This window comes from Coenobita brevimanus, chromosome 110 (assembly GCF_032717465.1).
Source record: "Coenobita brevimanus isolate Jiangsu-jjx chromosome 110, ASM3271746v2, whole genome shotgun sequence".
Taxonomy (NCBI): domain Eukaryota; kingdom Metazoa; phylum Arthropoda; class Malacostraca; order Decapoda; family Coenobitidae; genus Coenobita; species Coenobita brevimanus.
The window spans coordinates 17,405,678-17,549,856 of NC_137063.1; the positions used below are offsets into that span (position 1 = coordinate 17,405,678).

The following is a 144,179-nucleotide window of genomic DNA, read 5'->3' on the forward strand; positions in this document are numbered from 1 at the left end:
GGGTGCATAAGAGATGTAGTGGTATCAGAGGTAGACTGCGAGGTAATGTTGATTTTATGTGTACGGCGTGTCAGGGTGAGCAGAAGGAGATCGTCAGACGTGAAAGGATTGAACTTACTGGTGAATCTCTTGAGTGTGTGGAAGAGTTTTGTTATTTGGGAGACATGTTGTGTGCTGGAGGTGGGGCTGGAGCTAGCTCTGTGGCTAGGGTGAGAAGTGGTTGGAAGAAGTTCAGGGAGCTCTTGCCTCTCCTGACATTGAGAGGACTCTCCCTACGTGCTAAGGGGTCTTTGTATGCAGCATGTGTTAGGAGTGTAATACTGTATGGTAGTGAGATCTGGGCAGTGAAGGAGGAAGATATTCGCCGGCTCAGACGTACAGAAATGACAATGATTAGGTGGATGTACAGTGCGTCCCTGCGTCCAAGGCCTGGAGGGGCTGGGTTTACGATGGAAGACTTGAGAGGTAGGATGGGACTGGAGTGTATTGGTGCTGTGATGAAGAAAGGTAGATTGAGATGGTTTAGACATGTGGAGAGGATGGGGGATGATAATTGGGTGAGGAGGTGAGAAGTGTTAATACTGGGGGTGGGGTTATGAGGGGTAGACCGAGAAAGACATGGGACGAGGTCATTAAGTGTGACCTCAGGGTTAAGGGACTGAACAGGGAGGCTGCAATGGATCGTGCAACATGGAGAGCCGCCATTGGGTGACCGAGGCCGACACATGCAAGCATGTTGGAGCCTTTAAAAACGAAAACGAAAACGAAAACGATATATATATATATATATATATATATATATATATAAATATATATATATATATATACGTATATATATATATATATTCGTCATCATCATCATCGTCAGCCATTGCAAGTCCACTGCTGAACAAAGGCCTCCTTTAACCTTCTCCACGAATTCCTTGACTGAGCCAATCTTTGCCACTTTTGGCCTACAAACGTCTCTATCTCTTCTGTCCGCCTCTTGTCTGGCCTTTTTCTACTGCCCTTACAATCTCCTGGAGTCCAGTCAGTCAGCCTTTTGCTCCATCGATTATCCCTTATTTTTACTACATTGCCTGCCCACCTCCATTTAAGTTCTTTTATAATTTCTCTAATGTCTTTGACTTTAGTCTGTTCTCTCATCCAAGTTGATCTTTTCCTGTCTTAAAAAGACTAATGAGAAAAAAGTACGAAAGATTTATAAAATTAAAAACACTAGAATAATCGGAAACAAAGGAAAAAGATGTGAAGAAATTGAAGATAGGAGAGAGAAAAAGAAAAGGTAAGAAAAAAGGCCAGGAAAAATGAGAAATTAAAAAATGTGAGAGGAGAAATAGAAAAAGGAAGTGAGAAAAGAAAAAAATGTTTAAAATGGAAAGAAAAGTGAAATGATTACATAAGTAAGAAAGAGGATAGTAGAAAAATAAAAACAGAATGGAATAAAGAAACAGGAGATTTTCAAGAAAGGAAAACAAAGCGAAAGATGGCAAGAGAAAAGGGAAGAAGAAATATCACGCGGTCAGGAGACAATAATATGGTAATAAGAGGGGAAAGAAAGAAAGAGAAGAAAAAAAAAAAAAAAAAACAGAGTTCGGTAGAAAACTGCAGAAATTAAATAAAAGGAAGCTAGGGTGAGGTTAGGAAAAAATGGTCACCTTTCTGGAAGGAGAAAACAGAAGCCAATGCTTCCCAGGAGGCCACCGTCCCTCAGACAGACATCCAGAAGAAATGAGGGAGCCAGTGTTTTGTTTCACCACCACCACCACCACCATCACCAACACCATTAGCACCTTCATTGCTATCACCTTCCCAAAGACAGATATTCAAAGTAAATGAATGGATAGTGTCATGTTACACACCACAATCATCAACAGGACATTAGCACCATCCTCATTATTACCCCTATCCCCAAAGCAGACATCCAGGTGAAATGAGGAGCGACTGAACTCAGTCAACCAACCCGTAAACTAACTAATCAACAACCAACCCAACATTAAGCCGGCTACCAACTAACGAACTATTGACCAATCAATAAACAAACTATTAACCAAACAATTAACCGAGCTAAACAACCAAACGAACCACCAACCTATTAACCAATCAATCCACCAACCAACCACCACCACTACTGGCACCATTTTCACCCACATCACCACTATTTTGCACGATCACCACCACAGCCAGTACCAATAGCACCATCATTATTAACCCACATCACCACCACTCTCCATTCTCACCATTCCACAACATGTAGAGGTGTGCGGTACGTAGGAGGATTACTGGGCCTTGAAAGCAGGCTGTGAAGCCTATGACCAGAGTCGGTCACATAAAAAAAAAAAAAAAAAAAAAAAAACTACCACGGTTCCCTGCATGGCATTCTTGTAACTTCCTTTGTCAGGTACTTTCATCACCCCATACCAAGAGAAGATTTCACTCTCTCTCTCTCTCTCTCTCTCTCTCTCTCTCTCTCTCTGTCAACTATGTACACAAATGATACACATCCATTCATACATGAAATGGTCCAGGTCTGGGCAAAACAATTGCATCTTTGCAATAAACACAATTTCAACATGCAGGTACCCTATCTTCCACAAGTGTTTAACTTGTCGACTGCGGTGAAACAGTGAGACAGGAAAGATTTCAACCTCTTTAATACAGTGGTGCACTTTCATTTTATTCTTGATGGAACCAGGGAAATTATTCAGCTTAGAAGAAAATTTCTGAACTGGAGGGGTTAACATATCTAGGTAACCATTTCAGCACTAGGAGTCTTTTCAAATTCAGTAACGTTGTCGCGATGTACCAAGAACAATACAGTTACTTCCTCGATTCGGTCTGAAGGGGTTAATACTCAAGACTAAAACTAAACGTATTCGTCGCTGAGAAAGGTTTAACGTAAAACGCAAAATGCACCCCCACCCTTCCACCCCCCCACATAAACACTCAAGCAGCAGGTGAACCAAACCAAACCAAAACATAAAGTTATATGAAACGGACAGAAAGGAAAACAGAAAATATACAAAGCAATGGTAAACACCAGTCCATCATGTTAATCCTCTTTTCCGCTAATATATGGGGAAAGAATGATCCATAAACAGGAAAGGTATAAAAAGATGAAAAAACTAAATAAGTATTAAAAATTATATGCTAACCACAACCATCGAAACCTAAGAAAAAATAGCATTGAAGCTAAACAAACTAGATAAAGGAAAAAAAAAATGAAATCAGCCACCGAAGCCGATGAAGAAGTGGCAAAATGTAAAAGATGAAGACACTAACATTTAAAAGATCAAAACTCAGCTGACAAAACTTAGGAAGAAAACTGCATAATTAAGGTTAAAAAAAAAAAAGTATAAATAGAATAATCTTCCGAACAGCCAGCGTCGGCTAGTAGAAAGGAGTGGCAACTGAGTGCACGCCACGTTCATCTTAGCCCTCGCGGGGGAAGGAAAAATGCCCGGTCTTGAGAAATACACTCGCAGGCGTCTTTTAGACGTAGTTTTCCCGGCTGTGCTTAAAACTGTGTAGCGAAACGCGCAATTAGCCCTCCCATGACCACTGTCTGGGATAACACAGTGAAACCCGCTCTCGAGGTGTGGTGCGGTGGAAGTGGGGTGAGGGTGAAAAGGAAAAGAGATAGGTGAAAGGAAAGAACAGGATAAGGAGAAAAATGGGGGAAGAGAGGAGAGCCAAAAATGAAATAGACTGAATGAGGAAGCTGAAGCAAAAGAGGCGAGGTGAAGAAAACAGAGGTGAGGATGAAGGGAGCAGAAGCATGGAGAGCGGAGGAAGAAAAGGGACATGGATAAAGGGAAGTAGAAGTTGGGGAGGAGAGGAGGAGAAGGAAGGAAAGAAAGAGGCTTAACATGGGACTGAGAGGAGGGAAGGAAAAAACTTGGAGAGGAAATAAGTTAAGTAGTGCTATGGAAGTGGAGGAGGGAGGAAGGGTAAGGGGAATGAGAGATGAGAGAGGTAGGTGCAAGAACAGAATAGTGAAGGTAGAGTTGGAAAAGTAAGAGGTATGAAAATGAAAGGGTAGGGGAGAAAGGAGGGAAGGTGTTGGGAAATGGAGGAAGGTCGAAAAGAAGAGTGTGGGAGAGGGAAAAAGGGGCTGAACATGGCTTAGCAGAAGGACTGCTGGTACAGCGCAAACAACTCACGGACAACAGGGGTCAGGGGGAGATGAAAAGAGACGGGGAAGAAGGAAAGGTAACTGAGAGATGGAGGAAGAAAGGGTTAACGGGTAGGAGGAAACGTAAAGGGGATGATAAGAGAGGAAAGTAGAGGAAGAGGGGGGCAAAGGATATGTGAAAGGGTATGGAGGAGGGGCAAAGAAGTTGGATTGGTGCAAGGAATGAGAATGGAAAATAAGCCTGCGAATGGAGCAGGTTGGTAGAGAGTACGAAAGAAAAATGAAGAGAATGAGAGAAAATAGAGAAGAGGTGCGATATCATGGAGGGTGACCAGCTGTGAATATGAGAAAGAGTGAAAACAAGGTGCAAGATACTGGAGGGTGAAAATTTGTAAGTTAGGAAGAGTGGAGAAATACAAGATAATGGAGGGTGACAAGTTGTAAGTGTGAGGATGAGTGAAGGGGAGGTGCCAGATAATGGAGGATGACAAGTTGTTAGGGTGGAAGAGAATGGAGAAAAGGAGCCAGATAATGGAGGGTGACAAGTTGTGTGGGTGAGAGAGAATGGGGGGAAGATGTAAGACAGTGGAGGGTGATCGTAAGAGACAGGCGCTGGATTGGGACCAGTTGTAAGGCCGCAAGAAAATAAGAAAAGAATAAAAAGACAGAATAATGCCTCTCTATTCCACGACGGTCACCAGGGCAGACAATCCATTTTTCCTAACTTGGAATCTTAACCTAGGACACTACTACACAAATCTATGTCAAATACAGGCCCCCAATGATAGAATATTATGAGGAGAGATGGCAGAGGGTACAGGGTAGTGAACAGAGTGGTGGTGAGGGAAGGGGATGGTGAGTTGGAAGAGTACAAGACATGGAGTGGAATATGTTGCGACATAAATCGGGAGAATGGGAGAGGAAGGAGCTGAGGAGGGCGAGCCAAGTGATGAAAAGGGAGAGGAAGATAATAAGAAGGGGAAAGATGGATGTGAAATAGGACGAAGATGAGAAGGGGCAGAAGCGTAATAATTAGTGAACTGTAGGGAAACAAGTTGGGCGGGATAGAGGGCGAAGAACTAGAAGGATTAAAAGGGAAGTCGGGGAGGAAGAGTAAATTGTAAAGGAAGGGACAGGAGGGTAGGATTGATAAAGGAAGAGGTGCATAGGTGTATATAGGAAGTACAAATAACAGGAGACTTGTTGGCCCATGACGAGGGTATCTGTTGAAAAAAGTCTAATTCTACTAAGATCTTACCAAAGTGTAAGAGAAAGAGACAGAAAAAATGAAATTCTCTTCCACACCACACAATCCGGATAAAGTGGTAGGAAAAAGACAAAAAATACCATGTTGTTAGAAAGAACAAACATAGAAATTTTTATTGTAGAGGCAAAGGAGGAACAGCCATGCACTATGCAATCTCTAGTCAACAGATCTATTAAAGAAATGGCCATACGAAACTTCGGCTATCATCAAGTACCTACGGAAAGCAAGTCTTAAAGCTCCCCCACACGATCAATATTATTGATCAATATTTGGTACTGATCGTGTTACTGATCGTGCATGAGTTATAATGAAGGAATGTTCAATTTATTGACATCAAAATGAATTTGATTTTCTATCAATATATTGACTTGATGTTAATATTATTGATCGAGTGTGGTAGCTTCAATAATATTTAATAGTATTTTCCCATCACAGTCCGTATCCATGCTTTGATGTTTGCAGCTTGACGTCAGTTATACAAATGAATATTGATCAAAGTTATTGAGCCGTTTATAGCCGCCGAGATTTTTATCATCACTGACGTCAGTATACTGATGTCAATATTGCTGATCATGTGTGAGGGCCTTTAGGATCGCAACATCCTTAGGACGAAAAACAGGAGAAATAGTCAAAATAAAGGCGCAGTGGATGCACGAAAACGTACAAAGGGGAAACTGGGAGAGGAGTGGATTCAGGGACAGCAGAACACTAAACAGATTACGGTGTCACAGAGTATCTGATTCTCTAGTGTTACACACAAAATAGTACAATCAGTGGCCCAAGTGGGAAGAAGCTACAGTAACTGAGAAAGATGGGAATAAATAAACGAGAAAAATGTAGGAAGCAACTCATCTTTGTGTAAAAAATGTAGCTAACCACAGGGAGGGATCCTTTAACTTGAGAAGGAATTCACCAAGGATAGCACTAATGCGGAATCAGGGGTAAGGTGGGAAGACGGAATTTTCCTGGAAGTTGCGAATAAGGCTGCGACATGAGACAAGGGAAGGAATTTCCAGGGGTATAAATCGCCCAGGTATGTTAGTTTTTGTTCAGACTCTCTGAAGATGTGTTCTGTGTAGCCCGAAACGTTACAGAAAACAGAAAAAGTCAAGCCCTAACCTGTCTCATCACCCATCATACACACACACACACACACACACACACACACACACCGCTCGCTGGTGCAGTGGTAACGTTCTCGCTTGCCAACTGGTGGACGGGAGTTCGCGCCTCGCTCAGGTTGCGAAAAGTTTCACTGACGAAGTGGGTGGTTACTGTCCCCCTTGAGCAAGGGGACGGGTGTGTGCGTGTGTGAAGGTCACAGCCTTGCCCTTGGATCGGACTATATGAGCTCTCAGCTCCCTTCCGAGAGTGTAAAAGCTGACGATCACGACCATCAAGTGATCCTGACCGACCCGGTGACCGACCCGATGAATTACACACACACACACACACACACACACACACACACATATATATATATATATATATATATATATATATATATATATATATATATATATATATATATATATATATATTATCCAATCTTACGATGCCCCATTAGGAGCGTACGAGGCCTGGGCTAGGCAAGTTGGTCCTGGCATTTAAGATGAAAGCGACCAGCCTCATTCATCCCTGAGTGGCATTAAGTGAGCAATAAACCTCAACCTTCCCTTGGATATAAACCTTCACCAGCTCAATCCGATTGGAGAGCCGTAATTACTCACTAAACCATCAGGCGCCAATATTTGGTTATATGGTTACCACTCAGTGTAGTAAATGGTTTCCTGGTATACAGGAAACCATTTGGCTTGTCACTCAATGTTGAGTCACCCACAGGCAGAAGAATAGGAAAGAATGAAAGAAAGCAGAAGAGGGATTGTTAAGTCACCCGTAGGCAGAAGGACGAGGAAAGAATGAAGGAAAGAAAGACAGAAGAGGATGGAAGGAAAGACGGATGGAGGAGAGGAAAGTACAGACACCCGAGAGCAGCACTACATCGAGTGAGTGGATGGTGAGTGTCCATGTTTCTCTCTCTCTCTCTCTCTCTCTCTCTCTCTCTCTCTCTCTCTCTCTCTCTCTCTCTCGCTATACACAAGGGTTAAAACATTTGATTTTTTTTTTTTTCAAATAAAAGGTATATAGCGTTTATCATAAACTGATGAACTTTTGTTTAAAAGCAAAGAAAACAGACCTTACTCCGCTCATTTTTTTTTTTTTTTTTTTAAAGGTCACCCCCAGATCAAAAAATGGATTATCATATATTTAACGTTACCACATGCAAGTTTTATCCCTTTCTTAAACTTTATATAGATTTTTTTTATAACTCTTAGATCTGCACAGAAGATTTTAGAATTGTATAGAACTTTCTAGAACAGTTTGTAACGTTCTAGTATGGTTTATCATTGTTTAGAACATTCTAGAACAGTCTAAATAAAACGGAACGCAGTTTTCAGCATCTAACAGTTATCTTTGCAGTTTGTAGGTGAACAGTCAACAAAATAATTGCTTAGTGTGTTACTGTTATATTATTATTATTATTATTATTATTACTTTGTTGTTTTTTAGATAAGCATGCTGTCGCACAAAAGATGTGATACTATCAGGCAGAAGAACATGGATGTCTGGACCAATAATTTGGTGTGGTTCCAACAGTCACATAAAAGAAGAGGAATTGTGCCCTTAGAAGAATCTTCATTAGAAGATACATGCATAATGCCAGACGAAATGCAAGTCGTTGGACGTTACCAGTTTCTTGGAGCAAAATTCAAATTAAGAAAAGAACGAAGAGTCGAAATTTCCAAAGAAGTTACAAAATCATGGGAGAATAAATTGAACTTTCCACATGTGTCACATCAAGCAATACAACCAAAGCTTGACAAGGTGCTAAAATCTTACGATGAATGTGTCAAGAAGAGAATATATGATGCCCTAAATAAACTTTTTATCACAAAAGCAGATGGTCAATGGTTATCCACTGAAGATAAACAACTTTACCACCTACAAGTGCAAAGCAAAGGAGGAAAGGGGTACTCAACAGTTCAAGTTGCAAGTAAAGAAACCATTCACTCTATTAAAAAAAAAAAAAAAAAAAAAAAAAAAAAAAAAACTAATGAACCTATAATACCATCAACATCCTACAATCTTTCATATAGTGGTAGTTGCACTGAATATGATGACAGCGAATGTAAGGATAAAGATGAGACCAATCATCAACCAACCAGAAAACACAACGGAATTAAAGTTGCAACTAACTTGCTGACATACGCTGAAGTATCGACAAATAAAGCTGGTAAAATATGCAAACAATTGCCACATGAGAGTATTGACATCCAGCTCCAAGTCAGGCAGCAATTTACAAGTCATTATACAAAGAGGCTGTTACACTGAAGGAGGAAATGATTGAGAAGGTACAGTTGGAAACATGGTCTTTACAGTCCGATGGAAGGTTGGTTGATGAGAATGAGTACCAGGTAGTGCTACTTAAAAATGAAAGAACTGAAATAAAATTGGATGCACTGAGTTTCGAAAAAGGCAAGGCTGAAACTATTGATGATGGAATTGCAAAAGTTACTGACGAATACAACATGGCATGCAATAAAAATGATCATTACTGAAACAACTAGTTTTAACACTGGGAAAAAAAGTGGAGTTTTGGTCTGATTACAACAAATGTTTTCGGAGAAGAATTTCAACAAGCCACAATTTATCGGTTGTCAGCATCGCATTCTGGGCAGGATTCTCCGTTTGGTGATGGACGAAGAACTTGGTGCTAACACCTGTTCTCCAAACATTGAATATCCATTTGTGTCTCTGCTAATAAAACATTATGAAAAACTAAAATCACAGTTTGTTTATGGAAAAGAAGGGGTCCTCGATAAGTCAGAATGGAGAGATGACATGAAGTTTTGGTACCATGTTACACGAGTGTTTAGATTCTTTGAAGAAAAGGGGCATTTTCCATTGATTAACTTTCACGAAATTCCAAATATCAGTAATGCGAGATGGAATTCTAGAGCAATTCTCGCCATCCTTGCATTCATTCTTATACCTACAACAAGGAAAACTTTGAAGAAGATATGCAGATTCATTTGTACGAATGGGCAGAGTACTGGTTTGCTTATCATATGTACAATGAAAATGACTTCAAGAACTTTAAGAAATATTGAAACCTTACAAAGAAGCATTACACCCATCGTAGAATCACTGGAAGCAGAAGCCGTCCTTACTCAAGATACCATGAAGTAATCAGTATGCAGAATGTGCGGAGTAATGAACACTATCCTGCCTGCAGAAACAAAGCCAAACTGCAACGTAGATTTATTCTAGGTACTAAACAGTGATTTTAAGTATTAATGTAATTGTATAGTCTTTTTTGTTTTGTTTATTACTATACATATAAATATCTATCTATCTATCTATAGCCCGACTCCCTAATCCTGCAAAGGGTGGGCTCAGACAAGACGCATCCAAGTCGCTCTGTCACCCACCATTTGACTGCCCTCCCCCCAACTCATTCCCGCCTCCCTCATATACCTCTCACTTTCATCCCTCCACCTCATCCTCGGTTTTCCCCTTCCTCTCCCTCCCTCCACTTCACCTACATACACCCTCTGTCAGTCTTTCATTCTCCATTCTCTCCACATGTCCAAACCACCTCAGTGTATTTCTCCGAATTTTCTCAACCATTTCCACATCCACCCCACAATGTTCCTTCACTTCTTCATTCGTCAGTCTGTCCCCCCATGTCACTCTACATGCTCCTCTCAAGTAACTCATTTCCATTGCTCTCACTCATGACTTATTCCCCTCTAGCAAGGTCCATACCTCACTTCCATACGTCAGGATTGGGATCACAATATTATCATGCAGTGACCCCTTAACTTCCATACTCACCTCCCTATTTCGCATCACTGCTTTCAGTGAACCAACGACCTTCCTTCACTGCTGTACCCTTTCAAGCACTTCATCCCCAAAAGTTTCATCCTTACTCATCACATCACCCAAGTACTTGAATGCACTCACATTCTCCATATCCTGACCATCCAACCTGACTGTGCATTCTGTGACTTCATTCCTCTCAAACACCATAACTTTACTTTTGTTTACATTAACCTTCAGACTCCTCTTCCTACACACTGTCTTAAATTCATTCACCAAACCTTGCAACTCCCATTCATCTTCACTCAACAATACTGTATCATCAGCAAACAGCAACACCGGAATCATCCACATCTCACCCTCATTCATTAGAGACACCCCCACATCCACTACCCTACCTTGCACTTCCTTTACAACCCCATCCATGTATATATTGAACAGCCATGGAGACATCACACATCCCTGTTTCAGTCCCACATATAGTTATACACTTGCAAAAATCGAATTTTAATTTCGTTTTTTTTTTCTTTTTTTGAATTGAGAGGAATAAGGGATTTTTTCTTTAGTTTTAAGCAAAAGGTCATCGACCTGTGGTACAGGAACATAAGGTTGTAAAAAAGTTAACCCTAATATATATATATATATATATATATATATATATATATATATATATATATATATATATATATATATATATATATATATACCACTTTCATATCGACGCATTGGCAGGAATAATATACGACAGAATTCTGATTAGTAACGTGTAGAATAAGTTGTTAAGTAAGGGGCGTTACAAAATTTCCATTGCAGTTAGAAATACAAGTGTGACTCTGAAGGCGAGAGGGACAAAGTAGAATAGACACAGATAAAGTGGATGCATCATGTAAATGAGTGTGCAGGCAAACAAAATTTGAAGTTATATGGCAAGGAGCTTGACTGACCACAGAGCTGGTCGCTTATATGGATACAACAATAAGGACACATGACAAAATGTTAAGAATGTATAAGTAAACAGGCCATCGGGCTGTTCGGGATACATAGGTATGGTCCATAGATATACATGGCAAAGAAAATGTTATAAAGGGTAGAAGAATAGAGGATGGAGGATGATCTGTTACAAGAAATATGGGAGTGAAGGAGCCTGGACTTCTTATAGAAATTGGTTCGACAACTGAAAGGAAGGGGAATCGGTGAATGACAGGACGAAAGAACCTTAATATGAAGTGAGGAAGTGAGAGGCACGTGCATGATAGACTGGTAACAGACAGAATAAAGGTAGTGTGCTTCCTTGCGTGGTGATAGTTAATTTTATGAATATTTATATATCAATAAAAGTTTCTTGTTTTCTTTTACATAGGGAGTGTTATTTCTTTAGCAATAAAAGTAAGTATTCGTGTACCTGCATTCAAAACATGCACAGTATGGTTTCTGAGTAACAAAACTCAGTGGCATAAGTAAGAAAATGTGGCATGAAAATGCTGGATGAGGAATGTGAGAGGAAATAAGGTTAAAGAGATGGGAAAGGGATAAGTGATATAATGGGTAAAAGGTAAATGTTGTGGCAAACGCAAAGTTCTCAGCTCCATAACTTCACGCCTCTGGGCGTGTAGCGGGTGATACATCCATTATCCCGGGATACAAGGCCACTACATCATCCATATTACTATAGTTTCCTTCCCTAGATGTTATCCTGGGTACTCATTTTACCAGCGTCCCCACAAAAAGGTGAATGGACACCCGAGTTGCCCGTACCAGTTTTATAACCATGGGGCTATCGGACTGGTACTTTCTTAGCTCGTAATCCTAATACTACCGCGGAGGGAAATAAAAGGGAATTATCTGGTATATGACGCGACGCGAAGAATTAAAAGAGAGTTAGATGATATTGAAAGGTAAAAAATGCACACACACACACACACACACACACACACACACACACACACACACACACACACACAGAAAACATATTTGTATCTTTACAATATTTAGTCCAATGCATAAATAAGTAAAGTTTTACGGTATATTCTCATCGTACAATGCAAAATTATTTCCTATAACTCGCGGCGCAAGAGTACGAGTGTCATTATCGTACCCTGGCAACTTGCCAGTCAACAGCGCGTCCGATTACGTATCATATTACACGAACCATATTATTATACACGAATATATACACGAATATTATTATACACGAACCACACACGTATCATATTATACACGAATTACACGTGTATCATATTATACACGAAATCGGACACATTGACGATAAGTAGGTTGCTAGGGCACGATAATGACAGCTGCAGACGCGTGCTCCAAGACTATACCAAAAATTTACTGTTTTCCTCTATACTTTTGGTTACTGAGTATCCAAACCACTTTGCCTACCCGCAGTCACCCTGGGACGGTAGGAGGAGGGGGAGGAGAGACAAATGAGTGCGTAAAGATCGGATTTCAATGGTGAGATACAGTAAGTTAGGTTCATTTTGGCGTCTGGCGCGTACAGTCTCTGGTAATTCCTTAGGGGGTGGGGTGGGGTATGTGTGTGAGAATTCTCACTCTCTCTCACTCCTACGGCTAAACAGTTAACCTGTTCCATTCTTAAAGAGGAGCACCACAGTACTTGATGACAGCTACTAGTAATATCACCTACAGAAGCAGTATATAGTCAATCGAACAGACACTAATAATTTTAGTCAACACAATCACCGCCACTCCAGCACGTGATATAACTGTTAAAACTTTTTATTCACTAATTATAAACATATACGCACCATGGTCTTCTCTAATCCCATGCCCTTTTTCTGCACACACACACACACACACGCTATATATATATATATATATATATATATATATATATATATATATATATATATATATATATAGAGGTGTGTGTGTCTCTCTCTCTCTCTCTCTCTCTCTCTCTATATATATATATATATATACCCCCTGGGGGTAGGGGGGTTTCAAGAATACTCCCCCAGTATCCCTGCTTGCCGTACGAGGCGACTAAAAGGGTTGGTGGTGGGTTAGTGCCCCATCCCGTAAAAAGAACTAACTAAAAAAGCAAATAAAGCGCCTCGGACCCAGACGGACCATATGTTGACGACTAAGGAACAGACAAAGGACATTCTTAGGGTGGGAACATGGAATGTGAGAGGAGTGAATGATGAAGTGAAAGAGAGAAAGCTTGTTCAGGTGCTTGAGGATGCAAAAGTGGATATATGTGGATTGACTGAAACTAAATGGAAAGGTGAAAGGGTGAGAGAATGGGAATATGGTGTAGGTATATGTGCGGGAGTCAGTGAGAATGAGAGGGCAAGAGAGGGAGTATGTCTGATGATAAGCAAGAAGTGGAAGGAGAATATAAGAGAGTATGGAACAGTGGGTGCAAGGATTGTATGGGTGAGGATGAAAGTAGGTATACAAGCATGGGCGATTGTATGTGTGTATGCTCCAACAGAGGATCGAGTGGCAAGAGTGAAGAATGAGTTTTGGGTGAGAGTAGAAGCATGTATGGACAAGTTTGAGAGAAGCGAGAGAGTGCTGTTGATTGGAGACATGAATGGCAAAGTTGGGAATGTATGAGTGGATGGAGTGGTTGGTCAGTGGGGTGTGCCAGCTGAAGTAGATGGGAATGATAGTGCTTTGGTGGACATCTGTGCTTGTAAGGGGTTGGCAATAGCCAATTCCTACTTTCGTCATAAGATGATCCACCGGTATACATGGAGAGTAATGAGGAGGATGGATGGTGAACTTGTTGAACGAAAGGCAATGATGGACTACGTGTGTGTGGATCAGCGAATGAGAAGACAAGTGTTGGATGCAAGAGTGTGGAGAGGGTCGGGGAATGGAGTCTCGGATCATCACTTAGTGATGGCCAAGGTAGAGCTGCAAAGAAAGTGGCTGAGGAGACGAAGGGGAAGACAGGAGGAAGCAGCTCATGTGAGAAGAGTGGAGAAATTGCAAGATAGTGAGAAAATGACAGAGTATAAGAGCATAGTGGAAGAAAGATTGGGAAGGTATGAGCTAGAGCAGATTGAAGGGGTGGAAGACGTATGTAACATATTCACGGAAGAGATAGGCGCAGCGTGTGAGGCGGTTTGTGTATCAGAACTCCATATTATAATTACAAATCATAATAGATAGATAGATAAATAGATAGATAGACAGCTCTATGCGAGCCTGGGAATAGGAAATGAGCTTGCAAATTACACTGAGGAAAGCTGACGATAGTGGCCAGTAAGGAGATGATGCAGTTAGTTGTCAGCATTCCACCCGTGAACAAAGCCCTAGTGACCATACACACACATACACACATACTCACACACAGGCTTCTTAAACATTCCATCCACAAGGAACACACGTGATACGTCTCCTGTTTCACCAGAATTTAGGGAAGAGAGCTCAGAAGGAGAGAGGCCTTAGAAGAGACAGGTCGCAGGGAGAAGGGCTTGGTAACTTGAGAGAGAGACAGAGAGAGCGAGACAGAGAGATAGCTAGCGGGACTGGACTCTATACTCCGCTCTGTGTGAGAGACTTGTTAATATTACCAAGACAAATAAAACTAGTCCCATACTATTCTTTACCTCTCCTGTCACTACATGACAAATGGGAAAGAAGATTATCTACTACAAGCTACTCCAGTATAATAACCGCTCGTCCACAAGTCTAATATATAGAAAACTCCACTACAAGTAACCACAAAGGAACCACAAAGTCTTCTATGACATTTGGTAGCAGCGAATCTACGGACATCGTCTCCGAATCAAAAGCAAATTTCTACAAAAGCAGGCAAGACTCTACAAGATTAGCTTCAGTTCTACAGTGAATCCCTACAAAATACAGCCTACAACGCAAATAGTCTACAAGTCTACAAAACAACTCTATAATCTTCACGTAACTTCAAGCAGCAACAAGAAGAATATAAAACAAAGCAAGTAAAGAAGAGGAAAGACCAAAGCAACAAGCACACGAACCCCCACCACTCTCTCCCGCCTACGCTGACGCAGAGGTCAAGACGACGAAGCAAACACCAAGTCCATATTCACAACTCATCTTACTCACCCGTCTTCACTCAAGTTACTCATCGCTACTCATTCACTCACCACAGCTACCAGTGTGGGAAGCCGACGTCATCATGCGTGCTTGCTGAACAGACGCCACGTCGGTCAACACACCACCTGCACCACCAGTCACACCATTCCCACCACGGTAAAAATTAGTGAGTTACATAGTTACTTCATTTATACAATACACAGTGATAGACAATAAGCTTCTGCACAAACATATAAAACGTGTTGTATAGTTACAGCTTAAATACACATACTTACTTCAGTTATCTGCATAACTCAAACACTAAATAATCACCAACAATAAATATTTTACACTGTATATATTCATTCATTTATTATAACATTTATTTACTACCAACGAGTGTTACCATTTATACCTACATAAAATACGTGTTTCATACATACAGCTATACATTATTATATCTACAAAGTAATAAAGATAATATACCATCACAGTTACTCAGTGAGCAATTAAAAGAACTGTATTTAACATTTATTACTTAAAGCTACCTAGTGGAAACATATAAATTAAGTTAAAAAAAAAAAATGGCCAACACAAATGACGTTAGCAAGAGTGAACATCTTCAACACAATCGTGAAGACAAAGATTTCCACACAGTGCTGACACATATTGCCCACGATAGGTACAGGTGAAGAACAAGTCAGTGTATATAGTTAATACTGTATATAGTGTATATATTTTTTATATAAAATAACAAAATATGGGACTATATAATATTTTATAATCTCTGTGCAATATAAACTAAACTTTTAAAAAGTATCCCAAGGAAATTAGCCAGTAATTATGCAACCATGAACAACATAGAAAAAGCGTACACAAGCGAAGAAAAACAAACTATAGAAAATCAATACATACAAAAAAAAAAAAAAGAAAGAAAGAAAAACGAGAGAAATAGAGTAAGATCACATAACAAACAAATGAAAATAAGTGTAAGTATTACTACATATGCCAAAATACCACATAAACTACAAACAAAAAAGCAAAGTGTTGTCTCCACAAGCAAGTGGCATGACGCATCATCACTATCATCGCCCGCAGCAAGACCGGATTCATATGTTAGGACTGCAATTATGACAATTATGTAACTCCATATTATAATTATGTAACGACAAACGATTGCATTATGTTACACTTGCTACTATTATGTAACTACAAACGATATGTAACAATTATGTAACGACAAACGATTGCATTATGTTACACTTGCTACAATTATGTAACTACAAACAATATGTACCATTATGTAACAGTTGCATTAACAAGATGTAACTTTTATGTAACTTTAACTACAATAATGTAACTACAAACGATATGTAACAATTATGTTACGACAAACGATTGCATTATGTTACACTTTGCCAATTAACAGTTGCATTAACAAGATGTAACTTTTATGTAACTTTAACTACAATTATAAGGCCAAGACACTTATGTAACAGTTGCATTAACAAAATGTAACTACAATTATAAGGCCAACACAATTATGCATTAACACAATATTTTGTAACAATTCATAAAATGTTACAATTATGTAGTACCACAATGTTAGTACAATATTATAAGTCATACAATTATAGCACAATTCTGTATTACCAGTATCATCATACAAGTTAGGTGAAATATTAGACATTACTAAAGTGATAACTCTATGTAATGTATAACCTAGCAGTATTACCATTGCACAATTATATGCGTACGTCTGTTGTACATGCACGTCTTACAAAGTGTTATACAACAACCATTGCATTTATTCAAATATGTATACAACTTGTTTAAAATGTAATATTACTGAATAATCACTATTTACTATGAATATTATATGTATACAATATTCATACAATTATGTTACTTTTACAATATTATGTATTTCACTTATGAGTTTGAGAGAGTGTGTAAGAAACGGAATCTAAAGGTGAATGTAGGGAAGAGTAAAGTGATGGTCTTTGAGAGAGGTGAAGTCAGTGAATGTTCAGCGAGGTTGGATGGTGAGGAATTGGAAAATGTGAGTACGTTTAAGTACTTGGGTAGTGTGATGAGTAAGGATGGAGGTTTGGAGGGTGAAGTGCTTGAAAGGGTACAGCAGGGAAGAAAGGTTGCTGGTTCTTTGAAAGCAGTGATAAGAAACAGGGAAGTGAGCATGGAAGTGAAAAAGTTACTACATGACAGTATTGTGATACCAACTCTAACGTACGGAAGTGAAGCTTGGACGTTGTTGGAAGGACACAAGTCAAGAGTGAGAGCCGTGGAAATGAGTTATTTAAGAGGAGCCTGTGGAGTCACATGGAGAGACAGGCTGACGAATGAGGATATAAAGGAGCGTTGTGGTGTTGATGTGGATGTGATAGGAAGCGTTATGAGGAACACACTGAGGTGGTTTGGCCATGTGGAGAGGATGGAGGGTCAAAGACTGACGAAGAGAGTGTATGTGAGTGAGGTGGAGGGGGAAAGAGGGAGGGGGAGGCCGAGGATGAGGTGGAGAGATGGGGTGGAGAGGTATATGAGAGAGGGGGGTGTGAGTTGGGAGCAGGGGAGTGAAATGGCGGGGGACAGGGCGACTTGGAGGCGATTTGTTTGTGGCCACCCCAAACGGGATTGAGGCGTCTGGCAATAGATAGATAGATAGACTTAATTAGCTTATAAGTTCATTATAATGTGTATATAATATGTATTAATATGTTAGGACTATTAACTGTCGATGGTACGCCATTTTCGCGTTACCGAGCAGATATCAGAACTCCATATTATAATTACAAATCATAATAGATAGATAGATAAATAGATAGATAGACAGCTCTATGCGAGCCTGGGAATAGGAAATGAGCTTGCAAATTACACTGAGGAAAGCTGACGACAGTGGCCAGTAAGATGATGCAGTTAGTTGTCAGCATTCCACCCGTGAACAAAGCCCTAGTGACCATACACACACATACACACATACTCACACATAGGCTTCTTAAACATTCCATCCACAAGGAACACACGTGATACGTCTCCTGTTTCACCAGAATTTAGGGAAGAGAGCTCAGAAGGAGAGAGGCCTTAGAAGAGACAGGTCGCAGGGAGAAGGGCTTGGTAACTTGAGAGAGAGACAGAGAGAGCGAGACAGAGAGATAGCTAGCGGGACTGGACTCAATACTCCGCTCTGTGTGAGAGACTTGTTAATATTACCAAGACAAATAAAACTAGTCCCATACTATTCTTTACCTCTCCTGTCACTACATGACAAATGGGAAAGAAGATTATCTACTACAAGCTACTCCAGTATAATAACCGCTCGTCCACAAGTCTAATATATAGAAAACTCCACTACAAGTAACCACAAAGGAACCACAAAGTCTTCTATGACATGTGGAGTGAGGAGGAGATGCAAGGGACAGCATGGTGGAATGATGAGGTGAAACGAGCTGTGGAACAAAAGAAGAAGGCATATGGTGAATGGTTGGCGAGTAGAGGTAGGGGAGAAGATGAGAGAGAGAAGAGAGAGGTATATGTGAGCAGGAGAAGGGAGGTTAAGAGACTGGTGAAGGAGAGTAAGAAGAAAGTGGATGAAGAGTTTGGGAGGAATCTGAGTGTGAAATGGAGGGAGAGTAAGAAATTGTTTTGGAAGGAGGTAAAGAAAGTAAGGCAGTGTGAAAGGGGAAATAGTAGGGGAGTGAAAGATAGGAATAATAGATTGTTGGTGGAGAAAAGAGAGAAATTAAGGAGATGGAAGGAGCACTCTGAGGATTTGTTGAATGTAGAGAGTGAGAGCAGTGTGAGTATAAGTGGTTGGGGAACGGCTGGGAGAAGAAGAGATGAGAGGAGGGAGGAAGAGATCAGTAGAGCGGAAGTAGTGGAAGCGATGAAGAAGATTAAGCTGGGAAAAGCCCCAGGAATTGATGGAGTGTGTGGTGAAATGCTTAGGTATGGGGGTGAGATTGTTGTGGAGTGGATATGGAAGTTGTGTAGATTGGCTTGGGAAGAGGGAAGGGTTCCAGAGGACTGGAAATCAGGTATAATTGTTCCTCTGTACAAAGGAAAAGGGGAGAGAGAAGTATGTGGTAACCATAGGGGTATTTGCCTTCTTAGTGTGACTGGTAAAATATATGGTAGAATTCTCATTGATAGGGTTAGGCATATGACAGAGGAGCTAGTTGGAGAAGAACAAGGGGGATTTAGGAAGAGAAAAGGGTGTGTAGATCAGATATTTGTTCTGAGATGTTTAGTGGAGAAGTATCTAGAGAAGGAAAGGAAAGTGTATGCTGCTTTCATGGACTTGGAGAAAGCTTATGACAAAATAGATAGGCAAGGTATGTGGAAGGTATTAAGAATATATGGAGTGGAGGGGAAATTGTTGAGTGATGTGAAGAGTATGTACGAGGGAGCTAGGGCTACGGTGCGATTGGATGTTGAGCTGAGTGAGTTCTTTGATGTCAATGTGGGACTGAAACAGGGGTGTGTGATGTCTCCATGGCTGTTTAATACATATATGGATGGGGTTGTAAAGGAGGTGCAAGGTAGGGCAGTGGATGTGGGGCTGGCCCTAATGAATGAGGGTGAGATTTGGAAGCTTCCGGTGTTGCTGTTTGCTGATGATACAGTATTGTTGAGTGAAGATGAATGGGAGTTGCAAGGTTTGGTGAATGAATTTGGGACAGTGTGTAGGAGGAGGAAGCTGAAAGTTAATGTAAACAAAAGTAAAGTTATGGTGTTTGAGAGGAATGAAGTCACAGAGTGTGCAGTGAGGTTGGATGGTGAGGATATGGAGAATGTGAGTGCATTCAAGTACTTGGGTAGTGTGATGAGTAAGGATGGAATTTTGGGGGATGAAGTGCGTGAAAGGGTACAGCAGGGAAGGAAGGTTGTTGGTTCACTGAAAGCAGTGATGAGAAATAGGGAAGTGAGTATGGAAGTTAAGAAGTCACTGCATGATGGTACTGTGATCCCTACCCTGACGTATGGAAGCGAGGCGTGGACCTTGCAAGAGGGGAACAAGTCAAGAGTGAGAGCAGTGGAAATGAGTTACTTGAGAGGATCATGTGGAGTGACGTGGAGGGACAGGTTGATGAATGAATAAGTAAAAGAACGTTGTGGGGTAGATGTGGATGTGGTTGAGAAGATTAGGAGAAATACATTGAGGTGGTTTGGACATGTGGAGAGAATGGAGAATGAAAGACTGACTAAGAGGGTGTATGTAGGTGAGGTGGAGGGAGGGAGAGGGAGGGGTAGACCGAGGATGAGGTGGAGGGATGAAGTTGAGAGGTATATGAGGGAGGGGGGAGTGAGTTGGGGGGAGGGTAGTCAAATGGTGGGTGACAGTGTGACTTGGAGGCGTTTTGTCTGCGGCCACCCTTTGCGGGATTAGGGCGTCGGGCTATAGATAGATAGATAGATAGATAGTAATGACACGCCATTCAGAGAACACCGTCATATCCCCATGAGTTCGACCACGATGGATAAAAATACTAAAACTCACGTTTCTCATATTCAACAAACGGACGTGCCACTGTAAAGAGTATGGAATTCATTTAAATGGATATATATTATTTAATCCTGTTCCATACCATGCGTGTTGCACAAAACAAATACTCAATTGTCGAAGTTTATTTACAGCTTAACAGAGAACTTAATTTACAGTCGAACAGGAAAAAAGAAAAAACTTGTCAACTATACATTAAATAGATATATATCATATCCGGAGGAAAATAAGTACAACAAAATAATTACACACACACACACACACACACACACATATACACTCACACACACACACACACACACACACACACATACACTCACACACACACACACACACACACACACACACACACACATACACTCACACACACACACACACACACACACACACATACACTCACACACACACACACACACACACACACATACATGCCATGCAAGCTAACCTCAAATAATTCTACCTATTCCTACAGAAGTCCGGAAATAATTGAGGCTGGCACTGGGCTAGCCTCTTTATCACTGGCCCGAATTCACAAATACAAAAACAGGCAGAAAAAAAAAAAAAAACAGTGATAAAATCTGTCGTAATTAAAATGTACTTTTGAAGGAATAAAAAGGAACGTGGGATGCAGAATCTTCCAGTCTCAGTCTTCCTCGGAAAACAAAAATAATTACGAAAAGAAAATGACATTAAGTTTACCTGTCAGTCCGGTGGTCGTCGGAAAGTTGAATACCGTGCGAGACGGAGCGAGTTCGATACCAGGTTGAGGTAAGAACAGAATGATAATACGAAGTGTTACTATAGTCTTCACTTATTATCCACAAGACCTTCCGGTATGTCAGAACTCTCGCTAATACCATCACTCCATTCTCAGAATGAGACACCTATACCCTATATTAGTGATAATTTAAAACGTACGGTCAAGGTTGTTGTGTCGCATATAAAGGTTCACTATATTGAGGAGGACTATGGAGCTTCAGGGGACATGCTATCAAGTCCATGCCCAGAGTAAAAAAGAAAATGTCCATCTCATGACCTCGAGCAGACCCCATGCCAGAGCGTATCCGTAAACGTACAGGACAGGGGAAAGGGGGGCAAAGGTCCGCCTGTCCAGATAGTCTGAGCCACACCCCAGCTTAATGCTGAGCGGTGATGGGTGATGCGAGGTTGAAAGTGACATTCAATGCTATATATATATATATATATATATATATATATATATATATATATATATATATATATATATATATATATATATATATATATATGTTGAAATGGTCAAGAGCCGAAACATCAACCAGTCAGCAGCAAACGGGACATGGCATCTAATTATTAATCCTGCCCTCCCATCACCCCAGTCTTTTCATCACCCAAGACTTCCCTATCACCTCAGCCTTTCCATTACCCCAGACTTCCCAACAACCCAGCCTTTCCCTTACCCCAGCCTTTCCATCAGCCCAGCCTTTCCATCATCCTAGCCTTTGCACTAACCCAGCTTTTCCATCATCCCAGGCTTTCCATTACCCCAACCTTTCGATCACCCTCAGCCTTTGAGTAACCCCAGCCATTCCATCACTACAGCCTTTCCATCAAGAAGCCATTCCATCACGAAGCCCTTCCATCACCATAGCCTTTCCATCATGAAGCCCTTCCATCACCAAAGCCTATCCATGACATCAGCCTTTCCATTACCCCAGTTTTTCCATCACCCTAGCCTTCCCATCACCCAGGGCTTTCCATCACTCTAGCCTGTCAATCACGCAGGTCATTCCATCACCCAGCTATTCCATTCGGAAGCCATTCTATCACTCTAGCCTTTCCGTCACCCCAACCTTTCCATCACCCGAACCTTTCCATCACCCCATCCTTTCCATCACCCCATCCTTTCCATCTCCCCATCCTTTCCATCGCCCCAACCTTTCCATCACCCCAGCCTTTCCATCACCCCAGCCTTTCCATCACCCCAGCCTTCCATCACCCCAGCCTTTCCATCACCCCAGCCTTTCCATCACCTACCTCAATTTTTCCATCACCCCAGCCTTTCCATCACCTACCTCAATCTTTCCATCACCCCAGCCTTTCCATCACCTACCTCAATCTTTCCATCACCCCAACCTTTCCATCACCCAAGCCTTTCCATCACCTCAACCCTTCCATCACCTCTATCTTTCCATCACCTCATCCTTTCCATCACCTCATTCTTTCCAACACCCCAGCCTTTCTATCACCACAGCCATTCCAACACCCCAGCCATTCTATCACCCTAGCGATTCCATCACCCCAGTCTTTCCATCACCTCAGCCTTTCCATCACCCCAGCCTTTCCATCACCCCAGCCATTCCATCACCCCAGCCTTTCCATCACCCCAGCATTTCCATCACCCCAGCATTTCCATCACCCCAGTCTTTTCATTACCCCAGTCTTTCCATCACCCCAGCCTTTCCATCACCCCAGCCTTTCCATCACCCCAGCCTTTCCACCCCAGCCATTCCATCACCCCAGCCATTCCATCACCCCAGCCATTCCATTACCCCAGCCTCTCCATCACCCCAGCCATTCCATCACCCCAGTCTTTCCATCACCCCAGCCTTTCCAACACCCTAGTCTTTCCATCACTCCAGCCATTCCATCTGTAATAACCTGAAGGATTCGGGTCGTCATGCAAACACTGGAGATCACACTGTTTATTAAAAGAGTAGCACCAGACTTGTTGTGACTGGGGAAAAGGCTGGGACAGGACTCCCTGCCCGGCACCCTCAAACTCTTATTACGATTAGTATGAACCCACACTTGCTCTGCTCGAAGCAGCAAATGAATCTCTACATGAACATCTAAGCATTGCTCCAGCTTAATAACAAACATCAATAAAACTGAATACTGTCAAATACCACTTCAAAACCGTAAAAATATGCTTAATCACAATGCCCTATATAAGAAAATGCAATATTCAAATACACACCTACTCGAACATGAACTAAAAGCAAAACTGAACTAAAACCAAATTGATTTTACACAAACTGCACTATCTTACAACTTGCAATTAACCTATCTGAAAACTATCTGGTTTCCTTCAGAGTCTTCCCGAATAACGTAATCCACAGTCCCCCATTGGTTGCTCTTAGGGTCACATCACAAAAGCTCCTAATTCACCGCCATCTACAAAACTCTGTGACAAAGGTGAACCTGGTGGATGCACCCCATTCTGAGGTTCCAGTGGCATGTCGGTCCTCTGTTCTGGTGCAGGCTTCAGGATTCCAGAGATTCCATTGCGTGGTCTTCATTTTCATCAAGCTTCACTCTCCTTCAAACGTGGTCTTGATGACGACTCATCGTCTGTTCATCCAGTAGCTTCACCTTGAAAGTTACTGGCCTGGATTTCTGCTCAGTAACTCTAGACAACCACTGTTGACCAGAACCGATATTTGCAAAATGAACAGGATCTCCTACCCCTAACTCATGACTTCTTGCCCTCCGATCATGGTAATATTTCTGTAATTCTTACTTTTTTCTAACCACGTCACCAAAATCAGGACGCAACAAGCCTAAACAAGTTCTCTAGTTATTTCCCCATTGAGAGTGCAGCTGGTGAAACTCCTGTTGTGGCTTGTGGGGTGACGCAATATCGTAACAGAAATTCTGAAACCCTTTACTGAATGCATCCTTATCCCGTGGATTGCGAGCCACAGCTCAGTCTGAGTAGCGTCGTGTTGCGAGCCACAGCTCAGGCTGTGCTGGCCGTGTATCACCGTTAACTACTGCACCCCTATGCAAACTTACGCATGGCGCTACGCAAAGACGGCGAGATATTTTTTCTTTTCACCAGATGATGCCCTGGATGTTTATCTTCAAGTTTATAATGAAAATTTTTTTTTTTTTTTTTCACTACTCCCATATGTAAACTTACGCATGGCCCAGCGCAAAGATGGAGAGAGAGAGAGAGAGAGAGAGAGAGAGAGAGAGAGAGAGAGATTATTTTCTCTTCACCATATGATGCCTTGGATGTTTATCTTCAAGTTTATAATAAATAAAAACTAAAAAAAAATCTCCATTTTTTGCACACCATGGGGTGAGATAAAAACAGGTAATTGCGCAATCCAGGGGTTAAGACTCTGAACTGCCTTTTCTGCCAATCCATTAGAAGCTGGGTGATAAGGGAAGTCTTAATTTGAATTATGCTATTCTGTTTCACAAATTCTTCAAATTCCCCATTGCAAAAGTTAGTACCAGTGTCTGTTACCACTGTTTCAAGGAGACCTTGCTAAGTAAAAATGTTCTTCATTTTCTCCATAGTAGTTGCCAAAGTTGCAGTATCTGTAGGATGAACAATCAACAGGTTTGACTAAGCATCAATAATGTATCCTGGACCATGGTTGCACTGGCCATTCCCGAGGTTGAAATGGCTCTTCAGGAGGCGAATTTCTTGACTGCTAACACTTTTCACACTCCTGCACTGCATTCTCAGTCTCATTATCCATCTTTAGCCACCACACATACCTACGTGGAATACTTGTTTTACATGATGCCCCAGGATGTACCACATGAAGTTCAGCCAGAATCCTCTTCCTACCTGACTCTGGCACCATCACTCTCGATCCCCACAAAATCACCCCATCCTGTACAGTTAACTCCCACTTCCTTCCAATAAATTATTTTACCTTCTGTGTGATGTCGTCAGGCCAGCCATCTAGCACATAATTCTTTACCTTGACTCGTGTTGGGTCCCTCTCTGTCCACACTCTGAGATCCTTCACAGTAACCGGTGAACCATCTAGGTGCTCCGTCAGACACATCTCATCACACGGCACTGGTGTAGCCCTAGGGACTTGTGGAAGTGGTAGATGGCTAAAGGCATCTGCATGCCCTATCTGGATTCCAGGTTTGTATATTAAAGAATAATCATATGTTGATAAAGTCAGGGTCCATCTCTGTATACACCCAGAAGCCATTGAAGGGACTGGGCGATTTTCACTAAACAAACTTTAAGAGGCTGATGATCAGAGACAATCTCAAAATGATGCCTGTACAAGTAATTATGAAACTTTTTAACCCCAGATAATACTGCTAACCCTTCCTTTTCTAATTGGGCACACTTACGTGCGGTTGGAGCAAAAGTCCTTGAAACAAATGCAGTCGGTTTCTCCTCGCCATTTTCCATGCGATGGGGAAGCACCGTTCACAGGCCATATGGTGAGCCATCACAGGTTATTGTGAGGGACCTACTGCTGTCATATTGGACCAACACTCACGAACTCTCCAACAACTGATTGGGCTCGTACACAGTACATCATTCACTGAATCCCCACTGCCACTTGACATCCTTCTGTAATAACCCGTGTAGTGGCGACAACACCATGGAAAAGTTCTGATTAAATCTTCCACAGTGATTTATACGTTCTAGGAAAGATTTGGACTCAGGGACATTATTAGGCCTGGGTGGATCCATAATTGCCCTACCTTTTTGATCAGCGGGATGCAAGCCATCTGTATTGATTTTTATGATATGTGACTTCACGTGCTTGGAAAACGCATTTACCCAATTCCAACTTAACACTAGCATCTACTAAGTGTTTCAGCACTTCAATTAGGTTATCCATGTGTTCCTCCTCAGTTCTTCCTGTTAGTAAAATATCATCCAGTAATTTCATAATCATCATGGATCCTTATAGATTTATCTCAAACTATGGGAGCTACCCACCGAGAAAACCAAACAGGTTCTATAACTCCAGCACTTACCAGACGTTCCAACTCTGCCTCAATCTTCTCCCTCAGGGTATAAGGTACAGGACGAACCTTGATAAATCTGGGTTGTTCATCCTTATCCCCTTGCAGTACAGTCTTTGTGCCTATGATCAGTCCCAGTTCATTTCTGAAGACTTGACCAAACCTCCGAATAACATTATCTTGGCTGGTTTCCAAACTGTGAACTGCACCTCAGTCAAATTTGATGGGACGTAACCAGCCGCGTCCAGGTAGGTTCAGTCCGTCACCATCCACTACAGCTAATGGCAGAATTTGTAACTAATTGTTATATTCCACTTCAGCATCTACATTATCTAATACTTTGATGATATTACCAGTATAAATATGCAGCACCTAATATAACAATCTGGAGAACAGGTTTCAACTTTTCTTTCCAAATGCCATCATAAGCTTTCTTAATCAGAACTGATACTGAAGCACCAGTATCTACCACCATAGCCACAGATGCTTTGTTTAACCTTAGCTAAAATAATGCAGGTGCTTCACGAAACATGCTCACCTTACATATGCCATAGTCTTCAACCTCTACTCTGTCAATTTTTCTCTCAGTCTTAATTTCCTCAGTCTTGTGAGTTTTACCTTCTTCCATATCCTTGTTTCTACAAATCCATGCAACATAGCCTACCTTCTTACACACGTAGCAGATGGAGTGGTGAAAATGGCAGTCCTGAGCAGTATGGTGATCTCCACACCTGTAACATCTGCGACGAGAAACGGGCACCTCTCGCTGTCCAACCCTACCACTCACCTCACCCCATCACTCCTGAACCTTATTCACGTGGCGGACCTGCTGCTCCCTCACCAGCTGCGAATCCTGAGTGTCCTCTAGCCGCCACTTCCATTGCCAGTGGCGGTTCCATAACATATTAGCCAGCTGGTCACCATACTCGCAGTGCTCACCTAATTTTCGAATATCAGCAATAAAAGTCGATATCGATTCGCCTGGCTGCTTGAACTGAGAGTTAAACTTAAACCATTTCATAATTACTGATGGCTTTGGACACACCTGATTCGCTGGCAGTGTCTTGAGTTGATTGTAAAATTTGTCGGCGGGCTTCCCAGGCAGGCACAGTGACCGAATTATCTTGTGGGTTCTTGCTCTGCACACGGCTAATAATGTAGATTTCTTCTTCTCCATAATTATGTCGTAAGCCTCCAAGAAATTCTCCAGACGTTCCACATACTGCATGCACACTTCCGTTTCTTGATTAAATTCCGCAATCTTTCCATAGTCACCACGTTGCTGGGCAACCTCGTCGCCAGTGTAATAACTTGTAGGATTCAGGTCTCCATGCAAACACTGGAGATTACACTGACGTTTTATTAAATGAGTAGCACAAGGTTTGTTGCGACTGGAGGCAAAGCTGGGACTCTGCTCGGACTCCCTCAAACTCTTACTATGAGTAGTATGACCCCCCATATGCCCTGCTTGGAGCCCCGAATGAATCTCTACATGAACGTCACAGCACCATCACTCCGGTCTTTCCATCACAAAGCCTTTCTATCACCCTAGCCTCTCTAAAAGCCTTGCAATTTTCTCATCCCAGTCTTTCTACCACCACTTCGTTTCTGTCGCCCTAGGCTTACTGCCACTGTGCTGTTCCTGTCATCTTCATCCTCCTGTCGTCCAGACCTCCAGTTCCAAGATTCTTGTCCACACTTCACAAATAATTCCACACATACCTTACCCCCAAACACACAGACTTTCCTCACCCCCACTCCATCTCTGCCTCTGCCTCGCCCCTCCCAAATCACTGCAAGATGCTGCCTGGGCTTGAACCAACTGCCGATGCACTAGCTCACCAACTCTCCCACTGCATTTATCCTACACAGTGCTCACACACTATTTCACCTACACACACACACACACACATATATATATATATATATATATATATATATATATATATATATATATATATATATATATATATATATATATATATGTCATCATCATCATCATCAGCCGTTTGAGTATCTACTGCAGGACCGGCCTATCCCGACCGAAGTCGGGACGATACAGTCAATGTATCTCTACCACGTGGCTTAGGCTGTCTGGTAGAGATTGTATGTAGCGTGAGAAGTGCTTGCAAGTGTAATTGTAGCGTTGGATTGGCTTTGGATGTGTGTGTAGTCTGTGAACCAAGTGTAATCGGCCCGCGCAAGCCGACTGGGTGCAAACATACTTTATTGTAAGTGACACTGGTTCAACCACAGCACCCCTTGTGTCCGCCAATGCAGTATGTGGCTGGGTGAACATCCCCAAAGTTTGTTACCCTGGTGGGGCGCGAACCCTGGTTCACCCGTGTACGAAACGCACACTCTACCACTGTACAACAGAGGCTCCATATATGTATATATATATATATATATATATATATATATATATATATATATATATATATATATATATATATATATACAGAGACAGACAGACAGACAGAGAGACAGACGGACTATTAAACTTCCAGATACAATGAAAACTTTCCAAAAGAAAAGCATTCTGGAGCCGAATGCTAATCGCCCGCCAGATTATGATGTTGGCCAAGTTACAAGAGTCTGGAAGGGGGCCGGCGTCCCATCCGTGCGCCCCCCCCCCTCCCGAGGGAGGGCCGGATGGCGGCGCCTCTCACTGGGGGGGCCTGGGGGCGACACCCCCTGCCGGGGTCCTAGGGACGGCGACCTCCCCTGAGAGGGCTGGAGGATTTTGGCCATATCCTGATACCCTGAAGGGTTCATGTTGATAGCTCAAACCGTTCATGAGATATAATAGTGCTAAAGGGGGGCGAAAAAACACTAGTTGACGTTTGGCAACCATTTTTGTGACCTTGACCTTGACTCCGACAGCCCATTTTCGAACTCGACCAAGATTTTGATCATATCTTGATAACCTGAATGTTTCATGCTGATAGCTTAAGCCATTCTTGAGATATCATGGGAACACACACACACACACACACACACACACACACACACACACACACACACACACACACACACACACACACACACACACACACACACAGAGGGTGGCAAAAGCATTATCGTTTCGCCTTGGTAAAGGTAAGCGATAACAATGAGGAACTTATGAGATCTGAGGGAGAAAAATAACAGATTGTTAAAGATAATGATACGTCCAAAATATCTCACCAGTCCATTTTACAACGAAGGTATATGACTGCCCTGGGAGTCAGAAGAGTGAATCAACTGAGTTTCATTTTCCAAACGAAATTATTTTCCCAGGATTCACTAGGGATACTGGATAGTCTCTACTCAGCTACAGTACACAAAAATTCTTCTTTGGAAATGCCCACAATTGATGATAAATGAATGAACAAGAAATAGTACCATATAATTTGATTCTTCGGATGGTCTGACCTTTGATACCATTAAAATCTAATACGTCTAAATAAAGAAAGTGGGGTTATTTGCATTAGCAAAAATTGCACGAAGGTTGAAGCATAATGGTGAAGAGATGAAAAAATGGCATCGAATTCAAAAGCATTGAAAAAAAAAAAAAAAACTGAACAGATATAGCAGTTCTCCACCATACTGTGGAGGCCTAATGATTAAAGATTGAAACAGACGATAAAGGACAATACCATGTCCATGAAACTGCGTTTCATTGGCATACTACAAAGCAGAAGGTATATAACAGCCCTTGGAGTAATAAATGTACGTCAGTAAGAGCGGGGTGTGTCTCCAGATAATTATTGTGGTATATCTCTTCTTCCCTTTCGTTAAATGTAAGAAAAAAAGGAAAAAAATCTTCCATTATTCTAGTTACCGTCTTCCCTTTCGTTAAATGTAAGAAAAAAAGGAAAAAAATCTTCCATTATTCTAGTTACCGCCGGACGATGGTACTCAGCTTTTGGGCTGAATGTGAGGAAGTGATAATGCTTAACTATTATAGTTCTGCTACCACCAATGGATTATCATTTTTATTTTTTTCTTTACTGTATTGTCCTCGTGTCGTCTTTATTTCAACCTAACATTCTGACTCACATGTTCAAATCAACGAAATCAACTTAATAAAATTCCACCACGAATCGGCTCTCAAATATCCACGCATATTTTAGAAATAGGGGTTTAATTGTTACTGTGACTCAAGAGGTTCAGGGCTGTGTTCATATCCTTGTGTTTATTGTTATTTTTTTTCCGAATAAATCCAGACAAATTTACATACATACATACTGAACATATATATATTGTAAATATCTATATCTATCTATCTTTTATTTTTTTTAAGTGTCCGACTCTGGGCAAAGGCCTCAGGGCCTATGTCTTGGGGGCAGTAGCCTATCCCAAGGCCCAGTAGTCCTCCTACACCTCCACATGTCACCACTTCGGCGCTAACACCCACCGTCCATATTGAATACATGCTAGGGCTGTCTCATACAGGAATGGTGTATTGGTATTAGCGGGGGTATTTTTACATGTCAGCGGATTATCTGGTAGATCAGGAAAGTCTGCTTTTTATGAAATTCAAATCCTTAACCCTTACACCGCGGGCTTGTTTTGCTATGTTTTGCGTGTCCTGCGGGCATATTCGGGCTCCAACAGACTCTCAAAAAATATTTGCCAAAAATCAGTTATTAGTCCTAGAATATTAAAATTACATATGCATATGACACATACCTTCAGCTTTCTCCTGGGATGTTTTTTGAGCCTTCATCGATTACCGTAGGACTTGTGGAGACCTCTGAAATTGGGTAGCGAAGTCTCCACTTTACACTTCCCAGCAACCCGTAATATGATTACCACAGCCAGATATTATCACTAGAAACACTATTCTATGATTATCAAGTAGTTTGGGATCCATACTCCAAAAAAAAAAAACACTGTGAAAGCAATGAAAATTACGAGCGCGTATGACCTTCCCACTTGCGCTAGTTCGCTGTTGGTATTCTGTCATTTATTATTCATAAAACCCCTCACACTTTATATTTCTATTACTATATAACACTTATATATACCTGCAGTCTTTATCCATAAGTTTCCTTCAGTAGTATTAGTTTATTGTCACTGAAGTCATTCAATTTTTCATTCAGTAAAATACGTAGAGAGCCACGGATTCACTTTCACTGTTATAATCTCAAGTATTTGTACTCATATTCTTATATTACTAATTCTTTACATTTCTATTTACATTTTCTATTGTATTTTCAATATTTACACTTTTATTTTACTTACACTATGTTATTCACTGTCACTTGCAGTAACATAAAACTATATTACACTGTTCAATCATATGTACTGTACATCCATTGCTTTCACTTGCTATTTACACATTGTTTACACATTATTTACACATTATTTTCATTTCCCATTTGCACTTTTAGAACTGCTTCTGGCTGTGGTAATCAAAGAAGCAGGTAACACTGAGGGGAACCTGGCACTCAGCGCACTGCCAAGAGGTGCGTTTGTGCTCAGATGTGCGTCGGGTGGTATGTGCACACACCTGGCACCTGCGGATCGCAGCCTTCCTCTTGGTTGTGGCAGGCATTTGCACCAGTCTGTGCCGATCCATGAACGCCCTCTGCTCAAGTCTGTTGGGAAGTGTTACTGCATGGCACCTTGGAGTTGCTGCTGTCACCCTACCATATCTTTCAAGCAGCTGCTGAACACAAGTCCTGGCGAACAACCTCAGGGAGAAGGACTTGGGTGGCTTGACCTTCATCTTGTACAGGATGAAGGCGTTCAGCATCGTCATGTCCATGAGATGCAGAAAAACTTTCCCGTACCACCTAGTATTCTTCCTGAGGCAGTCGATCTCTCCAATCATCATGTTGGACTTGTCCACCAGCCGCATGTTGATATTGTAGTCTAAGACAGCATCAGGTTTCCTCACAGGTTCGCCTGTCCTACGGTCGACTTTCCCACTGTCTGTCATTTCCCCCTTGTGTACGGTGGTGAGCATGTGCACGACCCTCTTGTCATGCCACCGTATTGGCAGCATCTTCTCAGACTTGCGTAGATGCACGTCTCCTCGCTGCGAGGTTCCTGCCTCTGGGAATTTAGGGAAGTGGGCATGATTACTCTTGACAGTGCCGCAGGAGCCGATGCCGTGCTCTGAAAGGTATTTGGCAAGTTTCGGTGCTGTATAATAGTTGTCTGTATACAACACATGATTCCCACCAAAATACCTTTCAAGGAGCACTTTCACTACACAGCCTGAGAAGCCAAGGGGGTGTGTTTTATCAAGATCGACAGTCCTGGCTGAATAAAGGACGAAGTCAAGGATGTACCCTGTCTTACAGTCGCACAGTACAAAGAACTTGATTCCAAAGCGATGAGGTTTGCTTGGAATGTACTGCACAAACCTAAGACGTCCTCTGAACAAAACCAAGGATTCGTCAATGACAACCTTCTGAAAGGGGTGGAAGAATGTCATAAACTTATCCTTCATTCTGCTCAGAATCTCCCGGATCTTCCAGAGTGGGTCGGTTTGGGAAGGTACATCGTTGTCGGCAAAGTGCAGGTTTCCCATGATGTTCCGGAAGCGATCTCTGGCCATGTACTTATTGAAGGTGGGTGAGGGTAGTAAGGGGTCCATGGACCAGTATTCTTACAACTCATGCTTCTTTTGAGTGTGGCATGAGAAGCCTGAGGGCGAAGAACACATACAGCTCCTGCACTCCCAGCATGGACCACTGTTGCATCTTGGCTGCACCTGTACCACTTGCAGCACGTTGTGATTCATACCTGTTGGTCTCATCACATGTGTGGTGCATGACTTCGTCATTGAGGAAGGCCAAAAGGAAGTCCATACACTCAGCATCCTCGTCAAGAGTGAAGGCAGGCTGTATTCCTGAGGAACTCTTGTCGAAATGGAGATGTTCAGGGACAAAATTGGACCCTTCCGTCCACGCGAAGGCGTCCAGGATTCCCTGTCGTGGCGGTGTAGGGTGGGTGAGGGTGGAGGGTGACTGTGAGGCAGATTTATCTGGTTCAAGGTCACTCGCACTGACCCTGGGTTGCCATACAGCACTAGCAGCCCTTACTCTACTGGCAACTCTACTTTTATGGGTCAGGGATTTACCTCTTCCTCTACGGCCTGCCTTCACTGTTGATGCTGGTGGTGACTCCGACGACGAAGACTCCGGAGAAAATTCAGCAGAAGAAGAGGAAGAAATGAGTGAAGTGGGGTTTGAGGAACGGGGAGGTGATTCACCTCGGGACTCATGGCGGGTTGGGTCACGCGGGGCCATTGTTCTGGGGGTAACCCGCCGCCTTTTCATTCCCTTCCCAAATTTCTTCCCTTGCTGCACTAACGGCTCCTTTCCCTTGGAGCTAGGGATAACTTGGGACACTGAAGCACTCGTACTAATAGTTTCTGGCACAATTTCCTCACCCGGCTCATCACACGAATCCCCCGAAGGGTCATACTCACTATCCATCATTATCATTGATAATTCGGCTAGTTCACATTCCACTGCAGAGTCACTTAGTCCTTTCCTGCTTCCCCCACGAGTTTTTCTGGGTGTAGAGGTCACGGGGCCCTTTGCAATGGGCACAGAAGCAGCAGAAATGGCGGGGCGCGAGTGCGACATGCTTTGACCACAGAGGAGGACAAGGAACTAAATGGCGCAGCTTATCTGAGAAGGCAAGGGTTGACAGTGACAATGGGGCTGACAGCTGCTAACTTACATGCTAAGAAATTATTGGTAGGAAATCTCGGCAATACATAAAGAAATAGGTAGTTCCAGGTGAATGTAAATGTCACTTAGACTTCTCCCTTCCTTTCTGATATATATTTTTATTACCGAAATAGATTACAAGGCATAATTCAAAGGGGAAATTACCGTGGGAATTTAGCGAATGAATGCATGTGAGGTGTTGTCAGGTGATAATTAGCCAATTCCTGGTGTATACCACTATCACTTACCTTTTTTTTTTTTTTCTGATATATATTATTTTGTATAAGTATAGGGCATAGGGGTTATTTCAATGGATGAAATCTGTGGAAAAATCCGGGGGAGATTTGCTTAGCGCAGCGCGGCAGGGCAGGCAATAGGAAAGGGTAAAGGAGGTGAGGTAGGGAGGGGTGAGAGGGTACTGGAGGGGAGGTAGGGAGGGGAGTCAAGAACAGGGGAAAATGGCTAAATTGTCAACATTGGATGGCAGTACAGATGAGATTAAGAGTGCAGACTATTGGAGGACAGTAGCAGTACATGCTAAAAAATGATTAGTAGGAAATCTCGAAAATACAGAGAAAAGCAGGTAGTTCCAGATGAATGTAAATGTCACTTTGGCTTCTCCCTTCCTTTCTAATATAAATTTTTTTTACGAGAATAAATTATACGGCATATTTCAAAGGGGAAAAATCTGTGGGAAATTAGCAAACGAGTGCATGTGAGGTGTTGTCAGGTGATAATTAGCCAAATCAAGGTGTATAACACTATCACTTACCTTATTTCTTTTTGGTATATATTATTTTGTATAAGAATAGGGCATAGGGCTTATTTCAATGGATGAAATCAGTGGATAATTCCGGGGGAAATTTGCTTTACCGCAGTGCGGCCGGGAAGGTGAGAGGACAAGGTAATGGAGGGGAGGTAGGGAGGGGAGTCAGGAACAGGGAAAAATGGCTAAATTGTCAACAATGGATGGGAGTACAGATGAGATTTGGAGTACTGACTAGTGTTGGACATTGGCAGTAATGATAGATGATACAAGCCACCACTTGTAAGCCCGGGATAATTCAAAATAACACAGAATCACAAAAGTGACGCCCCGCGGTATGATCCATTACCCCTGAGCGTCACGAAAGTGACGCCCCGCGGTTAAGAGGTTAAACTTTCCCTGCACCAGCCAGGATTCGAACCAGGGTCAATCAGGACTGCAAGCTGCCTCTCTACCGATTCAGCCACCGCCTCCCCCACTTCTGTCTGTCTGTATCTACCTATCTATCTTTCCATGTACAGTATCTATCTATCTATCAATCATATATATATATATATATATATATATATATATATATATATATATATATATATGTATATATATATATATATATATATATATATATATATATATATATATATATATATATATATATATATATAGAACGTCATCTAATCACATGTTGTCCCATGAGGAGCGTAGGAGCCCGGGGCTAGGCAAGTTGCTCTTGATTTTTAAGAGGAGAGTGACCAGCCTCACTCATCCCTGAGTGGCAATACATGAGCAATAAAACCCAACCATCCCTTTGATAAACCTGCACAGACTCAATACGATTACGGCACATTAATTACCCACTAAACCACCAGGCACCATAATTTGGTTATATGATTACCACCCAGTGCAGTAAATGGTTTCCTGGTGTGCAGAAACCATTTGGCTTGTCACTCCATGTTGAGTCACCAGTGGACCGAAGGAAGAGGAAAGAATGAAGGAAGAGAGGAAAGGGTAGTCACCCGAGAGCAGCACTACAGAGAGCAAGTAGATGGTCAGCGCCCCAACCTATTACTGGAACAGTACATAATGTATATATATATATATATATATATATATATACTGTATATAATTATCGATCTATCTATCTACCTATCTATCTATCTATCTATCCATCTATCTATCTATCTATCTATCTATATATATATATATATATATATATATATATATATATATATATATATATATATATATATATATTTATATAGAGAGATATATATCTATATATATATCTATATATATATATATATATATATTTTTTCGGTGGTAGTGGTGGCGACCATCATCCACTCACTTGATGTAGTGCTGCCTACTTCTTCCTTAGCCTTTATCATTTTCTTGTTTTCTGTGCCTGCCTTCCTCTCTTACTATCTCTTCCATCTTTCGTGTCACTTCTTATTGCTTTTCTTTCCTTTACAGGTGGCTTTACATTGAGTGACAGGCTAAATGGTTACCTGTAAGACAAGAAACCATTTACAACGCTGGGTGGTAACCATATAACCAAAACCTATGTGTCAACAAGTGGGTTGGAGGAGGGTTAGTGCCCCTCCCTGTATATATATATATATATATATATATATATATATATATATATATGAACAGTATGTGGGAGTAGAATGTAGCATGTAGCATCATTTGAACAGGGTTGTACTCCCGAGGTGGACGGGCAAGCTAGCGACAGCGAGAGAACTGGGGCTCGCGTTTCACCAGCCCTCAGTTCCTGGTCCTGACCATCTCCCTTTGCTAAACATTTTCAGTGCTTTCACCTGCAGAGAGTATGCCAGCATACTTTCATAATTCCTCTACCTTCAGCTGTCTACACCACACACTACCTGCACATTAGATATCACACCTATTTCCATTCCCCCTTAGCAATGGCCACTACATTAAAATCAGCAAATGCAGTGATAGCTCGGATTACCACCATCTGCAGGGTAGGACTGGCACCACAGGGTCCTCCCAGTCGCTATCAAGCGGCTGTGCTGACAGCGACTATCGCAAACTCAGTTCGTGCTCGTCAGTGGAGAAGAGCGAGTTCTGCCTTGTACATCACCAATACCCGTGGTCTTAGTATCAATTTGAATACAGTTCACCTTTTTCTTCACTCAGTATCCACTCTAGCTCTGCTCCTCACAGAATCCCAAATTTCCCATTCTACTGAAATATCCCCATTTTCTTCTGGTTACCATCTCACAAGCTTCCTCAACAAGGGTGGCACCTGTTGTTATATCAAATCTAAATTCGGAGTTGACAGTGTATTGACCTTCACTTTAAGTAATTTTGAGTATTCACTGTATAAATTATATTATCTAAATATTACCAAATATATATGTGTAGTCTAATCTTACCCTCACCCTTTGCACTGAAATTATTACCGTTTTGGGCGATATTAACATCCATGATGAGGAATGGTTATTGCATTCTGCCAGGACTGATGATGTTGGTCTAGAATGTGAGCTGTTTGTAGAATCGTTTAATCTCACGCAGTTGGTAAAGCAACCTCCCAAAATACCAGATAATCATGACCACAATGCCTATCTCTTGGATCTATTCCTGACAAGTAATCTAGATCAGTACAGGATAGAAATACTGTCAACACTTGGATCATCCAACCACAATCTCATCAAAGCATCATTACTTGGCTCCCTCAAACCTCCCCATTTTGAAGGTGACCCGAGGGCACTTTGATAGGACGGACTAGGATGGATTAAGATATTATATTGCTGACATTCCATGGCAGTCTTCTTCTCTAGTAACATCAGTTCTACCCAGTCCCACACTAATTACTCAGTACAATCTAGTATAGAATTGTTCATACCATGTCAACAGTCCACTAAAGATCGGACTCCCCAGAGTGGCTTGATAGCAACTGTGCCAGAGCAACTGCCCAAAAGTCATTAGCATATAACTCTTACTTAAAATAAACACATCAGAATCCCTCATTCAATTTAAAATTACTAGAAACCATGCAAATGCAGTAATAGATCTTGCTAAATCTAACTTTCTTCACAACCAAGCATCCAAACTACAAAAAAATCATAATGACAAGAGAATATTCTGGTCAACTCTCAGTTCTTTCAATAATTATTTCAACAAGCCATCACCCGTTCCCCCACTAAAATCTTCAGACGGTAATATTACAAATGACCCGCATGGTAAAGCGATTATCTTTGCTAGTAAATTTGCCAGAAATTCTACTTTAGAGGAAGTCAGCCAGAACGTCCCAGTACTGGAACTTGATTCTCCCGAAATTGCTCCACTTAAATTACAGACCAGATACGTAAAATCCATCCAAGACAGTTTACCAACCAATAAAGCTCCAGACCCAGATGGATTGTCTCCAATTGTTTTGATAAATGCTCCCCAGAACTTGTTTCTGCTTTAGCTAAATTATTCAGACTATGCATACATACTTCTTCATTCCTTAATTCTTGGAAAGAAGCCAATGTCTACCCTGTTCCGAAGAAAGGAAATTCCTCTGACCCCTCTGATCCCAGACCAATAGCTCTCACATGTTCTATTGATAAAGTATTTGAAACTGTAATGAATAAGCACATAGTTCAACAGCTTGAATCCAACAACTTAATTACTGATAGACAGTATGGATTCCATCATGAAAGATCAACCATTGATATACTCAGTCTCTTGACTCACACCATCCATCAATCAATTGACCAACATGGACAAAATCATGCAGTAGCCCTTGATATTTCTAACGTGTTTGACAGAGTGTGGCACCCAAACTCTCTTGCTATGGATTAGCGTCTTTGTTCCTCTGATTTCCTAATATCTCAGCAACAGAAAGATAAAAGTAGATGATGTATATTCCAATTTTCACTCAGTTAATGCAGGCAGGCCACAAGGATCAGTTCTGGCTCCAACCCTATTCCTAATTAATTTCAATGATCTCTTCTCTGTCACCCATAATGCCATCCATTCGTCTGCAAATGACTCATCACTTCACGATTAATTCCCACTTAAACACCCGTTCACAAAGTTTGATGTCTCTAACTCACAACTAAGTACAGCCATCTCCATAAATCAAGACTTATCTAGGATCACTGAATGAGGATAAAATATCCTTGTCTCATTTAACATCAGTAAAGCCTAATATATACAATTTACTAATAGACATACATAGCCAGATTCCTACATAACCTTCAATGCTACTTATTCCTGTCTCCAAAAGTACTGAAGTTCCCGGTGTTTCACTTAACAAAGTCCTTTTTCGGACCTCTCACGTTAGATCACTTGTTAAAATTGCCTAAAAAAAAAAAAATGATTATTGTACAGAGTTCACAGCTTCTTCATCGACGGGCAGTTGCTGTAGTTTAAAAGTCATTTGCGCCCTCAGTTGGAATACTGCTCACCACTGTGGAATGGATGTGGAAAGGTTACACTAAAACAACTGGACAAAATTCAGAAGAAAGTTGTTAGAATAATTAATAACCCTGTTATTACAAACAAACTACCTCCCCTACAGGTACGAAGGAATGTTGCCTCCCTTGCATTATTTTACAGATACTTTTATGGCAAATGCTCAAAGTTGCATTTCTTTTGCCACCTCTCCACGTCTTCCCCTGTGCTACACGGACATCTGGTACTCTAATGACTGGAATGTCACACTTTCATATTGCAGAACTTCTGCTTTTCAGAAATCTTTTATTCTCCGAACTGCATCTCTTTGGAACTCGCTTTCTCAGAGTTGTTTACCCCCAAACTTCAACCTACACCTGCTCAAGTCCAACTGTTAAAGAATTTTTATGAATGGACGACACCGATAATCTGGTGTATGGATCATTATTTTTTTTTCATTCATTTGTTTTTCCTTTCTCTGTTCTGTTATATATATCCCATTGGAGCCCAGTGTCCGGAGTATTGGAAAGAACTGTGATTTTTCAGGTCTTTATAAAGTAGGGAACCCCCAGGTAGGGACCTATGAGCTTCGCGACTATGATCCGATAGGCGGAGGGCGGTACGCTTAGTACCCTCCCAGTGCCATGCCTCGCCCAGCACCCCTGAGATCCAATGGGATATATATATATATATACCCCAGATGGCCAAGGTAAAGGGAAGGAGACGTCTCTTATTTTTGACGATTGAACAGCTGTGATTATTAAATGCAGTTATGCTGCACACCACGTTTCACAAGACACTCAGGAGCAACGTAATTACTCCAAACACACTTACTCTTTCTTCATGTGTTTGACAAATGACTGTAAGACACCTGGGGCTTAACTACGAAAATACGGCTACATATTGTGCCCTACATGGTTAGCCTGCATGTCAAGTTACAGATCTCATTTAGCAGTATGTAAGCTTTCTTTTTGTCATGGGTTTGATAAAAGGCTCTCAGAAATTGAGGGCATTTAATAGGGAGGTAGAGAAGACAAACACGCGTCTTACGTTTACTGTGGCATAAATTGCTCAAATGGATGAAATTACGCTCACCTATTAACAATTAGTCATGGAGATACAAGTTTCTGCCCAGTTGGTAGAGTTCACGTTAGGTCAACATTCTTGTATTCTCGCAGTACTTAACTGAGCCATGATCGTGATATCTATATAATTATATTTTTAAAAGCCGCATTATCGAGTCAATGGATCTTGAGGCTTAACATTATGACCATTAATCCCCTAATGACCGAAATAAATATCTCTGATTTTCTATTCTATCTTACGGCAGACAATTCTGTGAGACTTAACGTAAGTATGTGGACGTAATTTCTAAGTCAAACACGTTTTCCTGTCATTATGGATTTCATACCTGACGAACTGAGGGCCTGCCAATACAAATATACGCCAGCAAATCTTGGCTTCTATGCTTCGGCTGCAGCTCAACCAGCGAAGCCAAGCGACTGAAACCATTAGGGGCAACTCGTCCATTTTCTGAGATGGTCCATGCTGCACCCTTAGCGTAGGAGGCAATAATCCAGAGTTTATTGCACCGTTTATCCTGATTGCCAAAATTCCACACACAGATTGGTATGACTGTGCAATATTGGACTATTGTTACTCACGCGGCGTTCTCTTACTGCTATCGCCAGATGATATTATTTCGATTAAGAGAGACTTCTGGAACTAGAAGAGTTAAATATAAACAAGACACTCTTTCGCTGAACAGTCACCAGGTGGCAACAAGAAAGAATAATAAAGACAGCAGGTGAATGGAAACTGTTTTAAACCCATAAACTACCGACATCCAACTTAAGCTGGAAAAAAAAAAATTGTGAAGGTAAGTTTATGCTACCGATTCTTCTGACTGTCAAAATTCTAAACAGAGATTTGTATCTGTGTGCAGCATACGGCTACATTTTAGAGGGCTACAAAGACGTTATTTTATGCTTATTACCGCCAGATGATTTATTAAACACTGGAAAGGCGTCTTGGAGTGAAGAAGAATGGTTGTATTATACCTCTCCAGTGTAAAAGGTCTGTCAACTTCTTCAGTTTGACTTCTTCCCTAACCGTAACCCGCTGAGAGACACACACACCACAAAGCCAGTCAGGAGACAGGACGTGTGTGCTGGGCATTCCCCAGGTCCTGTCCTCCCCACTTACTATTTTTTTAATCAGCCCATACCCCACTGACCGGACTAATGTATGGCCCGGCCTGCACTATATGTGTAGGATATCTACGAACGAACGAACGAACGAACCCGCTGAGACTCGGGAAGTCGCTTTTCATTTTGTTGCCATCATTCAGCACAGATAAGGTATTTCGAAGTGGATGGGTTATAGTCTTCATACACCCATTCAGAACGACTGGCCCTTATTAAGGTAAATAAAATCGCCTGGTAGCACCAAAAATACACCAAACTGAACGTTACCCGGACTCAAGGGGATGTGTAATCGCTTGACGGTAGCAAGAGCAGTATACAACCAGACTTCGTACTGATGTGTTTCACTGAATCAGTAATAACCCATGGTGACCTTTTTTTCATAGGTTTGCTGTCTCCAAACTATTTTATTCACTCATGTAGGATTTTTTCTAGTAGTGCTTATTGAAGGAAAGATCAAACCTCACTAAGTCCGATGCTCTTTTAAAGATGTATAATGTAATTTGGCAGAAGAAAAAATAAACTTAGAAATACGTCACCGATTTGAAAAGGTCAGTCTTTTGCCCCTAATTCCTGTGACTACCAAGATTCCAGACAGATTTATCTCAGAATGCATTATTGGTGAACGTACTTATGAGGGAATATATTTCTTTCTTGTTACTGCCAGACATATATATTCAGCTCTGGACAGCCCTTTTGTAGTGAAGGAGTATATGAATGCTATATTTAACCGCTCCTGTAAGAAAAAGTAGCACGAAATGGTCTGACGGTAGTCTGAATAGAGAAAGAAAGACGTTTTATCTACTTTCCTGGATAGACACGTCTGGTGGTAGCAGAAACATTGCAAAATTATACAAGCGTTTCCTTTGATTGCCAACAGTTAAAAAACGAAAAAATCTTGCACATGCAATATTAGACGATGGGTCAGCACGATGACGCCTTTATTCTAGTTACCTCAGACGCATTTATTCAACTTTCGGAGAGATCCTTTGAACTAGATGAGTCATATATAGACAGGGCTCTCCTCAGTCCAGTAAAATCATCTGGCTGTGGTAAACAATAACAGTTAAAGACATCAGCTTATTGGCGACTTTATGTAACTCTCATACTACTAGACTTCTCACAGCGTCATAAAATGCAACGGAATACAACTGGAAGTGGATGCCACCAATTCCACTGATTACCAATATTCAAAATACAGTTGTATCCGTGTGAAATATTGGCGAACGTATTATTAGGGGAATATATTCCATTCTCGGTATCGCACACTGTTTTATTCAGCTTTGCGGTGGCTTCTGACATTAGATCAGTTAAAACTATCGACATGAGCCCCTTGAACTAAAGGACGTATAATTTTCATTCGTACAGCATCCCGACGATTATTTTAACTTTACAGAAACTATTTAAATATAGTAACTTTTTTTTTTTATAAAGAGTCCTCATTAAGTCCATTCACAACCCGACTCCTCTCCGTAGGCTGAATACAATAGTCTGAAGGTAATGTACCAATGGTTGAAAAAATGAGTCACCGGACTGAAGAGATCAGCTGCTTCAGGTACTTACGGGAGCATGTGTGATTTGTAGAATGACTCTTTATATTACATTATTTTTAACACACGATGGTCATTAACTCTATCGAAAAACTGTCTTGCATAAATTCTCTTTCTTCATTTGATCTCTCTCTCTCTCTCTCTCTCTCTCTCTCTCTCTCAGCACATTAGCGAGGACCATTCTAACGGGAACCACTAGGCTTCCAAAGCGACATATCTTTAACTGCCAAGCTCGTGAACGCCATCATAAAGAGGAGCATTGCTATTTTCAGAGGTTTAAATCTTGACCGCCGGCAGCTGCACCAGAGATATTTATTTAGTTTATGAACTGGGGAACTCTCCGCCTTGGGGAATCACAAGGTGGACTGGGAGTTGCCTGGAATGTCTAACTGCAGTCCTGGTCATCTTACATCAGGTACTCCATTTTGCTTCCTGATTTGCACTTTATCTAACTTACACCTCATTGCCCTAACGTCTTCAGTACAGTAACGTCCTTTAGCTTTCCTTGTCGAAATTATATTCATATTGGAAAACAATTAGAGACAAAGAGACTTTTTTTTTTCTTTTATGCGAGGAAGAAGGAACCAAAGGCCATGAGCTCGCAGTAACAGTTCCCTCCAAGAGAAAAAACAAAATACAATAGAGAGCCAAATTCAAGATCCGATCATTTTGAGATGCCTGGACACACTGCCTTTGAAAGACTGGAGATCATAGGAAGCAGGAAATACAGACAGAGGGAGACAGTTTCAGAGCTGACCTGTTGCATAAATGAAAGACTGGGAGTAACGGTTAACTCTTGCATTAGAGAGTTGGACAGAAAAGGGATGAGAGTTTGCTGCCAGACGGGTGCTACGCGCCCGTCGTAGAGGTGGAGGAATGCAAGCAGACAGTTCAGAGGAGCAGTGACCATTAAAGTAGCGATAGAAAAGAGATAAAGATGCAACAGAGCGGCGAAGAGACAGAGGTTGAAGGGAGTCAGTAAGAGAAGGAGAGTTAATGAGACGAAAAGCCTTTGACTCCACCCTATTGAGAAGAGCTGTATGTGGGGAGCCTCCCCACACATGAGAGTTGTACTCCACACAGGGGCGGGTAAAACCCATGTATAGAGTCAACAATTGTGCAGGGGTAAAGAAAGAGCGGAGTCGGCTTAGCACACCCAATCTCTTGGAAGCAGATTTTACAAGAGATGTAATATGATTTTTCCAAGATAAGTCCCGAGTAAATGAAACCCCAAGCATGTTCAAGGATGATGCAGGATTAAGCTGAATATTATTAAACATTAGTGGGTATACCTGTGGAAGATTTTTTCGGGTTGATAGGTGTAAGAACTGAGTCTTAGATGCATTAAAGACAATCATATTATTTTTACCCCAGTCAGAGATACGAGCCAAGTCAGACATTAGGTGTGCCATAGCCTCATCCCTTGTTTGTTGAAGTAACTGTTGAGATGGGCGTTGCGGGAACCGAATGGAAAGGTGAAGGGTGGAGTCATCAGCGTATGAGTGGATAGGGTTAGATGTACAGCTTAGAAGATCATTGATGAATAAAAGGAAGAGAGTTGGTGATAGGACAGAGCCCTGAGGAACACCACTGTTGATAGATCTAGGAGAAGAACGATGGCCATCTACAACAGCGGCTATAGAACGACCAGAAAGGAAACTAGCGATGAAGGCATAGATAGAAGGATAGAAACCATAGGAGGGCAGTTTGGAAATTAAAGATTTATGCCAGACTCGATCGAAAGCCTTTGAGATGTCAAGTGCAATGGCAAAGCTTTCGCCAAAGTCCCGAAAGGAGGATGACCAGGAGTCTGAAAGGTAGGTGAGAAGATCGCCAGTGGAGCGTCCCTGACGGAAACCATACTGACGATCGGAAAGAAGGTTGTGATAGGAAAGATGCCTTAAAATTTTTCTATTAAGAATTGACTCAAAAACTTTTGAAATACAGGACGTTAAAGCAATTGGACGATAGTTGGAGGGTTGGGAGTGGTCACCCTTCTTTGGGACTGGCTGAATGAGAGCAAACTTCCAGCAAGAAGGAAAGGTACAAGTTGACAGACAAAGGCGAAAGAGTTTGCCTAGGCAGGGTGTAAGCACAGAAGCACAGTTCTTGAGAACAACAGGAGGGACCCCATCAGGCCCATATGCCTTGTTAGTACTGAGGCCAGTGATGGCAGAAAATACATCAACCGAAGAAATTTTAATGTCAGCCATGAGGAAGTCAGAGGGGGGTAGTGATGGAGGAACAGCACCGGAATCGTCTAAGGTGGAATTGGAGGAGAAAGTCTGTGCGAAGAGATCTGCTTTATCAGTAGAAGAAATAGCTACAGAACCATCAGAGTAGAAAAGAGGAGGGAAGGATGATGAGGTAAAGTTGTTAGAAAGATTTTTGGCAAGGTGCCAGAATGAGCGGGAAGAATTCGAGTTGGAGAGTTGAGAGCATTTAGTATGGATGAAATTATTTTTAGTAGAGCGAAGAACAGACTTAGCACGATTCCGGGCAGAAACGTAAAGACGATGTGATTCAGGGGTGGGTTGGCTCCGGTACCTTTTGTAGGCCTTCTCCTTGTTGCGGACAGCATTAGAACAAGCATGATTAAACCAAGGCTTTCTTGCATTAGTCAAAGGATATGAGAAAGGAATGTATGCTTCCATGCCCGAGAGAATAACCTCTGTAATGCGCAAGGCACACTCAGATGGCTCACGGCCATGGAAGCAATAATCATTCCAGGGAAAATCAAAGAAGTACTGCCTGAGGGCCTCCCAGTCCGCGGCTCCAAAATGCCACAGACGACGCTTCCCTGGAGGGTCCACAGGCCGTACCGGAGTGATAGGACAGGTTAAGGTAATAAGGTTGTGATCGGAGGAGCCCAACGGAGAGAAAAGATTAACAGAGTAAGCAGAAGGATTAGTTGTGAGGAAGAGGTCAAGTATGTTGGAGCTCTCTCCAAGGCGGTCAGGGATACGGGTAGGGTGCTGTACAAGCTGCTCTAGGTCATTAAGGATAGAAAAGATGTAGGCTTGTTCACCAGGTGGATCCGTGAAAGGAGAGGAGAGCCAAAGGTGGTGGTGAACATTGAAATCTCCAAGAATGGAAATTTCAGAGAAAGGAGGAATTGACAGAATGTGTTCCATCGTAGAAGTAAGATAGTCGAAGAATTTTTGATAGTCAGTAGAATTAGGGGATAAGTAAACAGCACAGATATATTTAGTCAGAGAATGACGGGAAAGCCGAAGCCAGAGTGTGGAGAATTCAGAAGAATCAAGTTCAGGAACACGAGAGCAAGATAAGTCGTTGCGTATGTATACACAACAGCCACCTTTGGCTTTGAAATGAGTATAGAGAAAGTAGGAGGATACACTTGTGTCCTTGTCCTTCCTGTTAATATAAATCAATTACCACAGGGAAGTGATCGTAAGTGTCTTTATTAACCGTTTAAAGAATTTATCTTTTATGTAGTTTATTGTTGCTTCCACAAGGTAATTAGAGGATAATGAAGGTTCACTCTAACTCCTTCAGTTCAAAGGATCTCAGTCAAACAAAATCGTCAGTAGATGGCAGGAATGAAATAAAAAATTTGTCAACGAGCCGAAAGGGTTAATTCCAACCCAGGTCAGCCGCCATACTCAACACCCCTCTATTCTATCTGTCTACATATAGCCAGATGTCTTAATCCTAGAGGGGATGGCCACAAACGAATCGCCTTCTTGCCCCCCTCTCCTGCTCCACCAGGCTGCCCTTTCTCCAGTTCACACCATCCTCGCTGATAAATCTTTCCACCCCAGTTACCCATCCCATCCTCTGTCCCCTCACTATCGCTCTCCCCTTCCACCTCACTCCCCACCTCAACACACCTCTCTGCTTCCAAATAAGCTCTAATCTAACCAGCGAAACACCAATTTGCTCTAACTGCACTCAAGCCTGACTGCTTAATCTTGGTTTTTCTTTTAGGTAATAAAAATATATTTAGTTACCGTACATTTAATAAACAAAATGTGCTTGACCAATATACCCGAGACTCAAACCCTGACAACTCGAAGGGGGAACCAAAACATACTACTGGAGACTACTATACCAATACTGTGTTGCATATTAGTTTCCTTCTACTCCAAAAGATTCCAGCCTAAGACAGATTTGTTAAACTGGAAGGGTTAGATACATCCTTCCTTAACCCCTTCACCAGTTGGGTGTTCTGCTGAACTGAATAAAATGGTATGGTAGCAGCCAACAATAAGCTAAAGCTGATGTGCACCGACTGAAGAAATCAACAAGATAATCTCATCGATGCGTGTTGGGAGGTGCCCTCAACTAAAAAGCAGAAAAAAGAACATGGCTTTAAGTACAATAAAAACAGACTTACGATAGCTAAGAGTTACTTATGAAAGGCGTCCATTAAAGTGACAACAAAAGGAGCATGCTCTATGCCCTTACGCAGAGAGAGAGAGAGAGAGAGAGAGAGAGAGAAACCGTAAAGTTCTTAAGTTATTACAAGACTAATCGTCAAGGAGATATTTCGTTATTCAGCACTAATACAGTATATATATATATATATATATATATATATATATATATATATATATATATATATATATATATAGTACTGAATTCTAGGTTTTAATATGTTACACAACCTCAATACAGAACTTATCTTCTGACAGTACAGCATATTCACTGACTTAAGCTTTGCAAGTAAGAAGAATGGCTGCATGAAGAAACTTTATTTTTGTCATATATGATGAATAAAATATTACCATAAAAAACAAATATGTATATATTAAGAAAAAGTTTACAGCCAAACCAGACACACTCCAGACCCCCTAGATCTTTAGACCTTCTTTGATGGTAGCCTCAACTTTAGCTAATTTTACAACATGAGAGCAAAAGAAGGATGATACTTGGCTACATACTCTATATATAGTGGTTTTCGCCCTTACAAATTTTATTTCCTTCCAGAAAAAGGAAACAAGAGACGATATCATAAAAGCCGCAGTGTCGGATGTTTATGTAGAACCAAAACGGCGGTTGTCATGTCTGCATGATGTCACACTTCGGCACTGCATGGGATAATGTCCCAGACAAAATTCATGCAGCCAGAATCAAACCTCAGCATTTTCAAGCCCCACTACCGAAGGGATAAACTTGACATGAAGTAGGTTAGATTTACGGGGAAGTCATGGACAAGTGGTAAGATTTTGCAATGCTCGCCAGAAGGACTCAAGATCGATCGCAGACTGGAAGAGGTTAGATCTAGGGGAGGTCGTGATCATGTGGTACAGCATTGGATTCCCATCTGACGCACGAACAACCGTAGGCTACATATAAGCCAGTTCTCATTTAACCTCTGAAAGTTTTTAGGGTAATGATGTAGAATCGTTTGAAGGTAGCAAACATAGTCGTGTGATGATATTATTAGGGATATCATACCGTACGAGGGAGAGCACAAAGAATACGAGACTAGAGCGACCTTGCTGATATATTCCACTGGCATATCTTACACCCATTTCATTATACTGTTACATCAAGTAAATTTTATTCAGTTTTGGAAATACCGGTACTTTTTGTAGTGAGGGGATTAAAGAAAGTTATATTTATTTCCTCCAATTTAGGGAGTCTTTCTTTAGCTTAGTAAAATCTTCTTAACGTGGCAAAAACATACAATAATAAGTAATCGAATGGGAAAGGAAAGGTATGTGAAAACAAAGGGAATATATCACTAGAGTTTCGTTCCATTGCTCCACCCGGATGTCTACCACCACACTCGCTGGTAACCTGCGGAAGCATCTGCTGTAGAGACATAATGGACAATCGTCTGAAGATAGTAAGATTAAATGAAACTGAAAGTCACCGAACTGAGAGAAGGGAGGGGAAACAAAAGAATGTGAAACAGGGTGCCCTTTCTTTTTCACCACCATGGACTGAAACCTCTGGAATTATAATAACATGGGCAAATAGAGGTATAATCTCATAAAGGTAGCAAGAACAAGAACATAATGAGTTCGCCGTATCGACAGGGGAGGGGGGGGGGAGGATTAATGAGAATATGAAACTATAAAGTCTATACCTCAGACATCACACCACTCACGCTTGTGGCTTCTGCAAGGCTGTACTGTGAGGTAAGCAGAGAAAGAATCGTCTGAAGGTAACAAGGATTAATATAAACAAGATGTTATTTAACCGAAGAGGAAGGGAGGTGTAGCGTGAAAAAATGGGTGGGGGAGGGTATGCTTGCATTATTACATCACTCTGTCCACCACCAAAGTCTCCTTTTATGTCTGAAAGTCTCTACTGTACGAATTATCTAAGATAAAATCTTGTGGTTGTAGCAAGAGAAAACAAAGAGATTTTAATACTGCAAACTGTGCAGTTCAGAAATAACGCTGGACACTAATGCAGTCTCAGAAACTTGCTACTGTAGACAGAATCGTCTGAGGGTTGTAAGAATAAAGGTATACAAAAGCCCATCGTAATAAGGAAGAGGCGAGCACCGAGTGCGAAACAAAAAAAACAAAAAATCTCTTGTTTACGGGAGACTTCTTCAACTACAGGGATTAGATATAGCTTTTATTAATTCACTCACTACCAGTCCCACGTTCAGTATAACTGTCTGGTAGTAACAAGTACAAAATATGAGGTACGTTCTACGGCTGAGTGTTTAATATTATCGTGTATGTTATTTAAGCACACTGGTTCTTCCTTGCTATTCTAATATCTGTATATGACGCGCTGTTATTCACGTGTATTCTATTCGTGCATTCTCTTCTCTTCTTTTATTTCTGAACATGACATACCAACTCTCTCATAGCCGGCACAACTCTGGTATTTACTTCCAGCTAACGCCACACGATTTTGTTTGGGGTGACTGTGAGTCATAGTTTTGTGGGAAGGTTAATGTTATTTGTTGTTATTTTTATGCCGACTACGTCGACGAGAGAAGAGAGAGAGAGAGAGAGAGACAGACAGACAGACAGACAGACAGACAGACAGACAGACAGAGACAGAGAGAGAGAGAGATTAGATAACGCAAGCATACTTCGAAGAAGTATGAGTGCCCGTCACTGTATCTCTGTCTGCTGCTACAAAGGTACTTCAAAAGCGTCTCAACACGCCTCGCTACCTTCGTTTCAATTCACGTCAACAGGGAAGTGCATCTGTTAACTCCACCAGGCTCTCCTCTAAGATACATAATGCTCCTAGACATAATTATACTTGGGTGATAATTTTGTCAATTGCTGTAGTGTTATTAGGGGCAGTATACCTGACAAACTGGTTAATAAAAGCATCATTTAGAGGTAAAGGTCTATGTTTTCTTGAGCGTAACGTGTCGTCCAATTCACACATTGTTCGGTGGGCGAAAGATGTCATCCTCTTACACCGTTTCTTTTCCCTGAAATTCACTTCTTCACCATGTGATTCCTCTTCAGTCCTCTTTTTTCCTTCTGACTTGGAGACACCCATTCCACCTAACAAATGCAATATTTAGTGATACAGTCAGTACCGTAACAAAGATTCGATTACTACTACATTGCTACTACTTCACAAATAGGACATGTCTGTTACTATCCTACTTGATGCATCATACCAGCGAACATCATCTAAATTTCGAGAAGCATTTTTTTTTTTTAATGCAAGAAAAAAGGAACCAAAGACCAGGAGCCCGAAAGCGGTTCCTTCCAAGAAAAAAAAAAAAAAAAAAACTATACAAAAGAGAGCCAAATTCAAGATCAGTTCATTTCTCGATGGCTGGACACACTGCGTTTGAAAGATTGGAGAACATAGGAAGTAGGAAATACAGACAGAGGGAGACAGTTTCAGAGTTGACCTGTTTCATAAATAAAGGACTGGGAGTAACGGTTAACTCTTGCATTAGAGAGTTGGACAGAAAAGGGATGAGAGTTTGTTGCTAGACGGGTGCTATGCACCCATTGCAGAGGTGGAGGGATGCAAGCAGACAGTTCAGAGCAGCAGTGACCATTGAAGTAGCGATAGAAAAGGGATAAAGATGTAATAGTGCGGCAAAGAGACAGAGGCTGAAGGGAACCAGTAAGAAGAGGAGAGTTAATGAGACGGAAAGCCTTTGACTCCACCCTATTGAGACGAGCTGTATATGGGGATCCTCCCCACACGTGAGAGTTGTACTCTATACAGGAGCGAATAAAACCCGTGTATAAATTCAACAATTGTGCAGGGGTAAAGAAGGTACGGAGTCGGCTTAGCACACCTAATCTCTTGGAAGCAGATTTTACAAGAGATATAATATGATCTATGCAAGATAAGTCCCAAGAGAATGAAACCCCAAGTATATTTAAGGGCGATGCAGGATTGAGCTGGACATAAACATTAGCAGGTACTCCTGTGGAAGATTTTGTCGGGTTCATAGGTGTAAGAACTGAGCCTTTGATGCAAGAAAAACAGCAAGATTACTTTTACCCCAGTCAGAGATACGAGCCAAGTCAGACATTAGGTGTACCATAGCCTCATCCCTTGTTTGTTGAAGTAACTTCTGAGATGGACGTTGTGGGAACCGAACGGAAAGGTGAAGGGTGGAGTCATCAGCATATGAGCGGATAGGGTTAGATATACACCTCAGAAGGTCATTGATAAATAAAAGGAAGGGAGTGGGTGATAGGACAAAACCCTGAGGAACACCACTGTTGATAGATCTAGGAGAAGAATGGTGGCCGTCTACAACAGTAGCTATAAAACGACCAGAAACGAAGCTATACAGTAGATGATGGCACAGATAGAAGGACAGAAATCGTAAGAGGGCAGTTTGTAAATTAAGGATTAATGCCAAACTCGATCAAAAGCCTTAGAGATGTCAAGTGCAATGGCGAAGCTTTCGCCAAAGGAGGATGACCAGGAGTCTAAAAGGAAGGTGAGAAGATCGCCAGTGGAGCGTCCCTGACGGTACCCATACTGATTATCATAAGGAAGGTTACGGTAGGAATGATGCTTTAAAAATTTTCTTTTAAGAATTGACTCGAAAACTTTTGAGACACAGAATGTTAAAGCAATTGGGCGATAGTTAGAGGGTTGGGAATGGTCACTCTTCTTTGGAACTTGCTGAATGAGAGCAAACTTCCAGCAAGAAGAAAATGTACAAGTTGACAGACAAAGGCGAAACACCTAGGCAGGGTGTAAGCACAGAAGCACATTTCTTAAGGACAACAGGAGGGACTCCATCAGATCCATAAGCCCTGTTAGTATTGAGGCCATTGATGGCAGAAAATACATCAGCTGAAGAAATTTTAATGTCAGCAATGAGGAAATCAGAGGGGCGAAGTGATGGAGGAACAGCACCGGAATTGTCTAAGATGGAATTGGAGGAGAAAGTCTGGATGAAAAGATCTGCGTTACCAGTAGAAGATATAGCTACAGAGCCATCATAGTAGAAAAGAGGAGGGAAGGATGGTGAGGTAAAGTTATTACAAAAGATTGTTGGCAAGGTGCCAGAAGGAGAGGGAAGATTTCGAGTTGGAGAGTTGAGAGCATTTAGTACAGATGAAATTATTTTTAGCAGAGCGAAGAACAGACTTAGCCCTTCTCTGCTTAGGAAGGGGATGACAATCATAATAAGTGAAATATGAGTTGCTTTTTATCTCTAACTATATTCGTCCCAAATCTGCCAATGCCAGTGCCTTCGTTTCGTCCAGCGTCAACATGAAGTATGTAGTATATATATATATATATATATATATATATATATATATATATATATATATATATATATATATATATATATATATATATACTTTTTTTAAAATAACAGAACAGAGGAAGGAAAAACAAATTAATAAAAAAAAATAATCCATACACCACATTACTGGTGTCCTCTGTTCATAAAATATCTGTAAGAGTTACACTTGAACAGCTGTTGGTTGAAGTTTGGAGGGAAATAACTCTGGGGAAGCTAGTTCCTGAGAGATGCAGTTCGGGGAATAAAAGAATTCTGATAGGCAGAAGTTGTGCAATATGGCTGAGTGACATTCCAGTCATGAGTGCTTCCAGATGCCCGTGTAGCACAAGAGAAGGCATGAAGAGGTGGCACCATGGAAGCAACTTCGTCTGAGTATTTACCATAAAAATATCTGTAAAATAATGCAAGGGAGGCAACATTCCTTCTTACTTGTAGGGGATGTAGTTTATTTGTAATGACAGGGTTGTTAATAATTCTAACAGCTTTGTTCTGAATTTTGTCTAGTTGTTTTAATGCAACCTCTCCACATCCATTCCACAAGGGTGAGCAAAATTCAAGCTGAGAGTGCACGTGACTCTTATAAATTATAGCTAAATGCTCGTCTGTGAAGAAGTTACGGACTCTGTACAGTAATCCAAGTTTCTTTGAGGCAGTTTTTGCAAGTGATCTAACATGAGAGGTCTAGCTGAGGGCATTGTTAAGTGAGACGCTGAGAATCCCAATACTTTTGGAGATTTTTTTTTTTTTTTTTAATAACAGAACGGAGGAAGGAAAAACAAATGGGAAAAAAAAAATCCATTCCCCAGATTACTGGTGTCCTCTGTTCATAAAATATCTGTAACAGTTAGACTTGAACAGTTGTAGGTTGAAATTTGGAGGAAAACAACTCTGGGGAAGCGAGTTCCAGAGAGATGCAGTTCGGGGAATGAAAGAATTCTGATAGGCAGAAGTTCTGCAATATGGTTGAGTGACATTCCAGTCATGAGCGCTACCAGATGCCCGTGTAGCACGAGGGAAGGCATGGAGAGGTGGCACCATGGACGCAACTTCGTCTGAGCATTTGCCAAAAAAATATCTGTAAAATAATGCAAGGGAAGCAACATTCCTTCTTACTTGCAAGGGAGGTAATTTATATGTAATGGCAGGGTTGTTAATGATTCTAACAGCTAAATTCTGAATTTTGTCTAGTTGTCTTAATGCAACCTCTCCACAACCATTCCACAAGGGTGAGCAATATTCAAGCTGAGATCGCACATGACTCTTATAAATTATAGCTAATTGCTCATCGGCGAAGAAGTTATGGACTCTGTACAATAATCCAAGTTTCTTTGAGGTGGTTTTAGCAAGTGATCTGACATGAGAGGTCCAGCTGAGGGCACTGTTAAGTGAGACACCAAGAATTTCAATATTTTTGGAGATGGGAATATTAGTAGCACTGAAGGTAATGTACGAATCTGGTAATATCTGTCTATTAGTAGACTGTATATATTTAGTTTTACTAGCATTCAAAGAGACAAGGTTGTTTTGTCCCCATTCACTGATTGTACAGTAGATAGATCTTGATTTATGGAGATGGCTGTACTGAGTTGAGAGGTAGAGATATTAGACTTTATAAATGGATGTCTGAGTGTGAATGAACTATGTAGTGTTGAGTCATCTGCATATGAGTGAATGGGATTGTGAGTGACAGATAAGAGATCATTAATATGAACCAGAAATAGGGTTGGCGCCAGAACTGATCCTTGTGGCACGCCGGCGTTAATTGGGTGGAAATTCGAATATACATCATCTGCTTTTACTCTTATTTTCCTGTCACTAAGATAAGAAGAAATCAAAGGAACAAAAGACGTTAGTCCATAGCAAGGGAGTTTGGACAGCAGGGAACGGTGCCATACTCTGTAGAAAGCTTTAGAGATATCAAGAGCTACTGCATGAGTTTCTCCAAAAAGATCAATTGATTGATGGATGGTATGAGTTAAGAGATTGAGTATGTCAATGGTGGATCTTTCGTGGCGAAAACCGTATTGTCTATCACTAATTAAGTTGTTGGATTCAAGATGTTTAACAATATGCTTATTAATTAAAGTTTCAAATACCTTACCAAGAGAAGATGTGACAGCTATTGGTCTGTAATTGGAGGGGTCAGACGAATTTCCTTTCTTCGGAACTGGGTGGATATTGGCTTCTTTCCATGAATTTGGGAATAAAGAAGTACTTATGCATAGTCTGAATAATTTAGCTAGGACAGAGGCAAGTTCAGGGGAACACTTTTTCAAAACAATTGGCGGAATTCCATCTGGGCCTGGAGCTTTGTTGGTAGGTAAATTGTCTAGGATGGATTTTACGAATCTTGTCTGTATTTTAAGTGGGGCAATTTCGGGAGAATCAAGTTCCAGCACTGAGACATTCTGGCTGGTATCATCTATGGTAGAGTTTCTTGCAAAGGTACTAGCAAAGATATCTGCTTTCCCACGTGGGTCATTTGTAATATTGCCATCTGAAGATTTTAGTGGGGGAATGGAAGATGACTTGTTAAAGTTATTATTGAAAGAATTAAGAGTTGACCAGAATATTCTATTGTCATTAGGGTTGTTAAGTAGTTTTGATGCTTGCTTTTGAAGAAAGTTTGATTTAGATAGATTTAATACAGCTTTTGCATGATTTCTAGCAATTTTAAATTGGGAGAGTGATTCAGATGTTTTTGATTTTAAGTAAGAGTTATATGCTAATGACTTTTGGGCTGTTGCTCTGGCACAATTGCCATCAAACCATTTTGGAGAGTTTGATCTTTTAGTGAATTGTTCACTTGGTATGAATAAATCCATACCAGCTAGTATTAAGTCGCAAATGTGGGACTGGGTAGAATTGGGATCACTAGAGAAGAAAGACTGCCATGGAACATCAGCAAGATAATTTCTAAATCCATCCCAGTCTGCCCTGTCAAAGTGCCATCGGGTCACCCTGACAGGTTAGGAATGGGGAGGAGTAGGAGGGTTAACTAATGAGGCTTTGATGAGATTGTGGTCAGAGGATCCAAGTGGTGACAGTACCTCTATCCTGCATTGATCTGGATTATTTGTCAAGAATAAATCCAAGAGATGGGCATTATGGTCAGGATTATCAGGTATTCTGGTTGGTTGCTTTACCAACTGGGTGAGATTAAATGATTCCGCATTTCTCGCATTCTAGACCAGCGTCGTCAGTCCGGGCAGAATGCAATAAACATTCAACATTGTGTATGTTAAAATCACCCAAAATGGTAATTTCATTGCCAAGGGCAAGGTCAAGGTTACTCAACTGAGTGGATATGGAATCAAATACACTGGGTTCCGAAGAAGCATTGGGGGAACGATAAACTACACAGATATATTTGGTAGTGTTTTGGCAATTTAATTTATATAATGAGTAATCAAAACTGGATGAAGTGAAGTTTAAAATAGTATCAACTGCATGTTGGGATTTGATATAACAACAGGTGCCGCCCTTGTTTCGAAAGCTTGTAAGGAGATGGTAACCGGGAAAACAAAATGGAGATATATCGGTAGAGGGTGAGATTTGTGGTTCTGTGAGGAAAAGGGCCAAAGGGGATATGGACTGAAGGAAAAAATGAACTGAGTTTAAATTTGTGGTAAGGCCGCGGATGTTGGTAAAGAATAAGGCCGCACCGTCACCTCTTCGCCGACGAGCATTCCCGGAAATAGCAACAGTCGCTGCCGGCACAGTCGCTCGATGGAGACCGGGACGACCCTGTGCCTCCAGCCCTACCCTGCCGGTGGTGGCAATCCGAGGTACCACCTCATTTGATTGTAAGATTGCAGCGGCCATTACTAAAGATGTGAATAGAAGGTGTGATATGTTATGCACATGTAGTGTGGTGTAGACAGTTGAAGGTAGAGGTATTATGAGAGCATGCTGGCCTACTCTCTGTGTAAAGGAATGCACTGAAAATGTTCAGAAAAGGGAGGTGGTCAGGATCAAGTCCTGAGGGCTGGTGAAACGGGAGCTCCAGCTCTCCCTATCACCAGCTTGCCATCAACCTCGGGAGTACTGCCCTGTTCGGCTGGTGCTACAGTCTACTCCTCACAGATGGGAATATTAGTAGCACTGAAGGTAATATACGAATCTGGCAATATCTCTCTATTAGGAAATTGTATATATTTAGTTTTACTAGCATTAAATGAGACAAGGTTGTTTTGTCCCCATTCACTGATCGTAGATAGGTCTTGATTTATGGAGATGGCTGTACTGAGTTGAGAGGTTGAGATATTAGACTTTGTAAATGGGTGTCTGAATGTGAATGAACTATGTAGTGTTGAGTCATCTGCATATGAGTGGATGGGATTGTGGGTGACAGATAGGAGATCATTAATGTGAACCAGGAAAAAGGTTGGTGCAAGAACCGATCCCTGTGACACGTCGGTACTGATTTAGTGGAAATTGGAATATACATCATCTACTTTTACTCTTATTTTCCTGTCACTGAGATATGAGGAAATCAAAGGAACAAAAGATGTTAGTCCATAGGAAGGGAGTTTGGACAGCAGGGAACGGTGCCATACTCTGTCGAAAGCTTTAGAAATATCAAGGGCTACTGCATGAGTTTCTCCATGTAGGTCAATTGATTGATGGATGGTATGAGTTAGGAGATTGAGTATGTCAATGGTGGATCTTTCGTGGCGAAAACCATATTGTCTATCACTAATTAAGTTGTTGGATTCAAGATGTTAAACAATGTGCTTATTAATTAAAGTTTCAAATACCTTACCAAGGGAAGATGTGACAGCTATTGGTCTGTAATCGGAGGTGTCAGAGGAACTTCTTTTCTCCGTAATTGAGTAGATATTGGCTTCTTTCCATGAACTTGGGAATGAAGAAGTACGTATGCATAGTCTAAATAATTCAGCTAGGACAGAGGCAAGTTCTGGGGAACACTTTTTCAAAACAATTGGCGGAATTCTATCTGAGCCTGGAGCTTTGTTGGTAGGTAAATTGTCTAGGATGGATTTTACGTATCTTGTCTGTATTTTGGGAGAGTCAAGTTCTAGTACTGGGACGTTCTGGCTGGCATCCACTATGGTAGAATTTTTGACAAATATATTGGCAAATATATATATATATATATATATATAAAATATACCACGCATAATCGTAACACACAATGCCTTTTTCACTTAACTTTGGGGTTTATGTTCAGTGGAAATTGCTAGGAATTAAATTAATAAAGAAATAAGTGTTTTGGCCAAGAAGTGAGCCATTTGTATTTTATTTCAGCATATACCTATCGTCCACCCATGCCAAAGGGTTACCACCTTCGTGGACGTATTCTTTACATTATTCTCGTGATCAAATGATCCTATGGAGTGTATAACGATATCTTCCAGTCAAATCTCTGAAACAACGTACAGCACATTTCCAAAACTCACTCTAATTCTCTCTCTCCTTGTGTTAGGCTTTCAAAATGTTTAAAGTATTTCTTAATCTGCCTTCTATCTTCTGCATTTCTCTGTCTCTACAATAGCGTGTCTCTTCTGTCTTGACGAAGACCCCTAACCGATTTCAGTTCAGTCGATGGTCAGACATACAATTAAGTCGATGGCTAGATTTGACAGGCAACCACGGTGATTCATTCGAGCTTTGTAATTAATGGTCTTCGAATTTCATATATCTCCGAATTACTGAAGTTGTGTTAGTGGCCTAATTTTGTCAGATGAAAACAAACGGACTATATTGTAATCTTTGATAAAAAGGATATGGAGGGGAGGGTTTTATACAGCATACTTTCTCAATATATTCTTCTAATTTATTTGTTTAATATTATATAAGGGAGCACATCTATGATCCAGGCTGTCCGTTAGACTCTCACTGAGGATTTTCGGAAACTAGACGCTCATCTCCCACAGAATTTAGCGAAATCTTGTATCTTCTGTACCTAGTACTTTGCACTTACTTGGGTTTCTTTAAAATAGTTAATGGATGTTTTTTGAGTTTATTTTCTGAAGTTTCGATAATAATATTTAAACTTGGCCTAAAATTGCCATCTCTCCACCTTGGATATCGATCTGTAATAAAAGATCAACACTTGACTACGATGGTACTCACGAATAGTTTCGGGCTGGCGACAATCAAGCACTTGCCGCCTACCTGAATATCCCCGCTCCTGACGTCACCTCCAAATCCCACCCACGCGGCTCTTTCAGACCGAGGTCTGGGCCGAGTGGGACTAGAGGAGGACAGGAGGAAGATGGAGAAAGGAGGAGTGAAGAAGAAGACGGATGTGGAGCAGGGGACGATAGGACCACGGACAGCCAACGTCATAAGGTCCTGAAAGCAGCGTATAAAACACTCCGACGTAAGCATCGTGCTGAGATCATGGCAGATGCACAGGAGGCGTGGGACCGGGCAGAGGGAGCTGGAACACAGCAAGGGCTGGAGAGAGTTGTAGAGGAAGAAGAAGGTTATATACAAGAATAAATGAAGTGAACGTGCGAATGGTGGGAGAAGGAGGATGATTAGGTAATGGACAAAAAACAACCAGGAAGCAGAGTTGTAAACAGCTCTTGAGGGGCCAGGGCGCAAAGGTTAATGTACTGGAGGGCCTGGTTTAATAGCTGTTATCTGCGAGAATAATGCACTAAGTGGTGTGCCAGTGATGAGAGCAGATTCTCTGAGGGTGGGAACTGAGGTAGTACAGGGGTGTGTTGATGACTCAATATCCGTATGAATGTGTAAATAAGTATGCTCATAAGAGAGATCTAGTCAGAGAGAGTTTGGCAGTCAACCAGACATTGTCTTGTGTCCAGCTGGGACAGACGGGGAAGAATACAGCCACGAACATGGGCTTGGCGATACTGGTGAGTAGAAGTGTTTGAAGAATAGTCTTGCGAGAGTGTAACACAAGGCGAATAAGTGCCGTTAGTGTGTCGTAAAGTACCGGCAGTCATTACTCAGAAAACCAGCAATATTATTTTGACGCGTATGTCCCAAGTCTTGGAAGTACTAATTAAATAGTTGAATTAACTTAGTGCAAGACTTGTAATATTTAAGTGAATATTAATTACTCAACGGATGACTTACAAGTCAAATGACTAAGTTGTACTTTAGTCGTACGTAACTATCAAGTTAAGTAACTGAACTGCTGTCAAGTCGTAATTAAGTGGTTCCTTTACGTCGAGTCGTGACTCGGTATATTAAGTGATTTGCCATATTCGTATAACCTGTTTGTAGTGTTAATAATCTGTATAATATTGTTAAAATTAAAGTAAAAATTGTTTATGTGCTTTTACAACCTTAGTGTGGAACAGCTATTTTCTGGGGAAGTCCGGGAGGGAGTCTGGGGCAGAAAGGGATACTTAATATCTTGTTGTCCTAACCTACGAGACTGTAGGCCCCTTCTGGGCTTATCTCCGCACTCTCCGCTGCTACTGTCAAACGCTACCAGCTATTAATTAATGGCAGCAGTTCTCCGTGCTCGGCGAGAGTGAGTGCGAAGCATATATACTGTATACCAACGGTTATGTAGCGAGTGTAGGGCACAACAATAGGTACTATGTAAAGGATGTAGATGCGTAGCATTGTCTTTATCTGCCACTGAACAGTGTGAAATAAAATGTAATGGGATGAAGATCTCTCTCTCTCTCTCTCTCTCTTTCTTTCTGTGTGTGTGTGTGTGTGTGTGTGTGTGTGTGTGTGTGTGTGATAAACTCCTTCTCAACTGCACGAAGAAACCACAATGCTATTTCGCCCAATAATTTGTAAAAACGTGTAATTTTTCTCCAAGGCTCCATTGAACCATTTGCTGCTTCCAACTCTTACCCTTACTTCCACTCCCTACCTCCCATTTTTTTTTTAACTCAGTTTTAATTGCTTCAACACTTCATCAAACTGTCCTGTTCTTCATTTCCTTCTTTAACTTCTCTCTTTCCTATTCTTATCTTCGAAACGTTACTCGTACTTCTTCCTCGTATTTTCCGACAATTTCTCGAACTCCAGCACGCTATATATTCTCCAGCACTCTTCCTGTTTCTCCCCCCTCATATTTCACACCATCTCGGCAGCACAAACAGGTTGCCAGGCCTTCCATTTTACCCTCCGTTGATACAAACTTTTACTTTCAGTCTCACAATCTCCAGCACTTCTTCAAAATCTCGTCTACCTCCATCTTTTGTTCCTCCTTCTGTTTTTCTCTAGGCGTTATTTATTATCACCTATTGATGCAGCTCCCCCCCCCCCCACCTTCCCATTCAATTTCTTGAAGTCTTTTAAAACTTGTACAGTCTTAAATATTTCGTCTTATTGGCTTATCCATTTAGATTCCTTTAGATCCTCTCCCCCAGTCTCTGCAGCCTCCTCATCCTTCATACTGAAAGCATCTCAACAGTACAAGCTGCCCACCAAGACGTCCATTTTCCCCCACGTCCGATACTAACTTTTATTGGCAGACACTCTGAGATGGGCTGGTCTGTCGCGTGCATGATGTTGCATAATGAGATGTAGACATGAAGGCTGGACCACCATGCTTTCTGTTCCTCTATTTTTCCGGGCGGAGGGAATTATGAGAAAATGGAGAGTATCAATCTGGGGGACTCTCACACTTGAGTAAAATCGTCTTGAGGTATGTAATAGCATTAACGTGGGTCCCATGAAGATGAACGGATGAGAAAGTGGAGAGTACTCGTATCAGTTTGGAGGGTCTCTTCTACTTAAGTAAAATCGCCTGAAGATAGCAAGATGGGATTGGATTTCTCATTTTAGGGATCATCGAGCTAGTTTTTATGCGATGATACATTGTGTAAAATTCTCCTGTGCTAGCATGGAGTTTACTTTATAATGCAGCAAACAAACACTTATACATATATGAGGGTAGATACAAAGACAGATAGACGGAGAACAGGAAGAAAATTATGAGTAAAGAGAAGAGTGGCAGTTTATGGGTCACCCCAACCAGATCAAAATCGTCTGGAAGCAGCAAGAAGTGAAGGTATCTTGAATTTAGCTTTCTGTTACCTTGTTTTAATTTTTTCTTGAAGGGAACGATGTGCATGCTTCTGGCCTTTGGTTTCTTCTCCTGTGGATATTGAAAAGTATATTTTAAAAAGTAGGAAACTTAATGAGGGATTGAGGGGCAAATTAATGGGTAGACTTCACATGAATATAATGAGAGTAATGAGAGTGGAAGACTTCTTACTGTGGGGGCACTTATCACAAGGTCTCTATCCCATGCCGAGCATCAGACCTCATAAATTATGAGTCACAATGAAGCTCTGCGTGGGCCAAGCGGCCAGCCTTGTATGAGGCAATGTATGAGGTACTGTTTACACTGGTAATAAAACAATGACGCAGAGAAGGTCATCTACCTTACTAAGAATCAGCCCTGCAGGGGTTGCTACCTCTGGAAAATCGCCTCTCTGTCTGTCTGTCTGCCTGTCTGTCTCTGTCTCTGTCTCTGTCTCTCTCTCTGTCTGTCTGTCTGTCTCTCTGTCTCTCTCTCTCTCTCTCTCTCTCTCTCTCTCTCTCTCTCTCTCTCTCTCTCTCTCTCTCTCTCCCTACCGACCTACCTACATACCTATCTATCAATTTCTATCTGTTATATATATATATATATATATATATATATATATATATATATATATATATATATATATATATATATATATATATATATATATATATATATATATATATATATATATATATATATCTGTTTATTTTTAATGCCTTGTCAATGATTTATTTTCGTGGTTCCACTGTTTGTTGTGCGAATTACCCAAATAATGTGTTTAACTTGCCAAAGGCACCCATGTTGCGGCATGGCCCATGTTAAAAACCTAACCATTTTTTGTGTTTTCTTTCGGGTGACATAATTAACAATTTTTTGTCCTTTTTCTCCAGTCTATTCAGTTCGACTTAGAAAAGACTTCTATCGAGGTAATGAAGGATGTTTGGATATCTCCTGCTCGTAAAGCATATCCTAAGCTGAATAAGTAATTCTGAGAAAAAATTAAAGTATGTCACTAGACTGAAATAGCTAAAAACCCTGGATTCCAGTTTATTCTTGCTACATACGGACAACTCTCTTCTATTTACGGCACTTTTTTTGTGGTGAAATGGTTAATGAAAGTTGTGTCTTACCTCTCCAGTTCCAAATCCCTATACTTCTCGAAGAAAGTAAAAAGGAAAGAAAGAAAAGAATATATATGAAAGATGTCCCCGGACTAAAATTGTTAACATTTTATACTCGCTGAAAAGAAAGAGGAAGAAGTCCATGTAAAGAGAATGGAAAGAATGCAGAGGGATGAAAAAAGCAGAATAAATAAGAGAAGTGGAGGAGGGATTGGGTAGATATGATTTGCAGGAGATGGTGTGGTTGAGAATGCGTGCACGATATTCACAGAAAAATTGTGTGCAATATGTAAGGTGGTGTGTGAGTGAGGAGGAGACGAAAGGGGGTGCAAGGAACAGAAAGGTGGAATGAAAAGGTGAGGCATGCTGTGGTGCAAAACAAAAAAAGCATATAGTGAGTGGATGGGAAGCAGAGGCACTGAGGAAGTCGAGAGACGGAAGAGAGAGTTATATGTACAGAAGAGGAGAAAGGTGAAAGGATCAGTAAGATGAGAGTGGATGAGATGTTAGAAGGAATTTGGCTGTACAGTGGAAGGGGGTTAAAAGAGTAAGAGTGGGCGATAAAGGAGTTATAGTCGTGGCGCACGAGTCTAAATGTTTCATTATCGTGCCCTGGCAACCTACTGGTCAACAGTGACTCCGATTTCGTGTATAATATGATAGGCAAGGGAAACAGTTGTCAGTATTATTTGAATGGCCGAATATGCAGGCAGTAATGAAGTATGCCGTCAATTATAGTCGATTTTAAGTTTCAGAGAATAAAAATTGTCGCAGACAGCTGTTTTGTTAATTTATAAGGTTGCTGATTGTCATTTACAAAGGGCTCGAACACTGCCCTCCGCAGACCAAAGTAGTGCACCCAGCTGACACACTATATCCCATTGGAGCCCAGTGTCCAGAGTATTGGACAGAACTGGGAATTTTCAAATCTTAATAAAGTAGGGAACCCCCAGGTAGGGACCTATGAGCTTCACGACTATGAGCCGATAGGCAGAGGGCGGTACGCTTAGTACCCCCCCAGTGCAATGCCTCGCCCAACAACTCTGGGATCCAATGGGATATGCTAATTACAAATTATTCACGTCGTATTCTGACATACCATAAAACATAGGTTACCCTGTACTCTTATTTCCTGGATTATCATCTGCAAAATATGTGACATTACAATATTGTTGGTTATTGCTGGGTGCACTCTCTCTCTCTCTCTCTCTCTCTCTCTCTCTCTCTCTCTCTCTCTCTCTCTCTCTCTCTCTCTCTCTCTCTCTGGAGTGTTAGAGCTACATTGTATATTAACAAAAATACTTGTCTGCTACAGTATATGTTCTCTTTTTTTTTTTTGTATGTGGTCGACTCCGGGCATAGGCTTCACAGCCTGCTTCGAATGCCCAGTAGCCCTCCTACATATCATACACCTCTACATGTCACCACTTCAGTGCTAACACCCACCGTCCATACTGAATACATGCTAGGGCTGTCTCATACAGGACTAGTGTATTGGTATTAGCGGGGGGGGTTTTACGACATGTCGGCGGGTCTTCTGGTAGATCGGTAAAGTCTGCCTACATGAAATTCAAACCCTTAAACTGTTCCCTGCCCCAGCGGGGATTTGAACCTGGGTCCTGTAGGACCGCAGACCACCTCTTTACCGACTGAGCCACCGTCTCCCCCATATTTTTAATGTTTAATAACTGAGTGAATTAACCGTATTCTTCATTACTGACTGGATATTTGGTCATTCAAATGATACTGACAACTGTTTCCTATGCACAAAATGTGTAGCACGAAATCGGACGCACTGTTGACAGGCAGGTTGCCAGGGCATGATAATGAAACCTTCAGACTCGTGCATCGCGACTATAGTAGGGGACTGAAAGATAAAAGTGGAAGATTGCCGGTGGTGAAGGGAGAAAGAGTGAGCAGATGGAGAGAACTCTTCAAGGAATTGTTAAACATTGAGAATGAAAGTAATGCAAGTTTACGTGGCTGGGGAATGGCTGGGAGAAGGAGGGAGATGAGAAGAAAGAGATCAATAGGATGGAAAGAGTGAGAGCAATGAAGATAGTCATAATGTTGAAGGCCCGAGGAATTGATGGAGTGTGTGGTGAAATGCTGAAACACGGGAGCAAGATAGTACTGGAATGGATGTGGAAGACGTGCAGATTGGCCTGGGAGGAAGGTAGAATCCTGGAAGATTGGAAATCAGGTATAACTATTCCCCTGTACAAAGAAAAAAGGGGAAAAGAAGTGCGTGGTAATCATAGGGGTATTTGTCTTCTTAATGTAATAGGAAAAACATACGATAGGATACATATTGACAGAGATAGGGAAATAAAAGAGGAATAAGTCAGAGAAGAACAGGAAGGTTTCAGGAAGGGAGGAAGTTGGGTAGATCAGATATCCATCCTAAGATGTTTAGTGGAAAAGTTTCTAGATAAAAGGAAGTAAGTTATATGCTGCCTTTATGGATTTGGAGAAAGCATATGACAGAGTGGATAGGCAAAACATGTGGAAAAAAAAAATCGGAGTAAATGGAAAGTTGTTGAATGCAGTGAAAAGTATGTAGGAGGACTGCCCTATGGCTGCAATATGTATGGATGGTTTTGAGTGATTTTTTCAGTTTGAATGCTGGACTGAAACAGGAATGTGTCATGTCTCCACGGTTGTTCAATGTGTATATGGATGTTCACTCTGCATATGGATGCCCTGAGAGGGGGCAGCGTTTGGAAACTTCATTTTCTGTTTTTTGCAGAAGAAACTGTATTGTTAAGTGAAGACGATGGGGAACTGCAAGGCTTGATGAATGAGTCTTGGAGGTTATGTAGTAAACAAAAACAAAATATGAGTGCAGGGAGGGGTAAAGTTGTAGACTTCGAGAGAAATGAAGTCACTGAATGCACAGTAAGGTTGGATGGAGGGAAAATGGAAAATAGGAGTACATTTAAGCACGAGAGTAGTGTGATGAGAAATATGGAAGTTTGGGGGATGAAGTGTTTGAAATGGCACAGCAGGGAGGAAAAGTTGCTGGTTCCCAGCAAGCAATGATAAGAAATATGGATGTAAGCATGGAAGTATAAAAGTTGCTTCATGATTGTATTGTGACACCAGCTCTAACATATGGAAGCGAAACTTGGACCTTGTTGGAAGGACACAGGTCATGAGTGAGAGCAGTGGAAATGAGTTATTTGAAAGGAGCATGTGGGGTTACATGCGGAGACAGACTGAAAAATGAGGAAGTGAAGGAACGTCATGGTGTGAATGCGGATGTGATAGAAAGCGTAAGGTGAAACACATTGAGGTGGTCTGGCCATGTGGAGGTAATGGAAAGTGAGAGAATAACTAGGAGATTGACTGTGAATGAGGGGGATGGAAGAGACGAAGGGGAGACCAAGGATATGGTGGAGGTATGGTGTAGAGGGGTATATGAAAGAGAAAGGTGTAAGTTGGGGGTGGGGCAGTGAAATGACAAGGGACAGGAAGACATGGAAACGATTTGTTTGTGGCAACCCCTTATGGAATTAAGGCTTCTGGCTATGGACAGATAAATACAATTTCAAACAGCGCCAAGGCATGTTGACGTTGCTGTTAACCCTATCAACTGTATTATGCAAAACAACAATATTTTTAACCCGGTCGCTCCGAGGAAGTTTTCCTTCCAAACTTGGCATTTCCTGACGAATACATTCCGTTTATGACTGACTTTGTTAACAAGTGGGGTTAGATACACCGTTAATAATCTTTCTAACAAAAATTATGGGTTTCCTAAGGTGCATAAAATCTCCTACCAGCAGCAGAAATACGTAAGTACGGAAACCTAATTCAAAAAGTTAAAGCAAATCAGGTGCTTCCATGATCTAAAAAAAAAAAAAATAGAAATAAACTGCCTCTGATAAGACATTGTGCAGCACCAAGGCTCCTCCAACACAGCAAATGCTCTTATGGCTGTTCTTGTGGTACAGGGTACGTACAGTCGGAATCAAAAGTCCTGTCGCTTCGCCAGCAACCCTTTCCATGGACTTTAAAGAGCAGCCTCAGAAATGCGCAGCAGCCGACATCGATGATGGGTTAGTCACAGATCATATTTAGCAGCATTGTTTACTCCGGATTCACAAGACAAATATTAAGTCACCGGAAAGAAAGAAGACCCGATTCTGTGTGTGTGTGTGTGTGTGTGTGTGTGTGTGTGTGTGTGTGTGTGTGTGTGTGTGTACTACCCTTGCCGGAGTAACAGCAGACAAGAACACTCATGATAGAAAATAATCTGCACAGCAATTTAAGTACACCTCTGTGAGGGAATCAAGCACACGTAACATGACGCCTATGCATCTAAATATCACAACAGGAATTAACATCCCCAGGCATTTATTTTCTTTCTCTGCTAATTATCGTCTGGCGTTGTCCGGAAGAGAATGCAAGAGTTGTGTCGATCTTGATAGGATTAGCAGAGACAGTATTAACACGCTCTGTTGAATACAAGTGTCCATTTCCTGTCCACTACAGCCCTGCCACAACAACAACCACAGACACCATTACCACCACCACCAACAACACCACCAATACTACCACCACAACAACCACTACCACAACGAGAGATACTAACGTTATACTTCCTGGCCACCGACCATTTTAACCACTTTTAACCATCACCACCATCATGTTTCGTAGGCTTCGTTAGGGTCCCACTCCTCTAAGCTGCGTCTCAGCCCAAGATATAACGAACTGAATATTTTTTTGATTACAAATGGCCACCTGGACTTAATCATGCAAAAGAACCCTATAATACTTATCTTTATTCCCAGAATTGGGAAACGTACTTTTATTTTACTTTCGCTGCCACAGGATATTTAATAAGTGATCAGGAGGAACCATTTTGAAGTAATAAGGTTAGATTGTTCTTGCAGGAGAGACTTTTTAAATTGGAGGGGTTAGATACAGTCTCCAATGTTCCCGCCATTACGACGGAATACTAATGTGCTGAGCAAGATCATCTGTCAGTAGCAATAATATAAAGAGAGACAACATCGTCATGAATAAGTTATTCTTGCTACTAGCTTACTCGGCAGTTATATTTTGTGGGGGAAGGGTACGTAAGGCTCTTCTAACCTCTCCAGTTCAAAAGATTTCTCCAGAAACATAAAATCTTCCATTGGTAGCAAGGATGACAGAAAACAAGTGTCATCGTACTGAAAGTGTTGTTTATAAATGGCTATATCAATTTATCAATGCAAATGAATCCCGTAAACTTGTGCTTCTTAACCACTTCAGTCAAATGACTTTTAAAAATTCCTACTCGTGTTGTCGCCAGACGATTATATTCGGCTCAGGAGATACTTCATAATCGTCTGCACTACTTAAAGCTGAATTAAACATTCTGTAGGCGACAAGAGTTTTAAAAAATATGCTTTTGGTACTGAAAAGGTTAGTGATCATAGACCTCTAAATCGATTATATACATTGTACAAATGAACCCATAAAAATGAACATTCTAATCACTTCATACCGAGGACATTTATTATATTGCATTTTGCTACCACCGTACGAGTTTATTCAGCTTAGGAGAGGCTTCGTGAGATGGAGAGGTTAGGCATATACTGTTAAGGGAGGCTTTTTGAACTAGAGGGTCAGATACAGCCTTTATCAACCCTTTATTAGGAAAGGGTCTCCAACAAAAAGTGAATGAAATAGCTTACAGCTACCCATTCACTCACTGGATGTACTGCTGTCATCCCATTGCACCAAGCAGTAATCCAGATATCTTTCTGTAACCCAGGAAACCAATTACTGTGATGTATGGTACCCAACTACCCATGCAGCCACAATGACGCCTTGTGGTCTAGTGGGTTAAGGCGTTCCAACAAGATGGAGTCAGTAAGGACTTTCATCCGATTATGGTTGTGGCTTATCGCTGAGATGATGCCATTTACATCATAATATTGGTACTGCCTGACAATTATATATTGTAATGAGGATAATAACCTATACAGTTTAGAAAGTCTCTTCAATAAATAAACAAAACTGCTTGTAGGTAGCAATAATTAAGAGCAATAAAGACGTGATCACAGTGCCTGGCTTAATGGCAAAGCAGTCTTATCTAAGGCAATGGCGCTCTATAAACCTGTGCTTTTTAATGCTGGCAATCACTCAGCCAGACTCTTGCCTCATAACACTTCACGTTTATGGTGGGACACTTCCGTGGATATGCTAACTGCTTCATGCAAGAAAAAAAAAAAAAACATATTAGTGTATTAAGATATACGAGCATTGGGTAATTAATTATAATTGAGACTGGTGCTTCTGCTGGACGCTTGGTGGTATAGTGATGAGAACGCCTCACTCAATGTGAAGGACCTGCTTAGGTTCGATTCCCCATGAGGTGACCGTATACTGTTTATTTAATGCATGAAAAAACAAACCTAGGACTGATGGTATATTGTGCAATGATTATTATAATCCGTCTCTTTGTCTTCGTCTAAAATCTTGAATGCTGAACTGCAACGAAATGTTAACATTTTGATTACGCAGCAATTTAAAGTGACACGGAAATTATGTAGACTTAAGCTGTCAAAAAGAGACAGGAAATAAGTAACTAAGAGATGAAAATCTTCCTCAAGTTAACATGGACGACCTATATTTCATGCAAAACGTACATTCTTATGACTGAAGATATACTGGACAACGATGTACAAAATACCACGAATAAGAGTCTTATTCGAAGTGAAATGGAAGGCATCGTAGCACCTCCGGCTTAGCGATTCGTAAGTCGCTTTTAAGCAGAATAAAACCAAATGGAAATAGGAAGAATAGAATGAAAGAGATGTCGCTCTACTGAATAATTAAGGCAGCCTATTCACTGTTAGACGTACTACCTCCCTCTTGCTCTGAATATCAACAACGATAATAATTTTTGCCCTCCTGAGTGTTGTTTCTACTGACAAACTCTTTTACCGAGCCTAAGAGAACCACAAATGGATAGCTTCATAATGCTTAAAAAAAAATAATAATAATTTAAAAAAAAACAAAAAAACTTTTAACTGAAGGGATAAGATATAACCATCAATAATTTTTCCTCAGTATTCAGAGGAGGTGGTGGCCGAATCGGTAGAGAGGAGGCCTGCACTTGTAATGGACCCAGGTTCGAATTCCGGCTGGGCAGAAGAAAGTTATAGGGATTGAATTTCATAAAGCAGACTTTACTAATCTACCAGAAGACTCACCGGCATGTAAAAATACCCCCGCTAATACCAGTTCAACAGTCTAGTATGAGACAGCCCTAGCATGTATTCAATGTGGATGGTGGGTGTTAGCGCCAAAGTGGTGACATATGGAGGTTATGGTTAATAAGGAGTATTCGGCACTGGGAACAGCCTATATTTTGAATCGGACACACCCACCCACCCACCCACCCACCCACACACACACACACACACACACACACACATATATATATATATATATATATATATATATGATATGAATGGTACAGTAGGGAATGTGAAGGTGGATGGAGTAGCTGGTGAGTGGCGTGTGCCTGATGAGATAGTTGAGAATGGCAGTGCTTTAGTGGACATGTGTGCCGGGGGGGGGGGGGGGGACTGCCAATACCCTCTTCATACACAAAAATGATCCATAGGTATACAGTACATGGCGAGTGTTGAGAAGGCTGAGTGGTAAACTCAATGAACGGAAGGCAATGATTGATTATGTGTGTGTGGATGAAAGGATGCGAAGGTGTGTAATGGATGCAAGAGCGCATAGAGGTTGGGGGAGTGGACTATCTGACCACCAAGTGGTGGTGGTCAGAATCAAGGTACAACTGAAATGAAAAAATAGAAGAAGGGAAGGGGAGGAAGTGATATATGCAGGGAAAGTGGAAAGTTACAAGAGGATAAGAAAGAGGCAGAATATAAGAGAGAAGTGGAGGAGCGACTGAGTAAATATGATTTGGACCAGATGAGGGACGTGGAAGTGAGTGTAAGATATTCACAAAAGAAATCTGTGCATTATGTGAGGTGGTGTGTGGGGTGAAGAGAAGTCGAAAGGGGATGCAAAGAACAACCTGGTGGAATGAAAGGCTGAGACAGGCTGCGGCACAAAAGAAGGAAGCATACAATGAATGGATGAGAAACAGGGGCGTGGAGGAAGTTGAGAGACGGAAGAAAGAGTTATATGTAGAGAGGAAGAGAGTGACGAAAAGATTAGTAAGAGAGAGTAAGAAGAGAGTGGATGAGGAATTTGGAAGGAATTTGAGTGTCAAGTGGAGGGAATGTAAGAAAATGTTCTGGAAAGAGGTAAAGAGAGTTAGACAAGGTGGCAGTGAAGTTAGTAGGGGAGAGAAAGATAGAAATGGTAGATTACTAGTGGAGAAGGGAGAAAAAGTGAGCAGATGGAGAGAAGACTTTAAGGAATTGCTGAACATATAGTATGAAAGTAATGCGAGTATAAGTGGCTGGGGAATGGTTGGGAGAAGGAGGGTTGTGAGAAGACAGGAAGAAATCAGTAGGATGGAAGTTGTGGAAGCAATGAAGAAAGTTAAAATGGGGAAAGCCCCAGGAATTGATGAAGTGTGTGGTGAAATGCTGAAGCATGGGGGAGAGATAGTTGTAGAATGGATGTGGAAGATGTGCAGATTGGCCTGAGATGAAGGTAGAATCCCAGAGGATTGGAAGTCAGGTATAATTATTCCCTTGTATAAAGGAAATGGGGAAGAAGCAGTGTGTGGTAATCATAGGGGGATTGTTCTTTTTAGTGTAATAGGAAAAGTATATGGTAGGATACTTACTGACAGAGTTAGGGGAATAACAGAGGAATTAATTGGAGAAGAACAGGGAGGTGTTAGGAAGGGAAGAGGTTGTGTAGATCAGATATTCATTCTTAGATCTTTAGTGGAAAAGTTTCTAGAGAAGGGAAAGAAGTTGTATTCGGCCTTCATACATGTCGAGAATGCATATGACAGGACGGATAGACAAGGATTGTGGAAAGTATTAAGAATATATGGAGTATGGTAGATGGGAAGTTGTTGAATGTTGTGATGAGTATGTATGAGTGTGCTAAGGGTGCAGTGCGTGTGGTTAGTGAACTGAGTTAATTTTTCTACTTGAAGGTTGGATTGAAACAGGGATGTGTCATGTCTCCATGGTTGTTCAATGTGTATATGGATGGGGTAATAAAAGAGATACAAGGTAGGGCAGTGGCTGTTGGTGTGACCCTAATGAGAGAGGGCAGTGTTTGGAAACACCCGCACTGTTGTTTGCAGATGACACTGTGCTGCTAAGTGAAGAGAAGGGGAGCTGCAGGGCTTGGTGGATAAGTTTATGAGAGTGTATAAGAAACGAAATCTAAAGGTGAACGTTGGGAAAAGTAAAGTTATGGTGTTCGAGAGAAGCGAAGTCAGTGAATGTACAGTGAGGATGGATGATGAAGAAATGGAAAGTGTGAGTGCATTTAAGTATTTGGGTAGTGTGATAAGTAAGGATGGAAGTTTGGAGGGTGAAGTGTTTGAAAGAGTACAACAAGCAAGAAAGGTTACTGGTTCCTTGAAAGCAGTGATAAGAAACAGAGAAGTGAGCATAGAAGTGAAAAAGTTACTACATGACAGTATTGTGATACCAACTCTAACTTATGGAAGTGAAGCTTCGACCTTGTTGTAGGGACAAAAGTCAAGAGTGAGAGCAGTGGAAATGAGTTATTTGAGATGTGCATGTGGAGTCACATGGAGAGACAGACCGAAGAATGAGTATGTGAAGGAGCGTTGTGGTGTTGATGTGGATGTGATAGGAAGCGTTAGGAGAAACACACTGAGGTGGTTTGGCCATGTGGAGGGAATGGAGAGTGAGACACTGACGAGGAGAGTGTATGTGAATGAGGTGGAGGGCGGGAGAGGGAGGGGGTGGCCAAGGATGAGATGGAGGGGGGGAGAGGAAGGGGATGGCCAAGGATGAGATGGAGGGATGGATTGGAGAGGTAGGCTATATTAGAGAGTGGGCTGTGAGCTGGGAGCAGGGCAGTGAAAGGAGGGGGGACAGGGCGACATGGAGGCGATTTGTGCCACCCTTTACGGGATTAACGCGTCTGACAATATATATATATATATATATATATATATATATATATATATATATATATATATATATATATATATATATATATATATATATATATATATATATATATATATATATATATATATATATATGGAGCCTTTGTTGTACAGTGGTAGAGTGTGCGTTTTGTACACGGGTGGACCAGGGTTCGCGCCCCGCCAGGGTAATAAACTTTGGGAGTATTCACCCGGCCACGTACCGCATTGGCGGACACAAGGGGTGCTGTGGTTGAACCAGTGTCGCTTACTGTAAAGTATGCTTGCACCCAGTCGGCTTGTGCGGGCTGATTACACTTAGTTCACAGACTACACACACATCCAAAGCCACTCCAACACTACAATTACACTTACAAGCACTTCTCACCCTACATACAATCTCTACCAGACAGCCTAAGCCACTTGGTAGACATACATTGGCTGTATCGTCCCGACTTCGGTCGGGATAGGCCGGTCCTGCAGTGGATACTCAAACGGCTGATGATTATATATATATATATATATATATATATATATATATATATATCATCATCATCATCAGCCGTTTGAGTATCCACTGCAGGACCGGCCTATCCCGACCGTTTGAGTATCCACTGCAGGACCGGCCTATCCCGACCGAAGTCGGGACGATACAGCCAATGTATGTCTACCAGTGGCTTAGGCTGTCTGGTAGAGATTGTATGTAGGGTGACAAGTGCTTGTAAGTGTAACTGTAGTGTTGGAGTGGCATTGGATGTGTGTGTAGTCTGTGAACTAAGTGTAATCAGCCCGCACAAGCCGACTGGGTGCAAGCATACTTTACAGTAAGCGACACTGGTTCAACCACAGCACCCCTTGTGTCCGCCAATGCGGTACGTGGCCGGGTGAATACTCCCAAAGTTTATTACCCTGGCGGGGCACGAACCCTGGTCCACCCGTGAACAAAACGCACACTCTACCACTGTACAACAAAGGCTCCATATATATATATATATATATATATATATATATATATATATATATATATATATATATATATATATATATATATATATACAAGAATACTCCCCCAGTATCCCTGCTTGTCGTAAAAGGCGACTGAAAGGGTTGGAGGGTTAGTGCCCCTCCTCGGAAAACAACTAACAAAAAAGACAAACAATAAGCCTCGGACAAAGAATAACCAAAAGACGACGACCAAGGACCGGACAAAGGACATGGTAATCGGAAATTGGAATGTAAGGGGAGCGAATGATGAGGTGAAAGAGTCCAGGTGCTTGAGGGTGTGAAAATTGATGTATGCAGAATAATTGAAACGAAATGGAGAGGTGAGAGTATGAGAGAATGGGAGTATGGATGGGGTATATGTGCAGGAGTAGGTGAGAATGAGAGAGCAAAAGAAGGAGTATGTATAGTTGTGAGTAAAAGATGAAAGAAGAGCATAAGACAGTATGGATCAGTTGGGTCAAGGATTGTGTGGGTAAGATTGAATGTTGGAATACAAATGTGGGCGATTTTGTGTGTGTATGCGCCAACGCAAGATCGTGTAAGCAGAGTGAGAGAAGAGTTCTGGACAAATGTGGAAGTGTGCATGGAAAAGTTTGGAAGGAATGAGAGAGTGTTTTTGATCGGTGATATGAATGGTAAAGTAGGGAATGTGAATGTGAATAGTTGGTGAGTGGGGTGTGCCTGCTGAGATAGATGAGAATGGCAGTGCGTTAGTGGACATTTGTGCTGGGAGGGGATTGGTGATAGCCAATACCCTCTTCAGACACAAAATAATCCACAGGTAGGCTATACATGGCGAGTGATGAGAAGGGTGGGTGGTGAACTGAATGAAAGGAAGGCAATGATTGATTATGTGTGTGTGGATGAAAGGATACGAAAATGTGTAATAGATGCAAGAGCTTATAGAGGTTGGGGGAGTGGACTTTCTGACCACTACTTGGTGGTGGCCAGAACCTAGGTCCAATTAAAATGGGGAAATAGAAGAAGGGCAGGATGGGAAGAAGGAGTATTTGTAAGGAGAGTGGAAAGGTTACAAGAGGATGAGAAAAAGGCAGAGTATAAGAGAGAAATGGAGGAACGATTGGGCAAATATGAATTGGAGCAGATGGGGGACGTGGAAGGTGTGTGCAGGCTATTTACAGAAGAAATATGTGCAGCATCTGATGTGGTGTGTGGGATGAAGAGAAGACGGAGGGGTGTGCAAGGAACAGCGTGGTGGAATGAAGAGGTGAGACAGGCTGTGGCACAAAAGAAGAAAGCATACAATGAATGGATGAGAAATAGGGACGTGGAAGAAGTTGAGAGGCGGAAGAGAGAGTATTAAGTAGAAAGAAAGAGAGAGGTGAAAAGATTATTAAGAGAGAGTAAGAAGAGAGTGGATGAAGAATTTGGAAGGAACTTGAGTGTAAAGTGGCAGGACTGTAAGAAAATGTTCTGGAAAGAGGTGAAAAGAGTAAGACAGGGTGGAAGTGAAGTTAGCAGGGGAGTGAAAGATAAAAATGGTAGATTACTAGTGGAGAAGGGAGAAAAAGTGAGCAGATGGAGAGAACACTTTAAGGAATTGTTAAACATAGAGGATGGAAGTAATGCGAGTATAAGTGGCTGGGGAATGGCTGGGAGAAGGAGGGAGGTGAGAAGACAGGAAGAAATCAGTAGGATAGAAGTTGTGGAAGCAATGAAGAAAGTTAAATTGGGGAAAGCCAGAGGAATTGATGGAGTGTGTGGTGAAATGCTGAAATATAGTAGAATGGATGTGGAAAATGTGCAGATTGGCCTGGGAGGAAGGTAGAGTCCCGGAGGATTGGAAGTCAGGTATAATTATTCCCTTGTACAAAGGAAAAGGGGAAAAAGAAGTGTTTGGTAATCATAGGTGCATCTGTCTTCTTAGTATAATAGGAAAAGTGTATGGTAGGATATTTATTGACAGAATTAGAGAAAGAACAGAGGAATTAGTTGGAGAAGAACAGGGAGGCTTTAGGAAGGGAAGAGGTTGTGTAGATCATATATTCATTCTTAGATCTTTAGTGGAAGAGTTTCTAGAGAAGGGAAAGAAGTTGTATGCAGCTTTCATAGATTTGGAGAAAGCATATGACAGGGTGGATAGACAAGGATTGTGGAAAAGTATTAAGAATATATGGAGTAGATGGGAAGTTGTTGAATGCTGTGAAGAGTATATATGATGGTGCTAAGGCTGCAGTGCGTGTGGATGGTGAACTGAGTGAATTTTTCTGTATGAAAGTTGGGTTGAAACAGGGATATGTCATGTCTCCATGGTTGTTCAATCTGTACATGGATGGGGTAATAAAAGAGGTACAAGGTAGGGTATTGGATGATGGAGTGGCCATGGTGAGAGAGGGCAGTGTTTGGAAACTCCCTGTACTGTTGTTTGCGGATGATACCGTGTTGTTTAGTGAAGACGAAGGAGAGCTGCAAGGCTTGGTGGATGAGTTTGGGAGAGTGTGTAAGAAACGGAATCTAAAGGTGAATGTAGGGAAGAGTAAAGTGATGGTCTTTGAGAGACGTGAAGTCAGTGAATGTACAGCTAGATTGGATGGTGAGGAATTGGAAAATGTGAGTACGTTTAAGTACTTGTGTAGTGTGATGAGTAAGGATGGAAGTTTGGAGGGTGAAGTGCTTGAAAGGGTACAGCAGGGAAGAAAGGTTGCTGGTTCCTTGAAAGCAGTGATAAGAAGCAGGGAAGTGAGCATGGAGGTGAAAAAGTTACTATTTGACAGTATTGTGATACCAACTCCACTGTATGGAAGTGAAGCTTGGACGTTGTTGGAAGGACAAAATTCAAGAGTGAGAGCAGTGGAAATGAGTTTTTTAAGAGGAGCCTGTGGAGTCACATGGAGAGACAGGCTGACAAATGAGGATATAAAGGAGCGTTGTGATGTGGCTGTGGATGTGATAGGATGCGTTAGGAGGAATACACTGAGGTGGTTTGGCCATGTGGAGAGGATGGAGGGTGAAAGACTGACGAAGAGAGTGTATGTGAGTGAGATGGAGAGGGGAAGAGGGACGGGGAGGCCGAGGATGAGATGGAGGGATGGGGTGGAGAGGTATATGAGAAAGGGGGTGTGAGTTGGGAGCAGGGCAGTGAAATGGCGGTGGACAGAGCGACGTGGAGGCGATTTGTTTGTGGCCACCCTGAACGGGATTGAGGCGTCTGGCAATAGATAGATAGATAGATGTATATATATATATATATATATATATATATATATATATATCTATATATATATATATATATATATATATATATATAGATATATTGACGTGTGTGTGTGTGTGTGTGGTGTGAAAGTTCCTGCATTTTGATCTTACCTATCCCCATATTAATGAGTTGGAAATAATGTTTAGATGAAGATGATGAAGTGATGATGATGATGATGATGATGGTGATGATGATGATGATGATGATGATGATGATGATGATGATGATGATGGTGATTTTCCAAACGACGATGAAGATTTCCATGATGATTTTGAAAACAATCATGAAAATGATGGATGATTATGATGATTTTGAAAGCAATCATTAAAATGATGGATTATGATGATGATTCATAATGTGGCGATTTTAACAACTAACAAAATTATCATCATCACTATCATTACTTCTACTCAGCCGCGGTGGTTGAGTGGTTAGGATAGCTGACTGCAAAGCGGCAGGGTTCGAATCTTGGTGTTGGCAGCTGGCGTCTCTCGGTTTAGGTCTCCATCCAACATTCATAGGTTGGTTTGTAAAATTAATACCTAGGGTAACGCCTAGGGGAGGTAACAGTGGTAACCTGGATGATGCAGCGGCTTTGTATCCCTGGATACTGGGTGAAAAACCAGCCACAGGCTCAAGGGCCTATGTTACGGAGATGAGCACTGCGGCTAAACGCCTCATGGCGTCTGCCCCTACTATAGCTATTCCTTATCAGCACTGTCGTCAGTATCACCAGTAATCCTATCATCATCACCACCAACAGAGTCACTGTAACTTGACTGCGCCACATACTCGTAATGTTCAAAAATATCCACCAGCACCACCAATTACAAGTTCTCAAAATCTTTATCACCCGGGATGAATTTGACGCTGTAATTGGCTGGCACTTGTGTTCAAAGTTTTAGTGTGGAGATAAGAGTAAGTGTTTGGGGATGGGCAGGGACGATAGGAGGAGGAAGGGTGTGGAATGAGGAGAAGGGCCGGTGGGTGAGAGACACGGATCAGGGCTGGGAAGGGTTGGGAGACACGCGAGCGGAGGGAAGGGGATGATGAGTGGAATGGGAGAAAGCGTGGATGAGAAAATAGCAAAGGAAGGGAGGAGAGGGGGGGGGACCAAAAGAGGAGAGAGGAGTGCACTAAGGGTGAAAGAAGAGAAGAAATTATAGTTTGGAGAAGAGGGACGTAGGTGTAGGGGAAAGATGAGGAGGATGTGGAAGGGAAGGGAGAGAGGAGTGATGAAGGGAAGGGAGAGGTTGGGGGAGAGAGTACGGGGGAAGGGAAAGGAACGGGGGTAGAGGATAGCGGATGGATGTGGGTTGAAGGGCTAAGAGAAGTGAGGTGATGGGAAGAGTTGGGCCTAGAGAGGTGCAGGGGAAGGATAAGAGGAAAGAGGAAGGGAAAAGGATTGAGAATTTGGAGAGGAAGAGGGACGAGGAAGGGATAGAAAATGGAAAAGAAGAGGGAAAGAGGAAGAGAAAAGCGGACTGGAAAGGTCGAGAGAAAAGGATGGAGGAAAGAAGAAGCAGAAAAGAGCAGAAAGGAAAGCAAAAACACTCATTGGCCCTTTCGAGGCTGTATCTTAAATGGTAAAATTATAATTAATGTAACTATTAAATGAGTCAAAGATAAGGACAGCAGAGGGAAAGGAGGGAGGAAGGAGAGAGAGAAAGAGTGAAGGAGTTAAGAGAAAATGAGAAACGAAAAGGAAAGAAGACAGGAAAGGGAGGGGAAGGGTTGGAAGAAAGAAAAGGGAATAGGGAGGAAGTCAGAATCGAAGATGAGGAGGATGCGAGGAAAGAGTGTGTAAGAGTAGTGAATGTCTGGAGACATGAGAGTTTGAGAGGGATCGGGGGGGGGGGGTAGGGAAAATGAGAGGTACTGAGAAGGGAAAGGAGGGGAGGAGTGAGAACAGGGAAGAAGTGAAATGCGAAACTGAAGAGAGAGAGAGAGAGAGAGAGAGAGAGTCATTCTTTTAATTAAGTCAAAAAATAAAAGTGATACACAGAAGTTCTGTCAGCGATCAACAATCCTCTTACACTAATAAGACTCTGATATGTGAACACGAGACCGTTTGGAGATTTACTGGTGGACGAGTAGAGGAGGGGGAGGGGAGAAGTGGAAGCACCTTCCACAGCGAGAGCATTGTTGTCTACCTGTGATGCATGATTTGAATAATTTTCTCTTTCAGTTGTACGGCTTTTATTAAGTGTTCAACTTTAAATATTAATGTCAACATTTAAAACATTTAAATTAGCATTAGAACTTATGAACCATTGAAAGCTTTTCTTAAATACGTGAGGTAAACAACATGGAGGGTCCATTGACAGAGTTGTCGCAACTCTGTAATGGAATGCGCTGAATAGAGGAGTCTTATTCCTTCAGTCCGATTACGTAACTTCGAAATTTTATTCATGGCAGCTCCGGACAAACTGAAGGAATATCGTGTAGTGAAGAGATTTATGAATGGTATACCTAACACTTCCTTTCCAAATATCTCCCCAAAACAGAATACAATCGTCTAGTTGTGACAATTATGGGAAATAACCTACGCCTTCTAAGTGAAGGGATTGAAATTTAACAACAGATCTATTACTCTTTACAGATTAATTTAGGTTAGGTCAGCTTAGGGTACGTGGATGTAAGTTTGTATCATGTTATGTTACGTTAGGCTCAATTAGGCTAAGTTAGGTTGGCTTGGATTAGCAGTTCCGGTCATGCATGTGTACTGTTGTCGCTAAAGGATATGTCTATGAGTGAAACGTGAACTTGTTTTGCTCTTATTGAGAAAATAAAACCACTGAAATAAAGTTTCTCCGCATTCAAAACATTAATCTTATTGCAGTCGCTGGCACAGAGTATAATGCAATGACCCCTTCCCGACCCTCCATTACTGTTTCATATCATCTAAACTATTTCTTTTTCCCCACGCCCATTTCTTTACCTCTCTGACACGTTAATCCTTGGAGGACATTTTAAAATAAACCTTCACCGCTGTGAGACCAATAATCCTACCACAATCATTTTCACATCCAGTAATTATTTGCTTCAGTCGTACTGCCAGTAAATTTTCAGTCCGTCTTACCCATTATCATGTCCATTTCTTTGCATTTTTGGCTGTTTCATGGGGAGACGCAGGACACTGTATCGGTGAATAGTTTTAGAAACTCGTTCCCGAGGTTCACTGATCCACATGCAACACACAAAGAGGGCTGATCACCTGCAATTTGGTCACTAAACTTCGTTCACCTGCAATTGACCTGGATTGTTGTCCTTTTTGCAGCATATATCACATAGCTCAGTGGCATATTATGACAATGCCACAACTCTAAATCCTTTTCATTTTATTCTTTCATGACTAGCATCATATTCTAGTGTCATTCTATTGCCACAATTCAGCACCGAGTTTCGTTGAAAATCTCATTTTAAGCCATGTTAGACTAAAAGGAATTTAATAGCCACCAACTCAGTTATAATACACTAGGGATATCCCATTCAGATCTGATATTACGGTGTACACAGTGGCGTTATTATGCTGCGTCCGTGGGGACCCATTGAAGAGCAATGAACATGGCGATATCGGATTTAAATCTCCAATATTTCCCCTGCAACAGACAAGTCAGGATCGAATACACTCCACTCTAGAGTAGGATGGCAGGTTATTCTCCTCTAATTTTACTTAGGTTGAATTAGTTTACGTTAGATAAGGTTAGGTTAGGAAGTAGTTTTGGTTAAAATGATATGTATTTTAGGGTAGGAGGTCAGATTAGGTTAGGCTAAGTTAGCTCAGTTTATTTTGTTAGATTAGAAGAGGTTAGCCTGTCAGTTTAATTAAGGTTAGGTTAGGCTAAATTACGCTAGTTTAGCGTTGATGGAAAGTTTTTATTAGGATCGATTAGATTTCGTTAGAAAGTTAGCGCAGTTAAGGTTAATTTAAGTTTAATAAGTTTCAGCATAGATTAGGAAGTTAGTTTAGATTGAGCGGTATTGTGTCCGTTATATTAGACCATGAGGTGTGTATAGGTTACGCCAGCTAAGGTTGTGAAGTTTATATACTGTACAATACCTTAACTCAGGTTAGTTTAGGCTAAGATGGTGGTTTAGTTTAGGTTAGTTTAGGTCAAATTATGGTTTCCACTCCTTGGGTTGTAAAGGGACTCGAAACAACAACATGAATAAATGTTAACCTCTTCAATACAGTGACGTATATTTTTAGGTGATTCTTGGTATCTTCAGATAACATGCAGCTTAGGGGATACATATCGAGATGCTGATATTCGATACAGCCTTCACTAATCGCTTCAGTACTATGGCGCTCTGCTTAAACTGAAAATTATTGTAGGAAGGTAGGAAGAGAAAAGAACGAATACGTCACCTGATTGAATGAGTTACATCATATCTCTGCTACAAACGAATCTACCCTACCTTAAACAAATCTACGGTAACCAAAGGTGAACTAGCCAAATCTATCCTAACCTACCTTGACAGCCTGACCTGACCTAACCGCACGTGACTTGATCTAACTTGACCCCACTTAACCCATCCTGACCCAACCTCACCCACCCTGACTCAACCTAATCTAACCTGACCCAACCTAACCTAACCTACCACAACTAAACTGATCCCACCTATGTTATTCTGAACCAACCTAACCTATCCTCATCCAACCTAACCTATCCTCATCCAAACCTAACCTATCCTCATCCAACCTAACCTATCCTCATCCAACCTAACCTATCCTGATCCAAACCTAACCTATTACTACCCAGCCCAAACTAACGTGACCCAACCTAACCTATCCTGGCTCAACCTAACCTAACCTTACCTCAGGCAACCTAACTTAACCTAATCGAACCAAGGTAATAAATTAATCCCAACACAAGACGATGCTGTTAAGGTTAGAGAAATTCAGGTTGTCAAAATATGAATACTAGCAATATCATCCTTTCGTTTCAATGACGCATTCTTTATTCTTGCTATCTTCGAATGATTTTATTTAGCTAAGGAAACATTTCCGGTGTCTCTACATTTTTTTTTCTTTATGCGAGAAAGGAGGAACCAAAGGCTGAGACCGCAAAACAGTTCCTTCCAAGAAAGAAAACAATACAAAAGAGAGCCAAATTCAAGATCCGTACATTTCGAGGTGCCTGGTCACACTGCGCTTGAAAGAGTGGAGATCATAGGAAGTAGGAAATACAGACAGAGGAAGACAGTTCCAGAGTTGACCTGTTGCATAAATGAAGGACGGGGAGTAACGGTTAACTCTTGCATTAGAGAGTTGGACCTAAAAGGGATGAGAGTTTGTTGCTAGACGGGTGCTACACATCCGTCGTAGAGGTGGAAGGATGCAAGTAGACAGCTCAGAGGAGCAGTAACCATTGAAATTGCGATAGAAAAGCGATAAAGAGGCAACAGTTTGGCGAAGAGACAGAGGTTGAAGGGAGCCAGTAAGAGAAGGAGAGTTAATGAGACTAAAAGCCTTTGACTCCACCCTATTGAGAAGAGTTGTATGTGGGGAGCCTCCCCACACATGGGAGTTGAACTCCAAACAGGGGCGAATAAAACCCATGTATAAAGTCAACAACTGTGCAAGGGTAAAGAAGGAACGGAGTCGGCTTAGCACACCTAATCTCTTGGAAGCAGATTTTACAAGATGCAATATGATCTTCCCAAGATAAGTCCCGAGTGAATGAACCCTCAAACATATTCAACGATGATGCAGGATTAAGCTGAATATTATCAAACATTAGTGGGTATTCCTGTGGAAAATTTTGTCGGGTTGATGGGTGTAAAAACTGAATCTTTGATGCATTAAAAACAACAAAATGATTTTTACCGCAGTCAGAGATACGAGCCAAGTCAGCCATTAGGTGTGCCATAGCCTCATCCCTTGTATGTTGAAGTAATTGCTGAGATGGATGTTGCGGATACCAAATGGAAAGGTGAAGGGTGGAATCATCAGCGTATGAGTGGATAGGGTTAGATGTACGGCTTAGATAATTGATGAATACTAGAAGGAGAGTTGGTGATAGGACAAAGTCCCTGAGGAACACCACTGTTGATAGATCTAGAAGAATGATGGTCATCTGCAACAGCAGCTATAGAATGACCAGAAAGGAAGCTACAGATGAAGGCACAGACAGAAGGATGGAAACCGTAAGAGGGCAGTTTGGATATTAAAGATTTATACCAGATTCGATAGAAAGCCTTTGAGATGTTAAGTGCAATGGCAAAGCTTTCGTCAAAGTCCCAAAAGGAGGATGACTAGGAGTCTGAAAAGTAGGTAAGAAGATCGCCAGTGAAGCATCCCTGACAGAACCCATACTGACGATCAAAGAGAAGGTTGTGATAGGAAAGATGCTTTAAAATTTTCTGTTAAAAACAGACTCGAAAACTTTTGGGACACAGGATGCTAAATCAATTGGACGATAGATAGAGGGTTGGGAATTGTCAGCCTTCTTTGAGACTGGCTGCATAAGAGCAAACTTCCAGCAAGAAGGAAAGGTACAAGTTGAAAGACAAAGGTGAACGCATCAGGCCAATATGCCTTGTTGGTATTGAGGCCAGTGATCTATCTATCTATTTATCTATATACCTAGGCTGCTTCCCCCAAGGAAAGGGAGGTAGCCGAGACAGGACGACACACTCCCCATTTACTCATCCATTCAAACACACTCATTCGCATCTTAGCCCCAAAGGGGAGAAGGGACAGATCCTCACCGCACCACACCGCACCAGGGTCAACTGCGCAGTGCAATCAGTGACATCCGCAGCAGGGCCCGACAGCAGAGCTGGTTTACCCCTGGCACAACATTATAGACCCATCCCCTTACCCACACCTGACCTTTCTAGCTGATCAGACCAAATGCGGGAGAATATCCCCTCAGGGCTGCATCATCATATGTTCATTCACAATTTCTCTCCATTTATTTCTGTCATGCACAGCCACTCTTCCTTGCTCAACAGACATCCCTCTCACATCCAGCACTCTCTTCACATTGTCCATTAATCCTATTCGTGGTCTTCCTCTCAGCCTTACACCTCTCACATCAGATCTAGTTATCTTTTTCACCAATCGCTCATTATCCATTCTCTCCATATGCCCAAACCATCGCAACAACCTCTGCTCAACTCTATCAGCCATCTCCCAAATAACTCCAGTTCTCCTTCGCACTTCATCATTTTGCACTCGATCCATATGTGTCACTCCACACATACTCCTCAGACACCGCATCTCCATTACATTCAAACTTTTCCTCTCGCTACACCCATATTCCATGTTTCAGCCCCATATAATGCAGTCGGTACCACAACACCCTCATACAGCCTTCTCTTTACATCGATTCTAAGCGAAAGACATCTAAACACTTTTTTCATTCCTCCCAGCACCTTTCCTACTTCATTCATTCTAAACTTCACTTCTGCATCTATTCTTCCATCCACAGCAACACATGTCCTTAAATATTTAAAACACTCTACCTCCTCAAGCAACTCACCATTCAAAACTATATTCATTCCCCTACCATCTACCAACCTCACACACTTCATCACTTTACTCTTATTCTCATTTACTTTCAATTTCCTCCTTTCACACACCTTTCCAAACTCCTCTATCAACTGTTTCAATCTCTCCTCTGAATCAGCCACCAGTGCAGTATCATCTGCAAACAGCAGCTGCTTCAGATTCCACTCTCCACCATCAACATTCACCAGACTCAGACCTCCACATAAAACTTTTGCATTCACCTCCTTTAGAACACCATCCATATAAATATTAAACAACCAAGGCGACATCACACATCCCTGCTGCAGCCCCACTCTCACAGGAAACCAATCACTCACAGCATTTCCCACTCTTACACACGCTCTACTATTTACATAAAAACTCTTCACCCCTTTTAGTAACCTACCATCAAGTCCATAAAATCTTAAAGCAGTCCACAAAGCCTCCCTATCATTTCTATTATACGCTTTTTCTAAATCCATGAATGCCCAAAACGCATCCTTACCTTTCACTAAATACTTTTCACACACTTGTCTCACAGCAAACACCTGATCCACGAATCCCCTCCCTCTCCTAAAGCCACACTGCTCATCACCAATCACTCCCTCTGTACCCTCTCTAACTCTCATAATTAACACTCTACCATACACCTTACCTACAACACTCAAGAGACTTATACCCTTAAAGCTAGTACATTCATACTTATCACCCTTGCCTTTATACAATGGGACCACACAAGCACTTGCCCAGTCAATTGGCACCATACCTTTCACAAAGCACACATTCAACAATCTTACTAACCAGTCAACAATAGTCACTCCCCCACCCTTCAGGTATTCCACAACACACCCATCCATACCTGCAGCTTTCCCTGTTTTCATCTCGTTTACTGCCTCCTCCACTTCCTCCTTCATGATCAAAGAATCATTCAACTCTCCCAACACATTTATTCCTTGCACCCTTCCATCCTCCACAATCTCAGCCACCCGTTCCTCCTCTACATTTAACAATCTTTCAAAATACTCTGCCCATCTCTTCCTTACTGCATCCTTCTCAATTAACATCCTTCCATCCTCTGCTTTTGCTCGCTCTTCCTTCCCAGACTCTCCCTTCCGCAGTGCCAGCCATAAGGATGTCAGAGGGGGGAAGTGATGGAGGAACAGCACCGGAATTGAATAAGGGGAAATTGGAAGAGAAAGTCTGAGTGAAGAGATCTGCTTTATCAGTAGAAGAAATAGCTACAGGGCCATCAGAGTAGAAAAGAGGGTGGAAGGATGATGAGGTAAAGTTGTTAGAAAGGTTTTCAGCAAGGTGCCAGAAGGAATGGGAAGAACTCGAGCAGGAGAGTTGAGAGCATTTAGTATGGATGAAATTATTTTTAGCAGAGCGAAGAACAGATTTAGCACGATTCTGGGCAGAAACATAAGAAAGATGAGAATATGGGGCGGGTTGGCTCCAGTACCTTTAATAGGCTCTCTCCTTGTTGCGGACAGCATTAGAACAAGCGTGATTAAACCAAGACTTTCTTGCATTAGTCAAAGGATATGAGAAAGGAATGTATGCTTCCATGCTCAAGAGAATAACCTCCGTAATGCGCAAGGCACACTCAGAAGGCTCCCGGCCATGGAAGCAATAATCATTCCAAGGAAAATCAAAGAAGTACTGCCTGAGGGCCTCCCAATCCACAGCTCCGAAGTGCCACGGAGGACTTTTCTTTGGAGGGTCCACAGGCTGTACCTGAGCGATAGGACAGGTTAAGGTAATGAGGGTTATGATCGGAGGAGCCCAACAGAGAGAAAAAGATTAACAGTGTAAGCAGAAGGATTAGTTATAAGGAAGAGGTCAAGTATCTTGGAACTCTCTCCAAGGCGGTCAGAGATATGGGTAGGGTGCTGTACAAGCTGCTCTAGGTCATTAAGGATAGAAAAGATGTAGGCTTGTTCACCAGGTGGATCAGTGAAAGGAGAGGAGAGCCAAAGGTGGTGGTGAACATTGAACTCACCTAGACTGGAGATATCAGAAAAAATGAGAAATGGATAGAATGTGTTCCATCGTAGAAGTAAGATAGTCGAAGAATATTTCATAGTCAGTAGAATTAGGAGATAAGTAAACAGTGCAGATGTATTTAGTTAGAGAATGACAGGAGAGCCGAACGAGCAAAGAATTCAGAAGAATCAAGTTCAGCAACATGAGAGCAAGATAAGTTGTTCCGTAAACATACACAACAGCCACCATTGGCTCTGAAAAGAGTGTAGAAAAAGTAGGAGGATACAGAAAAGGTTTGTGTCAGTTGCCTCCAACAGCTGAGTCTCGGTTAAAAAAAGAAGGTGATGTTTATAGGAGGAGAGGTGGTGTTCAACACAGAGAAAGTTAGAGGAAAGGCCGCGAATGTTGCAGAAATGAAGAAGTGAGTCGACAGTTGTTCCAGGCATGTTAAGTCGTCACCGGGAAAGGGCCTGACGGTTGGGGCTTTTATGGTCCCTGTCCCCCCTGGGGACTCCGAGACATGGTTATAATACGCCATTTTTCTTTAATTTTGAAAAGGTAGTGAAGTGTGTACTGTGCATATAGATTGGTACTGACAGTTAAAGAAACTTGTATTGGAGAGCATGTTGGCCTGCTCTCTGTGTAACTGAAACACTGAAAAAGTTCAGTAAAGGGGGATGGCCAGGAACTAGTCCCGAGGGCTGATGAAACGGGAGCTCTAGCTCTCCTTGTCATCAGCTTTCCATCCATCTTGGGAGTACTGTCCTGCTCGACTGGTGCTACAGTCTACTCCGCTAACTTGTACATATCTGTACATAATCGTTGGAGATAATAAGCAAAAAACAGAAATTACTTAAAGGAATTGAAAGAGTTGACCTCGAACTCGGGAGAAACGACAACTTCTGAGCTGAGTCGATCTGGCTTTGTCAAGTCAAATACCATACTGCATTTATACCAGCAATGCAGTTCTTTCTTTCTCTCTCTCTCTCTCCATCAGTTGTCCCAAAATTCAAAGAGAGAGAAATGTCAGAAAAATCTGTCGCTTACCTGAGGTTATGGAGACGTACTTTACATGTTCCTCATGGCTTTAACCCCCTCATGATTGCAACAACTCTTGTGTTGTACTCTAAATAACAGTAAGCGAGTTTGTTCAACAGATAATTAATCATAAGAACCAGAGTGTATTACTGTCTCTAAGAACTCTACCACAGGTGGGACATTTCCAGTAAACTATTCCGGCTATATCACACGAGTATATTCAGCTGACATTAGGGATACTCATCTACCATTATATTCACTAAAGAAAGTCAATCCTTATTATATTCAGTAAAAATATCCCCTATTAACATACTATTCACGATGGAAAATTTTATAACTGCAATGTTCAACAAGGATAATTTCAGTCACCATAATATTCACCAATGTAACTATCACAATAATATTTGCTATGAAGCATTTCCATCACTAAATTGTTTGCTAAGTATAGTTTCAGTCACATTAATGTTCATGAAGGAAAATATGTAGCACTATGGTCCTTCCATTTTATCCAGATCGTTTGGGCGTTGTCCCTCACGGGACTTCCCCTACGTGAGACATTGCCACAATTTCTACTGGGCCAATTATCGGATTAGAGACATGGGTTAACCCTCACTCCCATCTCTCTCTCTCTCTCTCTCTCTCTCTCTCTCTCTCTCTCTCCCTCTCTCTCTCTGTATATAAAATCAACATTTTATGGAGATTTATTTCTGTAAAAAGTCTGTACGGTTTTATGAATTATTAGAATTTGAGGAAAAGCCTCCTGACTTCGTCTGTCTGTCTGTCTGTCTGTCTGTCTGTCTGTCTCTCTCTCTCTCTCTCTCTCTGCATATAAAATCTACAGTTTATGGTGATTTATTTTTATAAAAAGTCTATACGGTTTTATGAATTATTATAGTTTGAGGAAAAGCCTCCTGACTCTGTCTGTCTGCCTCTCTCTCTTTCTCTCTCTCTCTCTCTGCATATAAAATCTACAGTTTATGGTGATTTATTTCTATAAAAAGTCTATACGGTGTAAAGAATTATTAGAATTTGAGGAAAAGCCTCCTGACTTCGTTTGTCTCTCTGTCTGTCTGTCTTTCTGTCTGTCTGTCTGTCTGTCTGTCTGTCTCTCTCTCTCTCTCTCTCTCTCTCTCTCTCTCTCTCTCTCTCTGCATATAAAATCTACAGTTTATGGTAATGTATATCTATAAAAAGTCTATACGGTTTTATGAATTATTATAGTTTGTTCTGGTGACTTTTGTGTAATGCAGGATTGATTTAATGAAGGAAGAGCAAAATTCGTCTGACTTTTACTTCACTCACGTTGGTGGCATTTGCTATTAGAGCAACAGCTTTTGACGGATCAATTATAGGTCCCATGTTTGCCTTCTCTTCTAAAAAATACTTATTTACGCTGTAAATAAGTTCTTTTTCTCAACTGTGGAGCAGACGAGGGCGAGTTGTAGGGGTAGGAGCTTATCTTTTAATGGTGGTCAGAGAAAGTGACCTACGGATTGACACCTGACCTACCCTTACTGACTCACCTACAAGCCCGACAACGTTGAAAAAGCAACGTTGCCAAGTGTTGAGGTATTTATATTAAGTCATTGTTATTATTAAAAACAATAGGCATTTTCTTACACTATATACCCATATTAGAGAATTTTATATGTATATACTGTAAATAAATTTCATTTAGAATTAGCAAATAGCTGACATGAGACAGAGAAGTGTGTTTTGGTACAGATTCGGCAGAGTCGCTCGAAGGGGAAGTCCCGTGAGGGACAACGGCCAAACGATCTGGATAAAATGGAAGGACCATAGAATATTGACAATACCCATGAAGGGAAACACCTAACACAATAACGTTCCAGAAGGACACATATTATATTGATATTCATCATGGAAAATATTAAACAATAATATTCGCAAAAAATGTCTATCACCATTTTATTGTGGGAGGAAAACTTCACGTCTTGATATCACACAGGATGAAACTTCCACGTTTAGTTTTTATCAGGGAAACAATTGTCGTGATGATATTTGCAAAGGACATAGAGGGGATCGTAGACAATTCCTACAGTTATCAAGTCACGGTGGCAACGTTTTAATGAAGATAAAAGTATAAACATCAATCTTACACACATCTTCCGCTCAAGAAAGTTGCTATGTACCGCAACTGGTTTACATCTTATTCCTCAAGTGACTCACGTACACCTGCACACAGACATAGCGATCCCCGTTTTTAGTCAAATATTTATGAAACTGTCACATCATTCTGGAAAGTTTCCTGGATTCCAGCGTTTCCTTGTATATCGTCATGGAGTGAATCGATATTTATGCCAGCAATGGTACACTTTTGTACAAGTGATAAAATGTAAATAAGTCAGTATATACCACAACAACTCCAAGTGGCAGGCAAACAAAGCAATACTCACCTGGAAGAAGTAAATGAAGAATTATTGGTACATTTCGTGTTAAAACCTCACTCCATCGTATGTTTCCCCTTCCTCTCCATTCCCTCTACTTATTCCCTCTTTCTCCTCTATATTTCCTCCCTCCCGTCTTCTCTTTCATGCTCCTCTTTTCCCTTTTCTCATTCATTGACTGCTATCTCTTCCTGTTTTCCTCAGTGCCGTCCATGATCCTTTCCTACAGTCTCTCTCCATCCTCGATAATCCTTTCCGTACCCTTCCTGCCTCTTTCTTCCCTTCCCACGTTCCCTTATTCCCTCTCCTCTTTCTCTTTTCTCCCATTCTCCCTCCCATTCTTCCATAAAATGTCGCTATATCAGTCCTCCCCCTTTTCCACACGTCTCCCGAAAATCATCCCTCAAATTGAGTATCCGTTATTCTCTCTCTCTCTCTCTCTCTCTCTCTCTCTCTCTCTCTCATCATTGACACCCCATTTTTTTCACATATTTTCAGGGAGACTTCAGAATGACCAAGAGACTGCACACCTTGAAAGAGAGAGAGAGAGAGAGAGAGAGAGAGAGAGAGAGAGAGAGAGAGGTGTATGTGTATGGTTGTGGTTATAGTGAACGATGTGGAAGGAACTTGCCATTAGTTGGATGTTGGTGGTTGAGTGGGAGGTAGAGTGCTAAGTGGGAGATGGGGCGTTGGAGTGAGAGGTGAAGTACTGACATGGGAGGCAGAGTGCATGAGTGCAAGTTGGAGTGGTGATGTAAGAAACAGGATGACTTAATAACTGTATCTGTGTTTAAAGCACCGGTGGTGTACTTGTGTACGAGAGATTATCTGATTATACAAATGCACATAACACACAGAAGTTATTTCTTTCTAAATGATCTGACAACCATTTTAGTCAGAGGCCATAAATTGTTTACTCTTGATGCTACTAGACGATTATACTAAGCTTCGCAGGGAACCCGAGTCGCTAAACAGTTAGATGAAGTCTGAAATATAACTCCCCACTTCTAAAATCCCTCCAAGGTGGCATTAAATCATCTGTAGGTAGCAAGTACTAAAATCAAGCAAAAGAAAAACTGTGCAGCCCCACTCCATTCTATTGGCCTAATATGCTTACGGTCATCAGTGTTCACTGTCATTCATGTTTCCTGTAATAATTCACAAAGGGTCAACCAGATCACTTGCTCCACTTTTTGCAATATCTGGTTCTATTATGCCCGCGGAAACCATTCCAACTGACCTCCTTAGGTTATCTATGATGGAGTATGGAGCAGAGTACTTGCTTGTGTCTTTTGAGCATTTCTCACATTACTGTGTTCTCGTGGCATTTCAAGACAAGACTGCCATAGCAGGTGCTTCATTGATAATATCTTGCCCATTTACTAATCCAGCAACTATGTTACTGTGAATGGTTCTGAATTTATCAACAGACTTCTTGCTAAAGTTATTCCTTATGATCCTGTCTCAAATATCCTTGAAGAAAGAAAATCACAAGGTGTTAGAATGCTCGAAGTACTTAAGTTCTCAGAACACCTTTTGGGATGTGTGGATACAAGTTGCAACTTCTATCAACAGTTGCATTAATAAATCCATCGGCGAAACTCCATTCTTTGTCTCGTATGAATTTGATAAATATTTCTAATATTCACTGATAATATCAGAACCAAATCCACTTCATAACCTGGACGAAAATGTGAAATTGAAATTCTCAGACTTCCTGAGAATATACATGTACATAAAGGCTAATCTGGCTATGTCTAAAAAAAGATATGATAATCGCCAGCTTAGCTCTGCTTCACCTGTCAGTAGGCTTTTAATGTTGGAAATTTAGTGTTTGCTCTTTCACACACCTGGCAGAGATGGTACATTTTAATGGTGGCAGCTGACAAGAATCCCCATCATCTTCCTTTCGTCTGCCAAGTATATTGATTCAACTACTCGAAATTTAACTTAGCTGCCCTCCCCGCCCGTCTCACCCGGTCAGAGTGGTAGTTCATTATGACGTGTGAAATGAAACTGTAATGGTGGCTGTCTGTTGCCCACTCTGCCTGAGCAAACTTGTCTACCACTACCACTGCATGCTGCTTGCCAGTTATACTGAATTAGCCTTGACTCCACCCCTACTGACGCTCTTTCATCTCTTCAGTCTTCACCCCGAGCACCCAACTGTGGTGAGCGTGAGAGTGTGGTTCCATTACCAACCCAGCACATCTTCAACCCAAGGACGTTCCTGAGTCAGCCAGCTGTTGTGTTGCCAGTATCAGCCAGCTATTCTGTTACCAGTGTCTGTGCCAATACTGCCATGAGATAAGCGGGTGCGCGTATCTACCCAAGAATTTGCCTCAATATTCCCTGCACTACAATTATCATATGGGAATGAACCATCTGCTGTAATTTTAAGAGGTGAGGGAGAACTATTCAGTGTAATAAAGTTTCTGTTGTTCACCATCAGAGTATTTTATCTCCAGATTAATATTCCATACAGACTCATTTTAAAGGCGTGTCTGTATAATTTATGTATCGTCGTACTTAAAACAACTTTGCCAGATCGTTTCCCATGCTCATAATTCTCTTTTTGTCACCTTCCCTTTCATATGAACTCTTAATTTGTAAATATTTTGTATATAAAATCCTCTTTGTTAAATGTTATGTATATGAAAGTTTATTTTTGATAATAATTCCCCTTCACTTGTATTTACTTGCCTTGATATTTATGTTGTGCCATGTGCCTATTTCTCCCACCTTATTTCTTCACGACATTTCCTTACTTGAAAAAGCTTACCTAGCCTGAAAATTATAAAGCTTCTGCCAGAAATGAAACAGAGTCAGGTTCCATTGAGGCTGAGTACCCTCATGACAATCTTACTTATTTGAGAAGTGGTAAGGTGTACAAAACGGAAATTGTTCCATCAGCTAAGCCTCAGACTTTCACTTCTGACCAAATACCTGTCTCTGTTGCTTTAACTAACTCTTCCAGTATTGATATTTCAATTCCTACCCCAAATACTTCTCCCTTACCTTTTGGTAGAGACTCACTTTTACCATCCTATTTCTGTGTGCACACTAATTATATTTCTTTAATTCACTGATATTGAATTTCACGTGGGCTCCTTTCATTTCATTAATTTAACAGTAACTTTAACTTATATATTTCCTTGTTAACTAGTATACTCTTATTGTTATTACAGTGGTCACCTACCCCTCATACTATCAACCATTTGTTCATTATCCACATATACGAGTTTTAACAATATTATTTTAGTATTTTAATTGTCATTTAACAATCTCTGCTTCTATAATATGTTCGGGAGACATCTTGTCTAAATGAGGGAGAATTGTTACGTGTATGAGTGTATAATTTTTTGTCTGCAGCTAGTTGCATGATGATGTATATGCTTAGATATATAGCTGTTGGATGATACAGTTGCAAGAATATACAGTGTAGCTGTTGAGAGTCTGTTGTGACTAGATCAAGGTATTTTCAAGCCCGGCTAAGCGTGATTATCACTGCGCTATTACGTGGATATCTCTTGCTCATCTCCATCAGAGAGCAACATAAAAACAGCCAGAAGGCTACTAGACGTGCAGGGGGTAGGAAGTACCGTGCCTACAGTCTAAGTAAACTGCGTAAACGCAGTGGAGAAGTTTCCCATCCTGTTTTTCTGTTTGTTTGCACTCACTGAACTCCTACTGCACAGTTAACCTGGCTGGGCTGGTACAATCACATGAATACTCTGTTGCCCTCCAAGAGCAGCATAGAGACAGCCAGAAGGCAAGCAGACACGCATGAAGACATCATGGGGGAGTTTCTCACCCTGAGTTCCTGTTTTCTTTTACCATTACTCAACTCGTACTACACACACACACCTGTCGCAGAGTTGGTATACTGTGACCTTGTGAAATTATTTTTACATCATGACCTTGAACCTTGACCTTTCCTTGTGATATTGACCTTTGACTGATGGTTCTTGAATTTAAGTACCTTTATCTTTGTTTAAATATGAACCCTTCCACAAAGTGTAGTCTGTTTGCGGGAAATATATGTTTAAGTTGACTTTACCATTAGACCTTTACCTTTCACTGTTCAAAAAACGGAATCATTTCATTCCTGCCCGACTCTTAGACCTTTTTTATAAGGTTGGTTCAAATCAAATCAAAACTTTAAGTTGACCTTTCCATGTAATTTTGACCTTTGGCCTTTCACTGTGACCTTAGTCTAAGATTGATTATGTTGAAAACTGAATCCTTTTATTCTTGCCTTATTCGCATCCCCTCCTTAAGTTTGGTCTAATTCGTATAGCTGATTAAGTTGACCTTGCGCTGTGATTTTAACCTCTGATATATTGTCCGTGGGTGCCCCTCAACCGTTTCACCAACTTTATATGAAAAAAAAAAAAAAAAAAAAACGTATTTGAGTTGTATTGTTAACAGTTACTCACACAGGTCGAACTTTGACATTGCAGTGCGATTCTGACCTTTGAAAGACTGATCTCTGAAGTGAATCAATTTATTCCCGTCTTACTGTCAACTTTTCACCAGGTCAAATCTGACTCGGCCCTGTGACCTTGACTTTTGACCTATCGTTCTTAACACAAACACACACACACACACACACACACACACACACACACACACACACACACACACACACAAAGATCAAATTATTATAACCGCTCCTCCTTCGCGAGGATGACACTATCATCATTAACCTTCTCATGGTCAAGAACACTCTACTGTTATATAGGTGCTAATGTAAGACGATTTTATTCAGATAAGAGTGGGCTATAGGAGCTTCAGCGTTACTATTGGCATCATTAACTGTCTAATGGTCGGGAGAAGTTTGTGTTTCTAATGCAGCTAATGCCAGATGACTTTAATCATTTGAGTGCGTTTAAGGAGCCTGATGGAGTTCAGAATCACCTAAGGATGGGAAAATAAAAGGTAGAAGACTATTTGAAAATACATCGGTGTAATGTGGTATAGTGGAGTACGATGTGACGCTGTATAGTGTAGCGTTGTGTAAAACTGGTTATTGTGGTGTGAAGTGTGGCGTGGTGTGGTGTAATGCGGTGAGATAAGAGGTGTACTGTTGTAATGTCCTATAATGTGGTGTATGTGGTAGTATGTGGTGTTGTCAGATGCGGTATTTGTTGTTGCTGTGACCCCGAGTCCACCTGAATCGTGAACCCCGTGGACTGGAGGCGGAAGCAACCCTTCTGCAGTCCACAATCCTGCCTTCTGGGAACAGGGAGAGAGCGGAGGGACCTTTGTACAACTGGGCTGTGGAATCAGCCGACCATGTCAGTGCCACCACATGCCGGTATAGTGAAGTGTACTGTGCTGCAGTGTCGTGTCGTATACAGCAGTATGGTGAGGTGCAGTGTGGTGTGGTGAAGTGTGGTGTGGTGAAGTGTGGTGTGGTGAAGTGTGGTGTGATGAAGTGTGGTGTGATGTATTGTACTGCGGGCAGTTGTGCAGTGGTATGAGAAATATGATAATAATAATGTGCGATGAGGGGCGTAGAACGAAGGAGTATCGTGAAATTACAGGACAATAACAAGAAATAAATAAAATAGAAACATTAACAAACGAAAGTGATGGCCAGAAAGGGAAAGAGACAAGGAGAATGAAAAAGAAAAAATAAGAGGAAGTGCAAAAGGTTTTAATGTTCGGAATTTTATGAGAGACAAAGAATATATATATATATATATATATATATATATATATATATATATATATATATATATATATATATATATATATATATATATATATATATATATATATATATATACTGTATATATATGAAACGAAATGTATATAACGAATGTATAATTCCAGCTATGACGTATGGTTGTGAGACCTGGAAACTGACAAAATCGATGGCAAGTAAATTAATCCGTTCTCAGAGAGCAATGGAAAGGTCAGTTTTGGGAATATCTTTAAGAGGCAGGAAACGATCAACTTGGGTAAGAGAACAGACTAAAGTCAAAGATATTATAGAAGTTATAAACGAACAGAAATGGAGGTGGGCAGGCCATATAGCAAAAATAAGAGATAACCGATGGAGTAAGAGGCTTACTGACTGGACACCAAGAGAATGTAAGCGTAGCAGAAATAGGCTAGACAGGAGATGGAGATGAGATAGAGAAATTTGCAAAGATTGGCTCAGTCAAGGAATTCGTGGAAAAGGTTGGGGGAGGCCTTTGTTCAGCAGTGGACTAGTTATGGCTGATGATGATGATGATGATGCCGAGGTATCTATATAGATATATATATATATATATATATATATATATATATATATATATATATATATATATATATAAGTTTTAATGTTCGGAGTTTTTGTGAGAGACGAGGAAGATCTCTCTCTCTCTCTCTCTCTCTCTCTCTCTCTCTCTCTCTCTCTCTCTCTCTCTCTCTCTCTCCATATATATATATATATATATATATATATATATATATATATATATATATATATATATATATATATGGAGCCTCTGTGGTACAGTGGTAGAGTGTGCATTTTCGTACACGGGTGAGCCAGGGTTCGCACCTCGCCAGGGTAATAAACTTTGGGAGTGTTCATCCAGCCATGTACTACTTTGGCGGACACAAGGGGTGCTGTGGTTGAACCAGTGTCTCTTACTATAAAGTATGCTTGCACCCAGTCAGCTTGCGCTGGCCTACTACACTTGGTTCACAGACTACACACACATCCAAAGCTACTCCAACGCTACAAGCATACCTACAAGCACTTCTAACCCGACATACAATCTACCAGACAGCCTAAGCTACTTGGTAGAGATACATTGGCTGTATCGTCCCGACTTCGGTCGGGATAGGCCGGTTCTGCAGTGGATACTCAAACGGCTGATGATGATGATGATATATATATATATATATATATATATATATATATATATATATATATCAATCAATCAATCAATCATTTCCTGTGGCACCCTCGGGGATGCATAGGGCCTCGATGAACTTACACCACCACATCCTATCTTGTGCTAACTCCTCAAGATCTCCCCAACACTCATCTCCAGCTTCCCGTCTCATTGTCCTCACCCACGTCTCTTTTGGCCTTCCTCTACCTCTCCTACCAAGTGCCACCCACCCTGGTGTACCTCGTACTATTCCCTGCCTCCTATACACATGTCCTAGCCACTTCCATCGTGAGAATCTAACATATTCATCGATCGGCTACACTCCCGTTATTTCTCTAATTCTACTATTTGGTATCCTTTCCCACCACTTAACTCCTAATATTCTTCTAAGTGCTTTATTTTCAAACACCAAGAATTTATTTTCCATAGTCACTGTGCTGTACCAAGACTCGTGTCCATAAATTAAGATACTCCTAACCATTACCTTATAAAGTTTGATTTTTGTATGCACAGAAAAACTGTTATTATTCCAAATATTTTTAAGCATTCCCATTGCCTGATTAGCCTTCTTTAACCTTTCCTCGAATTCAAAGTTCAAAGAACCATCCTTGGCTAAATAAGTACCTAAATATTTAAACCTATCAACTTGCTTTACAACCATACCTCCAATTACACATTCCTGCGCATTTTCCATATTCATATTGATTATTTCAGTTTTTCCACAGTTAATAACCAAACCCACCTTGCGACCTTCACTCACCAAACAGTCCAACACTCTCTGCATCTCTTCTGGCCCATCACATATATATATATACATATATATATATATATATATGAGAGAGAGAGAAATTATCCTCTCTTGTGTCCGCCTGCGCAATTTATCGTATATTTCTTCATCAAAGTGCCATTGACGAGGCTATCATTGGACGGGACTTCCGACTTCCGTGACCCTGGATGGAGATCTGAAGGTTCTACACGATCCACTTTCGTCCCTTTCTCTCTACTCCTTCGTCCCCCCTAAAACCCACCTACTTCCACTTACACCTTTCTACCCTCCTATACCACCGTCTCCGCTTACACCCCGTACCCCTCTTACACTTCCTACTCTCCTTCCTCTTGTCTGCCCTTCTACCCATGCCCACTTACAACCTCTACTCTCCCTTTGATCCTCCTGTCTGCACGTAAACCAACTGTTCCTTCACATCACAATGTTCTCCTTCACACCTTCCTATCCCCATAAGACCCTCCTGACCCTCGTAAACCCAGCTCCTACCCTCCGCATGCCATCTCTAATACCTTTCTGTCCCTTTGACACCCCTCGGCCCTCCCTTATGTGTATTTGGTACCTGACTTCCATAAAATCATCATAAACTAGAAGTAAACATTTTACTCTAAAATCATTATAAAATTTAGGATTGGAGAAAGTGCAAAAACAAGAGATGAGAAAGCAGTGCTAAGGGGTCACCCTTCATATATCATACTGCAGAGGACCGAGCTTGAGGGAAGCGAGGGGAAATTGGTGACTCATAAAACACGAAGCAATCATTCTCTTCCATAACATACAGCTGAACTCTTGATTTCTTGTGATGTTAATAGCTAGGAGAGACGGGGGATGGAGAAGGAAAGGGTTGAAGAAAAGAGGACTGTGGGGGGAGGGAAGATGTGGAGGGGATAGGAAGAGAAGGAAACTGAATGGGAAGGAGAAGGGGGAGGGAAAAATCGTGGAGAGACGGAAGGTAAAAGGAAGCTCATGGACAGGGATGAAAGAGCAAAAGTAGCAGCGAGAGAGTGACTGGACCTGGAGGGGAAGCAAGAGAGGGAGGAGAGGGAGGAAATAGGGTGGAAAGGGAGGGATGAAGGAAGGAGAAATGAAACAACTATATATTTAATTTAAAAACTTTCAGGTTCAGTTCCTCCTACTTCTCGTATGATTTTTTTTCTTTTTCGTATTTTTTTTCGGCTGAAAAAGGATAATTTAGAAAAACCGAAAGAAATTATCAGGGTAAGAAAATAAGATAGGAGTAAGTAAATACTACAGGAATGATACTTACGTTGGCAACATAGCAAAAACGACACTTACAAGGAAAAAAAAAATACTCTTTAGAAACATACGGGAGATTATCAACAACTAAAAGAATATGGAACGACAAATATGTGGAGTGAAGAATGAAAGCATATATGAGACACGAAAGTCGATAACGAAAGAAATCAATAACTGAAGGAAAAGAATAAACTGCGGTCGGAAAAAATATCTATAGTTAACCCATTGGAGCCCAGTGTCCGGAATACTGGACAGAACTGGGATTTTTCAAGTCTCTACAGAGTAGGGAACTCCCGGGTAGGGACCTATGAGCTTCGCGACTATAAGCCGATAGGCGGAGGGCGGTACTCTTAGTACCCACCCAGTGCCATGCCTCGCCCAGCACCCCTGGGATCCAATGGGTTAAATTTGTCTTGACCATCCTAAACTAGCATCCTGTACCAACTAATGTCACACGACAATACTGAGCTGACAGTCATAGCTGTCTGACTGTAAATAGGTACAATAAAATATCTCATGGTTTTGTTAACTTTGGTATTACAGTACATTCGAGCAAGGGCCAGATTATTTTAGTCATCTGCTACAACATTCTTAATTATTTGGAAACAAAAACTGCGAGTTAACTAAAAATGAAGTGAAAAAATTCGACCACCTCCTAGTCAGAATAACTCCAACAGTTAAGGACAAACATATCTGATGAACATAGTAAGTCATAGGAGATACCGCCATGAGTCTGAGAGTGATGTTCGGAGGATCCCCAAATGATTATCTTTCTTCTACTCGTCAGAAAATGAATCTCTCTCTCTCTCTCTCTCTCTCTCTCTCTCTCTCTCTCTCTCTCTCTCTCCGCAGTCCACCATCAATTAATATTCTTTTGATGGGCAAGGCGGGGTATTCTTACCTTATAATAACGCCTTCAAAACCAGGTGTTGTGGGACATTCAAAGACGGATTTCAATCCATGGCTTCATCAAATCCAGCGTATGATCTGGGGCTCCGTCCTTCAGCACCTCTCTCTTCAACAAGTCTGGGTTACATATGCGTTTTGTTTTGGCTTGCCTAATCTTTCACCCCTTTATGGTTGGGGTGGCTCTAGGAATCTATTCCAGCTAAGAGCACATAAATTTATCTATTTGGGCAACTAGTAGAAGGCATAGAAAGTAATACTAGCTTTTCTTACTCTTTCAAATTCAGGACAACTCTACCGTGCTTTTAAAACTAATGGTAGGCATTTCATGTTTTTGGTTGGCTATCTAGAAGCTTCAGTGCTGAAGCGATGACTTTTAAGCCTAACTAAAACCGGATGATTTACTTAGTTCATGATGCATCACTAGAAATTCTGGATCATACACCTGTTTTGTTCAGGCCGATGTACTTTGTCTTTATTCCAGTGATGCTAAACATTTGATTTCAGGTTTGGAAGAACCCCTCGCAGTGAACTGATTGGAAATTGTATCTGATAATCGGAGGATTATATTGATGGCTTTTATTAGTAGTATTTTTGCTATCAGTGAATGATATTACTTGGGATCGTATTCTACAGTACATAGCTTTCGAGATTTCGTAAAACCTCTTTTTTGGCAATTTATTCAGCACATTAAACCTGAATATCCTCTGTTATGGTGTCAACGGAAACTGTTGCAGAATTAAAACGACATGACAATGGGTATAGTATGGTAAGTAAATTGCTAAGGTAATTTATTTATTATTTGTAACCTACAATGAGACCTTTAGTAAGTTACTCGCTACTTCCATATCACAACTCTGCTATTTAATCATCACGATCATGTATTTTTATCTATTTTATTAATGCTAACATCAGACAGTTATATTTAGTTTTGGTGAGGCTTTCGAATTAGAGCAGTTAGAGATAGCCTTGAATCGGGACTAATATAATATTCTATTCCAGCTAATATGAATTACCTGTATTTCAAGGAAGTTGACTGCAGCACCAGTCGAACAGGGCGGTACTCCTAAGGAGGATGGAAAGCTAATGGCCGAAAGAGCTGGAGCTCCCGATTCATCGGTCCTTTGGACACTTCTGACCATCCCCTACGCTGAACCTTTCAGTGCTTCAGTAACACAGAGAGTAGGTCACCATACTCTCGTATGCAACTTTAACTACATACACATACGCACTGCATAGTAAGCTTCCCACTATAAATAAAGGAAAAATGGTTTCTCAACACCGAGCCGCGGAGTCCCAGGGGGCTGGGAGGGGGGGAACATTGTCTGACTCTATCTATCTATAAACCTAGGCTGCTGCCCCCAAAGAAAGGGAGGTAGCCGAGACAGGACGACACATTCCCAATTTATTCATCCTCTCAAACACATTCATTCGCATCTTAGCCCAAAAGGGGAGAAGTGACAGATCCTCACCGCACCACACTGCACGAGGGTCAACTGCGCAGAGCAATCAGTGACATCCGCAGCAGGGCCTGACAGCAGAGCTGGTTTATCCCTGCCACATCATAGTGGACCCATCCCCTTACCTGCACCTGACCTGATCAGCTGATCATACCAAATGAGGGAGAATATCCCCTCAGGGCTGCGTCATCATCAATTCATTCACAATTTCTCTCCTTTCATTTCTATCACACACAGCCACTCTTCCTTGTTCAACAGACATCCCTCTCACATCCAACGCTCTTTTCACACTGTCCATCCATCCTATTTGTGGTCTTCCTTTCACTCTTACACATCCCACATCAGATCTAGTTATCTTTTTCACCAATCGCTCATTATCCATTCTCTCCATATGCCCAAACCATCGCAACACCCTCTGCTCAATTCGATCAGACATCTCTCCAGAGCTGAGTTTATTTGACTCTCTGTCTTCACAACTAAGTGTCCTCAACATTAATACTGCATCAGAAATTACTATTCTGGGTGATTTTTAATGTCCATAATGTTGAATGGCTCATTATTCAGCCAGAACTGATGACTCTGGTCTTGAATGTAAGCTATTTGCAGACTCATTTAAATTCACCCTGTTAGTTAGTCAACACACCCGTGTACCAGACAACCCTGATCAAAATCCCCACCTATTGGACTTGTTTCTAACAACCAATTCTGATAATTAAAATGTCGAAGTGAAGTCCCCTCTCGGATCCTCGGATCACTGTCTGATTCAGGCTACCAGTTTAACACCTACCACACCCTCCTGCTCTGAACCTGTCGTGGTGACTAAATGGCACTACGACAGGGCAGACTGGGAGGGACTTCAAAATTTTCTCATGGATGTTCCTTGAACCTCCTTTTTCTCCCAAGATGCAAATTCCACATTGGGCCACATACAGGTTTCATTAAAGTCGGCATGGAAACATTCATTCCCCATCATATTTACAGAGAAAAATGTAATTCTCCTAAACGATTTGACCACAGTTGTGCTGGAGTAACAGAACATAAAACAATAGCCTATAACACTTATACAAGGACCAAAACCAAAGAAGCCCTTAACTATTATAGAAATATCAGAAACCATGCCAAAACTATTATCAATATTTCTAAATCAAACTTTCTACATAGACTAGTTAACAAACTACTAACAACCCAAATGATAACAAAATATTCTGGTCAACCCTTAATTAATTCAAAACTAACTTCACTACCACCTCTTCCATTCTACCGTTACAGTCCCCCCAATGGAAATCTATTAAGTGACCCACGTGGAAAAGCCAACCTTCTTGTTGACGTATTTTCAACAAACTCAACCCTAAATACCGAAAATCACAATATTCCTGCACTTGATGTTCATTCCCCTCAAATACCTCCTTTCATGATTCACGCCAGATACGTACAAGCTCTCTCAGCAGACAAAGCTACTGGTCCGGATGAAATTCCTTCAGTAGTACTTAAAAATTGCTCCTCAGTGTTGGCTCCTGTATTGGCAAAATTTTTCTGCTCATGCATCCGTAGTCTACCTCAAATTTTCCAGCCTCTAGAAACGAAGCAAACATCCATCCTGTTCCTAAAAAGGGGGGAACTTCTGTTCCATTAAACTATAGACCAATTGCAATAACTTCCGTTCTCGGTAAAGTTTTTGGGATACTAATTAACAAACACATAGTCAAGCATCTAGAAATCAATAAATTAATGAATGATCAGCAGTATGGATTTAGACAAGAACGTTCAAGAGTAGACTTTCTTTGCCTACTTATGCATCAGATTAACAAAACAATAGATCAACACGGTCAAACACACACAATAGCACTTGACATTTCAATTGCATTTGACAGAGTATGGCACCGGGCCTTATTGACTAAGATGTCACACTACGGCCTTGCATCACTGGTTCCTGTAATTTCTTTTTACCTTCATAATAAAAAAATACGGGTCATGGTAAATGAAATTTATTCTCAGTTTTATACCATAAATGTTGCCGTACCTTAAGGATCAGTTTTGGCTCCAACCCTCATTCTCATTCATATAAATGACCTATCTATCACTCACAACCCAATACATTCTTATGCTGATGACGCGACCCTTCATAGTTCTTTCACATTTAGTACCTCTTTTACACAATTTGATATTATAAATTCCCAAATAAACATAGCAATTTCTTCGAACCAGGACCTTTCTAAAATTAGTCAATGGGGACAAAAAAATCTGGTCTCATATAGTGCTCAGAAAAAAATACATTAATTTCTCCAACAGAAAGAATACTTCAGACTCTCAAATAAATTTAAATGATGTCAATATTCCCATATCCACTACAATTGATATCCTAGGTGTTACTCTAAACCCCAACCTAAGCTGGACAGCTTATGTTAAATCCCTTGCTATAAATGCATCTAAAAAATTGGGACTTAGTACAGAGTTCATGAGTTCTTCACTGACGAGCAGATGGCCACAATATACAAAAGTTATGTGCTTTCTCAGATCGAATACTGTTCACCACTATGGAGTGGATGTGGAGCGGTTGCATTGAGCCGGTTGGACAAAATTCAAAATAAAGCCATTAGATTAATCAATAATCCTGCCATTACGCAGGACCATCCTCCATTATCAGTACGCAGAGATGTTTCTTCTTTAGCATTATTTTATTGATATTTTTACCGTCAGTGCTCCGACGAACTGGCTTCAATTGTGCCTCCCCTTCACATTTTCTCCCGAAATACTCGGGCAGCTGGGAGTGCCCATGAACTCACACTCTCTCCCCCGCAATGCAGAACGTCTGCTTATCAAAATTCATTTATCCCCAGAACTACTACTCTCTGGAATTCACTTCCTGGGAGTTACTTCTCCAAAACATTAAATCCACTTCAATTTAAACCAGTTGTTATAATATTTTTATGAATGAAAAATGCCTTTAGGCACAGGGACATATTTTTTTTTTGCTTTGTTTTTCCTTCCTCCTCTCAATATCTAAAAAAAAAAAAAAAAACTCCAGTTCTCCGTCACACTTTATCATTTCTCACTCAATCCATACGTGTCACTCCATACATACTCCTTAGACACCTCATTTCCATTACATTCAAACTTTTCCTCTCTGCTACACCTATATTCCATGTTTCAGCCCCATATAACGCAGTCGGTACCACAACACCGTCATACAGCCTTCTCTTTATATCCATTCTAAGTGAACGACATCTAAACACTTTTTTCATTCCTCCCAGAACCTTTCCTACTTCATTCATTCTGTACTTCATTTCTGCATCTATTCTTCTGTTCTCAGCTACATGTGACCTTAAATACTTAAAACACTCTACCTTCTCAAGCAACTCACAATTCAAAACTACATTCATCCTCCTCCCATCTACCAACCTCATACACTTCATCATTTTACTCTTACCCTCGTTTACTTTCAATCTCCTTCTATCACACACTCTTCCAAACTCCTCTACCTACTGTCTCAATCTCTCCTCTGAATCAGACACCAGTGCATCATTATCTGCAAACAGTAAGCTGCTTCAGATTCCACTCTCTACCATCAGATCTCCACCTAACTCTTGCGTTCACCTCCCTTACTATATCATCCATATAAATATTAAACAACCAATTCGACATCATACATCCCTGCCGCAGCCCCACTCTCACGGGAAACCAATCACTCACAGTATTTTCCCACTCTTACACATGTTCTACTATTTACATAAAAATTCTTCACTCTTTTTAGTAACCTGCCATCAAGTCCATACAATCTTAAAACAGTCCACAAAGTCTCCCTATCAGTTCTATCATACGCTTTCTCTAAATCCATGAATGCCCAAAACACATCCTTACCTTTTGCTAAATACTTTTCACACACCTGTCTCACAGCAAACTCCTGATCCACGCATATCTTCCCTCTCCTAAAGCCACACTGCTCATCACCAATCACTCCCCCCATACCCTCTCCAACTCTCTTAATTAACACTCTACCATACACCTTACCCACAATACTCAACAGACGTATACACCTAAAGCTAGCACATTCATACTTATCACCCTTAAATTTATACGACAGGACGACACAAGCACTTGCCCAGTCAATTGGCACCATACCTTGCAAAAAGCACACATTCAGCAATCTTACTAACCAGTCAACAATAGTCACTCCACCACCTTTCAGACATTCCACAGCACACCCATCCATACCTACGCCTTTCCCTGTTTTCATCTTCTTTACTGCCTCCTGCACTTCCTCCTTTGTGATCAAAGAATCATTGATCTCACCTAACACATTTATTCCTTGCACCCTTCCATCCTCCACAATCTCAGCCTCCCTTTCCTCCCTCCACATTTAACAATCTTCCAAAATACTCCACCCATCTCTTCCTTACTGCATCCATCTCAACTAAAATCCTTCCATCCTCTGCTTTTACTCGCTCTTCCTCCTCAGACTTTCACTTTCGCACCCTTTTCACCTCCTTCCAAAACATTTTCTTATTCTGTTGAAAATTCTCAGTCAACCACCTACCCCACCTCTCATCTGCTGTCACTTCAGCATCATGCACAGCCCTTCTCGCCCTATTCCTCTTTTCCTTATACCTCTTATATGACACCTCATCCTTCCTCTGCAGCCATATTTCATATGCACGTCTCTTCTCAGCCACAGCCATACTTACTTCCTCGCACCACCATTCACTTCCTTTTCTTACACAACCACCCATTCGTCTCACACCACACACCTCTCCCACATGCTCCATCACAGCACTCTTAAACAACTGCTATTCCTCTTCCACTCTGCCATTTTCCTGATCTTTCGCTACGTTCCACTCATCTTTCAATTTCTCCTGATACTGTATCATTTTCTCTCTTTTATCCAACTCATTCACTTTCAAAACCTCCCTGCCACACCTAACCCTCCTAGCTCTCACCCATCTCTTACCTACTCTTAACTTTCCCTCCACCAGGTCATACATACCTCCACCCTCGCAAAATTCTCATATCCAGCAATGTTCCTAATACATTCCTGGACACAGCCACATAGTCCATCAATGCTCTATCAATAACCCTTCCACTCTCTATCAATAACCCTTCCACCCTCCTGTCTCACCCATGTATACTTTTAAATATCTTTCTTCTCAAACAAGGTATTTCCTATCACCATCTCTCACTCTCTGCACATCCCTATCATTTGTTCCCCATTTTCTATTCTTCCAGGCACACCATGCATACCAATTGCACTTCAACTGCTTCATTTCCCACTCTAGCATTCAAATCTCCCATCATTACCACATTCACATTCGCTCCAAAACTCTGCAGACACTCATCATCATCATTCCAGAAAGATTCCCTCTCTTCTTCATCCCTACCACTACCAGGCCCATATGACTCACAAATACCCACAACTCACGTTCAGATTTCGCTTTCACCCACATCAGTCTCGATGACACCACCTTCCATTCAGTCACACACTGCTGTACTTCCAGACTCACTAACAAGGCCACATCTTCTCTTGCCCTACTTGTATCAACACCTGACAATCTTCCAGTCACACTTCCAAACTTAGACTCATCTTTCCCTTTCATTTTTGTTTCACTCAAAGCTAACACATCCAACTTTGTTCTCATAAACATTCTCCCAATCTTCTCCTGTTTAGCCTAAATCATACTACTGTACATCCACACACATTAATAAACCCAGTCTTCAGGGTACGGGAATAACTCAATCCCCCATCCCTTTCTCTTATCTGTCTCTCATTAGGAACTAAAAAACAGAGGAGGGGGTCCCTAGTCCCCTCACCCCGCCCCTTTTAGTCGCTTTTTACGACACCGAGGAAATTGGGTGGTAGCATTCTTCCTAACACAACCTGGCCGCAGATTAGTAGTACCACCCCTTACATCACCTCTCTTCCTCTAAACCTCACCTTTTCTTCCTTACTGAGATTCAGCTGTCTGAGGCAACTGATATCAAACACTTCTCAGTACCCTCCTACTTTCTCATCACTCACTTCATAACCAAAGGCGAGCGTTGTGTATATGTAAGCAACATGTTTTGCTGTTGTGTTCGTGAACTTGATTTTTTGTGAATTCTCTACTCTCTGGCCTCGGCTATCCTGTCATTCTCTAACTAAATATATCTGTTTTGTGTATTTATCCCCCAATTCTACTGACAATGAAAATTCTTTGACTGTCCTCCTTTTAAGATGGAACACATACTATCAATTTCTCAATTTTCTGATATCTCATTACAAGGAGATATCAATGTTCACCACCACCTTTGGCTCTCTTCTCCTTTCTGATCCACGTAGTGGACAAGCCTACACCTTTCTATTCTTAATGACCCAGAAATGCTAATACAGCACCTTACCTGTATCCCTGACTGCCTTAGTAAGAGTCCCAACACACTTGACCTCTTCCCAACAACTAATCCTTCTGCTTATGCTGTAAATTTTTCCCCTCCATTGGGCTTCACAAATCACAACCTTATCATTTTAACGTGTCTTGTCGCTCCAGCAAGGCCTGAGGATCCTCCTAGTAAGCGGCAGCTTTGGCACTTTGGGGCTGCTAATTGGGAGGTTCTCAGCCAGTACTTCTTTGATTTTCCCTGGAATGATTATTAATTCCATGGCAGAAAGCCTTCTGTGTGTGCCTTGCATATTACAGAGGTTATTTCCTCAAGCAAAAAAACATACGTTCCTTTTACTTATCCTCTGACTAATAAAAAAAAAAAAAAATCATTTAATCACGCTTGGTCTAATGCTGCCCACAACAAGGAGAAGGCCTATATAAGGTAACGGAACCAACCCACCCCAAAATCTCATCTCTTATATCTTTGCCCAGAATCATGCTAAGTTTGTTCTTCACTCTGCTAAGTGTATTTTCATTCATACTAAAAGCTCTGAACTCTCTGACTCAAATTCTTCTTATTTTTCCTGGCACCTTGCCAAGAACCTTTCTAGAAACTACACTTCATCATCCTTCTCTCCTCTTTTCTACTCTGAGGGCTCTGTAGCTCTTTCTTCTGTAGAAAAAAAAAAAAAATCTTTGTTCAGACTTTCTCCTCTAGTTCCACCTTAAGTGATTCCAGTGCTGTTCCTTCATCACTGCTTTCCTCTGTCTTCTTCATGATTGACATTCAAATTTCGTCAGTTGATGTACTTTATACCATCACTGTCGTCAATACTAATGGGGTCCCTCCTGTTGTCCTCAAGAACTGTGTTTCTGTGCTTACATCCTGCCTAGGTAAACTCTTCAACTCTTGTCTGTTAACTTGTTCCTTTACTTCTCGCTGGAAACTTGCTGTCATTCAGTCTGTCCCAAAGAAGGGTGACCATTCCCAGCCCTCTAACTATCCCGCAATTGCTTTAACATCCTGTATTTCTAAAAATTTTGAAACGATTCTCCCCCCCCCCAAAAAAAAAAAAAAAAAAAAAAAAATGAAGCACCTTTCCTATTGTAACCTTCCTTCCGACTGCCAGCATGGGTTCCACCCGGAATGCTCCACTGGCGATCTTCTCATCATCCTTTCGGACTCTTGGTCATATTCTTTTCTGGACTTTGGCGAAAGCTTTGCCACTGCACTGGACATCTGCAAGCCTTACGGTCGAGTCTGGCATAATTCTTTAATTTCCAAACTACCCTCTCACGGTTTCTATCCTTCTGTCTTTGTCTTTATCTGCAGTTTCTTTTATGGTCGTTCTGTAGCTGCTGTTAGAGGGCCACTGTTCACCTAGAGCTATCAATAGTGATATTCCTCAGGGTACTCTCATTTCACTAACTTTCTTCCTTCTATTCATTAATGACCTTCTAAGCTGTACATCTATCCCTATCTACTCATATGCTGATGACTCCACCCTTGTCCTTTCCAATCACTTCTCGCAGGGATGAGGCTATGGCACACCTAATGTGCGACTTGGCTGATATCAACGACTGAGATAAAAGTAAGCTTGTGTTTAATGCATCAGAAACTCAGTTCTTACATTTCTGGACCCACCAAAATCTTCTTTGTTAGTATCTGCTAACTTTTGCAATATCCAGCTCAATCCTGCATCATCTTGAACATACTTGGGATTTCATTCTCTCCGGATTTATCTTGGAAAGATCATATTACCTCTCTTGTAAACCTGCTCCCAAGAGATAAGGTCTCCTTAACCTACTCCTTGCCTTCTTTACCCCTGCACAGTTGACTCCATACAGGAGTTTAATTAGCCCCTTGTGTAGAGTACAACTCTCACGTGTGGGGAGGCTCCCCACATACAGCTCATCTCATCAAGGTGGACTCAAAAGTTTGTCATCTCGTTAAGTTTCCTTGTCCTACTTCTCTCGTCAGCCTGTTCGTTACACTGTTCTATCTTTATCTCTTCTATCTGCTTGTATCTCTGTACTACTACAGTGGGAGCGTTGCGCCCGTCTAACAGCAAACTCTCATGTCTATTCTGTCGTTCTCTCTAATGCAAGAGACAACCGTTACCCCCTGTCCTTCATGTATGCAATAGGTTAATTCTGGAACTGTCTTCCTTTCTCTGTATATTCCACTGAGCGCAGTTTGTTTAGGCAACTCGAAATGAATGGATATTGAATTTAGGTCTCTCTTCTTTTGTATTTAAAAAAAAAAATGAATGAGAGTCATTTGAGTCTAAGCGTATTAACCCCATCATTACGAGGAGCGTATCCTAAGCATAATAATATTGCCTTCCACTACATAGACGAAAACAGACATGACGCCTTGAAGCTGAACACGTTATAGCTCCGCGTAGCCCTCTCCTTTTTTTCATTTCAAATTCATCGCAGACGGCTGTTCACACACAACACACACACACACACACACACACACACACACACACACACACACGCACGCACGCACGCACACGCACACACACACACACACACACACACACACACACACACACGCACGCACGCACGCGCACACACACACACACACACACACACACACACACACACACACACACACACACACACACACAGAGCAAACTCTGTCTGTCTCTGTCTGTCTGTCTGTCTCTGTCTGTCTGTCTGTCTCTGTCTGTCTGTCTGTCTTTGTCTATCTGTCTGTCTCTGTCTGTTTGTCTGTCTCTGTCTGTTCGTCTGTCTGTCTGTCTGTCTGTCTCTGTCTGTTCGTCTGTCTGTCTGTCTGTCTGTCTCTCGTGTGAAATGACGTCAATTATCACGCCACTTGCACGACAATTGGCCATTCCCGGATATTTTGCCGGATTGTTAAATCTAACTGGAACTGACACAGGCCTTCATGTCTCCATCCATTACCATGATGCCTGCCCACTCTGGTTAATATTCACGTGCTTCAGCACAGATGGAGTTGCTTGGATTATATATACACGGACTTAGGAAAGGAGAAGTACTTGACTAGATGTTGTCATTTTGTCTGTGTTTTTCAGTAGTCAATTGACACTCCATCTAACAGGGTTATCCTGCTGGCATCTATAAAACAATAACAACAAAGCCAACAAGAACAGCAGCAACAAAAGGAATTATGTACCTATGAAATGGAGTGAGAATTACAGGGCGACAGTAGGGTGGTCAACAATCCATAGTTAAGAAATAATAGTCTATAAAGTACTGCTCCACAAGGCTGCCCTTGTTCCATTTGACAAAATTAATAGACATCACAGGCAAAATTTTTGCTCCTTTTGGAAAATTCTAGAGGTTGGACAAAAAGTCAGATTTTTGTGTTATATGTATGAAATTCTGACTGTGCAGTTATCTGGGTAGCCTACTAAAGTTTTGTCAAAGACTATGTTTTTTTTTTTTTTTACAAGATCTGTCTTAATGGTTTTAAAATATGCCTCTGTAATTGCAGTGTTAAGTTGCACACTGTCCACCTTTCCTGCATTTGGACTGCTTCTGTTTTGCGTGCATCACGATTTCAATTCCTTTAAAGTGGAGGTCAGTCAAGAATAATCATGAGGATCATTTCAAATCTTTAATTAAAGAGTATGTACTGCTGAGTACAGTTTTAGACTTTAAACAAGTTCAAAGTTTCAATCTCAAACTTCTTTTTGAGAGGGCTCTTACTGCTTTAGTCTATTGCAGTTGAGCACGTGATAAAGATGTCAGAAGCTCAAAGTTTCCAATCTGTGTGGCTGGTTGGAAGGCCAGAGAGAGAAATCACTTGCAGTGGACTTGTCACAAAATACATGTCTTAAGGACTTTACTGTTCTCTCATTATGTAGAAAACAACACTGTCAAAGAAAGTGCCAAATTAGCTTTCAGGGCTACCATAATATACTGGGAGAAAACCAAAATACCAGTACAAAGGAATGACTCATGTTAGCGAAAGCTGTTAAAAATATGTGACGAATATTGACTGCTCAGTAGTGTCCGTCAAAGAAAACCTGAAATGCAGAGGTTTAACCCACCCCATCCCGACATTTTTGAACCTTTTTTTTTTTTTGCTCAAACATCCGCTTTTGGTGAGAAACATCGAAAATTCATAGAGAAATCGCTCACCTGAGGTTTAAAATACTCGATCCAGGTACGAGTTCCTCCTTACCTGACTGGGTTTGCTAACAGGCTGGCACCAATGAAAACGAGTTCTATGGGAGGGTAACTATTTTATCCACTCATAAACAGTATTTATTTATTTACTTGGTACGAATTTATATGTAGTACAAGAGTATATTGGTTTTCAAACAGTAATATAGGCATTATAAGCATTGTTTCACTCACTAACTCATCACAACTCATGACTTTTTTTTTCCCACATTACCTGATCGTCATTTCTGACTGTTTCTTCCTCTAATGCTCAGTAAACTTTGTCCTCCACATTTTCATCGATTGGGGAATCACTATGGCCCTGAATGTCTTTATTGGCCAGGTCACTGGTAACAGGTGAACTGCGGTGTAAGGCATTGTCCCTGCTTGGCATCTTGTGGAGGAATAGAGGAAGGTGTCCCGAGTATACGTGCCAAAAATCATTCACGAAATCACTCGCGAAAATTGAAAATTGTGCAAATTAGGGACCTTGCAATGTTGCCGCGTTAATTAACGTCTCTGGGATACGAGTGCACATCATGTGAGGACGTGAATTCACGTCTCCGGGACGTGGCGGGTTGAGGAGCAAATGTTTCTTTATGAACTCCAGTCTTTTTGACATATTGAGCAAAGATGCTCTTTAAAGCATGAGAAATGAAGAGGATAAAATCTTCCTTAAAGTGCATCATGGAGACACGTCTAGTTGCAGCATGAGTTCTATTAAAAGAAAACCTTGGCAGAAAATGAAAAACGAAAGCAAATCAGACCTGGGCAGGAGGAAGAAGAAGAAAGAAAAAGGAAACAAGTTACCTCTAAAGAAAGGAAAAATGAAGGAAATCTGAGTGACGGCAGTGAAGGGAATGCAGATTCGGAATCAGATGATCTTTTTGTTACAGATGGACCAGCAGAGCCTATGAAATCTAGGAGCCTTAATACAGTTGCGACACCACATGTTGCATCAACATTAGACAGGAGTAATCTCTCTGATCATAAGGCAATGCTGGTCACCAGTGCTGTAGCAAGGGCTCTAGGTTCTGATGTTACTGATCTGTCATTATCAAGAAATGGTATACGTTGTGCTCGAATTAAAAATCGAGAAATGAGAGCTTCAAGAGAGAGAGGGATCATACACAGATTCATCTATATCCCTTCTACTGCACTGGGGTGGGGAGCTCATTTCTGATTTTACGGGTATCAAATCTGCACAAGAGGACTGAGTGGCCATGTTGGTAACAGGACCTGAACAGAAAAACTACTTGGTGTACCAAAGGTAAACAGCAGTACTGGTGCGGGACACGCCAAAGCTGGCACTCAGCTTCTGGAAGACTAGGGTCTGAAGTCACAAGTCAAAGGCTTGGTATTTGATACCACAGCTTCAGATACAGGTTTACGGTCAGGTGCTTGTACATTGATAGAGGCAACCCTTGGAAAGGAACGAAGAGGGTTAGCCTGTCGTTACCAAATGCTTGAAGTTCTCGTGATTTCATCAAATGCTGTGACTAAAGCCCTTGGACCGTCATCTGGTCCAGAAATGAAGTTATTTAAATGTTTTAAGAAATTCTAGGGCATGATCGATCAAGAAGCTTTTCAGCCAATAAATATGTATATTGTCACACAAGTATTTTTGCATAGGGAAATTATAACATACTATACGCATGCAGTAAATGAAGAGCATCTTTTTGAATATTACAAGGAAATTTTAGTGCTGTCTCATATTTCTAAGCAGTAAACCAGATGGGGAATACAGATTTCCTGTCCATAGTGCCATACACCATGCTCACTGGGGGATAAAAGGAATATATGCCTTGAAAATAGTGCTGTTTAGAGATCAGTTTCAGCTCACTGCTCGTGAATTAAATGGCTCACTGAAAGTCTCCCTGATATATGCTACTGTAAGTTCTGGCATGAAGCCCATATCCCACAAAAGGCCCCTTTCAATGATTTGAAATTGATAACCATGCTTCAGTCATACCCTGATGGCAATCTATAAGGGAAGGCTTTAAGAGCATTTAAGCGACATCCGTGGTATTTGTGTGAACACCTAGCACCAATGGCTCTGTTTGACGACTCTGTAAGCAATGGAACAAAGGCTGCAATGGCTGCAAACTTAAAGAGACTACCAAATCCAGACTGTACACATCGCATCCCAGCCACAGATTTTAATCCTAGTCATCCATTACAAGCATATATTACAAGCAGGTCACTGAAACTCTTTCACCTGGTAGATGTAGACAATGAAGAGTTAGAAATTGTAGAACAATACCCTGGTACCTGGCTCGCAGAAGACACTTATCTTGCCATACAGAAGAAAATCTGTGCAATAAAAGAAATGAATGATTGTGCAGAAAGAGGCATTAGTCCACTTGAATTTTACAACAGCACACTGACAAAAAAAATGAAGACCAGAAGCAGTTCCTGTTACAGTCAGAATTCATAGGCAAATTATCCATCTTCTAATAAATCTGCAGTTTTGCCACAATAAAGTGCTTAAACCTTTCACTGAACTCAGTTTACCTAAACATTTTAAATTTAATTGCATAATATTTAAAAGTTGTATTTGCAAACATAGTAAGTAGATATTGCATAATTTATACCATCATTATTGTTTCATATAAAGTTTAAAGTTGTTTATGAATTGTTAATAATGAACTCACGTTTATACATTCCTGTTTTATGCACTTAAATGTTGTTAATACATTTGGTTTAAACAGAGGTTATTCGAATTTTGTTCACTTTCCATCGAGTATCCCCCAAAGCCTTCATATTGTGCGACCAATAAATATTTATCAAATCTCATTACATTTTTCCCAGATACACGACATCTCAATAGGAACAGTGGTAGCCTTGTAGAACAGCAAAATCCATTTTATATTTATTTTTGACCACCCTAGGCGACAATTATGTGTAGATTAGTGCTTGAATCATTTAATTGAGCATACAGAGAGAGAGAGAGAGAGAGAGAGAGAGAGAGAGAGAGAAATACTTTTTGTGTCCATACTGGTGTGTGTGTGTGTGTGTGTGTGTGTGTGTGTGTGTGTGTGTGTGTGTGTGTGTGTGTGTGTGTGTGTGTGTGTGACGGGGAAGGCTTGATGTATAGAGAGATACAATCGGCATCAAGTCCCGTCGCTTCTCCTGATTCTCTCTCTCAACGAACTTTGCAGGTCAGTGTGTTGGACCTGCAGCAAAGGATGCTTATGACGTTGATCTGAGGCGAAATGAAGTCATCAGTGTCGGTAGCTGAGGATCCACTACACTGATCAAAGTGCATGGAGAGAAAAGCAGGAGAGGCGACAGGACTTTTGATGCTGACTATTTAGTGCAAGGGATAGGATGCAGAAGCAGTGATTTAACAGTCCCTCTTCCCAGACACAAACACAAACACACCATCCATGCCACACAGACTCCCTCTCTCTCTCTCTAAGACTGGGATTTGGATTAAATACATAAATATTTATTTTTCTGGACGGCTCGGAATTAAAAGTGCTTAATCCAACAGAAGGGTGAAAACCTCCTTGACCTCACTTCTGTTCATCTGGTGCCGGAGATATGTGGATAGACATATGGAGGACAGGCAGATAGATGACAGAAGACAAACCAACACAGAGACAGTAAGATACAGACAAATGAATGGATTGATGGATGGATAAAAAAGAGTGATAATGGAATGGACTGAGAGATGGATGGAAAGACTGACCGATGGATGAAAAGATGGAAAGGTCGGTGGATATAGAAATAGATGAGTAGAGAGATAGATCGATTATTAAACACACAATCAAGCATCTAGAAATCAATAAATTAATCAATGATCGGCAGTATGGATTTAGACAAGAACGTTCAACTGTAGACATTCTTTGCCTTCTTACCCATCAGATTAACAAAACAATAGACAAACACTGTCAAACACACACAATAGCACTTTACATATCAAAAGCATTTGACAGAGTATGGCACCGGGCCTTATTGTCTAAGATGTCACACTATAGCCTTGCATCACTGGTTCCTCTAATTACTTCTTACCTTCATAATAGAAAAATACGGGTCATGGTAGATGGGAATTTATTCTCAGTTTCATTCCATAAATGCTGGTGTACCTCAGGGATCAGTTTTGGCGCCAACCCTCTTTCTCACTCATATTTATGACCTCCTATCAGTCACTCACAACCCAATACACTCTGATGCTGATGACTCGACCCTTCATAGTTCTTTCACATTTAGTATCTCCTTTACACAGTTTGATATCATGAATTCCCAAATAAACACAGGAATTTCTCTGAACCAGGACCTTTCTAAAATTAATCAATGGGGACAATCAAATATGGTCTCATTTAATGCTCAGAAAACTAAATACATTAATCTCTCCAACAGACTCTCACATAATTTTTAATGATGTCAATATTCCCATATCCACTACAATTGATATCCTAGGTGTTACTCTAAACCCCAACCTAAGCTGGACAGCTTATATTAAATCGCTTGCTAAAAATGCTTCCAAAAAATTGGGACTTATGTACAGAGTTCGTGAGTTCTTCATTGACGAGCAGATGGCCACAATGTACAAAAGTCATGTACGTTCTCAGATCGAATACTGTTCAACACTGTGGAGCAGATGTGGAGCGGCTGCATTGAAGCAGTTGGACAAAACTCAATATAAAGTCATTAGATTAATCAATAATCCTGCCATTACGCAGGACCTTCCTCCATTATCATTACGTAGAGATGTTTCTTCTTTAGCTTTATTTTATCGATATTTTTACCGTAAGTGCTCTGACGAACTGGCTTCAATTGTGCCTCCCCTTCACATTTTCTCCTGAAATATTCGGGCAGCTGGGAGCGCCCATGAACACACACTCCCCCGCAATGCAGTATTCATTTATCCCCAAAACTACTGCTCTCTGAAATCACTTCCTTGGAGTTGTTTCCCACAAACATTTAATCCACTTCAATTTAAATGCAGTTGTTATAAATATTTTATGAATGGAGGATGCCTTTAGACGCATGGACTTATTTTTTTCCCTTGTTTTTCCTTCCTCCATTCATTATCTATAAAAAAAATAAATAATTATTAAGAATACTTCGCCAGTTGCCCCTCTTGACCTCTCACTCGCCCAACAACGGCCGTACAGACCATGGTGTTGAGCACTGTATCATCACTGCCGGACCGCCCTGTTTCACCCATCCCAGACGCCTTCCCCTAGAATGACGTCAGGCAGCGGAAAAGGAGTTTCAGGCGATGCTCAACGAGGGCATTGTGCGGCCGTCATCAAGCTGCTGAGCATCCCCTCTACACATGGTACCGAAGGCACAGCAGGGTGAGTGGAGAGCATGTAGGGACTACAGGGCACTGAATGTGATGACAGTTCCTGATAGATACCCCATTCCCCACATCCAGGATTTCCACCACCAACTACACGGCCGTCGTGCTTTTTCCAAGATCGATTTAGTCAGTGTGTTCCACCAAACCCCTGTGGTGGGGAAGGACATCCCCAAGACAGTGGTAACCACCCGCTTTGGCCTGTTTGAATACACAAGGATGAACTTCGGCCTCAGAAACGCCGCACAAACGTTTCAGATATTTATGGACCAGGTTGTCAGGGGGATGGATTTCGTCATGGTGTACATCGATGACACCCCTCATCATTTCCGAGTCCCCTGAGCAGCACAAAACACACCTCCAAATGCTGTTCCAACGCCTGCAAGACTACAGGTTGCATATTCACCCGGTGAAGTGTATCCTTAGTGCAGACGAACTGGATTTCTTGGGCAACAGGGTAATTGCCACAGGTATCATGCCCCTCCCACAGAAGGTGGACGCCATTAAGGACTTTCCACGCCCTGCTACACCTCGCAGGCTCAGGGAGTTCTTGGGGATGGTCAGTTATAATCACAGATTCCTGAAGGGAACAAAAAAGACATCTTCCAAGCCTCTTCAATGGACCGCACAGTCAGACCATGCCTTCACCGCCCTCAAAAACCACATCGCCACCCCACCCAGCCTAGCATACCCATCACCAGATGCCCCCATCACACTCACCACAGACGCCTCTGCCGAAGCTGTGGGTGCAGTCCTACAACAACAAGTCAGTGGTGCAAATGTGCCTGTTGCATTCTTCAGCCAGCGCCTTAACCCTGCCCAGTGCAAATACAGTGCCTTCGACAGGGAGTTGCTGGCTATATATGAAGCAGTCAGACATTTCAGGCATTTTCTGGAAGGCAGAGAATTCAACCATCCTCACTGACCATAAACCCTTTATTTACACCATGGCTCAGAAAGGTGAAAATTGGTCTCCTCGGGTGGCAAGACAGCTAGCCTTCAATTCAGAGTTTTCCACTAACATCCAGCATATCAGTGGGGACCTGAACAAGACTGCAGACGACCTGTCCCGTGGAGTTTCAACTGTCAGCCCTACACTACACCCGCTTGACCATGCAGCCTTGGCCAGGGAGCAGGAGGGCCATCAGGAACTCCAAGGAATGCTGCAGGCCACAGCCTCACTTCACCTGCAACAGTTTGATGTCAACTGCAACAGTCTGATGTCACCAGAAAAAACCGGAAACTATGGTGTGACATATCTTGCGGAACAGCACGGCCCTATATTCCCCATTGTTTTCGAAGAGATTGTCCAGGTGCTTGAGGGTGCGAAAGTGAATGTATATGGAATAACTGAAACTAAATGGCGAGGTGAGAGTGTGAGAGAATGGGAGTATGGATGGGGTATATGTGCAGGAGTAGGTGAGAATGAGAGGGCAATAGAAGGAGTGAGTATTGTTGTGAGTAAAAGATGGAAGAACATAAGAGAGTATGGATCAGTTGGCTTAAGGATTGTGTGGGTAAGATTGAAAGTTGGAATACAAATGTGGGCGATTGTGTGCGTGTATGCGCCAACGCAAGATCGTGCAAGCAGAGTGAGAGAAGAGTTCTGGACAAATGTGGAAGCTTGCATGGCAAAGTTTGGAAGGAATGAGAGTGTTGTTGACTGGTGATATGAATGGTAAAGTAGGGAATGTGAAGGTGGATGGACTAGTAGGTGAATGCAGTGTGCCTGCTGAGATAGATGAAAATGGCAGTGCGTTAGTGGACATTTGTGCTGGGAGGGGGTTGATGATAGCCAATACCCTCTTCAGGCACAAAATGATCCACAGGTATACATGGCGAGTGATGAGAAGGGTGGGTGGTAAACTGAATGAAAGGAAGGCAATGATTGATTAAGTGTGAGTAGAGGAAAGGATGCAATGTATAAAGGTTGCAAGAGCTTATAGAGGTTGGGGTAGTGGACTTTCTGACCAAGTGGTGGTGGCCAGAATCAAGATCCAAGTAAGATGGATAAATAGAAGAAGGGAAGGACAGGAGGAAGGAGTAGTTGCAAGGAGAGTGGAAAGGTTACAAGAAGATGAGAAAAAGGCAGAATATAAGACAGAAGTGAAGGAACGACTGGGTAAATATGAAGTGGAGCAGATGGGGGATGTGGAAGGTGTGTGCAAGATATTCACAGAAGAAATATGTGCAGCATGTGATGTGGTGTGTGGGGTGAAGAGAAGAAGGAACTGGGTGCAAGGAACAGCATGGTGGAGTGAAGAGATGAGACAGGCTGTGGCACAACAAAAGAAAGCATACAATGAATGGATGAGAAATACGGGCATGGAAGAAGTTGAGAGGCGGAAGAGAGAGTCATATATAGAAAGGAAGAGAGAAGTGAAAAGATTAGTAAGAGAGAATAAGAAGAGAGTGGATGAGGAATTTGGAAGGAATTTGAGTGTAAAGTGGAGGAATGTAAGAAAATCTTCCGGAAAGAGGTGATGAGAGTAAGACAGGGTGGCAGTGAAGTTAGTAGGGAAGTAAAAGAAAAAAAAGGGTAGATTACTAGTGGAGAAGGGAGAAAAAGTGAGCAGATGGAGAGAACACTTTAAGAAATTGTTGAACATAGAGAATGGAAGTAATGCGAGTATAAGTGGCTGGGGAATGGTTGGGAGAAGGAGGGAGGTGAGAAGAGAGGAAGAAAACAGTAGGATAGAAGTTGTGGAAGCAAAGAAGAAAGTCAAATTGGGGAAAGCCCCAGGAATTGATGGAGTGTGTGGTGAAATGCTGAAGCATGAGGGAAAGATAGTAGTAAAACGGATGTGGAAGATGTGCAGATTGACCTGGGAGCAAGTAGAGTCCCGGAGGATTGGAAGTCAGGTATAAATATTCCCTTGTACAAAGGAAAAGGGGAAAAATATGTCTGGTAATCATAGGGGCATTTGTCTTCTTAGTGTAATAGGAAAAGTGTCTGGTAGGATACTTATTAACTCAGTTAGGGAAATAACAGAGGAATTAGTTGGAGAAGAACAGGGAGGCTTTAGGAAGGGAAGAGGTTGTGTGGATCATATATTCATTCTTAGATCTTTAGTGGAAAAGTTTCTAGAGAAGGGAAAGAAGTTGTATGCGGCTTTCATGGATTTGGAGAAAGCATGTGACAGGGTGGATAGACAAGAATTGTGGAAAATATTAAGAATATATGCAGTAGATAGGAAGTTGTTGAATGCTGTGAAGAGTATGTATGATGATGCTAAGGCTGCACTGTGTGTAGATGGTGAACTGAGTGAATTTTTCTCTTTGAAGGTTGGATTGAAACAGGGATGTGTCATGTCTCCATGGCTATTCAATCTGCACATGCATCCAGTAATAAAAGAGGTACAAGGTAGAGTAGTGGATGTTGGAGTGGCCCTAGTGAGAGAGGGTAGTGTCTGGAAACTCCCTGTACTGTTGTTTGCAAATGATACTGTGTTGCTAAAAGACAAAAGGGAGCTGCAAGGCTTGGTGGATGAGTTTGGGAGAGTGTGTAAGAAACAGAATCTAAAGATGAATGTAGGGAAGAGTAAAGTGATGGTCTTTGAGAGAGGTGAAGTCAGTGAATGTACAGTGAGGTTGGATGGTGAGGAAGTGGAAAATGTGAGTACGTGTAAGTTTTTGGGGAGTGAAATGAGTAAGGATGGATGTTTGGAGGCTGAAGTGCTTAAAGGGTACGTCAAGGAAGAAAGGTTGCTGGTTCTTTGAAAGCAGTGATAAGAAACAGTGAAGTGAGCATGGAATTGAACAGTTACTACATGACAGTATTGTGACACCAACTCTAACGTATGGAAGTGAAGCTTGGACGTTGTCGGAAAGACACAAGTCAAGAGTGAGAGCCGTGGAAATGAGTTATTTAAGAGGAGCCTGTAGAGTCACATGGAGAGGCAGGCTGACAATTGAGGATATAAAGGAGCGTTGTGGTGTGGATGTGGATGCGATAGGAAGTGTTAGGAGGAAAACACTGAGGTGGTTTGGCCATGTGGAGAGGATGGGGGGTGAGAGACTGAACAAGAGAGTGTATGAGAGTGAGGTGGAGGGGGGGAGATGGAGGGGGAGGCCGAGGATGAGTTGGAGGGATGGAGTGGAGAGGTATATGAGAGAGGAGGGTATGAATTGGGAGCAGGGCAGTGAAATGGCAGGGGACACGGCGACTTAGAGGCGATTTGTTTGTGGCCACCCCTTACGGGATTAAAGCATCTGGCAGTAGATAGATAAATAGACAGATAGATTCCGAGGGCAAGTCTTTAGTCATTACTACGAGATGGCGCGCCCAGGCATTCGCGGCACATACAGCTTACTTAGCCGACAAGTGGTATGGCCAGGGATGAGGCATGATACCACGAAATGGGTCGAAGCATGCTAGGCGTGTCAGTCTGCAAAAGAGCATCAACACACCAAGACACCGCTTCAACCACTGCCCACACCAATTCAACGTTTCCTTCCACACGGTCCACACTGACATCCTCGGCCCCCTCCCCGAATCTAGGGGTAACTGCTATATCTTAACATGCATAGATAGGCGACAAGGTGAGTTGAGGCAACGCCCATGCTAGATGCTATGACTGACGGTGTGGCATATCACTTCCTGATGTCCTGGGTCGCTCGTTTTGGCGCCCTGCAGATCATCATCACAGACCAAGGCCCCCAATTTGAATCTCGGGCCTGGCAGGACCTAATGGACTTCCTGGGTGCTGAACATCACAGAACCTGTGCATATCACCCTCAGGCAAACTCGATGATTGAGCACTGCCATCATCGCCTGAAGGAAGCACTGAGGGCGCTTCCCCACCCAGTGAATTGGGTGGCCGCACTGCCAATCATCCTCCTAAACTTGAGAGTTACGGGGAAGGAGGACATTGGGAATTCCCTGGCAGAGCTAATGTACTGGGGAAGCTTGAGGCTCCTAGGGCAGTTCGCCCCACAACCAGGCACACCGGCCGTGGTTTTCCTCCCAGAGCTCCAGCAGGCAATGCAGGCACTATGACCAGTCCCTCCTCATTCTCGCCAGCACCAGACGACGTTCATCCTGCACTCCCTACCAGACGCTGAACAGGTCTTTGTGAGGAGGGGTCAACGCACTTCACCACTCCAAATCCCATACGAAGGACCATACCCTGTGATCACAAACTCAGACAAAACAGTCATGATATATATACAGGGGAAATCCTCTGCAATCTCTGCAGACAAATTCAAACCAACCACACCACAAACCCAGTCACAGACAACACCCCACACATCATCCCCCAACATTGCCAGCCCACCAACAACAGGCACACAACCAACACATCCAATCCCAGCACCAACACCTACATGCACCACCCACACACACACACACACACACACACACACACACACTCCATCCCCTTTGTCAACTCGTACCCTCCGCTACCTGTCATCACCACACACCAACTCAGGCGTCATACAGTACAGCAAGCCTCTACCACTGACCCAAACACTCCCTCACTACCACCCACGCTACCATCCACAAACCTTACCTCCAGCACTAACCCTACTACCACTAACCCACCCTCTCCATCAGCCTCAAACAATCCTACCTCTCACCTTACTCCCTCACCCACCACCCCTCAACCCGTCCTAACACCTCATCCACCCTCTCTGTCAACCCCAGCTCTCGCCCCTTACCCAATTCTTAACCCTAACCCAACCTCTCCGTCAACCTCAGGCGACCATACCCCACGCTCTTTCCCACCAGTCTCCACCCCTCCCCCAGTCAATACCCCTTATCCATCAACACTCGTCGTTCCCGTAATCCCTCCACCACTAACCACACCCTTACAAACTCCATCAGTATCTACCACATTTACCTACACACAATCAGGCCATCTCAGCAAACCACCGCAATTTTACACTCCAGCGTAATCTGATACCAAAAACCACAGACACTCCAAATCATCTCACCTACATTGCATTCACATGGTACAGAATTGTTTTTGGGTGTGTGCTACATCATATAATAGCCTAATTGTAAAGGCGGGCATAACTCTCTCATTCATTTGTTCATAAAAACTAAGCACTAGTCAAATTCTTGAACAGAAAGTTATGCCTGGCTACTATTTCTTTGTCTATAACAACTATCTATCTATCTAGCTATAGCACGACGCCCTAATCCCGCAAAGGGTGGCCACAGACAAAACGCTTCCAAGTCACTCTGTCACCCACCATTTGACTACCCTCCCCCCAACTCACCCCCCCCTCCCTCATATACCTCTCGACTCCATCCCTCCACCTCATCCTCGGTCTACCCCTCCCTCTCCCTCCCTCCACCTCACCTACATACACCCTCTTAGTCAGTCTTTCATTCTCCATCCTCTCCACATGTCCAAACCACCTCAGTGTATTTCTCCTAATCTTCTCAACCACATCCACATCTACCCCACAACGTTCCTTCACTTCTTCATTCGTCAACCTGTCCCTCCACGTCACTCCACATGCTCCTCTCAAGTAACTCATTTCCACTGCTCTCACTCTTGACTTGTTCCCCTCTTGCAAGGTCCATGCCTCGCTTCCATACGTCAGGGTAGGGATCACAATACCATCATGCAGTGACTTCTTAACTTCCATACTCACCTCCCTATTTCTCATCACTGCTTTCAGTATACCAACAACCTTCCTTCCCTGCTGTACCCTTTCACGTACTTCATCCCCCAAAGTTCCATCCTTACTCATCACACTACCCAAGTACTTGAATGCACTCACATTCTCCATATCCTCACCATCCAACCTCACTGCACACTCTGTGACTTCATTCCTCTCAAACACCATAACTTTACTTTTGTTTACATTAACTTTCAGCTTCCTCCTCCTGCACACTGTCCCAAATTTATTCACCAAACCTTGCAACTCCCATTCATCTTCACTCAACAATACCGTATCATCAGCAAACAGCAACACCGGAAGCTTCCAAATCTCACCCTCATTCATTAGGGCCAGCCCCACATCCACTGCCCTGCCTTGCACCTCCTTTACAACCCCATCCATATATATATTAAACAGCCATGGAGACATCACACACCCCTGTTTCAGTCCCACATTGAGATCAAAGAACTCACTCAGCTCACAATCCACTCGCACCGCAGCCCTAGCTCCCTCGTTCATACTCTACACAGCACTCAACAATTTCCCCTCCACTCCATATATTCTTAATACCTTCCACATACCTTGCCTATTTATTCTGTCATAAGCTTTCTCCAAGTCCATGAAGGCAGCATGCACTTTCCTTCCCTTCTCTAGATACTTCTCCACTAAACATCTTAGAACGAATATCTGATCTACACACCCTTTTCCCTTCCTAAATCCCCCTTGTTCTTCTCCAACTAGCTCCTCTGTCATATGCCTAACCCTATCAATGAGTATTCTACCATATATTTTACCAGTCACACTAAGAAGGCAAATACCCCTATGGTTACCACATACTTCTCTCTCCCCTTTTCCTTTGTACAGAGGAACAATTATACCTGATTTCCAGTCCTCTGGAACCCTTCCCTCTTCCCAAGCCAATCTACACAACTTCCATATCCACTCCACAACAATCTCACCTCCATACCTAAGCATTTCACCACACACTCCATCAATTCCTGGGGCCTTTCTTAATCTTCTTCATCGCTTCCACTACTTCCACCCTACTGATCTCTTCCTCCCTCCTCTCATCTCTTCTTCTCCCAGCCATTCCCCAACTACTTATACTCACACTGCTCTCACTCTCTACATTCAACAAATCCTCAAAGTGCTCCTTCCATCTCCTCAATTTCTCTCTCTTCTCCACCAACAATCTATTATTCCTATCTTTCACTCCCCTATTATTTCCCTTTTCACACTGCCTTACTTTCTTTACCTCCTTCCAAAACAATTTCTTACTCTCCCTCCATTTCACACTCAAATTCCTCCCAAATTCTTCATCCACTTTCTTCTTACTCTCCTTCACCAGTCTCTTAACCTCCCTTCTCCTGCTCACATATACCTCTCTCTTCTCTCTCTCATCTTCTCCCCTACCTCTACTCGCCAACCATTCACCATATGCCTTCTTCTTTTGTTCTACAGCTCGTTTCACCTCATCATTCCGCCATGCTGTCCCTTGCACACCCTTGCATCTCCTCCTCACTCCACAAACCGCCTCACACGCTGCGCCTATCTCTTCCGTGAATATCTTACATACGTCTTCTACCCCTTCCATCTGCTCTAGCTCATACCTTCCCAATCTTTCTTCCACTATGCTCTTATACTCTGTCATTTTCTCACTATCTTGCAATTTCTCCACTCTTCTCACAGGAGCTGCTTCCTCCTGTCTTCCCCTTCGCCTCCTCAACCACTTTCTTTGCATCTTTACCTTGGCCATCACTAAGTGATGGTCCGAGACTCCATTCCCCCACCCTCTCCACACTCTTGCATCCAACACTTGTCTTCTCATTCGCTCATCCACACACACGTAGTCTATCATTGCCTTTCGTTCAACAAGTTCACCATCCATCCTCCTCATTACTCTCCATGTATACCGGTGGATCATCTTATGACGAAAGTAGGTGTTGGCTATTGCCAACCCCTTACAAGCACAGATGTCCACCAAAGCACTACCATTCCCATCTACTTCAGCTGGCACACCCCACTGACCAACCACTCCATCCACTCGTATATTCCCAACTTTGCCATTCATGTCTCCAATCAACAGCACTCTCTCGCTCCTCTCAAACTTGTCCATACATGCTTCTACTCTCGCCCAAAACTCATCTTTCACTCTTGCCACTCGATCCTCTGTTGGAGCATACACACATACAATCGCCCATGCTTGTATACCTACTTTCATCCTCACCCATACAATCCTTGCACCCACTGTTCCATACTCTCTTATATTCTCCTTCCACTTCTTGCTTATCATCAGACATACTCCCTCTCTTGCCCTCTCATTCTCACTGACTCCCGCACATATACCTACACCATATTCCCATTCTCTCACCCTTTCTCCTTTCCATTTAGTTTATGTCGATCCACATATATCCACTTTTGCATCCTCAAGCACCTGAACAATTTCTCTCTCTCTTTCACTTCATCATTCACTCCTCTCACCCTAAGAATGTCCTTTGTCCGTACCTTAGTCATCAATGTATGGTCCGTCCGGGTCCAAGGCGCTTTATTCGCTTTTTTAGTTAGTTCTTTTTACGGGGTGGGGCACTAACCCACCAACAACAACTGCCATTTATAATTAACACATTCAAATCACTTTCCAATGTTTGCTCATTTTGAAAATTGTATTATATATACTGTATATATATATATATATACTGTATATATATATATATATATATATATATATATATATATATATATATATATATATATATATATATATATATATACATATATATTTCCGTTATTCTTTTCTTCCTGTTTTGTTGCCATAAATGGAAGGGGGGGAGGGGGAGTGCTTTGGCATGAATTACACCACAAAGTATTGTACCTCGCATTTCACTTACACACGTGGTTTCCTTCCCTTGTGGCTTTTCTGCATTTCACTTACACACGAGGTTTCCTTCCCTCGTGGCTTTTCCCCCACCTTGTTCTCGGAATTAGCATGGCTACTCGTGCCGCTACCAATAGTATTCGATTTCTCATCCTTCCTCATCTGTACCAGTGCCACTTCCAATAATATTCAATTTCTCTTCCCTCCTTACCTGTAGTTGTGCCTAAACCAATCAAATTTGCCTATTCAGGAGACCTAGGCCTACCAGTGCTTGGCCTACCTCATTAAGGGGCTTAAAACAGAGCGGGCGACCTCAGTCTCCCTGCTTTCCACTCAGAACTTCACCCGGCTACTACCTGCCTTGCTCTCCGTCTCTCCTGGTAAAATCTGGCCATGTGGTACAACTTTACATATACCATACACATAAACACAACAGCCCAGCTCTCCCGCTTCTCACTAAATTCATTACTCATATTCTTAATCTGTAACTATTCATTCATGTAATTGATCTACAAATGCTGTAACAAAATGGCCTTGTACTATTTTAAAATCATGCAATAACTCTGTATTCTTCCAAATCAATAATCACTGCCCTGTCTATTTCTTCCCAACACATTGGCGTTTATTTATCCTAACCATTTGCCTTGGTGTAGCCCTTAGTAAAATATATATCCCCATAACCAAAAAAACAACACAGTGGTGCCCCCCAACCTTAATACCACCAAAAGAGTGTGACAGGAGTAACATGTGAGTGTGTGACAGGTGAGGGTGTGACCGGTGAGTGTGACAGGAGTAACATGTGAGTGTGTGACAGGTGAGGGTGTGACCGGTGAGTGTGACAGATGAGGATGTAACGGTTAAGGGCGTGACACGTGAGGGTTTAGCAGTTGAGGGTGCGATAAGTTAGGGTGTGACAAGTGGAGGTGTGACATGTGAGGGAGTGACAGGTGAGGGTGAGAGAAGTGAAGGTGTAACAAGTGAGGATGTAGCAGGTCAAGGTGTAACTGGTGAGGGTGTGACAGGTGAGGGGTGACAGGTGAGGATGTGAAAATAATGACTTACACAAGATTTATCACCGTGAAAGAGTTTATACATATTACAGTTACGAGCACTTAAGTCCATTTCCGGCTACAACTATGGGTATTTTCCTCCACCTGTGCATTTTCCTTATTGGACTTATTTTCGTCCTATGGGACTATTGTTCTTAATGAACATATTTCCCATGCTTGGACCAGATTTCCCAGTGGACTTGTTCTCCCTCTTGATCCAAATTTCCAGACGCACCTACTTTTCAACATAAAGGTATTTCCTCCATGAACCTACTTTACCCCACTGATTTAATTTCTCCCCATGGACCAGTTTTCTCAATAGACATAGGATCTCTTCAAAGACGTTGGTTTCTAACATGAATATATACACCCATTAAATATCCTTTCCACAATGAGCCTATTTTTTCAAATGGGCATTTGCTCCGAATTGATGTGCGCAGTTCAAACATAAACCTCTTAAACAACGAATGCATTTAGTTCACTATGAACCTAATGTAACCCACTAAACTCCTATACCTACTTCGGCATGATTTTGAAGCAATATTCCCTATGGACCAATTTTCTACACACTGACCCACTCTCAACTTAGCCTAATCACTCAATTGATCTCTTAACAAATGGACAAATTCTCTCACAACCCGCCCATCCTTCTACACACCCACCAATCAATGCACGTAACCACAGCTTCACTCACTGTAGTCTGTCTCAGATCCAGGGCGACATAAACCCGTCTCCAGCCTTTGTCTCCAAGTAGACACCCACCCACCCCACTTAAACAACACACCCCAACCCATCTCACTTAACCAACGAAATAAACCCATTAAACCAATCCAACGACCTCATCCCTACAACCTCATTCACCTGTTTAACATAACCCGCCTGTTAAACCTCATTCCTACACCAGTCTACCCACCCAACGAGCCACCAACCTACCAACCTGCTCACCATGCTTCACCAGGCGGATGACTCGCAATTTTACACACACACACACACACACACACACACACACACACACACACACACACACACACACACATATATACACACACACACACATACACACACACACATACACACACAGAATAATCCAAAACAACCCAAAGTTAGTCAGAGATTCAGTAGATATAAACAAATCTATAGTAATCACTGGTATAGAAGAGGAAGAAGTAAAAAACAAGATCACAAGATACAAAAAGGAGATGGCAAATGTAATGAGCTTACTGAAAGAAGTATCAGAGGAAATCTGTAGTAAAGACATAGAGGAACACAAAAGGTTAGGGAAATATGAGAAAAGCAAGACAAGACCACTAAAGGTGACTTTCCAGAGTGTAAACACTGTGGAAGTGATACTAAAAAATGCAAAGAATCTTATGGAAAAAGAGGAGTTCAAAACTGTATGGATAAAAAGATGCCTAACACAACAGGAACTGGAATTACTGAAAGAGAAAAGGGAGGAAGCAAAAACAAAAAATGAGGGAAGATCAGAAGAGGAGAAGAAGAAATTTTTTTACAGAGTAATAGGATTGCAGGTACGAAAGTGGTACACAAACAGGATGGAATAAAAAGGAGGAAGGTAGTAGAACCATGTCATGACAAGTATATAAACAAGATGATAAAGTTGATGTACTCAAATGTGAATGGAATGGTATCTAAATTACTGGAGATGAATGATTATGTCAGAGAAAATGAACCACAAATAATATGCCTAACTGAAACAAAATTAACACCAAGGATATCCAATGACATACTAAACTTAGAGGAATACAATATATGGAGAAGAGACAGAAATTTAAAAAAAGGAGAAGGAATTATAATATTGACTAAGAAAAATCTAAAAGTCAATGAAATAAAACTAGATATACCATCACGTGTACAACTGATTGCAGTAGAGATCAACACATCTGAAGGTAAAGTAATTGTAGCCAATTTGTACATGCCACCCAGATCAAACACATGGAAAAGAGATGAATATGAGGACCTGGCAGAGAGTACAATTCAGAGTTTAAGATCATTACTACATAAAATGGAAGAGAAATCGGAAAGAATTATACTAACTGGGGATTTTAATACAAATATAAATTGGAATACTCTAGATATAATTAGCCAAGAAAGCTGTTGGGACCAAAAGCTCCTGGATCTCGTGCAAGAGTTTTTCCTAATGCAACATGTGAGGGAAACCACCAGAAAAAGAGGATTTTATGTACCTTCAGTGCTAGATCTAATATTTACTAGGCAAGAAAATGATATTGCCAGTTTAATATATCACCCTCCACTCGGCAAAAGCGATCATGCAGTGCTAAATTATAACTTCAGGATAGCATATGACATAGTAAACAGCAATGACAGTTACAAAAAGAGCCTAAACTATAAAAAGGGAAATTATCAAGACCTAAAGAAGTATTTCTTAGAAGTTGATTGGGAAAATGAGCTTAGAGGACAAGATTTAAATGCTGTATATAAAAAATTCTGTGAATTTTATGAAATAGGAGTCCAGAAGTACATCCAACAGCACAAAGAAGCAGATAAGAACATACAGAAATGGTTCAATACAGAATGTAAAAAATCAAAAGAAAGAAGAGATTTGTTGTGGAATAGATACAGAAGACACAATAGTGAAAGGGAATAATAATAATTACAAACAGGCAAGAAACGATTATACAAGAATAAAGAGGGAAGCCCAAAAACAGTTTGAGGAGGATATAATAAATAAAAGTAGTGATCAACCAAAGCTGTTTTACAGCTACATCAGAAGCAAAAGCAAAGTAAAAGATATAATACAATCAATTACGGACGAAGGAATCACTTATACACAAGAGAAAGATATTTGTGAAGCACTAAATAAGAATTTCCAATTAGTTTTTACAGAAGAAAAAAATTTTGAGAGGGACTATGTAGAACATGCATGTCCACACATACTACCAGATATACAAATAGCAGAAAAAGTAATACAGGAGGAGTTAAGTAGATTAGACAGAGGAAAAGCAAGTGGTCCTGATGAAATTTCATGTTGGGTACTACGAGAATGTGCAAATTAGTTAAGTAAACCATTATTTTTAATTTTCAAGAAATCCTTGAGTCAAGGTAAACTACCTGACATTTGGAAAAAAAACAAATATTGTCCCCTTATTCAAGAAAGGAATTAGACAAAATCCACTCAACTACCGACCAGTATCACTGACCAGTGTTGTAAGCAAGGTATTAGAAAAGCTTATAAGAAACGCTTGGGTAAATCATCTAGAAGAACACAGTATGATAACAGAAAGACAGTTTGATTTCAGAAAAGGAAAATCATGTGTTACTAATCTGTTGAGCTACTATGACAGAGTAACAAACACAATACAGGAAAGGGAAGGATGGGTGGACAGTATCTATTTAGATTTCAAGAAAGCTTTTGACACAGTACCACACCAAAGACTTTTATGGAAACTGTACCATCAAGGAGGAATTCGAGGCAAACTGTTTTGCTGGATGCAAGACTTTCTCATAAAAAGAGAAATGAGAACAGTACTAACAGGAAACTATTCATCATGGAAAGAAGTGACTAGTGGAGTACCACAGGGCACCAATCATGTTTTTAGTTTATATAAATTATATAAACAGTAACACTGGAAATGAGAGCTATCTGAATATGTTTGCAGATGATGCAAAAATACAAAGGAGAATTACTAACACAGACTCTTGTAAAGAGCTACAAGAAGAATTAAATAAACTTCATGAATGGAGTAGTACATGGCAGATGGAATTCAATGTGGACAAGTGTCATGTAATCAAGTTTGGTAAAAGTGGAAAAAGACCTGATTGGGATTATAAGTTAGGAAATAAAACCCTATACACACCAGAAAGAGAGAAAGACCTAGGTGTGATTGTCAATAACAGACTATCACCGGCTGACCACATCAGCGAGAAGCTACGGAACATGTATACACTGCTTGCAAATATGAGAATAGCATTCACGTACATAAATGAAGACATGCTATGAAGAATAATAACATCATTCATTAGACCAACCCTGGAATATGCATCAGTAGTCTGGAGTCCTCATCTCAAAAAGCACATAGACAAGATTGAAAAAGTTCAAAGGGCCGCTACAAGATGGATACCAAGCTTAAGGGACCTAAGCTACGAAGAGAGACTAAATAAACTGAATCTACCAACACTACAGGAGAGAAGGAAAAGAGGTGACATGATAATGCTATATTAGTGCATATCAGGGAAGGAGAAAATAGACATAAATGATTACTTAACATATGGAGAAGCATCAGCAAGAGGACACTGCAAAAAATTGCATAAGAAGAGAGGTGATAAAGACGTAAGGAAATTCAGTTTCCCAAACAGAGCAATTGATCAATGGACTGCACTACCGAATGAAATAGTGTGTGCCAAAACAATTCACAAATTTAAGGATATGTACGATAAATATGGTTTAAGACACGGGACAGTACGAGCTTGACTCATTTCTGTAAAGATACAATTAGGTAAGAACAATTAGGTTAGAACACACACACACACACACACTACGAGAATGTGCAAAGGAGTTAAGTAAACCATTATATTTAATTTTCAAGAAATCCATGAGTCAAGGTAAACTACCTGATATTTGGAAGAAAGCAAATATTGTCCCCTTATTCAAGAAAGGGAATAGACAAAATCCACTCAACTACCGACCAGTATCACTAACCAGTGTTGTAAGCAAGGTATTAGAAAAGCTTATAAGAAAAGCTTGGGTAAATCATCTAGAAGAACAAAATATGATAACAGAAAGACAGTTTGGTTTCAGAAAAGGAAAATCATGTGTTACTAATCTGTTGAGCTACTATGACAAAGTAACAGACACAATACAGGAAAGAGAAGGATAGGTGGACAGTATCTATTTAGATTTCAAGAAAGCATTTGACACAGTACCACACCAAAGACTTTTATGGAAACTGTACCATCAAGGAGGAATTCGAGGCAAACTGTTTTGTTGGATGCAAGATTTTCTCATAAAAAGAGAAATGAGAACAGTACTAAAGGGAAACTACTCATCATGGAAAGAAGTAACTAGTGGAGTACCATAGGGCTCAGTGCTGGTACCAGTCATGTTTTTAGTTTATATAAATGATATAGACAGTAACACTGGAAATGAAAGTTATCTAAATATGTTTGCAGATGATGCAAAAACACAAAGGAGAATTACTAACACAGACTCTTGTAAAGAGCTACAAGAAGAATTAAATAAACTTCATGAATGGAGTAATACATGGCAAATGGAATTCAATGTGGACAAGTGTCATGTAATCAAGTTTGGTAAAAGTTGAAAAAAGACCTGATTGGGATTATACGTTAGGAAATAAAACCCTACACACATCAGAAAAAGAGAAGGACCTAGGTGTGATTATCAGTAACAGACTATCTCCGGCTGACCACATCAGTGAGATGGTACGGAACATGTATACACTGCTTACAAATATGAGAATAGCATTCACATACATAAATGAAGACATGCTAAGAAGGATAATAACATCATTCATCAGACCAACCCTGGAGTATGCATCAGTAGTCTGGAGTCCTCATCTCAAAAAACACATAGACAAGATTGAAAAAGTTCAAAGGACCGCTACAAGATGGATACCAAGCTTAAGGGATCTAAGCTATGAAGAAAGACTAAATAAACTGAATCTACCAACACTACAGGAAATAAGGAAAAGAGGTGACATGATAATGCTATATAAATGCGTATCAGGGAAGGAGAAAATAGACATAAATGATTACTTAACATATGGAGAAGCATCAGCAAGAGGACACTGCAAAATACTGCATAAGAAAAGAGGTGATAAAGACGCAAGGAAATTCAGTTTCCAAAACAGAGGAATTGATCAGTGGAATGCACTACCGAATGAAATAGTGTGTGCCAAAACAATTCACAAATTTAAGGATATGTACGATAAATATGGTTTAAGACACGGGACAGTAAGAGCTTGACTCATTCCTGTAAAGATACAATTAGGTAAGAACACAGAGAGAGAGAGAGAGAGAGAGAGAGAGAGAGAGAGAGTACAGTTGCTTATACTATACAGTAGATAGCAACTTCACGGCTTATCTCAGTCAACCAATAGATAATTTTGTAGTACTTTTTACAGGCCGACAAAGGTTTAGATTTTTTTTTTTCTGGCTATCGACAGATGATTTTACGCATTTAGGATAAATATCATGCTCAGCATATTTAACCAAGGATTTTTCATTGCTGACAACAGACTAGTTTATCCATCACAGGAGAACGTCTCGTCTAAACGAGTGAAACATGGATTTTATTGAGGGTAACACCATCTGATTTTTCCTGCAATTTCTCCAGCGTGGTTGGCTAATTTCTGGTATATTCCCACTGTTCTAAAGTATGGGTTTTTCCTCTGGTTAACACCTGTAGATCTTTAGCTAATATCAGGTTATTTTATTCATTAGCTGAATTTCCTTCGGTAGAAATTGGGCCATATTACTTTCTTTGGCACCGCTTTCTGCTACGTCAGCAGTATTTCTCTCCTAATTCATTGCACCACCTTCAGGAGGCCTTATAAAAATAGCCCCTGTACCACAAAGCAGGCAAGTTCTAGTGCCTGATAGAAGGAACATTATGTTATTGACATACAATATGCATTTTTTTTTTTTTTATTGAAGCACTCCGCCCCATCAACCCATCTACCCATACCATTTCCTGAAAACAAAGGCATCTACCATTCTCCCCCTCGCTTCTGGTGACAAATGAAATCCTCGAATCTGTTCACTCACAGTAATCGTGAGTTCACATTTAGAGGAAGTCGAGATGTGGAACTAAATACGCTCTTTTCTGTCGGCTGCCTGGCTTTGTAATGTGAGAAACAATACACTTAAGCAACAGGTGCAATATATTCATGTTATCAGAGTCAAAACTTCAAAGTAGATATTAGTATTACTATATCCATTAGCACAAGGTTAGAGCTGAAGGGATATTTCCGACAGAAACGCACAGTAGGCAACTGCTGTGCTCGGGAATGCATCTGTGTCACATAGACTGGTTGGCTGCAGGAGGGTGGATCGCAACTCCTGGCCGCAACTGTACATCTTCATCACCATCTTAACCCTTATTCTCAATGAGGAGATGAGGTGAGACAGGATCCAGAAATAAAGAGGGAGGGAAAACCAAGCAGTCACACGTCATCTAAGGTTGCGTCCTGACGAAGTGCGCAGGTGCAGGCGAGCTAGATTGGGTTGAGGTGGAGGATTACTGTAACTCCTATGAGTGGCCGCACTGCCGACGGTTGCGAGTAGGTACCAAACCATGCTCAAGGGAGTTCAAGTGGACAGAGCTGACAGTTCACATTACCCGCTTTGCTTGAACCGCGCGGGTAGCATGAATACAGAGCAGCTTAACCCGACCCGTCCCGACCAATTTTCCATCACTGACTCCCCTCAATCCCGACCAATTTTGGAAAAAAAATTTTTGGCTCAAACCTCCGCTTTTGGTGAGAATCATCAAAATTTCATAGAGAAATTGCTCACCTGAGGTTTAAAATACTCGATACAGATAGCAGTACTCCTTACCTTACTGGGTTTTCTATCAGGCTGGCTCTAAAGAAAACGAGTTCTATGGGAGGGTAACTATTCCACACCACTCATTTACGGTATTTATTTATTTATTTGGTACGAATTTATATGTAGTACGAGAGTAATATAGGGAATATGAGCATTGTTTCACTTACTAACACATCAACATACTTGACCTTTTTTGGCGACATTACCTGATCATCATTTCTTACTGTTCCTTCCTCTAATGCTACGTAAACATTGTCCTCCACATTGTCATCGATTGGGGAATCACTCTGTCCCTGAATGTCTGTATTGGCCAGGTCACTGATAACAGGTGAATTGCCGAGACAATGGCGTGCGGGGGGGGGGGAGGTCATGCGGAGTAAGGCATTGTCCCTGCCTGGCATCTTGTAGAGGAAGGTGTCCCGTGTATACGTACCAAAAATCACATGCGAAAAATGAAAATTGTGCAAATTATGAACCTAGCAATTGCACGACATGCTGCTACGTCGATGGGACTAGCTGTGACAAAATGTTGTGACGTACTCATACATCGACGGGATGCCTCGGGTTAATACCGAGATTTCCCTAACATCGTCTATATAGGATGGAACCCATTTGGTGCAGTGACAGAGGACTTACTGTACAACAATGTAAAACAACTGGAAGAAAAATAGAGTTTCTGGTAAGTTTATTCTGGTATACATTTTGCATGCTCCTATGGCTGTAGTCTTTTATTTGGATAAATTTCTACTATAGAACAAATAACATTTCATAGTATAGTTACAGTGAGAGATGGTGAAGACATTTTGATGAAAATTTTCCAGTAAAATAACAGGCCTAAGGCATAGCATTAGCTAAGTGTAATTAAGCTAAAGTTATTTAATTTTGCCAGACATCTGACCAGACATACTCTGATAATGTCATTCATATATATATATATATATATATATATATATATATTTGCCATTCTTGCTATAAGTTTTTCTGCTGTGTTAAAAAGCCAAGAAAAATATGACTTTCTTCCACATCACCTACAGAACTCACTCTGGCACCCATTCCTTCTTCAATAAGATGCTGTACTGTAGCATGCATATTGCTCTAGTGATCTGTACTACTTTATCAACAAGTATCTATGATTTTATTTATTAATCTGAAAATTTGTCCTATTCCAAAGGACACTCAGGTATCTTCTGGCTCGCGATAGGTGATATTTTCACTATTTTTGTGGTTTAAACCCTGTCTGTGGCAAGATATCGCCATTATTATTATTATTATTAGTAGTAGTAGTAGTAGTAGTAGTAGTAGCAGTAGTAGAAGTGGTACTTCAGTATACTGTTTTCCTGCAGCTGTTTCCCTAGTTTTCACTTGGCCTTCACCTGCCCGCTCTCAGTCAGGAAGCGCCGTAAGTCTTCATAATTCTTTCTTCCAGTTAGTAGACCTCAGTGCATGCAAAGAATTATACATTTTTTTTTTTTCAGCATGCAGCAAATCACATTTTTAAAAAATACAGTTATCTGACTATATAGATGTGTGTGTGTGTGTGTGTGTGTGTGTGTGTGTGTGTGTGTGTGTGTGTGTGTGTGTGTGTTATCAATCCTGGAAAGGATTATTTTATTTTCAGCAGCTTCCCCTACATTACTGCACGTAATTCATCCGTCTTTGTGTGTTTCTGTGTGTCTATGTCTTAACTCATTCTAGATTTTTTGATGGATTTGGATGAAACTGTCTAGGTGAGTTGGTCTGGTTACTCCTAAGGTCTTCCACCGCATAGAATTTCCAGCTATGAAGTATCTGGGGTCAGCCTTCCCCTCAGAGTATTAAAAACTTTATATAAAGTATACTGTATACATGTTATACAGTTGATTACCATCTGTAATGCGACATTCAGGAAGCGTAATCCTCTCTAATATATATATATATATATATATATATATATATTTGGGGGGGGAAGGGAACCCCAATCCAAAAAATAAAAACGATCAGAAAAATGGTAAAACGAGCAAATTTATTTCAACGAAACTTTTCCAGTCAGTCCGTCTGGTTCCTAATAATGGTTTCCACTAAATAAAATTTTCCATTATTATTTTTAAGAGGAGTCAGCTCCCCTCCAAAGCTTATGAAGGATATAATATAGGGGAATGAGGGCAGATATCGAATTACGGAATGTGTTCCGATCCGCCAACTACTACTATTACAACTTGCAAAGATCGAGCAACGAGGTAACGGGATGTATAAGAATTTGATTCCCGTGCCGCATCATGGTAACATAACATCACACTGTGGCTGGACTCGTTATAATTCTTATACCCTCTGCGATATATTTCATTCACATGATACTATCGCGATCATGTGGCATTTACATTGGTATACTAGCTTCTTTTATGATTCAGTAATAATATTTTGTAAATCTTTCAAATCGGCATACATATTGCTGGATTGAGTATGTAGTTTCAGTGCTTTTTCTGAATGCACAGGAAGAAAAATTTTTTACACATCTACTTTATTTGTGTGTGCGCACCTATGTGTACGTGTCTTATATGTGAACGTGTGTGTGTGTGTGTGTGTGTGTAAGAGAGAGAGAGAGAGAGAGAGAGAGATCGCGCATTGCTCATTTGCACCAAAAGAGTCTGGAATGAATACAATCTGCATACTAAAATATGTGTACGACGAAATCACAGCTTCATTTATTACTACGTCCCCATTTTGTCCTCGTTCCCTCTGCACCGCCCAGCTCCCCGCCCCATCCTATCCTCTAACTTGATCCCTCTACCCACTTCCTCCCCACCTCTCTGCCAAACTCCATCAACTTGGGATCTTGAAAATTTTGAGGATCTTGCAGTAATGGTAGTTCCACGCAAGAAAGATTCGTGTTTTTCAATTTACTTATTTGTTTGACATTAACTCTCTCAACCCTTACCTGTCTTTCACCCCTCCCTCTCCTTCTCCATCCCCCCCCACCGTATGTCCCTCCCTCTTCTCCCTATTTTTATTCCATTTCCCTTCCTCTCTCCTTGATCATGTGTATATAGGGTTGTTGCTTGCCTCCCCCTTCTTCTTCCTATCCCATCCTCATCTCATTCCCCCTAATTTCCTCTGTCCTTTCCTTTCTTCACTCTTCATCCCCTGTTCCTTCTCCCCGTCTTTCCTCCCTCCTCCCTTCGCCCTTTGTGTTCAGGGCTTTTTCCGTGTGCCTCCGTCCTCTCGCTTTCCCTGCCTTCACTCTTCCTACCTCCCTACTTACTCTCTTCCCTCTCCCTTACCACCGCTGTTTCCCCTCTGTCTTCCCTCCTCCCTACGTTCCCTCTTTCCATCTCCTTATCTCTCCTCTTCCTCCATCCCTGCACTCCTCTTTTCCCGTTTAACATCATCTTCCCCTGTCATCTCGCAGTTTCTCATCCCCATTTCCTTGGATTTTTTTCTCAGTTTTCATGTTTGTGTTTCCCTGCCCTGCCATTAATTCCCATTTTACCTCTATTTCCCCTCTTTACTTCCTCCTCTCTTTTCTCCTTCCCTCTTTTTTTTCCCGTCTCCTTACTCTCTAACTCTCCTCTTTTATCAGTCCCTCTTCTCTTCTTCTCCCTCCTTTTTCCCTGTCCCCTTTCCTCCTCATAGCTTCTGTGTTACTAGGGATGGTAACGGTGGTTTGCACAGCCACTGGTTTCTTACCTATAAAAAAAAAAAAATCAGGGGTCCGAGAACAGGGGTAAAGTACCCCAAATGGGGTAAATCTATAATTTTGAAAGGTAGTGTGTGCGGTATATTACTGATTTTTCACATAAATGATGTAAGTTTTAGTGAACAAGATGTAAAATCATGCATCAAGATATTTGTAGCTTACCCGCTGGGCTATTGACAAACGTGTACACAGAACTGACTTGTTTTTGATTGCTTTGAAGTTTGGGGGTTATTTAATTTTACTCAAACGTTTGGGTCATACCCTAAAAAGTTCCCGTCCCTTGCGGCGTAAATAGCTATTTCTTTCTCCTAGTATACTCCAGGGTAGGTGTGGGTATCAATGGTGTGCTTTGTCTTTTTAGGGATATTTTTTCTTTCTTCTAACCTCTTGGTTTGACACGGTCATAGTTTGTGGCGTGAGCTGCACAGTTTTGCTATGAATGTTAACAGCGCTGAATGAAAAACTGTGTGGTAATGCATTCCTTGTGAATATTTCTGGTAACCGATATTTTCAGCTGCAGTTTTAATTTTTGACGGAAAATGGTTTCCGATAAGGCTTGTGAAACAGGTGCCAGATGTCGGAGGCATAAATAATAAAATGTACCGTGCGCATGAGTTCAGCTTTTATGAAGCGGTAATATCAAAGCTACTATCATATTCTTAAAATGAAAATATCATTTTTCAGTCGGACCCTTTTTCAAAATAATTGTTGCAAATATCTGATGTAAACTTAATTTTCGCTACTCGTTAAGCCTTTTAAACAGCAAAGATCATTTAGTAGGTTACACTGTTTATTTGGCTGATCATCATTCGTATATCTGTAATAATGATTCAGTAAATCACTCCAAATATTTAGCAAAGAAAATACATTACGTACTGTATTTTAAATCAATGATGGCGCACCTTATGTAAGCAGCGAACCTTTCATCCTATTAAACCGTCTACATACTAATTTTCGTTATTTAATGAATAATCCTTCAAGGTTCCTAGAACCCTTCTAAACCCTTCCACTTCTAACAGAGTAACTTTAGCAAACACCAAAACTGACGAGACTAAACTGAGGCTAGAATTGCAAAGACAGTCGTAATCATAACTGGGTTTGGAAGTTAACAACACGACTTACTTAGCAATTTCCGTTATTTATTATGCAAGGAAGAAGGAACCAAAGGCCAGGAGCCAGCAAAACTGTTCCTTCCAAGAAACAAACAAAAACAATGCAAAAAAGAGCCAAATTCAGGATCCTTTCATTTCGAGATGGCTGGACACACTGTTTGACAGTGGAGATCGTAGGAAGTAGAAAATACAGACAGAGGGAGACCTGTTGCATAAATGAAGGGCTGGAAGTAACGGTTAACTCTTGTTTTAGAGAGTTGGACAGAAAAGGGATGAGAATTTTTTTTTTTCAAGAGAGGAAGAAGGAACCAAAGGCTAGGAGCCCGCATAACACTTCCCTCCCCCCAAAAAAACAAAAAAACAAGAGAGCTAAATTCAAGACCCGTTCATTTTGAGATAACCGGACACACTGCATCTGAAAGACTGGAGGACATAGGAAGTAGGAAATACAGACAGAGGGAGACAGTTCCAGAGTTGACCTGTTGCATAAATGAAAGACGAGGAGTAAAGGTTAACACTTGCATTAGAGAGTTGGACAGAAAACGGATGAGAATTTGTTGCTAGACCGGTGCTATGCACCCGTCGTAGAGGTGGAGGGTTGCAAGCAGACAGTTCAGAGGAGTAGTGACCATGGAAGTAACGATAGAATAGAGATAAAAATGCAACAGTGCGGCGAAGAGACAGAGGTTGAAGGGGGCTAGTAAAAGGGGAGAGTTAATGAAACGAAAAGCCTTTGAATCTACCCTATTGAGAAGAGCCGCATGTGGGGAGCCTCCCCTCACATGATACTTGAACTCTACACAGGGGCGAATGAAACCCGTGTATAAAGTCAAAACTGTGCAGGGGAAAAGAAGTTACGGAGACAGCTTCTCACACCTGATCTCTTGGAAGCAGATTTTACAAGAGATGTAATATGTTCTTTCCGAGATGAAGCCCTAGTGAATGAAACCCCAAGAATGTTCAAGGATGATGCAGGATTGAACTAGATATTATTAAACATTAGAGGGTACTCCTGCGGAAGATTTTGTCGGGTTGATAGGTGCACGAACTGAGTCTTTGATGCATTAAAAACAAGATTATTTTTACCCCAGTAGGAGGTACGAGCCAAATCAGACATTAGGTATGCCATAGCCTCATCCCTTGTTTGTTGAAGTAACTGCTCAGATGGACGTTGCAGGAACCGAATGGAAAGGTGAAGGGTGGAATCATCAGCGTACGCGCGGATAAGGTTAGATGTACAGCTTAGGTCATTGATGAATAAAAGGAAGAGAGTTGGTGATACGACAGAGCCGTGAGGAACACCACTGTTGATAGATCTAGGAGAAGAACGATGGCCGTCTACAACAGCGAATATAGAACGACCAGAAAGGAAGCTGTAGATAAAGGCACAGACAGAATGATAGAAACCGTAAGAGGGCAATTAGGAAATTAAAGATTTATGCCAGACTCGATCGAAAGCCATTCAGATGCCAAGTGTAATGGCAAAGCTTTCGCCAAAGTCCTGAAAGGAGGATGACCAGGAGTCTAAAAGGTAGGTGAGATCACCAGTGGGGCGTCCCTGACGGAACCCATACTGATAATCAGAGAGAAGCTTGTGATAGGAAAGTTGCTTAAAAATTTTTGTTAAGAACAGACTCAAAAACTTTTGAGACACAGGATGTTATAGCAATTGGACGAGAGTTAGAGGGTTAGGAATGGTCACCCTTTTTTGGGACTGGCTGAATGAGAGGAAACTTCCAGCAAGAAGGAAAGGTACGAGTTGACAGGCAAAGGCGAAAGAGTTTACCTAGGCAGGGAGTAAGTTTACAAGCACAGTTCTTGAGGACAACAGGAGGGACTCCATCAGGTCCATATGCCTTGTTAGTATTGAGGCCAGTGATGGCAGATAATACATAAGCTGAACAAATTTTAATGTCAGCCATGACGAAGTCAGAGGGGGGAAGTGATGGAAGAAGAGCACCGGAATCGTCTAAGGTGGAATTGGAGGAGAAAGTCTGAGAGAAGAGATCTGCTTTATCAGTAGAAGAAATAGCTACAGAACCATCAGAGTAGAAAAGAGAAGGGAAGGATGATGAGGTATATTTGTTAGAAAGGTTTTCAGCAAGGTGTCAGAACGAGCGGGAAGAATTCGAGTTGGAGAGTTGAGAGCATTTTGTTCAAATGAAATATATTTTTAGCAGAGCGAAGAACAGACTTAGCACAATTCCGGGCAGAAACATAAAAAATGTGTGATTCAGGGAAGGGTTGGCTCCAGTACCTTTTATAGGCCTTCCCCTTGTTGCGGACAGGATTACACCAAGAGTGATTAAACCAAGGCTTTTTTGCGTTACTCAAAGTATATGAGAAAGGAATGTATGCTTCCATGCCCGAGAGAAAAACCTCTGTAATACGCAGGCACACTCAGATGGCTCCCGGCCATGGAAGCAATATTCATTCCAGGGAAAATCAAAGAAGTACTGCCTGAGGGCCTCCCAATCCTCAGCTCCAAAGTGCCACAGTCGATGTTTCTTTGGAGGGTCCACAGGCTGTACCAGAATGATAGGACAGGTTAAGGTAACAAGGTTGTGATTAGAGGAGCTCAACAGAGAGAAAAGATTAACAGTGTAAGCAGAAGGATTAGTTGTAAGGAAGAGGTCAAGTATGTTGGAGCTCTCTCCAAGGCAGTCAGGGATACGAGTAGGACGTTGTACAAGCTGCTCTGCGTCATTAAGGACAGAAAAGATGTAGGCTAGTTCACCAGGTGGATCAGTGAAAGGAGAGGAGAGCCGAAGGTGGTGGTGAACATTGAAATCTTCTAGAATGGAGTTTTCAAAGAAAAAAGAAATGGATAGAATGTGTTCCATCGTAGAAGTAAGATAGTCAAAGAATTTTTGATAGTAGAGTTCGGGGATAAGTAAACAGCGCAGATACATTTAGTCAGAGAATGACGGAAGAGCCAAAGCCAGAGAGTAGAGAATTCAGAAGAATCAAGTTCAGGAACAAGAAAGCAAGATAGGTTGCTGCGTACATATACACAACAGCCACCTTTGGCTTTGAAATGAGTATAGAGAAAGTAGGAGGATACAGAAAAGGGTTTGCTGTCAGTTGCCTCAGACAGCTGAGTCTCAGTTAAAAACAGAAGGTGAGGCTTAGAGGAGGTGAGGTGGTGTTCAACAGAGAGAAAGTTAGAGGAAAGGCAGCAAAAGTTGCAGAAATGAAGAGGAAGTGAGTCAGACAGTGGATCCAAGCAAGTGAAGGAGTCATCATCGGGAGAGAGGCAGAAGGTGGGGGTATTTATGGTCTCCCCCCCCCCCCCCCGGGACTCTGAGGCATGGTTTATGTTTGTTGCTAGACGGGTGCTACACGCTCCTCGTGAATGTGGAGGGATGCAAGCAGACAGTTCAGAGGAGCAGTGACCATTGAATTACGATAGAAAAGAGATAAAGATGCAACAGTGCGGCGATGAGACAGAGATTGAAGGGAGGCAGTAAGAGGAGGAGAGTTAATGAGACAAAAAGCCTTTGGCTTCATCCTATTGAGAAGAGCTGTATGTGGGAAGCCTCCCCATACATGTGAGTTGTACTCTACACGGGGGCGAATAAAACCCGTGTATAAAGTCAACAACTGTGCAGGGGTAATGAACGTACAGAGTCGGCTTAGCACGCCTAATCTTTTGGAAGCAGATTTTACAAGAGATGTAATATGATCTTTCCAAGATCAATCCCGAGAGAATGAAACCCCAGTTATGTTCATGGATGATGCACGACTGAGATGGATATCATTAAACGTTAGTGGGTACTCCTGTGGAAGATTTTGTCGAGTTCATAGGTGTAAGAACTGAGATTTTGATGCATTAAAAACAAAAAGATTATTTTTATCTCAGTCAGAGGTACGAGCCAAGTTAGGTGTGTCATTACCTTATCCATTGCTTGTTGAAGTAAATGCTGAGATGGACATTGTGGGAACCGAATGGAAAGGTGAAGGGTGGAATCACC

The 144,179-nt window shown here is 41.5% G+C and overlaps 1 pseudogene; it reads right to left on the minus strand.

Moving 5' to 3' along the window:
• Positions 1–24,087: 24,087 nt before the first annotated feature.
• On the minus strand, positions 24,088–117,204 carry LOC145417503 (uncharacterized; annotated as a pseudogene).
• Between the last annotated feature and the right edge of the window lie 26,975 nt (positions 117,205–144,179).